Source organism: Tetrao urogallus (assembly GCF_951394365.1).
Source record: "Tetrao urogallus genome assembly, chromosome: 1".
In the NCBI taxonomy this organism is placed as follows: Eukaryota; Metazoa; Chordata; class Aves; order Galliformes; family Phasianidae; genus Tetrao; species Tetrao urogallus.
Genome location: NC_136813.1, coordinates 88,604,076 through 88,748,254, shown reverse-complemented (window position 1 = coordinate 88,748,254; position 144,179 = coordinate 88,604,076). Strand labels below are relative to the sequence as shown.

Here is a 144,179-nt window from a genome sequence, read left to right as displayed (position 1 = left end):
TTAGACTGTCTGAATTAAATATATATATATTAAAAATGCGTAATGACCTTTTCAAGCACTGCGTGTTTCTTTACATAGAATCAAAGAACCATTAAGGTTGGAAAAGACTGCTAAGATCCCCCAGTCCAGCCACCAGCCCACCCCCCCCACGCCCACTGCCCACGTCCCTCAGTGCCACATCCACACGGCTCCTGAACACCTCCAGGGACGGTGACTGCACCACCTCCCTGGGCAGCCTGTGCCACTGCCTCACTGCTCTTGCTGAGAAGAAATGGTTCCTAATATTATCCTGAATCTCATCGGCACAACTCGAGACCCATATTGCTTGTCCTGTCACTGTTACCTGGGAGAAGAGGCTGAACCCCACCTCACCACAACTTCCTTTCAAATGGCTGCACAGAGCAATGAGGTCTCCTCTGAGCCTCCTTTTCTTCAGACGGAGCAATCCCTACAAGTCTAAAGCAAAGCCATAAATGAACATGGGGTGATGGGGGTGAGGGGAGAGGAGAAGCCCATATCTGCAGCATCATCTGGGCCAAGGCATATCCATAACAGTATACAGGAAATGGGACTTATAAACACAGAACTAAAACTGTTTTCACATAGCAAATGTATTACAATTAGAGAAGACAGCATAAATTGCCTCTGTGGCTTCTCTGAAAGTAATAAAATCAACAGAATCGTGGCACCTGATCACACAGAGAGCACCACCAAGAAGCCCAGTACCACAGGGTGCAGCAACACCGCATGTTCGACAGCTGTACTGCATCGTCCTGTCTGGCTACGACTACGGAATCCCATTTCCCTCCAGCTCCCGATTCCGTCCAGAGAGAGACAGCATAGACGGTCACACGATACCCACCTGGCAAAGAGGAGGAAGAAACCCCCACAGCCGCTGCCGAGTCCGACCCGACCCGACCCGCCCTAGCCGCCGCGGGAGGCGGGGCCGCCCGCCGCCATTTTAAGTGCGCCCGCCTTCCCCCCGTTGTGTGTGGTTGCCGTTGGTCAGTCGGCTCGTAGCGGCGCTGAACTGAGGCGTGGGGGAAGGTGCGTAGTACTGGAGGTGGGTTGGGGAGGGCTGTAGCCCCTCGGGCACGCCCCAGCGGGGTTCTCTGGGTTTTGCAGCGGTGTGGTCTGTTCCTTTGGCCCGCGGGGTGGGTAGCTGCCCTGGGGTGGTTGTGGGGTGGCTAGCAGGCGGTTGTCCGGCGGGTCTTGGGGGCTGGCTTAAGTTTTTTCCCTAAGAGATGCTGGCTCAGGGTTGGCTACGAGTCTGTTTGGAAGGGAAATGACTATTAAGCCTAAAGTGAGCGGGCTCAGTTCCTCACCCTTTACTGAGGCCTTGTTTATCGACTTGGATAGCCTCAGTGCTTGCACTGAACCAGCTGCCTGTCCTCACGAGAAAGAGATAGTCTTCCTGTGAGGGGGATGTGCCCAAGTCCCTCCTGTCAGCAGCTTACATAACGCTACAGAGCAGTTACTCAGTGACAAGGCTGGTTGGGTGTTCTGTAAAACATTGCCACCTAATGCTGTTCTTTGCCAAAACCTCGTGCTACTTCAGTAAATTAGTGGACACTTACAACATGGACTTGCATAACTCAAAGAGGAATTCTGAATAGAATTTCTAAGGGGAAAAAAAGGAGAAAAAAAAAAAAAAAACAACAACAAAAAAAAAAAAAACACCCACCTGGTTCATCTGTAGATATACATTTCCACCCTTCTAGATGTAAAACTTCGCCTGACTGCTCATGGCAGGGTGTGAAATTAGATGGTCTTTAAGGCCCGTTCCAACCCAAGCCACTCAATGATTCCCTGAAACTTTCCTCCTTGCCATTTGCAGTGACTGTTGCTTTGGCATCCATCCAGAGAAGACAATGTCCAGCGTGCCTGTGGCTGTGGTGACCGGCTCCAACAAAGGGATTGGATTCTCAATTGTGCGAGATCTGTGCAAGCAGTTCAAGGGGGATGTGTACCTTACTGCCCGAGACCCTGGCCGTGGTCAGGAAGCAGTGGCAAAGCTCCGGGAAGAAGGGCTGCATCCACTCTTCCACCAGCTGGATATTGATGATCTGCAAAGCATTAGAGCCTTGCGGGACTTCCTAAAGGAGAAGTACGGAGGTCTGAATGTGTTAGTTAACAATGCAGGGATTGCTTTTAAAGGTAGGAATTGGGCTGTTTGGGGTAGTTGTTAGTCATGCGTGGTATAAAGTTATGTGGCAAAGTACAGTGTATGCAGCAAGGATTTCATAAAACCATTTTATGTGGAACTTCTGGGCTGTTTTTTGGCTGAGTAAGCTGCCTATTACCCCAGGCATGATAAGAAGGTAGTGTGAAATGACTCTTCATCTAGCACTTATTGTGTTAACTGTGTGTAAGGGTGCTTCCCTGGAGTATTTTATTTGCATCACATACAAAACATGAAAGTACTCAGGTATATGGTTGGGTTTGTTGCTGCAATGTTTTTGAGTTCCATCAGGCTCATGGGAGCCCATTATCTGCATGAATGTCAGCCATGTTCTTCTGGAATGTTGTTTTCTCTCTTCTGCAAGCTTCATACTTTACTCTGTGCATTACCTGCTCAAAGGTTCAGGGTGGTTAAAGAAAACCTTTGGGTGTTTTTGTTTTTCATTATTTAACTTTCTCAGGCCAGTTGGTCACCAACAGAATGGTTAACCTAAACCTAGCTGTGTTGAGCAGGAGTTAAATCCTTTCATCTCCTGGGGGGTGGAAAAGTAGTGGAAGTGAGGAAGGCACAGCAGTTGTAGGGTAGCAGAGCGCATTCTATTTGTAGTTATGAAAAATCATTGAAAATCAAGTTTGCTGCAGATGGAACAGGTCTTGAGCATGACTGCTAGTTCATTTCTCTGCCAGTACAGACTTGCTCATTCTGTGTCTTCTGGACTTTTAAAAAAAACCTCTTTGCCTGATCTCTAGCTAAGACATGTTACGCTGTTCAAGCACAGCATAAGTGTTCATTCACCTGCTCACAGTGTGAGTTAAGGCAGCCTGTCAGGTAGTGTGGATAAAACCTCACTTGCTGCTCATGTAGTCCAGTCAGCTGCCGTATTTTGTTTGGTACTCTGCATGATAATAGAATGGTTTGGATTGAAGTGAACGTCAAAGCTCAACCAGACTCAACCCCCTGCCAAAGGCAGGACTGCCTCCCAGCAGCTCCGGCTGACCAGGGCCCCGTTCAACCTGGCCTTGAACATGCCCAGGAATGGGGTATCCATGGCTTTTTCAGGCAGCCTGTGCCAGTGCTTCACTGCTCTCTCAGTGAAAACTTCCCCTGACGTCTAATCCAAATCTCCCCTTGTTTGTATTAATCATCAGCCCAATAGAGGGCAGCTGTTACTATAAATGAGTGCATCCCAAACTGTGGACAAATAGGTGCTAAAGTCTTAGAGCAGTGGTCTCAATCCAAGTATATCATGCAAAAACTTTGCAGGTACTCAGAACAACATTTCTTTAAGTCATAATGAGATCCTTAGCTCAGCCTGCTGGTGTTAGTGGGTTTGAGCTAGACTGGGCTGTAACTTAAGTGCAGTGTATGTTGTTGCTGATTTCACAGCAACTTGGCCTTCACCAGCTTGACAGCACAGTAGCAAGATTTGCTATAGCTCGTGTGGGGTATCTTAAAATTATTGTTGTGTACTCACTTAATAGATAAATCATAGACTCATTTAGGTTGGAAAAAAATCCTTATAGTCATGAAGTCCAACCATCAACCATGACCATGGCCACCACTAAACCATATCCCTAAGTGCCATGTCCACAAGTAGGTAAAAAAGGCATGAGCAATGAAGTTTCTGTTGCTTTCCTTGTAACATCATGGATTTTTCTGTTTAGAAGTTGTTTCCAGTTGCTCTGCCTTGACTTCATGCTTACAACTTACAGTGAGCCAACAGTAGGTCATATGGTTAAGAATTGTGGTAGAGGAACTGTTTATAACTGCTGTTAAGTTCTAGTATAGAGGGTTTAACACCTGTGTAATTGCTGTGATGCCTATCTCGTATTTTGGCATTTGTACTGAAGCTTGGCTTGTTAGGTTTTTGCTTACATCCCAGAATTTATGCTTTCTTTATTGTAGTACTGTTATTGCAGTTAAGGATTAATCACTTAATTGCTTTTGTTCTATGCTACACATAGTCTGAAGTCCATAGGCCACTGAAAAATGTCCCTTTATGAAATGAATATGTACTCATGACCAGCATTCTGGGTGAGCTTCTGTGAAAGCAGTGACCTGCTGCTGCTTCCCTTTGAAATTTACAAAGGTCTGGGCTCTGGAGGCAAGAGAAGACCTACTTCATCTGTATAGGTGGCCTTTATTATTGCTGAGATTGAGCCTGTAGCAGATCAGGAGGAGTACTGACACTTCAGCGTATTTCCCTGCAAAGTAGAGGTTGCATAGCATATAGCTTACTGATAAGCCAGGTTGTCAGCTGATGGTATGTCCTACCCTGCCTTTGGTGGAGGCTGTCTGTTCTGTCTGAAATTGCAGCCTTAAGTGCAGTTCTGTGGTCTGCTTAAGACTACTTATGTCAGTTTCCAGCTCTTTGCTAACTGTTATTTCCTATTCTTTTACTTCTGTCAGCAAAGATCTATCAGCTCGGGGAATTATTTATGACACTTGTATTTATCAGAAGAAGGTTGTTTGGTGTGGTTTTTTTTTTGTTTTTTTTTTGTTTTTGTTTTTTGTCTGCACCAAATGTTATCCTTCTGTTCTTATAGAATCTTGTATAATGTGTCTTGCTGTTCTGACCAAGTCCTGGGTGAGAACCCAAAAGACATGATGACAGATGAGTTAGGCTGTGGAAGCTGTTGTCTGCCCTAGTTTTTGAATCTGAATGCTGTTAAAGGGTAGTAGTTAAACTGCTGCATCTTCAATATCACTACCCTAGATTCAGGATATCCTTCCCTTTTGATTGTCCCTTTCCCCTGTGTCCTCCCCACATACAACAATGGACTAGTTGGGCAGCCATAAGAAAAACTTCTGGGGTTTTCTGTTCATGCAGTAACTTCCTTTCAACAGTATTATAATTCTGATTTATTCTTTCTTTTTTTTTTTCCTCCCCTCCTTTGCTACCACCATTTTAAAAAAAGTTAATGACAGAACTCCATTTGCAGTCCAAGCAGAGGTTACACTTAAGACAAACTTTTTTGGAACCAGGAATATTTGCACAGAATTGTTGCCTCTTATGAAGCCCTATGGTAAGTATAACATAACAAGTAGAGAAATAGTTCTGTATGAATCTTGGTGCTTATGACAGGATTTTGCTATTTAATGTCTTGAAACACACTGCCCAACGAGGAACTATATTTGTTGTCTGAATTGTTATGAACTAGCAAGAAAAAAGAAGGAAATGAGTGAATTACCGATTCATCTGGCTCATTCCTGTGTACCGAAATGCTAGGAGAGAAAAAGCTTGCTGCAGTTTTGCATGCTGGGATTTGTATTCTGGAAATAAGCTGATAGTGCCAATGTGTTAGTGACTAGATTGCTTTTGTTGAATTCTGCATTATTCTGGCATTTGGGCTGCATTCTAAAAGCTGTAGCAAAACCAGGAATATTTTTCACTTCAACATCTGGCTGCCATTATTGATAAAATTACCTTCTATTCTGAGTATGCCTACAGATTGTAATGGGCTATTTCCTGGAAGCATTCCTGAAATCCGGTGTTGAGTTTTTGCAGATTCACACTTTATCTTTTTGTGATGAAACTCACTACAAACACTGAACATAAAGTGAACCCTGATCAGTTGTGTTCACATAAAATATTTTACAGGTGTTTGTTTCAGTGAACACACAGCTGTAAACAGACTTGAATTTGGGGTTTATTTAGTATGTACAAATATAACCAGTCTTTATTCTCTTTTTAACAGGTAGAGTGGTGAATGTCTCTAGCGTGCAAAGTATCTCAGCTCTGGCAGGCTGTAGCCAAGAATTGCAGAAGAAGTTCCGCAGCAACACAATCACTGAGGATGAGTTAGTGGAGCTCATGACGAAGTTTGTGGAAGATACTAAGAAAAGCGTGCATGAGAAAGAAGGTTGGCCAAATACTGCTTATGGGGTATCCAAAATTGGTGTCACAGTCTTGTCCAGGATTCAAGCCCAGATGTTAAATGAGAAAAGAAAAGATGACCACATCCTTCTTAATGCCTGCTGTCCTGGATGGGTGAGAACAGACATGGCAGGTCCAAAGGCCCCTAAATCACCAGAGGAAGGAGCTGAGACACCTGTTTACTTAGCCCTTCTGCCTTCTGATGCTGATGGTCCTCACGGGCAGTTTGTTAGTGACAAAACTGTTCAAGCCTGGTAAACTTAACATCTGTGGACCCTTGCAAGTGGTAAACGTGGCTGTGAGTTAACATGTGCCTTGGTAGGGAGACATACATCTAGATCAGTCTTGCCCTGGCCACTTTAGCACTGGGTCTTTTGTCTTTGTAGCAAGGGTTGCAGTTACTGAGTTTCCTAACATTCTGTACTATGGTACTTTCAGCGGTGTCTGTTGGCTTGCTTGCAGCATTGATTGGGTAGCCTGACTTCTGATTTCTGGGGTGTTCCAACCTAGTTAACATGAGTTGATTTGGTATTGCCCCAGTACAGATGTGCCTGACCTTGTTTTACAATAGTTCAGTTTTAGTGAAATCATTGCCAACCCTTCTTTTTTTCCCACATAAGAGAGCCTATATATCTCTGTGAAATGGGGCTTATATGAGGAGACAGATGCCTTGTGCTTTCTCTGTGCAGTGGATCTTTTTGGGGGACCATAGTTGCTTCTTAAGATTGTATGGGATTTCTTCAACAGAGAGAGGGTTTTTTTTCAGTGCTGCAGTCTAACTAGTTTGGGTTGGGAGGAGCTTATCAAACTGAATCACTGTTGTATAGAGATTGCTTATTGTTATAGAACAGAACTCGGTGGAAACAAAAACAGCGATGATGTACCACTAATAGGGAAAAATTACCTAGTTGGTTTTATTAATATGTATAAAATGTGATTACTTACAGACTTATACAAGTGGCTTATTCTGGTATGAATACTAAAAATCTCTGTTTGAGTCTATTTTTTGTATCCAAGTCTAATGCAAGTATGTGATGTTTGGAATATGCAGAGACAAAATAAACTATAGAACTGGTGTAGCAAACATCCGAACTTCTGCAGGACTTCAGTTCCATTTATTGCACAACCTGAAGTTTTCATACTAAGAACCCACACTAAATGCTGTAATGAGATGGAAAGTACCACAATAATAGTGAGGTAGCAAAGTCTCTGGGTACAGCAAATGAGAACGAGCCCACTTGCAGCAGCTGCTAACACAGAAATGAAAGAAAAGAGCTGTTTATCTTTGAGAAGGCCTCAGGTAAGCAGGGATCTCCAGAGATCCTCGTCTCCACTACCAACACTTAAATGAGGTCTGGGAAAGGATGGATCCGGCTTCACCCCTTCTGGTTACTGAGGTACACTGTATGCAACTGAAATCCCCTGGGTGGACACTGCCTTCCCACCGGGTGCTCTGTCACTGGTTTTGGCTGTGACTTCATGTTTCTGCTACAAATGCCCTCTGTGTAGTGGAAAAAAAATGAACTAAGAATATAGTTGTCACAGTTTTCTTCTTTTTTTTTTCTTAAAAAAAAAAAAGTCCTTCAAGTAAAATGGCAAGTAGAAGAAGCAGTAATATGGAGAATGTTGTTGTTTTAATAGTTAGTCATTGTGTTTCAAATGCTTAACTTCGAAAGGCAGAGCCACGAGGCAGCCTATGGGTAGGTTGAGGTAACTGGTTGCTGCTGGTAGGATTGAGGTGGGTTTTAGTCACACTCAGGCACTAACCTCTTAACCTTCTCCATGATGTCTTGGTTTCAGATAACATGACAGCCATGGCTAGTCTCAAAGACCCTGCCTGTTCCATGTTTCCTGCAGGGCAGGACTGCTATGCAGGAAGAGGATACCTCCCTCTTCAATGCTGAGAGACTGAAAGAGCTGTGGAAAATTGCAGGTCTCATTTAGTCACGAAAAAAATGTAACAGTCATGTTAATTCTTAATTAGGAGTCAGCAAGACAATGGCAAAATGGGCAGAATGGCGAGGCCAGACTGTTTTCAGTGGTGAGTGGAGACAGGACAAGGGGAAACGGCCGGAAACTGCAGCATAGGAAGTTCTGCACAAACGTGCGCAAGAACTTCTTTACAGTGAGGTGACGGAGCACTGGAACAGGCTGCCCAGGGAGGTGGTGGAGTCTCCTTCTCTGGAGATGTTCAAGACCTGCCTGGATGCCTACCTGTGCGACCTGCTGTAGAGAACCTGCTTTGGCAGGGGGGTTGGACTCGATGATCTCTGGAGGTCCCTTTCAACCCTTACAATTCTGTGATTCTGTGAAAATGGCTTAGCCAACTGAGTTTTACACTGGCTTTCTGTGGTAGTTTGTGTTCAGGGAAGTCTTAAGTAACGAGACACTGAGCACAGTATGTGTTGTTTTGGTAATCACTTAACAGCACAGAACAAAGCTGAGAGTATTAATCTTTTAGAGATATTGGTTTGGTTTTTTTATTAATATGGAAGTGTTGCTACGAGTTAAGCCCCAGATATCATAAAAGAGGATGAGTGTTGCCTCCTGAAGTTACCATGCTGATATATTCTCTATGAAGAAAAACATCTGAGGCCTGGTGCTTAATGGCAACAGATCATTTAAAAAATCCCTGTTTAAAGGAGGGGGGAAAAAAAAAAAAGCTTATGCATTCTGTGTAGCAACTATAGGCTGCCTACAGCATCATAGCTCCAGTGGCCGTTCTGCTAGTACCATGACTCACATTCTAGTGTGCAACAGAAAGGACCGTGGTTTTCCTATGTTCTTTGGCTGTCTTACTGGTATTTGGGGTGGGGGGGAAACTTGGCTATTCTGATTTAGTAATATATCGTGCAGAACTGTTGAGAGATGTAATTGAGCAGTGGAGAGTCATACGTACTTTGATTCTTGACACTTGAGTCATTATGTTTCAAAAGTTGCACGCCCTTCTAGGTTGTGTGTATGAACTTTACAAATGAACATTTACCCAAACTTCTACTTATTTTCATAAGGTTTCTACAAAGAGCAGACTAAGAATCCCTGGTGTGTTTAATGCAGCTAAATTATATCCATCATAAGAGCAAATCAGTTTCTCAGTCTCTTCTACACTCCTTAAAGCTCCTCCTTAAGTCTAACTCAGCATCTGGGTTATTGTTGGTGGTTTTTGTTGTGTTGTTTTTTTTGGTTTTTTTTTCTACATTTAAGTCAAACAAATGATGTTTGACAGTCTTACAGATGTTTCAATTTCTTACACTAAGCCCTTTTGCAGCGCTTATTCTTTTTAAGAAGTGGAAGACTATTTAGTAGTCCATCAGAAATGCTGTTTTTGTAGTGATTGATTATAATACAGTTTCCTCTGATACAGATCGAAAGAACAGAGGACACATCTTTTACAGCCTTTCAGTTCAGCGGTGCCATACTTGAGGAAGGAGAAGCCAAAAAATAACCGCTCACAGGACCAGCCTGAGGCAGGGAGGAGCTTTTGCAAGAGATGCACACCCATCTCCTTGTGACAGCGGGATGAGGACTGCATATTGGGAACAGAGCTGGGACTGTGCGTGGCAGGCTTCCAGAGGAGGTCTGTTTGCCAAGAGCAGAATGAGAGGACAAGCTGTACAGTATGCCTAGCAGGCTGAGTCTTTGGACAGGGCTTCCATTGTTCAACCATAATTTATTTTTAAGGCTGCTTCCCTGCTTCTCTCCCATGTCTGTTATGTCTGAAGTGTTTTGTTGTATTCAGATTCTGGCATGCCTGCAGAGTGGTCATTGTATGAAGTTTAAGGGTTGGGAAAAGAATGAAATAATGATCTGTTCTACTGTATGAAACCTTTACATGTGAATTACTGCTTTTCTTTTTACAGCATGTCAGTAACATTTTCACTTTGCAATTTATTAGCTAAAGAAAATGGCTGGCAATGCAGTGACTGTGGTGACATGGAACAGCAAAGGAACTGGACTGACAATTGTGAGAGCTCAGTGGAGGCACTTCATTGGTGATGCCACGGCTTGTGCAGGAGCCGTTCAGGCAGCAGTGGCAAAACTTTGGGAGTGGAAGCTGTACAGGCTTCTGTATCAGCTGGATATAGACAGTGCTAGTAATAATGTGGTGTTTTCCTACTTGAAAAAAAAGAACTTTTTGAACTGGTTTATGGCTATAGTGAACTTTAATTTAACCCAACTCTTGTGGTAGCATGATCCAACATACAGGCAATCTTCAAATGGCTTTAAGTTGAGAGAGAGAAGACTTAGGATGGATGTCAGGGGGAAATTCTTTTCTATGAGAATGGTGAGGTGCTGGCACAGGCTGCCCGGAGAGGTTGTGGATGCCCCGTACTTGGAGGTGTTCAAGGCCAGGTTGGATGGGGCCCTGGGTAGCCTGGTCTAGTATTAAATTGGGAGGTTGGTGGCCCTGCATGTGGCAGGGGGGTTGGAGATTCATGATCCTTGAGGTCCCTTCCAACCCTGGCCATTCTGTGGCTTTGAGTGCTGTGGATTTCCTTTCAGGCTAAAAATGCATCAAGAAAATTATATAAACCACTTAGCATTACTTAAAATGTTTAAATGAAGAACATAACTGAAATGCCAGTCTCAAATTCATATAAAAATATTTGTAGTTTATTTTCTCCCCTCAAATAATGGGAATTAAAAAAAAAAAAAAAAAGGAACAATGATGTTTTACAACAGAAAAATTTCAGTTTTGTTTTTGCTCTACAAAGACTACTTCATTTTGGAGCTGACAATAAAGGAAACCATCAGCTGGAAAGTGTTCTGGTCTTGGAGGCCAGTTGTCATTGCCTGCAGATTACTTCACAAGGTGAGCCATTCATAGCACATAGATCTTAATGAGTAATACTTAACATCTCATTTTCCAGCTAGGATTGTCGTCTTGTCTTTGGGCCCTACTCACCACGTTGTCACGGTTATTCTACATTCTTAAAATCTTACATTTGTGTCTTCAGATATGTACCTGCACTGTGAGACACCCCATAGCAGCGTCTGTTTCGTTTGATTGGAGTTGTGTAGTATTTAGAGGGTATACAACAGAAGTGCCTCTGGTTTTATTTCTGTATGTGTTGGTTTAGATTCTTCTATGGAGGTAATGTGGAGAAAACAAGCAACTTGTTAAACTTTCATCAGTATTATTTACTGATGAAAATAAATAAGAAAGTGGACTGACTTGAAGGCTGGCTGGTTTCAGCGCATGCTCCAATCCATGTTTGCCGTCAGACTGAATGCTTCCTTGGCCTCTCTGTTCAGTAGACTCTGCCTCAGCTGACTTGACACCCTGAAAGCACTCAAGGCCAGGTTGGATGGGGCCCTGGGCAGCCTGAACTGGTGGGGGGCAGCCCTGCCCATGGCAGCAGGTTGGAGATTGGTCTTTGAGGTGCCTTCTAACCAAAGCCAATCTATTATTGTTACAGATCTGTCATAAGTTTAAAAGATATCTGAAATGAGGTGGGGTATCTCGTGCCCCAACCCAGGTGCAGCACCTTGCACTTGGTTCTTGCTGAACCTCATTATGTCCCTGTGGGCCCACTCCTCGAACCTGCCCAGGTCCCTCTAGATGGCATCCCTTCCTTCTGCAGTACCAATTTGATGTCACCAGCATCAGGCTGAGAGGAACTCCACAGCACTCAAAGTCATAGAACAGCCTGGGATGGAAGGACGTCAAGGATCACAAATCTCCAATCCCCCTGTCAAGGCAGGGCCACCAACCTGCTCATTTAGTACTAGTCCAGCCCACTCAGTTTGGTGTCGTCAGCAAACTTGCAGAGGCTGCACTTAGTCCCATAATCTATGCTGTTGGTAAGGATCTTAAAGACGTATATATAGATATAATAATGTTAAAAATAATTGCAAAATGCTTCATGCCTTTGTCACATGCACGTTACGTGTTGATCAGCTGTTACTGATGTGCTTCATGTGCACATGCTGACCCTCACATTGTCAGCAGATGCTGGCTTCTCAAATGGATGGAATGTGCAGCAGCCACATGGGCTGCATAGGAACCTGTGAGTAACTGCTAAGACTACAGAGAGAGAGAGAATGAGCGGTGAAAATCTGCCAGCAGCGCTTTTGGTTCCTGGTCCAGCTTTGGAAAGACGGTCCAGAACTGAGATAAGAGTCTATTACCGCAGAACCATCAGTAAGTACCTTACCGGTTTGTCTTCTCACCACAGAACTCACCCACTCACCCCAGGAGGTGGCACCCCGTCGCTGCGGGACGGGACGAACTGTCATAAGGGCGGCGGCCGCCCTGTTACCGCCAGGGGGCGCGCGAAGCCCGGCCGCGGCGCTGAGCCGTGCCATCTCCCCGCGGAATTGCGGGGGGGCATCGTGAGTGAGCCGATGTGCCGCCCGCCGGGCCGGGCAGCCTGCTGTGTGGGTGAAGACGCGAGGAGATGTTTCTGGGCGGGTCAGCCAGAGGCTGGATCAGAGCTGGGTTGCACCTGAATGCTCTCTTCCCCCCCCCCCCTCCCCTCATCTCTACTCTCCCCGTGCTGCGTTCAATGGTATCGCCCAGCTGCCGACCGCAGCGCAGCCCGCCTAGTAGCGGGAGGGGCTGCTGCTCGGTGGCAGGTTGGGTCGGTTTTTTCGCTCCTTCCCGTTGCCATAGTGACTGCGGGCCGGGCCGCGACACCGGGACACGTCGCCGCCGTCAGCACAGCCACAGCACGGCGGGTCTGCGGGGCGCTGTCAGGTACCGGTGGTGCGCGGGGGCGGGAGGGAGCGGCGCGGGGCTCCCGCCGCGGTCACCTGCGTTTGTCGGCGGGCGGCGCGGTGCCTCCCGCCGCTGTGGAGCTTCCTGACAGCACGTAAAGGTTGATGTTTGGTGCCGTGTGTAAATTTTGGTGTTGTTGCGGGCTTGCTTTCGTCTAATCAACACGGATGCTCAGCCCTGCTCACGGCAGGGGGTTTGGAACGGCTTCTAATGCGGTCCAGCAGTCCGGTGATTCGGGCACATGAAGGAAATGAGGGAAACGGGGCTTTTTGCATCTTTATTGTGGTGGGTTAAAAAATACCACAAGAACAGGCAAGCGAAAACACACATGGTCTTGCCGTTAACTTAGAATCAGTCACAGAATCATGGGGCCGTTTGAGTTGGAAGGGGCCCTTAAAGGTCATCTGGTCCAACTCCTCTGCAATGTACAGAGGCACCTACGGGTAGATCATCATTTATCTATGTATGTTTTTATCGTAGAGATGTACCTAGGCTGAACAACATCAGGTATTTTGTTAGCAGTGGCAGAGCCCTGCTGGATCCTTCTATTAAGGAGCACAAAAGTGGCTTAAACGTGCCTTTGAAATCACTTCTCACTTTTGGGTCCATCTGCATTTTTCTGTTTGAGTTTCGTACCCCTTCTCAATGTAGTTATTATTTCCTGTTCAAGGATAGTACACAGTTCAGGTTCTCTTCTGGTGTTTTTTTTTTTTGTTTGTTTGTTTGTTTTTGTTTTGTTTTTTTTAAGAATGCAGAAGACTGCTTTGACTTATTTTTGTGACTTAAAATCAGGAAACTGAACACAGACGTCTTTCAGAAACATGATAGAATGTTACTACAGGACTATACTCACTTTCCTGTGTCAGTGAGACAGCACAGATTGACCTAAGCCTGGCATTCTGAAACCTAAGCATGTATCTAGGTGCTTATTTTGATATTAGCCAGCAGAACTATTATCATAGCTGGTACAGGAGTGCAGATAAAATTTCTTGTATGCACGGTGCACCCAAGCCCATTTCCTATTGTTATAAACCAGCTTTGGTTTGGTTGTGTTTTATCTGAACATGAGGAAAGCACGTCTGGAAAACTTGTTTTTCTACTCTGCAAAAAATATATGAACACATTGTGGTGAAGTAAAGGAAGACTTGGATGCATGGCTTGTCACCTTTGCGCAACACCTTGAGCCTTTTACGTCACCGTTTCCTGCTGGCAATTAGACATGTTGAGTTCTGAGGGATTCTTCTTCTAAGGGCTGGGAATCCCATTAAAGGGCCTCCTCTGAAGAGTTACATTTTGATATGAAATGTTTCACATTCCACTGCTACATGTAAGCATGCAGAACACTGCACGATGACGAAAACTACTCGTGTCTCCCTGCTTGTCAGCATTCTGCCTATTTGCAATGAGACTTTATAGTTTCCTTTCTTACTGTGTGACAGATCCTTGTGCATGGAATTAAAGCAAACACAACAACAATAAAAAAAAATATATTTCATAAACAGGGAACTCTGACTGCAAAGCCACTAAAACAGTTGATGGAGAGTTGGAGTCACGCTTGCAAAGTTATTTTTAACTTCATTTTGCAACGGGATCATCTGACTGGTTTACTGGGATGTCAGTGTTTCTATGTATCTATTGTTATAACATTTTCGGTTTACCAGAGCTTAAATGTCAATTATCTCTTTGAAACTCTGTATATATTTTAGTTTACCAGGAAATTTCACCTTGCTATGAGAACTGAAGATGGATCCAGAGGAGCAGGAGTTACTTGGTGATTACAGATACAGGAATTATTCTTCAGCAATTGAGAAAGCTTTGAGAAACTTCGAATCATCAAGTGAATGGGCAGATCTTATATCTTCCCTTGGCAAACTCAATAAGGTACAGTGTCACAGGACTGTTTTTTCATTTGTTTGTTATCTTTGTATTCACTGTAACTCACTGTGTTTAAAAAAAAAAAAAATTAAAAATCAGTTGGAAAATACTAGTTTATAAAAGAAGGTAATGGAAACAGCTAAATTAGTATCTTTTGTGTAAATATGAGAAATCCTGATAAAACCAGCAAAGATTTTCTTCAAATTGCGTTTGTTCCCTTTATACATATGTACAGGTATGTCTAATTTAGATTTTGGTTTTAAACAGTCTCACAGTCCTGGTTAAATTGAACCTAGGATAGTTGAATAAGGCTTTATGTAGGCCAAGAAGTTGCAGAATCTACTATAGCTACCAAGTAAAAAAATTATATTTAAAGAACACATTTACTTGACCACGTCCTCGTATTTGGGGAAATAACTGATTTGTTGCTGCTGGTGGTTTGTTCTGTGTGACCATGGAAAATATGAAAAAATAAAACGTCTCATATGGGAAAACACCTAGAAAATGTTTTCTCCTCTTGCCCAAGAAAGAAGGAGAATGTTATTTGTGTCCCATTCAGTTTATTTTAACGTAATGCTCTTCCTGAGTGTACATGGGGTGTGAGTAGTTGCATCATCAAGTAAATAGGAATGGGAGGAGACAGCTCTTGCAGAATTCATAAGGAAATATGTTGTTAGCAGACGTGTGTCATGTGACTTTGCTGTTATTGCTAAACCATAATGTCACAGAGGTTTCAAAGGGAAGGAGAATCTAAATGGAAGGTTTTCTAAAGGGCAGACACCTTTTTTCCTTGTCAACAGAAGGAAGCTGCATATTGCTTTGTTAATAGGAGTTGCACGTTTCTGCCTACAGTATTTCTCCCTGTATTCTTGCTGAGGACGGTCATAAGGAGAATGAAAGGCCTTCAGAATGCTTCTCCTGAAAGGAAAAAATCAGAATTTAAATGAGATTACATGCCTATGGCAGAAAGTAGGCTTTGATCTTTTATCTGGATCTAGGTGAATACACTGCAACTGACTAACACCTAGCTGAAACTCCTGTGCAGGGTACAGGATTGCCAAAATACATAACAGCATAGTGGGAAACAAACAGAAAGGCTTTCAGCTGTTACATCAGTCCATCTGCTGTGGTATTTTGTGGACTTAATTAGGTATTAGGAGCATAGGAATTGGTAGAAGAGTATTCATCCCTAGTGTTCATCTGCTTCTGCCTGTTATCTGAAAAGAGGGTTGATAACAGAAAAGTCAGGGGAGTGTGCCACAAAAAGGAAGATTGTGAGATAAGATATCAGTAGCTATTTGCTTAACTCCTGTGATATCTCATTTTTTCTATAAAGCAAAAATATTGTTGGGGAGCTCTTTTCATGGTGTGATTCTAACATAAAGAGCCTAATTTATTCTACTGACAGTTTCTGATAATCCAAGAATGAAATGAGTGGGTAGAAGGAAAGAGGTGAACATTATCTTAATGACAGAAACATCTGTAAAAATACGAATTATTTTACACAGCACGTGATTATATTCAGGAGTCTGAGTGTTGGTAACAGTGATGCCTATTACTAAGCAAACATGAAAATGCTGAGAAAGGGAGAGAGAGCAAAGAGAAGGAGTTTTGGAAGGACTTTTGTTTTTGGTGTTGTTTGGGAGATCTTAAGCACATGCTTCAAAAGGATCTTTGAATTGTGAGTGCTCTTGCTTACATACTTGTAATATTTTCTGAGGCTTTTTCTCCTGTAGGTAGAGTACTGGGTCTTGTGGTACTTGTGCTACTGAGTCTCACAGGTTAATACCCACGCCCTTATTTCCATAAAAGTTCAGTGGAATTACCTTTTTAATACAAAGGCTGAAGGAATAGGCATGGGGCTGCTCCTATTTAAAGATGAGAGAAAAAGGGTGGAGGAAGCTGATACAAATGCGTTCAGCCATGGCTAAAACACATTGCCTTGGAGCTCTTGCTGTTCTTATTGCTGGTGGAAAAAGAGGCAGTCTTACTACTTCTTGCTAATATTAAATGCCTACCAAGGTTACACTGAATGTTATTTTTCACAATCTCTTTGTTGCTTCTGTGGTTCTCTGTTTCATGGTAACTTGTAGAACCACAGGAGCAGCAGAGGAACTGCCTGACATCAGTCTGAATGATCAGCTAAAACGGTCGGATTGTACATCTCAAAAGACAGTTTTGTCACTTAAGGGAGACAAAGCTTATCTAACTTTTGATGTCTTCAGTGCGGACATTTTTACTTTGAATCACTTTTAAGCAGGGAGACAAATAAGGTTAAAGGTTTTAATTAGTTAGATGTGACTCACCTCTTGCTATTTAAAGTAGATCAGAAGAATCCTGTCCTAAAATTGCTTGTGTTTCCTACTGGCTTTTTAGGAAGCCTGAAGTGAGTTACTACTATTTTGCTCATGTTTTTTTAGATGACCTGGACTTGTAAGATTAGGTAAGATAAATCCTCTGTGGTATTCTGACCAGAACTGCAGGTATTACCAGGTGTATGAGTGAAAACAAAAGCTAGCATTGGCGAGGTTGCTAACTTACGCTACATCAGATATTTGTTTTTTCATTTTACAGTGTGTTGCACATCACGATGATGGATCCTACCTCTAGTTATATAAACCAATCATTTAGTAGCTGCAGCGTGGGCTGCTCTGTGCTTCAAGAAGTAGGATTACCATCTTCTCGTTGCTCTTAATGGATACAGCCTTGAAGTGTGTTTTAATTATTTTTGGAAATTTGCATACGTTCGCTGTCCGTAGAACGCTGTTTTGTGCCTAAGGTTTTCAGATCTTCAGTACAGATTGCTGCATCCAGGATTGTCTGAGTGCCAAAAAGTGATGGTGCTACTGCAGATTTTGCCAGCTTGTTCCAATGCTGTAGTAAGATACAACTTTAGACAACTCTGCAAAGTCACTCTGATAGAAGAAATTTTTAGGTTCTCCTCCTCCACCCCTATTTTATTTTTAAACCTAGAAATAGGTGATAGTTCAGCATACGTAAGCTTGCCTTGTTTCACATTTAAAATTCTTGAAGCAGTCTGTTCAGAATTCAAACAAATCAGAAGGAAAGGGGAAAGAAAGAACAAAAATCATTGCTGCTGCACAGCTGACCTTTATTTCAGCAGTAACATTTAATGCAACACTATGTTCTTGAGGGGAGAGAAAGATTCTTCCAAAACACAGATTTTTGTCAGCAGAGCCCTCATTCATGCCGGTTAGTTTGTATGAGAAGTGTGACTGCCATGTCTTTATGACAGCTGTTTGCTGGCTTACAAACACCGTTTGCCTTCTGTTGAAGGGAAGCCCTGCCTTCTAATGGCTTTATGGAACTTCACCGCACCCAGTGCTCAAATGCAGTGTGCAGAACTGGGGATGTGTCTCCTTCTTTTGATATAACTTCAGTTCCCAGTTTCCTAACTACCAGCTTTGAACTTCATGCTGCTGTTTTTATGGAAGCTGGAGCTCTGTTATGAATTTCTCTCAAACTTATCTGGCAAATGAATCAGTGGAAAATGGACTTATAGGCTGGCCTTCTCCCTCACTCCTCCCAACTGCTGTTGACTTAAATAAGAGTTAGAGGATTTCCTGGTTGAATATACATGCTGCTTTTTTTTTTTTCTGGAATTTTGTTTATGGGAATATAAATATTTACTTGATTTGCTTGCTTTTCTTAATGTCTAGGCAAATTGATACTGTGGTGCTATAAAGCAGCGTAGGCCTTAACCAGTAACTGTGGAAATAGAAATATTCCTGTGTGCATGCCTGTGTTTGTTTTGTGTTTTCAGCCACAGCACTAAAAAAGCCATGTGTATACACTATAAAGAGTAGATAGTCTTCTGCGCTTTATAGCTCATGTTCAAAGAAGGCAAAAGCATCCTTATGCATTAGAAGATGTTCTATGTGTATAACGTAACTCTTCTTCTATCATAATTGCTTGCATGCAGGAAATCTGGAGAAAAGGAGAAAATGTAGATCAGGGTAGGCTTCAGCCCTTAAGTAACTGAATATCATCAAATTATGCTCACAAGAATTAAAAAAGGAAAAGAAGCAGAGGGAATAATGTCAGTTCCCAATCCTGTGAGGACAGTTGTCCACCTGCTATTTTCTATGTAGTTAATATGAAGATTTTAGCAGATAGTATATTAAGATGGTATCTGTTTGATCCTAAACTCAGAAAATACTTACCACTGGTGTATTTTTTTTTTTTTGTAGTCCATCTTCTTTTATATTTACAGAAGGTGTGGGCAAATATAATCCATCCAATATAAGCAGAATGTTTCAAAGTCCACCTTTCAAAGTTGGTACAGGACAACAACATGTTAAAGATTTTTTTTTTTCCTATCTCAAATATAAAAGCTAATTTTGCAAGTAGAGTTTTTGCCCGTTAGAGTTTCATGTGTGAGATTATGCTGTACTCTTCAATTCTGGCTTTTAATACCAGTTAAAATGCAAATCGCATCATGGTGGGGGTGAGAGGGGAGGGAGGGAAGAAAGGAAATATAAAATGGCATTTGTAGTGTAAGCATTTCAGAGTAATGTGACATTTCTTTCTACTTACTGCTGTTAGGAGCTCACAGCCGCCTTCTTCTTGAGTGAAGTTTTGTTTGTTTGTTTGTTTTTTACTAGAAACTCTTCACTAAGAGCTAGTCTCAGCTTAGGCAGGGCAGCAAAAAGGAGAAATAATGCAGTGTAGAAGATTTTTAACTTCTCATGCCCACCTACTGTGAAGTCTTAAATGATACACTGCACACACCTTTGAAGTAGGATGAGTTTTGTGTTTTCTTCTGAACGCTGATGTGAATAGTCGGGATTCTCCATTGAAGTGAATGCTGTGATCACTGATGTACTGTGTTTTTCTTGGAACTGGACAAGCATGAGTTAGTTCCTTTGTCTAGTGGTTTTTTTTTTTTTTTTTTTTTTTTTTTTTTCTCAGGCATACTAGAATAACATAGAGTTTTAAAGGGTTACATGGGACAAGATCAAGACTTAGCCTTTGGGAGAGTCATGAATCTGCCTCATCCTGAAAACATCCTAAAAGGCAACCTGCTGTAAAACACTTGTTTGTGTTAATAGTTGGTGATTAAAGGCAGAAGTAGCATTTACTTGCAACTTCTTTCTTTTAATTGTTGCTTTCTCAATTTTAGAAACATACTTATTTGTATTTATATACTCATTTGCTTTAATGAAAAGAGTAATGTTTTCAAGAAAGGCAATGCAGTTTGGTCTTCCTGAGCCTTAGCCTATGTGCAATACTTAGTTGTTTCCTATCCTGAAGATCTTTGACTTATTCATCTATACAATGGCTGTAGTTACTAAAGCATACTGAGCATAGCCACGCAGGTTTACAAGTAACTTCAGAGATTTTTTATATGCATACTTTAGAAGGAGGATTATTTGATTATTTCAGCTATAAGAGCAATGTTAATTTATGAGGAAAGACAGTTATTTAATTCTTACACTATCCCCTGTCCTTAAAAGCTGAGACACTCCACTTCTTGCCTTCCCGCTTCCCTTGGACATAGGATGAGACTGTGCTCTCTTTATCCATTTGATTTTGATTTCCAGTCTCTATGGAAAGCAAGACCAGACTTTCCTAGGCCGTTCATAACTGATTTCATACTAAAATTCAATTGCAGAAGTCTGTTGAAGTGAAACAATCTGCATTTATGAGAGAAAAGCCTTGAATGTTATTTAGTTCTGTTTGCTAGTAGGAAACCTTTGAAATACAGTCATTATAAACCATATTTTACATTACAGATATTCATTCTGACCTGTTTTCTTCCACAGGCTCTTCAGAGTAACCTGAAGTATTCTCTATTGCCAAGACGTCTGATCATCAGTAAAAGATTATCTCAGTGTTTGCATCCAGCACTTCCTAGTGGAGTACATTTAAAGGCACTAGAAACCTATGAAATAATCTTTAAAATAATTGGGACAAAATGGCTTGCCAAGGACTTGTTCTTGTACAGGTAAACTTCTCTTTAAAAGCTTATGCATTTCACAGTCTACTTTAATTAATAATTTTTTTAATTTTTTTTTTTTTTTTTCCAGCTCTGGTTTGTTTCCTCTGCTGGCAAATGCAGCAATGTCAGTGAGGCCTGTTCTCCTTGGTTTGTATGAGAAATACTTTCTTCCTCTCCAAAAGTCCCTCCTACCTGGTCTTCAAGCCTTTGTAATTGGACTGCTGCCTGGATTGGAAGAAGGGTCAGAAATCTATGACAGGTGAGAATTAATGTAAAAGTAATATACAGTATTTTGCTTTCTTATGGAATTCTGAAAAAATTTCTGATGGCTGGTTATGGAAAGAGAAAGTTTGTTAAAGGGCTTCTAAGGGCAGAATGATGACTCCCTGAAAGCTGCAATAAATAGCTTTGAAGTAGAAAAAACCTTTCCCCGTCTATTTTCATCTCAGGAGGAGGAAAGGAGAGGAGAAAAAGGAGGGATGAAAATCGATGTATTGAAGGAACAGAATGAAAAAGCACTTTTAAATGCTCTTCCAAATTCCTGAGTAATTGACCTGTCTTCCCAAACTGCTGCTCTGTAAGGAAATTCTATTTAAATATGTATTGTGACGGAACAGAGCAGCTGCATTCTCTCTCCTTTCCAATCTCTCTGTGTCAGATACTTAGCCTCAGTTTCTGAAAGCAGAAGCAAGAGGCAACCCTTGCAGCATCTATTGTGGAAGAGCTGTTTTACTCATTCCCAGACAGTAATGGCAATGAAAGTCAGGAGCAGGGAGTGTGTGAGAAGAGCACCCACTTGTGTAATGGTTTTACTTCAATTACCAGAAGTGTTTTGTAAGAACTCAGCTACCATAGATTTCAAACAAATGTTGCTTAAACCTTTATAGTCTATTTCCATGTGTATTTACAGTCTAGATATGTTGGCTGTTCTCACTGTTTTTTGTTTGTTTTTTTTTGAATGCTAAGCTATATATAATATGGTTGATAAAATAGTTGTAGATCTAATGTCTCAACAACAAGTGTTAGATTGAAAATTCTTATCAGTCACTGAAGCATGTAAGAATAGGTCACATGTATTTGCAGCTTGGTAGTATTCAGTTGACAATTGCAGAGCATCTTATCTGTAGACACGTGTGTACCTCATACAGTCTGCTATAGAAGGATGGATTTTATTATGTTTTCAGACAGATTTACAAGACACAGCGATGTGTAGCTTTCCTCTTTCCAACAGCACTAATTGCTGGGAATTTGGGAAGTAAGGGAATCTTTTGAAACTAAATATTCTATCCATCTCAAGACTTAATGAGATTCAGCTTATTTTGAAACTGCCTATAACTAGTGTCTATCTAGTGAGTTACTGGCAAATGCAGATTAGTTCCAAGATCCAGCTTCTGTTTGTATGCCTTTTTTTCCCTGTTCTTGATGGCATTGTTTTCACCTTGCACAGACAGAAGTTGGCTGTATATTTCACTGTGTGGAAGATTTCTCTGCTAAAATTTGATTTAATGTCATCTTACAAACCACACAAATCGCATAAAAATATCTTTCTTTAGTTTCCTCGTGGTAATGATTCAGGTACAAGAAAGATAGGCTAGATTTCTTGTTGGGAGCTGTGCTGGATTAATTTTTAACTCAGCCTTGTGAGAGACATAGATACTGTATCCTTGTAATGCTTAAACACACACACACAGACATTAAAGAAAATGTCTTGAAGGGTATTTTATGAGGAAATGGATAAAGAACATTGGGTTTGGAGTCTTTTTTTTCTTTTTTTTTTTTTTTTTCTCTCTTCCGTACTGGACTTCTCTGTTTTCACTCACTTCTGCATTCCTAACGTGAGGTTTCTGCACCACAATACTGACAGAGTTGCCAAAGCAGAAAATGTGCCTGAAGTCATAGGATCTGCAATGTAATTGCCATTTAACAAATTGCAGTGTTCCAGTTCTATGTGCAGTAACTGTGTTATTTTCTCTCACGTTTTTGCTTGTTCGAGACTTAAAAATTGAGCCCGTCGATTTTTAAGTACGAATATATGGGATATCTTCCAATACCCAGACAGACAAAATCAATTTTCACAGCCTGCCATCAGCTTAAAGTATTTCCAGCTCAGCATCAGGCACATCTCTTAGTCAATATTTTGCAATTAGAGCTACTGCAGGTTTGGTCGGAGCTTAGTGTCAGCAGATAATTACAGGAGAAGCTTCCATAGCATGCAGAGAAACTGTTTCAATGCATGTGCACAGTGACAAAGGACTGAAGGTTGTTTGTTAATTTTGTTGATTTATCGTTGTTTGTTCTGGTTTTGTTGCTTGATTGCTTTTCTTTTGTTTGTTCTTTGTGCAATCACATGCTGGCCACCTTTCTGTGGAAAGGGACAATGCTGATAATACAAAAATAGAGGAGAAAAAAAAATCTGTGGCCTACAGTACTCTGTGTAATTGCCTTTTTCTGATGTAAAACTATAGGAACAGAAATCTTTTCTCACGTCAAATATTCTTTCTTACAGAACAGATGCTTTGCTTGTGAAGCTCTCCTTGTTAATGGGCCAAGAAGTTTTCTATGGAGCACTCTGGGGCAGTGTTCTGGTCAGCCCATCCATTAGGCTGCCTGCTTCTCTTTTTGTTGTCAGTCATATCAACAGAGAGCAGTCTGGAAAACAGCAGAAGTACATGCTTGGCACTGATTATAACCTTACAGTAAGTTCATTATGTTTCTTGTGGAACAGTCTTACCTACCATAACGGCAGCATGCTATCAAGTTGTATCTTCTCTGTATTGGATTAGAACATCATGCTCTTAAGAGTGAGAAAAGGAGAGGCTGAAAGGTCTGTACTTCAGAATTGCATTATTAGGCAATTACTTCATGGGAACATCTTACCTGAAATGTAACCAGAGAATCTCCCATGCATACTTTGTTCAGTTTGCAAAATGCAAATCTTCTGAATTTTCTGCACTTTTTCATAGTATTGTATACAGCTTTATAAGACTGGCTCAAGAAATAAACACGGCACCTTGTCTCTGCTTGTTCTGAATTACGCCTTATATACTATGAATACCTTACATACAATTTTTAATGTAGATTTCTCAAATTTTTACAGTCCTAGAAGACAATTCTGAAATTTAATGCCTTTTTGTTCTTTCAGTAAAACAGAAGACGTCAGTAGGTAATTGGTAGTTGGCAGTAGTAATTGGTGTTGAGGTGATGGAATTACTGTAAAGTCAGCTTAAGTACTTAACATCAGCATTTTGTTAGATTTCACTTTCTGTCTGATAGTTAGTGGTACCATGTTGTGACATCCTGTATTGTTACAAAACCAGGTATTTTGTAAATTTTAACAATATTTTAACAGTATTCTGCAAGACTTTTGGCTTGGCTCTTTTTGGAGAGGAAGTAAATGGGTGAATAATTATCCTCTCACATAAAATAATATTGTTCACCTTTAGTCAAGTTTGTTTTTTATCTTTTTCCTCATGATTGTATTTTAGCTATGATCATGAAGTAAAACACCACTGTGCTTTCTTGTTGTTTCACAGATCAAGTCTTTGTGTGTATCAGTCCTGGATTCAAATGTCCTTGTGCAAAGAAACACTCTCGAAGTGATTCTTTTCTTCTTTCCATTTGATACAGCTTTGGTAAGAGGACTACGTTAGTATTGTCATATGTGCACTTTGTGCAGGGAGGTAATTACTGGAAAACTAGTCCAGGTGCCACCTCTGTTATCACTAAATGTCTGAACTTTGTACCTTGAAAACCAATAAAAACAGATTTTGCAGTTTCTCCTCTATCTATTCGTTCATACTCCATACAGCTAACTCAGTTCTACATCATCAAAATGCTTCAAATGAAGCTGTGCTTTGATTCAAGTGTTGTGATATCTCGAATATGCTTGCAATGTTCAGGCTTGGGAAGCTGCACAGAGAAAAATATAGAGCATTTGGAATTGTTTGTGCTAAACTAAGATAACTTCTGTTAATAACTAGAGAAACAAATAATACTTGAAACACTAGCTGTCCCCCATCATTTCCCAACTTGCCTTGTTGTGTAGTAGTTTGAAGGTACCAAATAACTTCAAGTCTTAAGATGTAACACAATGAAGTCTTCAGTATTATTAGCTTAACTGTGGCTCTGTACTATAAATAGGAAAATAATCACACAGATGGGTCAGGCTCCCTTATCTGAAATTTTTAGTAAACAAAATGTTTTGTCATTGATGGTTTATTATCCCTCTTTTTTTCCCTCTCCCAAAACACAAATATTACTAGTTTTAAAACAAATACAAAACCCTCATTACCAGTTTGACTTGTTTCAGTGTTCGTAAACAACTAAGCTGTCTTTTTTTGTCCTAGGACAACAATGAAAATGCTATTCTACTGCTCAGGACTGATCTAGTCTATGTTCTGTCAGCAGCTACACAAACACTGTTGAGGAGAGACATGTCACTCAATAGAAGATTATATGCATGGTTGCTAGGTATGGTACAATATACAGCCAGCGATATTCAATATTCCAAGGACCTAAAAGGAAACTGTTTCAGTGCTTAAAAATATAACATGCTTTTTCAGTAGTTAATGAATGATGTTTAAAGAAAATGTTGTTCTGCTTGCATTTATAAAGTACCTGTTTGTCAAATGAATGCTTGATTTTTATTAAACAGGTTTTCTCTTCAGAGGTTGAATTCATTTCACTGTCCTGAATCACTGGGCTTCTGATGAGTTCTTTGTGGTTCCCTTCACAATTCACCTCGGAATCATCTGAAAGGAACAGAGTGCCATTTTAACCTTGCTCTTTTGGAAGTAATAGCCTATTAAAGATTTCTTCATAGGGTTAATTGTCAAAGAAGGAGCTATAAATGAGCTGTGGCTTCTCCCAGTCTGCCTCTTTTTAAGTGCCAGAAGAGACTGAAAGTGATAGGACAAGAGTTACAATTGTAAAAGAGTTACTCTGTAATTGCATGAAATGTGCCTCTGATTACCCCATATCTAGACCTGACCTTGGTTTTGATTTGTTTGAAGTTCACTATAATACACCTGGATGTCTCTAACTGTGTTGCAGAAGTTGTCCTTGGGCACCTTATGAGTTAGTTTCAAGTAAAGTGTTAAAATTATGAAGATAAAAAATGCAACGTAGTTTCAATACTTTATAAACAAGATGTGTGTAGTTCTCTGTAGTGTAGGTAGTGGGTAATGTAGTGTTTCTTTGTACGTATCATGCCTCTGTTTGTCTTGTAGGTTCTGATATTAAAGGGGGTACTTTTGCTCCGGAGTCAACAACTTCTGAAGACCATGCTATTTATTTTTTTGGAAAATACTCTAGAGATCTTTTAGTTGAGGTTGGTATTCATTCTATACAGATATTTTTATGATCCTTTTAAATTTTAGCACAAACTGTGTCTGTGGTTCACTGCATCGCTTCATATGTCCTTCAGAGCTTTCTATCCCTAACTATAGCATCCCCTCGGTGTTGTTATATTCTTCAATCTGAATGCCTTCTGTATTTGTCCCGACATTATATGTGCTTACAAATACAAATGGAATCTAATTGAAATTATTAAAAATGCCTCCCTAAATAAGATCAGCTCTTGAGTGTGCATGATAAGATGATATTGATTTGTCTATGCGGGAAATTGGAGTTCAGTTGTAGATGATAGACAAAATAAAACTTAGGAATCGTAGAATCGTAGAATCATGGAATGGTTTGGGTTGGAATAGACTTTTAAGGTCATCTAGTTCCAACCCCTACTTTAGGTAGGGACACCTCCCTCTAGATCAGGTTGCTCAAAGCCCCATCCAGCCTGGCCTTGGAAGACCAACTGTTGATAGAATGGAAATCTCTCTTCTAGGTATAACATTTTGATTCTTTCTTTTTACTAGAGCTTGGCTGAAATCTTACATCAGAAATTCTCTGAGTCTGATACAGAGGAACAGCATCAAGCTTATCTGAAACCTTTCCGCATCCTTATCAGTCTCCTTGATAAACCTGAAATAGGTAATGTTACTTGTCACTTCTGTTGTGGCTGTTAAAACTGTTAGACTTCTTGTTTATCAGCTTTGAAAATAGGATTCAGAATAGCACCCTGCGGAGTTCTTCTGAATTCTGATTGTATGTGTTTTGTGCTTTGCTGTGCAGGGGGACTGGTTTACTTGCCTTAGAACTGGTTAAGAGCTGTGCTTTAAAGCAAACACCCTCCAGGTTATTTCTGGCTTTTCTGCAGAGTACTGTACTGGATGCAGTGCACTAGAGCCTGTAATTATCAGAAGGAGAGCCCTCCACTGTGCTCAGAACTGCACTCAGAGTCCAGTTCTAGGACTGAAGCTACTATCCTAGCTTCAGTATTCTGCTATATTCACTCCTTGGAGCTTAATCTCTAAGGTTTAATGTCAGACATCTCTACTTTCTGTCTTGTAAGGAGGCTTCTATCTGAAAAACTGCCAGTACTACTTCTTCCTGGATTTGTTTTTATTGTTTGGCTGCTCGCAGGTCTTTTTGTAGGCCTGCATCAGTCAGACTGCACTGTTTTTCCTATTTACCTGCAGCTGCTCCAGCTGCAAATAACCTCCTCTGGGTTTGGGAGATAGAGGTGCCTCTGTCAGTGGCACTGTGTGCTTGCACTGGCCTGCCACTGCTGTGGGAGCTATAGTCTGAGGCTCTGTGACTGGGCTGTGAAGAGTTTCCTCCACTTCCTTGGTCACATGTCTGTGCTGTTGTCTGCGTGAATTTCCCAGCTCTGCAAGGGTGAGACCCTGCCAGCTTGCCCTTCAAAGGTCAAGTTTTTTCTGTGTCATAAATAAATAAAATCTAAGGGGCTTAACAGAATTTAGTTTTTCAGAGTATTCTTATAAGAACCACATACAGATAAGTCTTTGAAACTCTATTATATGAATCTGATGGGTATGTGAGGTTAACAGGTAGTTTTTAGAAGCCAGTGCAGTCTCAATGACTGACTGTATTCCTCAGCATTCTAGGTGTTATTCTGGAGAAAGATGTTAGTGTTGACTAAGCCTGTAGTCTTTATCACAAATAAAACTTATATACTGAGACTAAACTTTATTTGTAGGCGTCTGTGTATTATCATCCTTTTTCATGGGTCTAGAAAGTCCTCTTAAGTACATCTACTACTAAAGTAGTACCAAAACGTTACCAGGACAAAGGAGAATTCTGTATTACTTCCCTATTAAATGAATGCCACCTTAATAGAGGCCGTTGTTAGACTGTTTATCAAATGGTGCTTACGTCTCCTTCAGCTGTTAATTTTAATGTTTTGTAAGAATATCTGAAAAACAGTTGTAATTAATGAATATTCTATAAAACATTTTCATTTCCTGAAAACTATGTTGAACGAAGAACAGGTGACTGAGGTGGTTGGATTAGTCACATATTTTATAATCTAATTTAGAAAGTGGATGACTGATAGTGGATGGCCTACTGTATGTTTTATTTTGTTGACAGTCATTGTTAATCTGAACCACAGGAAAGGATTATTTAGCTGAGCTGCATGATATGCTTTACTCTTTCTGTTTCAGTCAGCACACAAATTATAACTTCTTTAGCTTTAAACCTGTATAACTTTCACTTCCTTTTCAAATGAACTTTTAAAAAAAAAAAAAAAAAAGGCAAAACAAAACAGCAGAATCTTTGACCTTTTCTGCTACTTAGTGATGTAACTTTGTTTTTTCCTGTAGAAACACTCATTGGAATGCTTTATTTACCCTTTTTTAATAGTTCTATATTTGGAATACTGGACATATAAATTGTTCACCTTTATGTGCAATTTTACATAGAATGAAGGTGTGCTGACCCATGACACTTGGGTGCACATGACAGCATACACCTGACTTCTGGGTTCTTCTTAAAACTGTGTATAAAAAAGCATGTTATGGTTCTATTTGATCAATTGAGCTTTCTCTATTACAGTTATTTTCCCAGACTTTGTTCCTCAAAATTTAATCATGGCTACTGTGCTGAATGAGTATTGGGAAATTTGCTTGTTTTCCTCACAGTTATAGATATGGTGATTATTTCTGGCATGTGAACTGCAGGTCTGTAGTATGCTTATACCCACTTAAAATGACTGCAGTAAATGTGCCTTAATAAGTGTCTTAGATGTAATGTAGAATCAGTGCTGTGACTTTTCAAGTACCACTTTAAAAGTTCCTAAAAATGAAACACAGGGAGTATTCGACTAAAATAAAAAATAATAATAATAATTAAAAAAATCCCTGTAAGTAGTTAATTTCATTTTGACTGAGATGTTTCCCAAAATCTGATGTTTTAAAAAGCCACGTAATCATTTTCTTCATGCTTCAAAACTCTTGTTGTTGTTTTATTTAAATCTAGTTATCCCTAATTCAAATTTATACAAGCTTGTAACTGAACTACCTAGCAATGACTGTGATACAATTGCAGAGTTTTTTTTATTCTTAAACTATAGGGCCACAGGTTGTTGGGGACCTCTTCCTTGAAGTTATTAGAGCCTTTTATTCCTACTGCAAGGATGCACTTGGTTCTGATCTCAAACTTAGCTACAATCAAAGTGGCAACATACTTGCAAGGTACAACTTTTCAATTATAAACTGAAACTGTTTCATATATATATACATATATATATATATACATATATATATATGTATGTATATGTATAGTTAGATAGATAGATATATTAAGCTAAGTTAATAAAAACTAACCTAATAAAGCAAATTTTTGTTTCAAAAGCTAAGTAGCCTTCTATATAAAATACCAGATTTCTTGTGACTTCCCTAACATTTTCCACGCACCTGCTTGATTTCTTTGATTAGAAGAGAAGAAATTGAAGAACACTGCTTATTGTTGGCCGTGATCAAGTTCAGTAAGGTTTGATTTCTTTCATCTTGGAAGATGCTCAAAATTTAGCCATTCTAGAATCTCTTAGTTCCTGGATTAAAGCAATCAATATCTCGGAGGAAAAATAAGTTTTTAGAGTACATCAGCTAATGCTGTGACATACATGCTCTTAAAATCTTTGCTGATATCTCTTTTTCTCTTTTTTTTTTTTTTCTTTTTCTTCTTTTTCCTTCCATGCAGTGCAATCAAAGAGAACAAAAATGCTTCAGAAATTGTCAAAACAGTCAATGTGTTGATTACCTCCTTAAGCACAGACTTTCTTTGGGATTACATGACTAAATGTTTTGAAGATTGTTTCAGGTATTTATGTTATCTAAAAATAGAGCACCCTCCCTCCCCAAAAATGATGCATAACAGCTATCTATGTAAGAATATAAAGTTTATCAAAACATTTACATTCTGGTAGGGCCTCAGTACAAGTTAGATTCAGATAGCTATATGTGTTGCTTCCTGAAATAATTAAATAATGCAAACTAATAATTGCATACAAAAAAATAAAAATAAAAAAATTTTAAAAAAGAAATTATGTTTTAATAGCAGCTAGGACTGGGAAAGACTTAAAAGGAGAGGTGGGTAGGGAAAATGCTTTTGTCTTTTTTTGGAGAACAAGTGTATCCTTTTTTTTTCTTTTTAAATGTAAGACAGAAGGTTACACTTAGTCAGAGAGTCTACAGAGATTTGATATGAAAATTAGAAACACTGAGCATCTCTCATACATGCAGCAGTTTAGGTGGTTTTTGACAGGATGCTTTCTGCTCTGCTGTATTAGAAATCTCTTTTTACTTTACTTTAGAAGGCCTAACTGTTCTGCTGAAAGTATTCCATTGTAACAAGAATTTTGACAGGAAAATTGTTTAAAATGGTGCTTATTTTCATGCTAGAAAGAAGTCCACACAGACGAGAGATCTTCTTGAAAATGTTAGCATGCCTCCTACAATTTCAGAGCTCTGCACTTTATTGGTGTTTCTTCTTGATGTGATTCCTTTGGTAAGGCAACCTGCAGTTAACTGTTTTGATGTCTTTAGATGCCTAAGAACAAATAATTAGTAGATGATGTGTAATAGAAGCAAGCAAGTATGCGTATGTGCATCTATGACATGTTTGGCAAATTATAGTTTCACCTGCTGACTTCTATATGGTTATCCTTGCTATTGCCTAGCAAAATAACTAGCAAAATAGCAAAATTATGGTAATCCAGTGAAAGGAATGAGACTTCTTTGTCTCATAGTAGCTGGCAGACTGTCATAACTCTTTTAGGGTATGATGTTTTTTATTATATAGAATGAAGGAAGAAGAATAGCTCTGAAGCAAGTTTGTACAGATTACATATTCATGAACTGATGTTATCAACAATTAAGCAGTGTTACTACACAGTTAAATAATAATGTCTGATAGCTACTTTAAACAATGCTTATTTATTTTAGGAACTCTACTCTGAAGTGCAGACTCAGTATCTTCCCCAGATGCTCAGTTATATGGTGCAGTCTCTCCTGGAAAATGTAGAGGTATTAAGTTTGCCAGAACTCACTCATGCCTTAAAGACATGTTTTAAGGTGCTTAGCAAAGTGCAAATGCCTCCTTCCTATTTGGATGTTGAGACGGGAAGTAGAAATGAGGTAAGTATTTCACAAGTTATCGATATGTAAAATTGATTGTGACGAGTCTTGTTTTTAAATACTAGTTCTTTAATTTTAAATGTAGATGATGAACAGAAGCAATACAGATTTTCAGAACTTATTTTGTCCCCTTCCAGATTATTCAGTGTCCTGTAATTATTGTTTCATTTCTGACTTGTTTCAATTATTTGTGAGGGTGAAGTAGTTTCTTCTGAAACAGAGGCTATGATCCTATGTATTAAGAAAAAATGTGCTTTTAATAGTATTGAAAAGGCAGACAGCATCATGCAGTTCTTAAAGATGAGTTGACAAATCAAGCTCAGTATTACAGCTGGTTAGGTCTATAAGGCTTTTTGTTAATATTTTAGCTTAATACGATGTGGAATTACTTGGGTGCAGGAGACTGTTATGGCAAATAAGGAACAGTTGGTGTGAAGCGGTCACACAAGCACAGCCTGAATGTTTTTCAGTAGAACAAATAAATGCATTTGACTGAAAATAATCAAGCATAAATAATACTGTTCCAGTTGTAAAGTGGATTTAAGGAAATATTTCCATTTGCTAAGCATCTCTAGACAGGGATCTGTTGATGTTTGAGTGAAAGTGTGAGGACTACGCAAATATTTGTTATGTTTTAAATGCAGTTGAATCAAATTAAATATCACTGACTAAATACTGTCACATTAATTATGTTAATGTTTCTGTTCTAGAGCCCGGTGAAAAAGGAAAATGTGGATGTAACCTTGGAGACTAAGTCAGAGCTGCAGGAGGAGGACGAGACTCCATTCCCTCCCCTGAAGTCTGAAGACAGCGGCATTGGTCTAAGTGCTTCCTCCCCAGAGCTCTCTCAGCACTTAGGAGTGCCAAATGTGACACTGGAGAGAGATGATGTCTGGAAAAAAGGAGGGAGCATTCAGAAGACTTTGCATTGCATCCAAGAGCTGGTTGCCAAGTTTTCCAGTAAATACATTTTTGGGATGCAATTTCAAGAAGCAAATAATGAAAGCATCTCAGCAATTAATCTGAGTGGAAAAGAGAAGAAAGAGAATGGCTACAGATTATCTGAGAGTGCCAGCAAGAAAAAGATTGCAAAGCAAATCACTGTACCTCAGTTTAAACAAATGCTTTCAGAATTGTTCTCAGTTCGAGGGTCACCATTCAAGAACAAGAGTTCTAACCTTTCTTCTGATTGCAGCTCTGATAATAAGAAAGAAAAGGAGGAAGACTGGGACTTGGAACAAGTGATGCTTGTCTTGGGACCCCTTAGAGCTGACTGCAAGGAAGCTTTTGCTGCAGCTTGTCACCTTCTGTTGGATTGTACCACATTCCCCGTCTATCTTTCGGAGGAGGAAATGGAGCAGTTGTATATCTCTTTGTTTCAGTTTCCTGGTAAGAAAAGATTCCTTTCATGGACAACTTGTGCATTTGGGAATACAAATTACAATGTGAGCTCAGTTACTTGCAAGAGATGCAATCAGTAGGTAATGCCTTTTGACTGATCTGAAGGCAAGTTGCCTATGAATTCAAGATTTACCACATCAGGGTATATTTTGTGTCTTGGGGATAGAGGACAATTCTTCTCAAGCATTTTTAATGATTTTTTTGAAGACTTTCACTGCAAAACTTGTAGATGACAGGATGAGAAGATCTTCTGGCCTGGGGTGTTTTTGGCAGATTTCAGAAGTTTCAACAGATCCATAATAAAAGAAGCATTAGGGGTTGATGGATTAAATGGAAAATCAGGGCCCATGATAGAAGCAAAATATCCATTTTCCTAACCTTAAAGTTCAAAGGAATTTGATTAAAGCTAACATATATAAAAAAAAAAAAATCATGTATGATTGAAGGGCCTGTCCGTGCTAGGAATTTTCATTAGTTTTAGGAGCAGTTATACTGGCTTGAAGGCTTGTTGACAAGACTGTTTTGTGGTGAACAATGAGGTGGGAAACTGAAATTTGTCTTTCACCTCAATACAAATTTCTGGTGTCTTCCTTAAAGCAACAGTGATACGCTTATCATTTACACGGGTGAGCTCTCCTTGATGTAGATGCTTGCATATTTGCAGTGCCTTCCACTTGATTAAGCAATTTAGCTGTACTGAGTGTACTTAGAAGGCTTCCTTACATACCTGTGTTTCTTTGGAATGTTGTCCTAGGATTATGTAAGATTATTTTTGATATAATTTTCAACTGCACAGCTTGGAGAAACAGTAAGGTTTAAAGGCAAGAGGGTAGAGACCCTCTAATAATGAAGGTGTAGGCTGAATGCAGTACAGAAGTTGTCTGATGAGGAGAAGGAAGAGTATTCGTTTTATTCTGGTGGTTAAGTACTTGAAACATTTGTCTTTGAAGCTAGAGACGTGAATTCATACTTCAGACTGTATCCAGTCAAGTCCTAATAAAATGTTTGCTGCAAGAATAATCAGATGAGCTAAAAGTGGCTTGACATGCTGTTAGTTGTATCAGTTCCTTGTGTGCTTTATGGCTACTGAAATGATACGCCTCAGTGCAGTTCCAGGGAGCCACTTTTGATCAGCAGTCCTCTGTTGTTATCTCTGACAGTGACAGCTGGAAAATGGCAGCTGTAAAAACTAATTGTGCCTAAACAATCCGGAAAGCAGGAGTGCACTTGCTGTTGGGTCACTGAGGTCCTCCCTGCTAGGAAAAGTAGGGAAAATGTACACTTTGTTTTGAAGAGAGCTCATCTGAAGCAAGTGGCGTTATGATAGCATCACAGCTGAATTCTGGGTAGTCATTTTTGTCTCTTGATCCTGTGAGCTAGATTGAAGAATAGTTGAAGATAAGAGTATAACCTTTGAGTACCCTAATCTTTTTCACTTGTCTTCTGAGGAGGTTGTGATGCCAGCTTCCCTCTGTGGCTGAAGTCCTTAATGACAATATGCTGCTGTGTAAATGACTGCTATGTTCAGAATGTGTCCATCTTCACGCTGCTGGAGGTGATCAACCATTCCCAGTCACTAGCGCTTGTGATAGAAGACCGAATGAAGCGATACAAAGTCTCTGGCCACAACCCCTTCCTCGGGAAGCTGCAGATGGTCACGCTTCCTCCCATTGCTCCTGGAGTTCTAAAGATCATCTCGGAGAAAACTGATTTCTACCAGGTGTCAACCCTCTCTTTCTTTATTACTGCCCAGCTGTAAATCCAAGGTGGGGTGGGAAAGGAAGTAGTATCCATACGAATTTTTGGAGCAATATGTTTACTTCTGTTTCGGGTGGTTGGTTTTTTTTTGTTTTTTTTTTTTTTTTTGTCCTTCACAAGCATTTGAAAGAAATTGCATTCTTACTTGTGTACTTCACAATAAGATGCTCAGAAGTGAGAGGCTATTTTTAAATTGCTGGTTGTGTCCAAATTCTTGAGATGGAGGTAGATTTGAAGGGCTAAGTTTCATTAGCCTAAGCGCTATACTTCAGAGAACTTAGATACCACTCAAATTTTTCAGTAAGACTCAGTACTAGTGGATAAATAATGATGCAAACATTCCGTCCTCCTTGTTTTGATTACATCTATTTCAAAGATGCTTTCCTCATCTCAACCATTTGTTGGTATGAGAGTTCATTCCAACCTGTTACTGTTTATTACTCCGCTTCCAGCTTCTGTGCCTGATATGTGTGATCTGTTTTGACCCAGAAAACAGAAGCAGAAGTGCTTTCCTGAACTCTGATGCACATCTATTTGAATTACCTACCCTCTGATATCAGAGTTGGAAAGTATATTCCTTTAGGTTTAAGTGTGTGACCTGAATTCTTGCCCTTTACTAACCTAGGAAGATTTGGAAATATCTTTCAGCAACAGAGTGCTTTTATGCAATAGAAAGCTTTGAAGTCAGTGAAGAAATGACACTGTTATTGCCTATTCATTTTATTTTATTTATTGTTTTTACTGTACCCCAGAGAGTAGCCTGCGTGCTCTGGAATCAGCTGAACAAAGAGACACGAGAACATCATATTGCCTGTGTGGAACTATTCTATAGGCTGCATTGCCTGGCACCATCAGCAAATATCTGTGAAGACATTATATGCCATGCACTTTTGGATCATGATAAAGTAGGTCTTGTATTCACTGAAGCCCGTTTGTTACTGTAGAGTTCTTCCGGTGTTTCCCAAACTGCATCCGGTTCCCTTCCATCCCAGGGTCTTTGCTTCTGTGGTCCCTCTGTCTCTCCACAGACTCTCTGTCCACTCCACTGCGATTCCTTGGGACTACTGCTAGATTTAATCCCTGAATACAAGCTGTATCAGTCAGTGCTGGAACATCTTTAGTTTTGGTCCAAATAATTTAGCATCTCAAAACTTGCAATGTTTGTCATTATTTCTAAAATGACCTAAACCCACAATTGACTCTTAGTGCAACGCAGCATTTTATTACTTTTTAAGAGTGTGCCAGCAAAATGTTGACCCCGTGTCTGCCTTAGTATTTAGTTCTCATATTAAGTAAGCTGTATTTAAATGAAGCCAGTTCTTAATTACTTTACTTGCCTGGTTTAATGACAAAACAGTTCCGTAGTGACTTAGTGTTTATTTATGAGTCTTGCACAACAAAGCTTACAACAGCCTTCTTCATTCTCCAGCAATGTTTTTGTATCTTTCTGCTTGCAATTTTGAAACTTAAAAGTTTGGAAATATGTTAATGCTTTTCAAACAAAATCACCAATAATAAACAGTACCTGATACAGCAGTGTCTTTCCCATTTGTCATCCAACTTTCAGACCTCCCTAACATCAAACCAAGAGTAAATGTTTATAATACACCTAAGTCCTGAACTATGTTTTTGGTGTATTGGTGCATCTTTGTGGCTGTCAAGGTTTGGTTGTGCATTCATGGATATTTGGCATTTTGGTTTAGTCTACTGCATAAAAGTACTCTCAAAATACCTGAGAAGGATTAGTAGTCATCTGTGTAATTATAGCAGAACTATTGTTCTGATAGAGGTTTAAAAATCACTAAAACTTTACTCAGAGATAAATACTGCAAAAAATAATGTCTGTGTCTTGTTTCCTTGCAAAGGGAACAAGGCTGGAAGCACTGTTCAGATTCTCTGTCATGTGGCATCTGACCCGAGAGATCCAAGGCAGCAGAGTATCTTCTCACAATCGGTCCTTTGATAGGTATTTTCCATTTCCACTTGCTTATATTTATGTTTATATTATGCTTTGTTCTGCTCCTTTTGTCTGGGATGGGAGAGAGTTCTATAGAGCTTCACGAGCAAATGAAAAGCCTTCAGACTCCTTGCACTCCTGCTTGCACTCATTGCATGGTGCACTGAAGAGCAACTTTATGTTCTGGTGTAAAGGAAGCTTTTGTAAAAATAGTAGGAGCTTCTTCTATGAAAGATAACTTGCTGACAAATTTCTGCATAGCAGACACTTTTTCTCTTAGAGTGGGTTATATTTTTTTGTTTTCTCAAAGAAAATGGAACTAGTGCGCGCGCGCACACAAAAAAACTTTTGTTTAGAATGACTTAAATATTTATGAGACAACTTTTGTAGAACATGGAGAGAGAAATATTAAGAGTTTTTCCTAAATATACGTATGAAAACTTTTTATAGTATGTTGTTCTTCTACAGTGTGAATGCATGTTTGGCCTTGCCTCTACAAATGCATGTGCAGTTGACCTCAGCTCAAGAAAATGTGCATGATCAACCTGTTGTTAGCAGAGATGAGCTATTGGCTGATGCTTACATGAACTTGTGCTAAGTCTTCCACACAACAACTTTGTTGTTTGCATTAACTTTTTCAGGTATTTCAGTTGTACTTATTAGTTCTGATCTCTCCATTCAGGTCTCTGTTTGTGGTGCTGGACAGTCTCAATTGTTCAGATGGTGCAATTGGTGCTGCAGCACAGGGCTGGCTGATCCGTGCTCTTTCACTTAATGATGTTGCACGGATTCTTGAACCAGTCCTGCTGCTGTTGCTTCATCCAAAGACACAACGCACGTCCATCCACTACATCAAACAGAAAAATTCAACAGGTAAAACTGTTCTTGGACTGAAACTGTAAGTGCTGACGTAGCATAACATACTTCTGAACACCTGCTGAAGGTGATGTCTGGACTGTGATGGCATCATGTTGCACTGGGTTATCTTGTCTCAGTTCCATAGATTCTTCCTCATCCATGTACCTCTGGTGATGCCTAAAGCAGAATTCAGGAGTAAGTCATGCTAATTCGAGGACTAATGGCAATTTCTGTTACAGTAGTTGCACCTGCACTGTTGGTTTGGATTGCTTCTTGCTTTGCTCTGGGATCTTGTCCCACGCTTCTCATCACCATTCCTAAATGATCCACACTGCACGTGTGTTCACTGTTTACAGGATCCCTTCATGAGCAAAACTAGGTTTGCAACCAAATGAAATCCAGGAGCAGTTTGGTGATTATGTCAGTCCAGGAGCTGTTCCAGTAAGTGGGATGGACAGGCAAATCTTACTCTCTCTGCCAAGTCTTCCACCAGCAGACCATGCACTCTCAGTATCAGATTTCTTTCTTCAATCAGTATGTTTTTTGTTGTTTTTTTTTTTTTTTTTTTGTCGTTCACTTGTTTGTTTGTTTGTTTTTTTTAGTTTAATTTGGCAATCATTTTAAGATCTATAATGAGAAACATTATGAATCACACATGATCACATGGCAGATATGGAACAAACAGCTCATGTGACAGAGACCTTTAGGGAGTAGCTGTGGAAGACTTAGATATATCTAAGTATGAACTGAGGATTTGCTCCAAGTGCAGAATCCTGTGAAGGCTGGCAGCCTATTTAGGTTTGGGATTGGTGGAAACAGTGTGGCTATGAGATGCCCTGCATCATTTGGCCCAAGTAACAAGGTTTTTCCCTGGAGTAGATCAGGAATACTGTGTAGAAGTATCCAGTTTTTTTTTAAATAAACTTCTGTGTCACCTATCTCCCTCATTCTGTTAGTCTAGCTATCTGTTTGTATAATTATTTTTGTCCTGATTGGCAAATAATTAGATGACAGACACTGGTAGAATCCAAAGCGACCTGTTTAGAAGACACTGTAGAAACACCGAGCTAATATAGTCTTTCCTTGTTTCACAGCATGTAATCAAAGAAAACTTCAGCTCTTTGTTCTCATTTCCTTCCCGATCTCAACAAATATTTTATGCTCAGAAAGCATAAAAAATATTTCCACATCTCAAGCATCATAGCATAAGAAAAACAACACATGCTTTGTGATGTGATCCTCTTGTCTTTTGCTTAGTGTAGTTTAGTACTGCTCTACCACTTAAAAAAAAAAAAATTGCTTCAGAAAACAAAATCTTTTTTTTTATTTTAGCTGTGTTCATTACAGTTAATAGCAGAGGAGAGTAGCTTTTCAAAATCTTTTCTTTTTTCTTACAATAATTTACTCAGTATAGAGAATGTTGTGTGTAATGACCCATTATACATTCTTTTTAATTTTTAAAATTTTTTTTTTCAGAAGATATACATGATTGGCTCTGCAAGAAAAAGGTCTCCTGGAAAGAATCTAGTGTCTCTGAGAGCAATTCTGAGGAAAACCTCCCATTGAGTCAATTTACTGCTGTGGATAGAGAAGCAATTTGGGCAGAAGTGGAAAAAGATCCAGAGAAGCTGGAGTTAAAAACAGAACAGTCTGAAAACGATGCCTCTTGTAACCCTGTAACTTCACATGAGGCAGGTGGTGACCAGGATAATAGTGAACACACAGAATCAGTGGACACCAGCACAGGCCATGACAGTGAAAATACATCCTCTTTTTCTCCTTCTCTGGAGATGCAAGAAATGAGCAGTGAGGATAATGACAGTGCTGCAGCTGATGGCAAAGAGAACACAAACCGAGCATTCCTTCCTGAAAGCTCCAAATCCAGTGTAGCACTAAACCTTGTGCGTGCTGACTCTGAAAGGACTCAAGCGTCAGAATCTCTGTCAAGTGATGAAGAGGTGGACCTGGAGCTCCAGGAAATTACAAACTCTAGGTTGCTCAAGCAGCAGAAGGAAAAACAGGAGATGGCTGAGGCTCTGTTCAAACATATGCTATTATATTTGCAACCCTATGATTCCAAGAGGGTACTGTATGCTTTTTCTGTTCTGGAGGCAGTGCTTAAAACAAACCCTAAAGAATTTGTTGAAGCTGTAGCTAGTACTAGCATGGATACCAGCTCCACTGCACATTTGAATCTTATTTACAATCTCCTAGCTCGTCACCAGGAAGCTCTTGTAGGGCAGAGTTTTTATGGCAAGCTTCAGACTCAGTCCCCAACCATGTGTCCCCATTCTCTCCTAATAGAATTGCTCACTTATCTCTGCCTCAGTTTTCTGCGCTCATATTATCCATGCTACTTGAAGGTTACACACAGAGATGTGCTTGGCAACAGAGATGTCCAGGTAAAAAGTGTGGAAGTCTTGATTAGAATGATGACCCAACTGGCTACCATGGCAAAAGCAGCAGAGAATAAGAATGTAGAATTCATACGGAATTTGCTAGGAAGATGCAAAATTCAGGAGTTTGTTCTTCTTTCCTTGTCTGCATCTATGTACACAAGTCAGAAACGGTATGAACTGCTTATGGTAGGTGGCGTTGATAACATTCCAGAAGAAGATCTTTTTGAAGAGAGCCTAATCAATTTTGGACATGATCAAATATGGAGCGAGCACCCGCTCCAGATTGAGTTGCTGAAGCTCTTGCAAGTATTGATTGTCTTGGAGCATCATCTTGGGCAGACTCCAGAGGAGCAGGAGAATCAGCCAGACCTCTCCAGGGAATGGCAGCAGGCTCTTAATTTCCAGCAGGCTATTGGTGCAATGCAGTATGTCTATCCACACCCAATAACTTCACAGGGTTTATTTGTCTCTGCTGTTGTTAGAGGTTTACAACCAGAGTATGGTTATGGGATGCATCCTACTTGGGTGAGCTTAGTCACGTGTTCCCTGCCTTATTTTGGGAAGTCATTAGGTTGGACTGTGGCACCATTTGTTGTACAGATTTGTAAAAACCTGGATGAGCTTGTCAAACAGTACGAAAATGAAGCTGTGAAGATATCTGTGAAAACATCTGCAAGGTAAGAGTCTGCAGTGTAGTCTTTGTTATGCTGAAACTTTTTTCAAGTGTCCTTCACTACAGATTAGTGCATGGTTACTTACTTAGCATTGTAACTCACAGAGTTTGATCTTTTGATCCTGAAACCCTGCTGCATATACAGACATCTGACCCTCAAGCCTAGATGAGGTGGATGCAGTTCTATTGACGTAGGGCTTACAGCAGTTGGATGAAGAGAGGAAAGGGGACCAGCAGCAAGAATGACCAGCATGTGTGATGCTGCTTACTATCCAAGTACAAAGCAAGGTCTCTGTTCTGATAAGATTCAGGATTTTAGAGAATTAATTGGAGACACAGATCATGCAGAAGTAAGATACTGTGATACTGTTCAAAGCAGACAGTAAGTAAAAAGAGCAGGGAAAAAGAACTGAACACTAAAGATTCACGTTGAGGTGGGGAATAATATCTAAAAGGTCTAGATGGGTAAATGGGTTGTCCAAGCATAGTTTGTGAGTTCTGTGTTCTGATAATTACTGTCTGTCTGGTCATTCCAATATTCTTTTGCAGTGTTCATTTACTGAACAGTAATAGATCTCTGTTGGAATTTTTCATCATGGAGTACCACTTGGACTGTTGAGCTTTTTTTTTGCTTTTTCTTTTTTTTTTTTTCCCTCCAAAAGCTTAACCTCTAAAAGAGAGAATGTTACACCTGATTATCCACTAACCCTTTTGGAAGGTCTGACAACTATTGGTCACTTTTGCCTCCTGGATCACCCTAATCAAACTAAAAAGGTAACTGCTTAATGCCTGCCATTTCCTACCACTTGCTTGACACCTTTGTGTTTGTCTGTCAGAGTATGCATCCCTTTTTCATTCTGAAGTGAATTTAAGTAGCAAAGGCAAGCTTGTAAAAGACAGGGAAGCCTGATAATACATCAACAGAAGTGAACTATGTAAATGTGTAAAGAAAAAGGGACTTGATTTTCTTTTATTTGAAAAAAGGAAAGTTGATTATGATCAACTGTGTGTAATCTTAGTCAGGCATATACTAGTCCTATGTAGTTTGTCTGTAGTTGCTCTGTCATCAACCAAGTCTTCTGTTTTCCTTATGGTTGATAAAATGCTTTCCAATATGTTCCCTAAATTTTTGTTCCTGTGATGTAAGGCAGAAAAGGATATAATTCTAACAATTTCTTAGATGAATGTGCACAAAAACATTCAGCAGCCAATTAAATACTCTTAACAACAGCAGTATAATTCAGAACTAGGAGCGTTTGATTATTTGTGACGTTGTCATTATAAAAAACTCCTAATTACAGCATGAAAGCAGTCACTGTAGTGCACAGGATAATGTATTTTAATCTTCATGTTTTTGCTTTCCTAGTCATCCTGTCTAGCTGAACCTGCAAACTTGAGAAATGCTAGGAATGCCATTTTGGAAGAGTTGCCTCGTATTATTAATACCATGTCCCTTCTTTGGAATGTTATAAAGAGGGAAGACTCTCAAAAACGACCAACCGACTTCTTTGGAACTACTAAAGGCTCTTCCTCAGTCTACTTTAAAGCAACCAAAGTAGGAGTTCTTTTTAAACTACTGTATATCTCATCATTCTTATCATCTCATCTCTCACCAGTGCTTTTTAGATAGAGTTCATAGAAATAGGTTTGCCGTTTCCAGAATGACACTGGACATAAAGAGTTTCTGAAGAAATCTTAAAAGCTATGAACTTTCACAGTACTTTCCTACAAAAATGTCTTTCTCTGTTCCTCCTGCTCATCTGGACTCATTCTTGACCAGCTTAATGTTTATTTTTTTTCTGTGAGCTTCTATTACTAACTGCCACAGAGCCTGAATTGTCTGCAGTTTCCACAGGCAGTAGAGCATGCATCTGAGGAAATAAAAATACTAGGCTTTTTCCTTTTTCTATAGTTATTGATAAACTGTAGTAGTAAAAAAAAAATCAGGAGGAAAAAAAGAATACAGCACTATAAGAAGTTAGTTTTCCTATATCAACATCTGTTTTCTAAAATATCTGCCTCCCTTCTCTAAGAAGGACACAACTAACTTATTAAAACCAGCCTGACTGCCAAATACATACGGAGAGTATTTTCTTATCATGTTGTATTTTTTAACATCTTTGGAAAAGGACAAATATTTTACAGACTGAGAATTAGCCTTTACCTTGCAAAGTTTAGCACACTGGGTTTTTTTCCTCCCTCTACAGACATTAAGAACTAAAATACTGGACTTCCTGAATCCATTGACAGCACAACTTGGAATCCAGTTGATGACAGCAGTTGCAGCAGTATGGAATAGCAAGAAACCTCACAGGAGTCAAAGTAAAATAAAGGTAAAACTGAATAAAGGAACTCTTAGGCTTCTAGTGTAAAGGCAAATGCTACATTTATATGATTAGTTCTGGTCTTGTTTATAGATTGGTTTGGTTTGGTTTTTGTTGTTGTTGTTGTTTTTTGTTTTGTTGTTTTTTCTGTTGTTGTTTACATATGACAAAGATAAATGTAAAATGTTTTTGTTTATATGCAATTCCACAAAGCATCAGGGCTACAATTAAACCTAATTAAGTAATCAGATTAGAAGGACCATGTGGCAAGTTAAATCTGACGGTGGTCTAGATTGTAATCTTAGTGATTACATATTGCCAGTTTTACTTTATCTGTTCTATCTTCAGAGAAAGTTTAGAGATACAGAGTTCTCTGGAACTACGCATGTACTGTGAGCAGAAGACTGACCTTTTCTCATTTCATTTGGACACACTGTTGTAGAGTCATCTAGGTTGAAAAAGACCTTTGAGATCATCAGGTCTAACCATCAACCTAACTTAGTGCTGTCACTGGTCCTGCTGACCACACTTATTTCTGATGCAAGCTAGGACACCATTGGCCTTCTTGGTCAACCTGAGCACACTGCTGGCTCCTGTTCAGCTGAGCATCGGCCAGCACCTCCAGGTCCTTTTCTGCCAGGCAGCTTTCCAGCCCCTCTTCCCCAGGGCTATACCACTGTATCTGATTCGTAGGACAACTGCAGAACCCTGCACATAATCGTTTTCAGGAAGGTTTTGAAAGAAATCTGCATGTGGCAAATGGTTGCGTGGTTGATGTAATTTATCTGATTTAAGCTTTGTATTTACACATAAGTAGTCCCACTGAAAGCTGCTCATCAGCCTGAAGATTTGCTTGGTATCATGATCTGACAGATGTGTTTTTTGTTTGGTCAGATACTTCCGGTGGCTAGTGCATCCCAGCTCATTCTTGTGGACTTAATATGTGCACTTAACACACTGAAAACTGATACTATATTACATCTAGTCAAAGAAGTGGTCAAGAAGCCATCTCAAATCAAGGGTGAAGAGGTAACCAGGAAGATAATTTCATTATCTTAATGTGTTGAGGTAGATGTAGAACAGCATGCATCTTTAGATATTATTAGAAGAAAAGTTACTTTTTTTTTTTAAAGTGCAAAGTTTCCTGAACAAGTTATGCTTTCCAGAATTTGCTTTTCTTTAAACAATCAGTTTAAGTAGATTCTTTAGAAAATTTTGCCAGAAAAGTTACCGTGGGTGTGGTAGCTATGGGTCCTCTGGTACTGAAGATGATTCCAAGTATTATAAAGATACATATAAAGCTATAGATATCCTGCTTAGTGAGATATTTCTACTTCTTTACCCTTATCTGAGCAGTTAGAAGTACTTTTATTCTGCCCCTGCTGTTTTCCTCTTACCAATATTGGCTTCCTTGAAAGCTATCATGTATAGCATTGTAGGAGATCCTACAGCTCTGAAAAACTGTAGGGGATAATCAGAAGTAATGTCACTGATTCTGAACTAGAGTCCTCTGAAGCTCTGAAATCTCTTGCGCTCCTGTATAGGCAGTTCTACCATAGTTGCTCAGTTGTATGAGTACAAGCTGCTTCTTAGAAGTGATGTGTTTTCCATTGAATACAGGTACCCAGCAGCTAGAGCTTTCTATTCTTCCGAGGGTAAATAATGAAATTTTTTGCTTTTATTTTTCAGAAATCCTCTCTTGTAGATATCCCAATGTTGCAGTTCAGTTATGCTTTCATTCAAAGGTAATTCAGTCATTGTGAAAGATGATTTTCTGTTTGAATATTACTCAGAGTACCAGGATATTGTTAACATTATTGTTTTTGCTCAACATTGATCTCCTTGTTGCAAAGTTACAGAACACCTTTAGGTAGGGAATTGTTATTGGCACTTCACTGGTAATAGGCACAAAATAACTGGGCTTAGATTGTTTTCCAATGAAATGTTGCTAATGTCACTTGAGAATCTCATTGCATATGAACAGAGCAATACAGATCAGATATTTCATTAGCAAGACATTTACATAAGGTGTTACAATCTGTCTCCTTATCTGGTATGTGTTTCCAGATGACTGGATAGCAAACTTCTACATTTTCCTTCATTTTGAAAAAGGCACAATACAATTGCTGTGAAAGCAGTCTGTACTGGACACGTAGTGGGTCAGACAGGTGATTGGAAATGTTTCTTGAATCAAAGTGTTTCCTCACATATTGGCTTTTCTCATATGGATGCTTTGGGATGTATCAGACTGCACATGATACTGTATGCAATAAGCTATGGAGATCGAGTGAGCTGGCAGGCAGTGGATTGGTCAGCTAAGCTTTACTCTTTTCCTTTCCCCTGATGAACCATTCCTTTTACTGAGCTGGCATACTGCACATGCTGCTAGCCCTTACTGATGTAGGCACACAGGCTGTGCCACCAGATACTTATTCCATATTGTTGGGTCAGATAGTCCTTCAGATCCTGCTTTTTCCTAATATTGATAGAAGCTTCTAGAACACAAAGTTACACTTTTTTGTTTGTTTGTTGCTTTAGCTCTTAACTTCAGGCTTGTGTGTGTTTGTTATTGTTTGTTTTGGTTGTTTTTTGTTGTTTTTTTTTTTTTTTTTGACAGATTGCCTGTTGCAGCTTTACAGGAGAACTTCCAGTCCTTGTTAGGACTTCTGAAGGAATCTGTGCAGTTGAACTTGGCTCCTCCTGGACACTTTCTGCTTCTCAGGTACTGCATAAGAGAGAAGGTTTATGGATGCAGTGAGTAGAGCTATCCAATTGCTAACTTGGAGCAAATTGATTTTTCCCACAGTACCCTGAATGACTTTGTGACCAGGACACCTACTCTAGAAAACAAAAAAGACCAAAGAGATTTGCAGGTACAGTCTATATATGCATAACTTTTTCTTCTAGTTTGTTTATTTGGCATGTACATCTGAGTAAAAGTGGAGATGACCTAATCTGTACTTTGGATCTAAATTCACCTGTCCTTTTGGAATGGATGAATGCACATTTACACATTGTGACTTAGATTTACTTAAATACAGGAGACTGAAATATGAGACACGTTGCACAGAATGTCCCTAACCAAATTTTGTCAAAAAAAGTACGAAATCACAATAGCAACTATGGACTATTCAAAGCTAGTTTCCTTGGGTAATTGTATCATTTTTCTCAGAGTTGAAATCATAACAAAAATTTGACTGTCATGAGTTCATATCATGTGTGTAAAATATCAAAATCTCAAAGCTGTCTAGAAAATTAGTGGCATAATTGTCCTTGAAGGACATTACTAAATTTTGCAATGTCGATAACTGTCATTTCACCTTTTATGTAAAGAAGGGATGGAGCAGAGCAGTATTCTCTTCCTCTACTGATCATGATTTCACTAGAACAACGTAAGCACTACCCACATAAGTGTAGTTTTGGCTCTAAGCCAACCTAACAGTTCCTGTGAGGTGAGACTCTATTATGGTTATGGGAATTCTGTGTCCCAGCACTTCTGTGTATATCTGCTTCAGAGACTGACTAGCAAAATGACATCTTGCAGTCTCTTCACAAATGATCTCTGTTTTAATTTGGATACTTAAGATTTACTTTCCTTACAGTGTGACCAACTTTTCATTTTGCTTGGAATTAAATGTGCTAAAATATGTATATAGTTTGATACCTACTTTACCCCTAGTAGAAAGACTGATATGGACAGATGAATTTCCATAGAGTAGAACTCAGGCTCAGTAAATGCTTTCCAAATTTGAAATGAAGACACTACCAGGTCTCAACACAGGCACTGCTATGTCATTCCTGAGGGACTGAACAATTCAGATAACTGTCAGAAGACACTGACATGGGATATATAAAGCATGTCAGGACTGATGCTGAGCAGATAGATACTGTATTAGTAATTTCTGTGGAAATTAATTACTAAAATCTCCATGGTAATCTAACTTATAGGTTTCCTTCTTGCTTCCCATCTTCTTGTCTTATTTGAAGTGAGCAGTAGTGTATATTGAGAGCACAGATAAATAAATATATCATAGAAGTATATATGTTTCTAAAAGTGCCTCCTATTGACTTTAATTCCATATGAAAAGGACTTCATTGGATTTCACAAGTGATAGTAAGTTTTATCTAATGCCAGATTGACATCTTATTTTATAGGAAGTGACCCAAAAGATCTTGGAGGCTGTAGGGAATGTTGCTGGTTCTTCTTTGGAACAGACTAGCTGGCTGAGTCGGAACTTAGAAGTGAAAGCTCAGCCTCAGATTTTGCCAGATGAGTTCAACACTGAAGATGTGAATGGTAATGTGGTTTTGTCTGACTTTCCACTGCTTTCTCTCTTCTGCTTAAGTCAATAAAGAGTACAATGTGTTAGTGTGTAGTTTGCTTGAGAAGGAAGTAATACAGATGAAAAGTAAAAATACGCATTGTCTTCCAATAGCAATGCCAGCCTAAGTGGGTTTAGTAAATACTATACATGGTGTGTAATACAGAGGAAAACTTATTTTAGGTGCATTCAATACATGGGACAGAATAACACAAAGCATGAATTATGCTACTGTGGTGAGATGCCCAGAAGCATTTCTATGTAATACCAACATGCAAATAACAGTTCTGTTTGGGAAGAAAATGGATCAACAGCAAAATTTAAATATGTCTTGTCTGAAGTGAAAACTATATGATTTTGCCTCCTGTAGATACTTCAGTGGCACCATCATCAATGGTTTCTGCTTCTGCCCCTTCAATATACAGTGTCCAAGCTCTTTCACTTCTTGCAGAAGTAAGTAGGATCCTGCATTGCAATTGCTGTTCTCATCTATAGTTATTTATTTTTATTATTGAGCAGAGGAATACATCAGGTTTTTCTGGTAGAGTGTGTGGGGGTTTAGATCTTGATGAGGCATCCCACACACATCCACATCCTATCTTGAAACACAGTGTGCTTTTCCCCTTTGTCAGAGACAACTGCTATAGGTTTAATGAGACATTAATTTTATTTTTAAGGTTCTTGCTTCTCTTTTGGACATGGTTTACCGAAGTGATGAGAAAGAAAAAGCTGTGCCATTGATTTCCCGTTTGCTATATTATGTATTTCCTTATCTACGCAACCACAGGTGACTTTTCTCTCTGTATATCTGATTTTTCTGAAGTTTAATTTTGACCACATTACAGAATTTTGCTTTTTTTTCCTTCTCAGGGGTACTTAATAGTTGATAAAGTATCATAAAGTTGATCTTTTACTCAAGAGAATTCTCAATCTCACTAACAAGTGAATGTTTCTGTTACAAGACCTGTAGAATTCCTGTACTCGGAGACTGCTGTTCTGACCATTGCTCTAATGAATTAAAATTCAGGGTAATACTTGATGGCTGTGTTTACATTAGAAATTTGGTTTCAGCAGTAGTTTAGTTTTGAGGTGAATCCCATGATTTGTCTCCATTTATGAAAAGCAGAGTTCTCAAACCAGTTTTGGTGCTTGAATTAAATTCCTTTTGGAGGAAACTAGCAGAAAGTCCTCTGCAGTGTGACCCAATAGGGCTTACTAATTCCTGACTGTACTGCCATGAGGAGATCTAGCATATATGTACCACGCTTACCAGCGGAAGGCTGTTAAACTTGGGACATCCTGAAGCAGTTCTTGCCAGTCAGATAATCCTACTCTTTTATTTGCCATCTACCATGATCCCTCAGATCTTCACTGCAACTACTTCTTTTGCTGCTGTTGTTTCCTCATCCTTTTGTTCTTCTTACACGTAACCATTTCTTACTTTGTCTGCCCAGTTGCTTTTCTTTGTTGGTGAAAACTATTGCTTTTATTGTCATTTATTATCATTGCTTTTTAATTTCTACCAATCTGCCACTGGTGAGTCTTCTCTGTGAAGTGTCTAAACATCTGTTGGTAGTCTGAATGAGGACCAGGACAGCAACTGGAGATAAGGAACAGCCTAGCAGACGTGCACTCACTGTAGAGAGCTAGAGGAAATCTTCAAGTCACAGCTCACTGTCAAGCTCGTGGTCCATTTCAAGTCTGAGGGTCACCATGCAAGTAGCATCCAGAGGCACTAATGTCACACGTGCTGACATGTCATTGCTGCAACAGAGCTCTGAACCCTTGTCACATCCTAACCTTATCCAGCAAAATTCTGTGTCAGGAGGCATTCTGAGCACTGGCTGTGGGCAGAGAACAGCCATAGTGCTGTGTGCATCCCCTGAAAGATGCAGGCCTAGGTCATTTTTCATACTGGATGGTCTGGGGTATGGCCTAGAGCACACTTAGAGCACACGCTGGCAGAAGTCCTCTGTGCTCAAAAGCCTTATCCTTGCCTCCTTGAGAAAAGCTGGAGGTTCAGGGGTGGGAGGCCACAGATAATAGATTACTGTGTTTCTTTCACAGACTCTCAGGCTGGTAGGTTTCCTCTTTTCTTGTCTGCAGTATCTTCTGAGGAGGGAGATGCAACAGATCTAGTTCCCGTGCTGCTGTGGTGCAGTATGTACTCCAGAGAATTATTTCGGAGCGCTCAGAGGCTAGGACTGCACTGCAAAGGGAGGAAAATACCAGAGGCAATAGTGGAAAGGGATCTGCATGATGCTTGCATGATACCAGACTGGCAAAGGCTTGCAAGCAGGAGGCTCTTAAGAGCTGGGAAAATGACAGCCTTGCAGGAATGCCAGTGAACTACGTTCCCTGGCTGCGGCTGCTGCACATCTGACTAGAAGTAGCGGCTTTGCTTGCTGCCAAGTGCTGATCCCCAGCACTCTTTCATGGCTGATGCTTGGTCAAACAACAGAGCCCGTTTATGTGTGCAAGGTTATAGAAGGGTGAGATAGGGCAAGAGACAAGGAGATTTTAAGGCCCTTTCCTGTTCTCTCTGTTCTCGTAGGATGTTGTGCTATTTAGGCAGCGTTAGCCAATATTAGCCAATATTTGTAAATGTATAGACACTGTAGACTTTGTTTGCCCACAGGGAAAGATGCCTGGTACTGTTTGTCCTCCTACCTATTCCCATTCTAGAGAAGTTACATTCCAGTGTAACTTTTTTGTCCCCATAGGAGCAAAAGGAGGGAAATGAAAGCACTGTCTTCGTGGGGAGATTTACTTCCCATGTTCTAGGGTCTCCTAAGTCAGTCCTATTTCATCAGTCTTCATGCTTCCCTTTCCCCTAAACTCTCAGTGCTATTCACAAATCTCTTAAAAATCAAATGAACTTCCTTCTTCTAGCAGCTCTCTGCCAACTGGCAAGAAGCAACATTCTCTTGCTTACTTTTTCTCCAGCAAACACTGGACAGCTGTTACTGCTGTAGCTATTGTCAGGCTTCAGGCTTCCCCTCCTCCTATCAGCTACTCTTTGGCTTCTACATTTTCCAAAGTAGGCCAGTGTATACTGAAGGACAGTGTATACTGTGGGAGAGATCACAGCCACAGTTCAGGGAGGGGAGAGGAGATTGTCTCAAGTGTTGTTTAGGTTGCAGTCAAAACCACTAGGCAGTATGCAGTACAGAGCCAAAAAAAGAGTATGAAGGATCAGGAAGATACAATCAGAATAACCAGGCATGCCTAAAAGGGGTGATGAGTTGAGTGTTACCAGGAAGTGAAGCCAGCAAGCCTGAGAATGCATCAGGGTATGAAGATTTTTCCATGCTCCAGGGAAATGAATCAGAGTGAAGCATAGAAATTTTGGGAAGCTCTTCTCTATTAATTTATTTGTCATTTTCTAATGTATTTACTAAAATGTACTTAACCTATCAACAAGTCATTCAGATTCTTGATGAATGAAATGCATGCCATCCTTGTTGAACCCAGGCATATACTACTGCACAAGTGGATCATGTGCTTTTGCTATTTGCAATACCTGAAGAAAATCCTGTATATAGCCACTGCGAAAACTGTTCCTGGAAATTACAGCATCATGCTGTCATGCTGAGCTTGCTATAACCCAAGCACTCACTCCATCTCTGCTCCACTGCTGTTAGGATGTCCTTGTGAACTAATGCAGGGGGTAATGACAACTTCTGCAAGGGCAAGGGAGGTGATTGTCTCTCTCTACTCTCTTTCCTCATGGGGCCCCAGCTGGAATGCTGCGTACAAGTCTGGGGTCCCTAACACCAGAAAGATGTGGAGGTTTTGGAGAGGGTCCAGAGGAGGGCCATGAAGATAATCCAAGGGCTGGAGCACCTCTCCTATGAAGATAAACTGAAGGAACTGGGCTTGTTCAGCCTGGAAAAGAGAAGGCTGTGGGGAGACTTCATTGTGGCCTTCCAGTATATAAAGGGATTTTATAAACATGAGGGAAATAAATTTTTTTATGATGGTAGATAGTGATAGGATAGTGATGGTTTTAAATTAAAGGAAGGGAAATTCAATTTAAACGTTGGGGAAGTTTTTACTGAGAGAGTGGTGAGATGCTGGAACAGTTCCCCACAGAGGTTGAGGATGCCCTATCCATGGAGGTGTCAGAACAGCTGCCATACCCAGGATTTCCAGGAAGCTGTTTGACAGGCATCGGTTCATCAGGGGTCTCTTCTCCTTGCTCCAATCACGTTAGGCTTGAGCTTAGCACTCCTTCCCTACTGTACCTTGCAGAACCTGTTGACTAGTTTGTGAACTTTCTTTTGGGGAAGATTTGAACCACGCATGTAGTTGAGGTGGGCAGTGCCATGATATGTCTAATCAGAAAATACCACCCCATACAAGGTACTCTGAAAATGTGAGGAATTTCTGCAGAAAATGCTTTGATCAACTGATCTGTGACTGCTCTGAATTAATGAGCTAATGTAAACACAGCCTATTCTGTTCCTGAGATAATTTGGTTAGAAGTTCTGCAGAAAACAGTTAATTTTCCAGATACACAAATGTAACTTTTTAAAAGATTGATATTTATCATTACTTTTCCTCTTCCCCCAGTACCTACAACATTCCTAGTTTCCGTGCTGGTTCTCAGTTGCTCAGCTCATTGAGTGGGTACGCCTATACCAAGCGAGCATGGAAAAAAGAAGTTCTTGAGTTGTATATGGATCCGGCTTTTTTCCAGATGGACACTTCATGCACTCAGTAAGATGTGAGATGGTAGCACTCCAAGAGTTTATTTGATGATTTGCAAAGAAAGACTTGGAGACTAATATTGAATGTTCTCTATAGCACTTGCTCGCAGAATGTAGTAACATTAAAAAACAGATCTCAACAAACTCAACTCAATTATAGACATTTAAGTTATCTTTATGGCGCAGAAGAATAAACTTCTCTCTTGCTAACAACTGCCATTAGTGTTTGGAAATGGCATATAATGGAGTTGAAGGACATAGAATTCAGTATGTGTAAACTGGATAAGGTTCTGCATAGTGAATTTGTGTTGGAAACTGTTGTTTAGTATGAATTGTTTGTCCAATATCTTTTTATGTGAGTTTACACCAAGGCTTTCTCTGGTTATCTGTCATGTCCTTTATATTGTTGATCTTTTACTTACCCAGTTCCTTCTGTGTCTTATCCAGTTGGAGATCCATTATCGATCACCTTCTAACACATGAGAAAACTATGTTTAAAGACTTGATGAGTAAGTATTAGCTACTGATAACTTATTTCTGCATTAATTTTAAATTAATTATATTTAAATTTGGTTTTGAGCTGTTTGGTGTCTAATGTGTCAATAAAATGCAGGCAACGCTGCATCTGCGGAATTGATTGTGTGACCAACTTCATTCTCCACTAAAAACTGTTCTCAGTTCAGACTGTATTTTGGTAATGTTAACATTTTAAAAATATTTACTCCAGAAATGTTAGCGTTGGACTGCTGCAAGCACATTTGGCCATTATTTTAAGTTGCTGAAAAGTCACTGTAGCACTGTTGCCTGTGAGAAAGCAAGGAGACTCCAGTTAACTTTGCATGCATCTGTATGCTTGCACAGAGCTGTGGGAATATGGTGCACCAATACAGCAAGTCTTTGAGCAACATACTTTGATCTCTAATTCAGGCTTGAGGACAATATGGAACAAAAGTAATTGGAGAAGAGATGGGATAGGACCCTAACATTTGCCTGGAGCTTTGAAAGATAAAGCAGCTTTTGTCTCTTGTTGAAATCTTTTAAAAGAATAGTTGAAGGCTTACAATGCAAATGTTAATGCATTTTTTTTAACATTGTATGTTTTTAAATTTACCATTTTAGTTTTGTCTCGGTAAGAATTAAATGTCTTGAAATCCCCCGGCACCGTTTTTAAGAGTCTGAAACAAGGAGACTTGTGCATGTTAGAGGCAGGGCTTTAAAATTCTGGACAGCTGCAGAATATGTTTTATATAATTCTCCTGCTAGTTTGAGTAGATCAGGATCAACACCAACATGTTACTCCAATCTGTAGGTATAAAGGTAGTAGTTATTTCTAAAAGATCTCAGGATACAGAAATTATTTTTATCTCAAGTCACTAGTCAGAAAATAAGTAATTCTTATGTGTTACAGATATGCAGAGCAGCGCCTTAAAGCTCTACCCAAGTTTTGAACAAAAAGCAATGTTGTTAAAGCGGCAAGCTTTCGCTGTGTTCAGTGGAGAAATTGATCAGTATCATCTCTATCTTCCCTTAATACAAGGTCAGATTTGTGGTCTTTTCCATTCAGCTCTGATACATATGTAAACATTAAAATTAAAAAAAAAAAGGAAGTACAACATTCCTTTCTTATATAATTTATTTCAGAACGACTGACTGAGAACCTCCGTGTTGGACAGACTTCTTTAGTTGCCGCACAGATGTTCCTCCTCTTCAGAGTTCTATTGTTAAGGATTTCTCCTCAGCATCTAACCTCCTTGTGGCCAATTATGGTAACTGAATTGGTAAGGAATGAGTGATAACTTAAAATTAGTTTCTCGCATTCTTTGCATTTCACCTCCTCACAGATCAACCCCTGGATGGAAGGAAATGTTTTCATAGGTCTGCGTTAGTTTGATAATTTGGAAAAAAGAAGCAACACTGTTATTAGGAGATACTTTTCTGATCAATGTTGCTGTTGTGAAAGAAATTGCATTATCAACAATTTCTTAACTTGTTTAAGAGTTTGGTGGCTCTGTACGTGGCAAGGGGGTTGGAGATTAATGATCTTTGAGGCCCCTTTCAACCTGGGCCACTATGTGATTCTGTGAGTAAACTAAGAGTCTGTGGTTCCTTATAGTATTTACACTAGTATGTGAAGTGTATCTTTTTATAATTGAGTTGTTCAAATGATTCAGCATTTCCATAAATTTATTTATTTCAAGATTCAGACGTTTCTACAACTGGAAGAAGAATTAACTGAGGAAGATGAACCATCAAAGTAAGAATTAACATTTAACTGATGAAAGCTTGTAAAACCTGCGAAAGCTGTTAGCAACTGTGCTTGTTCTGTATCTGCCTCTTTTTTTTTTTTTCACTTGTGTATTTCTGACACAGGTAAATCAGTATTTTTTTTTAAGCAGCAGAAATTATAGTTAGAAAAAACTGGTACGTAACAGTTGCATACAAGGATGCGAAAATCAGTGTTTGAATATTGAATATTTTAACATTGACTTTTTTCTGAATACTTTAGATATCTTTCCACATACAGCCTTTTATATAAATCTCAGTGTTAATACGGAATAAAAATAAGACTTTTGTGCACAGGTGCAAGTGCACATTTGTGTAAATGTGTACATCTCCCTTTTGCTGAATGGAAAACACTTGGTGGATTTATGTTTAATCGTGTGCTTCTCAATTTTTACTACCACAGAAGCAACAGCAAGTTAAGCAAACAGAAAGTCTCAGGTGATGGCAGTGGATCCGACATCCAGCAGAATGAGCTGTCTTTGTACTTATCTGCTTGCAAGTTTTTAGACACAGCGCTTTCATTTCCACCTGATAGGATGCAGCTGTTCCAAATGTAAGTCCTCTAGTTGCTGAACTGTACTTGTCCTTTAATATAATTCCAAATATTAACTTCATTGTTCTTTTCACAAGTGCAGACTTAGATTCTAGAACAAAAGTAATTTGGGAAATTTAGAAAGGCAATTCAGTCTTGTCAATGTAGGAAGATTTCACTTTATTTGAAGGCTATCTCACATGGAAAAATAGGGAGAAGAAAAAGAAGGACGGTTCTTTGTTTTCCCTTTGCCACACTTGGGAGTCTTTTGGAGGCAGTTGCATTTAAGTACTTACATAGTACTGAAGTAGTAACTTCCTAGTTCACTAAGTTTAGCTCTGGTAATAGCACAACTTTGTAATTATGACAGCTCTTTCTGTGAACAAATCAGTGCTTTGCTAACTATGTTTGATCCAAACAGGGAATTTTTTTCCTGTCGTCTTAGCAGTGTAATCCTTTTGTTTTAGGTATAAATGGGCATTTGTCCCAGAGGTGGACACAGAGTCTTCTACTGTGACTTCTCATCTGGTAGAAAATCATCAGGAATGTAGACCACACATAATACGAATAATGGATCTGCTAAAGATGAAATACAGGGTAAAGAAAGTGCTTTACTTATTTTTCTTTTGTAAGCCTTTAACTTTTCTAAATTAGTGGTAAGATTGTAAGTTGGGCAAGAGGTTTTTAGATGTTAAGATTCCATATGGTTTTAAAAACTATCTACCTGCTTTCACAAACGTATCTTGAAGATTCCAGTTTTCTTTTGCATGTGGAGTGTCAGGAAGTTTACCATAAGAGCATTTTAAATTGCCATTAAGGTTTAGTATTAGTACTTACAGAAGAATACATTAGTATTTATCAGGTACCTTTGCATTCTGCAGCTTTCTGATACCTGCTCCTGAAGGCTTGTCCTAATTTCCAGTGTTCTGAAATTGTGGGACTTTCATTTAACAGAAGCTCAAATCTGAATATAGAAATAACTCATTATACCATCCATACAATTCATATTGAGATAGAATTGTAGGCTGTGGACCTCTCAGTATAAAACCAAGTGTATAATACAGGCTTCAAAGGAGCCATATTTAGTAGGATATTGTGTCTTAATGCAGTAAGTAAATCTTGGTTTGCATGTTTACAGGAAAGAAATAACACCGATGAGGGAATTTCCAAAAGGCACAAATTTCCTCTTTTGAACTTCCGCACTATATCTAGCATTACCCAGCTCATGCCCTTCTTCAAGACACTGTGTTGTGCTTTTACAACAAAAGGGAGTGAGGCCCACAATTCACATTCTTCTGCATCTCTTTCTGCGGACTACGTTGGCAGCAATGGCATAAGGATCTTGCAACAGCTTGAAGAGAGTGTTGAATGTGACTTCCTTGAAAACATGGAAAGTTAGGCTGCATATCAGACACTTATGTGGTTAAGCAGCCAAAAAAGAAAGAGAAAACATTACTGCAATTCTTCTTTTTTTTTTTTTCACATTTTAAAACTACGTTTTAGGTTTTCTTCCAGCTCTTATGGGATGTACTTCAATAATTCAAGCTTCCCAGTGGTGATAAAAAGCAGCATTCTTTGTGTTCTGGGGAGGCAGGAAGGAGGATGTACAGCTTGGTGGTAATTTACCACTGTTACTGTATTCTTTTACTTTTCCTTGTGAAGGATTAAAGAGATTTGTAAATAATGGTAGAAGATTTTTAACTTGGTGAAAGTAGCAACTGTACCATTTATCCAGTAATTTCTCAAGTAAGTATTTTACACTACTTTTGGAACTGTGATCTGAAAGTAAATTTGCATGTCAGTGTACAATCAGTTTGCAGAAAAGCCATGTCTTGAAGTTAAAACCCCCCTTCTATTTCTTCTTCCTTTAACTGATCCTAAAGCTTAGCATCTTGTAAACAGGTAATTTAAGTTTCAAACAGATCTCTTTTATAAGCCTTACTACACAAAGAACTGCAGACTTACCATGTTTGTAATTTCAGCTTTGTATTATAAGAGTGCTCTTCAGGATTAGTGATTCCTAAATAAAAGACATGTACATGTGCAAATGACCAACCTATGCAGTAACATTTTATAACTTACACTACCTTGAGGGCTTTTCATTTTAATTAGCTGACTAATCAAAGAATATTCTAATTCAGTTCTTAAATGAAAGAACTTTGTTCTTTCAGTGGCTAAGATCATCTCGCAACTTACGAAATGCAGTTAAATGAAGATAATCCTGTAGAAATATAAATTACTGTAAGCCCCCAGCCTAATTTGAAGGAAAATTCATTTTTTAAGAAACACTTTTTATTCAAATAAATGTATTTGGCTGTTCCTACGTATTATAGGAGGAAGGGATGTCATTCACAGTGCCATGACTACGATAATGTTCAAGGTGCAGCTTCTTCTGGATCTGCACTGCTTCTACCATTCAGGACCTGGAAGAGACAGTGATTAGTTGTGCTACCATCCAGTGAAGCTGCTTGTCTGAAGGACACTTCTGACAGTTAGTGGATAAGTACCACCATAGCCACACGTATACCAAAAAGCTTAGATGAACGTTTTTTCCATGAGGAGGTGGACTCCATTGAGGTTTTGATATTGGGTTTTCTGACTGGATTTGCAATGCTGATTTCTTTGGAAGGGAAAGTTTATCACAGTTTTCATGATGAAAAGCTTTGTCTGCCTCTTTATTTAAACAACGTTGCCTCCACAGACATGGAGATACAAGACAAAGCTGCAGACTGGTACTTGTGTTATTTGAAACATCTCAACCGAGGTAAACGTGCTTGGTGTTGGACTTCCCTCACTATTGGTGTTTTTTTCCTAATTAAAAAAAAATAATAATAAAAGACATGCCAAATGAATGGTTTAATGTTAGCTTGTGAGATCAGGGATTTCTATTTACTCATTTTTTTTCAAAACTCACACAAGAAATATGGAAGGTTATTTGGCAGTGTTTTTTTACCTACAGATGTATGAATCCATCTTTGGATTATAAACTAAAATAATGAAATGCTAAGCAACATGCTTTACAACTGTAATACTGTAATGCTGTATGAAGGTAATGTGATAGACTTGTGCTAAATTCAAAGTTTCTGTGAATTTTGACTGTTAAGGAAAGTGATAGAATGAGATGTGATACTGTGTAGTACTAGGGATGTGAATTATTTGTATTAATATAATTTATTAACAATCTAATGCTGTTGGAATAAGCACAAATGAAAAAAAAATTCCTTTTTAAGCATCACTTGAAAATTGGAACAGGATATTTTTAAATAATTTTGTCAATTGCTTACATAAGCTCAAGGATTTTCTTTTTAATAATATTGCTAGTACTCAGGATGACCTGGTAGTTTGACTTTTAGCTTTCTGGTGAGTGGCTGCATTCCATGCTTAGAGACTACTTTTAAAATCATGAGATGCTATTGAATTGCTGTTAACAACCTAGGACAACTTTCTGCTACTAAACCTTTTGCTTTACATTCTCCTCTAAGGTCTAAACCTATGTCTTCACTTAGTTTACTCGCTAACAAAAGGTGATAAAGCACTAACTTAGATGGTTCCCTTTCCCATTCCCTTTGGAAGGGGATGTCCCATTCTATCTGTCAGGGCTTCAGATGTGCACGAGATCAAACATCACCATCCCACCACCCAGGATGTGGTGGTAAGCATTAAAAATTGAATCTGTGACTGAGCTGCTTAGAACTCTGAAATGATCTTACCTTCTGCAAAAATAGCACTTGCTTCTCTCTTGCCTTCTGTTTGTGCTTTTGCCTTTGCTGTGATTCTGCAGATTGCTGCTTTAAGTGGCCTGCACATCTTTTATCATTATAAAAAGGGTTCTGAATAAAAAAGAATGGGCTCAATTGAATTAGTCTTCATTAGTCTTGGATGGCAGAAACTTGCCACTGAATATGCTTAAAGGTATCGTTAACAGCGTAACTTCATTCCTTTTGTACATGGGACTCACTTTAATTCTTACAGTACTGCATTTAAATCCATGTGAAGGAAGATGGTTGTACTACCAAAGCAGTATAACCTCACTGTAGATACATCTGATAAACTTTTGCTTCAAACTCAGTAGCAAGAGCTGGAGAGAAAATGCCTTTGCTGTGTGATGTAGTTTTTGCTTGTTTTCAAGCTTAGTTTTCTCTTTTTCATACTTCAGCTTTGAGACAGCATAGCAACAGTGCATGATACATAGGGGGAAAAGTATTTAATTATTCACAGAGGTTTCCTTTTCCTGAAGGGAAGAAAAATACAGTTGGTGCAATCAAGATAACTGCCAAAGAACAGCAGAACTTTAAATACGGAGCATTAAATAATGGCTAATTGTATTCAATGCTACATTTGAATGTAATTCTAATAATAATATTAAATGTTATTTTTGAAATACCTCTTCAGCTGCAATTCTCATTTTTAGACTACTGCTGATGGATTGTCTTTTTCTCTGATTCTGTAAAAGCTCTCAAATTCGATCTCAATGCATGAAGGCTTCTGTGCAGAGCTCCAGACCTTATCTGGTTCCCTGCAGCTGTGGCTGTGTGCCTGCCCATACATCCCCATCAGACAAGGCTGCACCATCTCCCCTGTCTTATCTCCCACTCTTCCTGTTGCATGAAGTCTCTTCACCAGAGACTTCTGAAGTTCATACTGATGCTTTTGTATGTTCTGGGCAAAAGCCCTGAAAGTCCTGCCTTTTTCATTTGGGGGGAAGAGAACTCTTCATTCAATTTCGCTTGAAGTTCTAATGCCAGAAAAGTATGGTTTCAGTGACCCTGATGAATAAGCTATTTTCATATTTCACCCTTTCCCCTGAGTCTTTGTGCATCTTTTTAAGGTTATGCAGTGTATCTCACACCTCACAAGCAGGTAATATTTAGTTATATTTTGAAAATGCTTGCAATATGTTGCATGTATTCTGGGAAATATTGTAGCATAGTACAAATAGTATTAATTTAGTAGCATTAAAGTACTCAATGCCTGTTGAGTACCTGCTTAGTCAAATAAAGATCATCAGGTTTGGCAGTAACAGAACATCTCCGTGATTTGCAATTACTGTCCCAAAGCAGCTCCCCAACTTACTTATTCAATGCTGGTTGTCTCCTGGCACTCAGCAGCAGAGCTTCAGGAGGAGCCCTTGGCAGAGGTGAGTGCCCAGCAGATTAGGCCTTCTGATTTCATCTCTGCCAACAGAGCAAAGGGATGGTATGAGCAGGCAGATGGAAAGAAAGAGTTGATCAAAACTTGATGGTACTTTCAGGCAGGGGCTGATGTATGTTTTCCATAACTTCTTGAGCAGAGGCTTGTAAGGTTTTGATCAGCATGAATTACTATACCTCAGGCTTTTAGTTCGAACTTTTTATTTTACAATACCTGTATCTTTGGTTGTTGGGTTGCTTTTTTCTCTTTGACCTCCACCAAAATAAGAGCTGCTTTCTCGTAGGAGAAAATTGAGATGACAGGATTGAAAAATTGGAAGAATAAAGAAAGGAGATAGAGAGGAACATGTAGTGTAGTTATGATAGACAACGGGGAGCTTCCCAGCTATAAATACATATATAAAAATAATCAAACCCCACAACTGTCTCAGGTCTTTCACAAAGAAAATAGTCTGGACTCAAGGTAAGTAACTGTCCACTGCTCAAAATACCTGCAGATAGTTGAAACGCAATAACTTTAATGAAACAGCTGACAGATTTTGTTCTGTGAGTAAACAGGATGTGAAATATGAATTTTGTGAAATATGCACCTTGCTGTAGATGTTACTTAGCCAACTTGGGAGAACACAGTACTAAGTCTTCAGTGAGGGAGACTCTAGTTACTCCTGCAGTCTCTTTTCTTAGTGGTGTGATTTATATGGGGAAAACTGCCAACTCATTAATAATGGCACTGGAATTTGACCTCAGTGCTGTCTTTGAAAAACACATAAGAAATCCACTGGAAAAAGGGAAAGGGAATTGTGCAATCTTTATTGTGCAAGTGTATCTGACATAGCAGCTGCAGTTAGCAAAAAGAGTCAAAGCCCTTTGATTAAACTTTAAGCTCTTACCTTGCGTTCTGGGGTTCGCACCTGAGCAAACAGTTGCAAATCTGAGTTGATTTGTTTTGGTTTTTTTATTCCTACAAATGATGTTACCAAATACTCAGAATTACAATTTCACTTGGATCACAACAGAAGCAATCCACTACTACAGCTGAAAGACAAAACAGAGAAGCAACGTCAGCCCCTGCTGTTAGGAACTCTGCCCACATAGAGTAGTTACACATTTATGTAGCTTCTGGTTATGCATCTCTGAACTGTCAGATAAGTAGGAGTACAGTAAATAGCAAAAGAGAACAATAACATTTGGATTACTTCATGTAAGGAGGAATCTGCACAGACAGGTAAGAAAGCTTGAGATGACAGTACATCTTCTTACAAACAATTCATTCCTGTATTACTCAAAGGCTCCCCAGGTCATGCTGTTGTGCATTTCTTAGTTGGGAAGATTGATGAAGGTAATGCTTCGTGAGCCCTTCTGCAGTGTGCACATTTCCTTTCTCATTCAGGGACAAACTGACACTGAAAATGAAAGGGCCAGAAACAGATCTCTTTGCTTCCATTTCATAAAATCACAGAATGGAAGGAAGCTCAAAGCCCATCCATCCCAACCCCTGCCGTGGGCAGGGCTGCCCCCCACCAGCTCAGCTGCCCAGGGCCCCATCCAACCTGGCCTTGTGCACCTCCAGGGCTGGGGCACCACAGCTTCTCTGGTCAGCTGTGCCAGCGCCTCACCGTCCTTTTGAGTAATTTTTTTTTTTCCCCCTGCTATCTAAATCTCCAGTCTTTTAGTTTTAAACCATTCTCCCTTGACCTCTCAACTACCAGACCATGAAGAAGTTAATTTCCCTCCTGCTTATAAGCTTCTTTTAAGTACTTTTTTAAAAAAAAAAAAAAAAAAAAAAGCCTGTAATGAGGTCTCCCTGGAGCCTTCTCCAGGTTGACCAAGCCTAGCTCCCTCATCTTGTCTTCACAGGAGAGGTGCTCCAGCCCTCTGAGCATCCTCCTGCCCTCCTCTGGAACTGCTCCACCAGTTCCACTTTTTTTTATGCTGGGCCCCAGACCTGAACGCAGTACTCCAAATGGGGCCTCATGAGGGCAGAGCAGAGGGGAACGATCCCCACCCTCTTCCCATTGCCCACTCTTCTTGTGATGTAGCCCAGGATACTGTTGGCTCTCGGGGCTGTGTGCACACTGCTGCCTCATGTCTAGCTTTTCATCCGTCAGGACACCCGAGTCTTTCTCCGCAGGGCTGCTCTCAGTGCATTCTCCTCCCAGTCTGTGTTCATAGCTGGGATTGCCCCAAATGCAACGCCTTGCACTTGGCCTGGTTGAACCTCATTATGTTCCCGAGGGATTACTTTTCAAGCCTGCCCTCTGGACGGTGTCCGTTCTCCTGTACAAGCTGCACCACTCAGTTTGGCGTCGTCTGCAAACTCGCTGAGGGTGCACTCGATCCCACTATCCAGCTCACCGATAAAGATGCTGAAGAGCACTCTCCCGGGACGGACCCCTAAGGGACACGACCTGTGACCGACCCCACCTGCACGCAGACCTATTCACCGCAACCCCGCGGCTGCGACCATCCGCCAAACTAATTCTCCACCCACCGATCCGCGGGGCCGCCCGGGACAAGAGCCCGCTCGAGCCCCACCCCCAGGCGTGGCCGTAGAGCCCGCGCATTTTTACCTAAAAAAGAGAGGGAAGGCAAAACACAACAAACCCGCCCCCTCCGCGGCACGCCAGCCTCGCCCCACCCGCTCTCCGAGCCGTTGGACGGCCGCAGGCAACTGCCCCGCCTCCCCGCTGGCTGCCGACCTGCGGCAGCGCGTCGCCCTCTCCCCCGCTCGCCGCCGCGCACTCATCTGTGCGCGCGGAGAGGGCGTGGCCTTACCTCTAAGCCCCGCCCCCTCCCGGAAGAGGTTGAGGCTGGCGGCGGAAGCGCGCCGGGAGGGGGGCGAGGCGGATGTGCGCGCTCTGGGCGCTCCCCGACGCCCCCATTCCCCGCTCCTTCCCGCCCCGGCTATCGCTGCGGCACAAAAGATGGCGGCGAAAACTCAGGGCGGCATTCGCCTCAGCGCGGTGAGCGCCTCAGCGCGGGGCCCGGTAGCGGTGGAGGGGTCTCTGAGAGGCCGGGTGGCCCTTACCGAGGGAGGAGGAGGCGGAGGAGGAGGAGGAGGAGACGGAGGAGGAGGGGCGAACCGGGGTGGCTGCGCGGGGCCGCGGAGGCTGAGGGAAGCTCCCGCTGAACGCCTCTGGGAGGAGGAAGCGGGCGATTGGACGGCGGCCGCCGTTCCTTAGCCGAAGCGGGAGGCTGCAGGGGGGCTCGCTGTGCCCGGGGGCTGGGCCCTTGCGGGAAGGCAGCTCCAGTCGGGCTTGCAGCTGCTCCCGGCGGGAGGTGGCCGGGCTGTCTTTACAGCCGAGGCCGGTGGGGTGGGCGCCGCCAGACCCGCTGCTGTGCTGTGCTGTGCTGCTCGGCCTCCCGTTGTTCACTGCCGTCCTTCTCCTGCAGCCGATCTCTTCTTTATTTACTCTCAGTGCGAGCGGGGTTGCCGCTGTTCTTTCAGTTTCTCAATACGCCGTGGCTGAAACTGGCTATTTTCGAGGGACTTTCTCGTTTGTGTGGTTGTACGCCTCTAAGTAACGCTAGCATCGCAAACACGTAGCTTGGGGCCTTGCTTTGAAATCTGGAATTAAGTGGTGGGGGGAAGCTGGATCCTTACAGGAAAATAACTGTTCAGGTGTCGGAATGTAAAGCATACGTCACGTGTTGGACTGGGTCATCTTTATGGGTCCTTTCCAACTCGGGATATTCTGTGGTTTATGGTGCTTCAGTGTGCCCTCAGCACTGCTTAAATTACCTTAATTTAATTGGCGTGATTGCAGAGATTACGTGTAAGTGTCACCTGTTTGAAGTTTGGAATTGCACTTTCATTCAGCATCTAAGTTCCTGATTTTATTAGAGAAGGGCTCATCTGGCTTTTTAGATAACATAATGCTTTAAAAAAAAAAAAAATTGAAATCTCCCTTTGCATTTGAATGCGTGAGTAGTTTAATTTAGGGGAAAAGCATGACTGTTAACATCTGTTGTGGGTAGCACGACTTGGGATATGATTTAAAATCTATCTTGGGTAGAAATTGCATTGGCAAACTTACAGATCAGAAGTCTCAACTAGAATTGGTGTAGCTAACAGCAATTGGTAATTTTCTGATATATATTCAGGATGCTCTTTTTTTTTTTTGTTGGTAGTCATAACTTAAGATTTTCATTCAGTGTATTTCTAACTGCAGCTTTATTTATTTATTTAGGTAGGTTTTCAGTACAGAGATGGAATAGCTGATAACAGTTGTTGTAGCAGATAACACCTTTCTATACCTTCGGACAATGTTTCCCAGTGAAGAGCAATGCAGAACCGGCTCTTGGTCTCTTCTGTCAGCCACTGCTCTGTGGAAATAAGTTGGGCTTCAACAGAACGTGTGCATTAGTTTCAGAGGCGTGCAGGAGCCACACAGGTGGTGTAAGCAGGCCTGGCAATTCATTCTTATTCTGGTGTTTATCTCTTGCTGTTGCTCTGGTAAAATGTTTGCTCATGTGCACCATGAGCCATATTGTGAGAGTGATCCAGGTTAAAAATACGATTTAAAAAAAGGGTTGTAATTTGCATCAGATCCGTGCTGCAGTTTGTTGTTGTGGTCGTGTAAGTGTATCAGCATAACTGAAAGGGAGAAGGAAAGGAGAATGTAGCGGAAAGGGGACGAGCAGCCAGATGGAAGAAAAGCAGGAGGAGGAGAATGATAGTGGTGTTGCTCATCCAAAAGCTGCAAAATAGCTCTGATAGACAAGGCTGCTTGCTCAGTAGTTATGATTTGTGCATGAAATGATCCGTGAGGGATGGAATAGTTCAGTTTTTCTTGGAAAACTGGAATTCCCAAAGCTGCTGTTTTATTGTTAAATATTTACTGCTCGTAATTATAGGAGATGCTCTGCCTGGTACAGTGAGGTTTTTCTGTCATATGAGCTGTAGATACAGTTTGAAATTTACTTGGATTTTCAGAGGGAATTTGCTGCACTTCTCAGGATGCCAAATGGAATAGCTAACCAAAACCCACTCAGTGACAGAATATTTTTGGTCAGTGTGCAAAGCAGCTGGATCATCTCAACCACAGCCATACTGACAAAGCCAAAAGTGAGCATTCACGTGGGGATTAACACTCATACTGTATCCTTAGTACTGCATAACTCATAAAGCTAAATAGGCTTAAATATTTCCTACCGAGTACCACCTCAGTTGTGTTAGCAGCTGGATATGCTTTGAAGCAAGCTAGAGAGTGCCCTTCAACCACTCTTCTCCATCTTCTTAGTCTGATTTCCTTGTGTATCCTTGTTTCACAGCCTCCCATTAGTAAATGATGCTATCTGCTGCAACTCTTTGAAAGCAAGACACAAGGGGAAATGGTTTTAAGTTGAAGGAGGGAAGATTTAGGTTGGATGTCAGGGGGAAGTTCTTTACAGAGAGAGTGGTGAGGTGCTGGCACAGGCTGCCCAGAGAGGCTGTGGATGCCCCGTCCCTGGAGGTGCTCAAGGCCAGGTTGGATGGAGACCTGGGCAGCCTGGTCTAGTGTTAAATGGGGAGGTTGGTGGCCCTGCCTGTGGCAGAGAGGTTGGAGATTCATGATCATTGAAGTCTCTTCCAACCCTGGCCATCCTGTCATTCTGTAGCTTTTCCTGTGAACTGCCCTCCAGGCTGCTCACCTTTAGTTGAGGGAGCTTTAGAGCCAAGAACCAATTTCTTAAAGATCTCATGTTCCAACTTGTATCTTCTAGTTTTGTATAACTGTTCACATTCCTGCAGTTGGATACCACCTCTCAGCCTTTTTCACAACCTTACCATCTGAAACAGCAATCCAGGAGAGACTGGCAGAATTTTTGTTTGTTTATGAAAGATGTTTCTTTTCAGAGTTAGTCACTGGTATGCGGCTGTGACACGAGGAATGGAGAGGCATCTCGTTATCAAGGCACTGCATGAGGAGATTTTCTTGCTGTACTGATCCACACTTTGCCTCACAGAAAAGAGGACACAGCTCTGATTATGTCAGTCTCACAGATGCTGAAGTTCTTTCTTTCCTCAGCGCTGTCTGAGCAGGGCAGGTTCACAACTATAAATTCGTGCCTTTCAAAACTACCTGTGGTCCTTTTTTCAGGTCTTAAGATCTGCTGAGCTGTCATATAGACTGAAGAAATTGAAAGCTCCATTTAACAGGAGCTGTGGTGTACATGCTGTTTCCATTTAACAGGAGCTGTGGTGTACATGCTGTTTCCGGTAATTGGGCACGATGCCTTAAATCCTAAATTATTTGTAAGCATCCATTAGGAATTTTTTAAAAAGCACAGTGACTTGGGCTGATTGAATTCACCACAGTTTATAAAACAGTAATTTTAAAACACGTGGCAGTAAAGAGTATAGTGTCTGTCTATACTTGCAGTCTAAATTGGTGGAGAAATACCAGGGCTAACTTGCAATCCAAAAGTGTGTCTGGTCTCTCAATGACCTTTGAATCAAGGTGAGATTTCTTGGCAGTCGATGCTGATCTGAACAAGGGCTGCTGCAGCTTTGCTCCCACTGTGGCACCTGGTTCTGGAACTTGTTTGTAGCATTATTCTTTTCTCTGATAAATGATCTTGGGGACCCAAAGTGGTTGCTTCCTCTAATTTAGTCCTTACTAATTATGTGAAAGTGATTGTCACTGTAGCAGTTGTATAAAATTGGTTGTGTGGATACATGCATGCTATTCTAAAATATTTTCCTTATTTTATATATGGTATGGATTTTGTTTTCTCATGCACCTGTACTTCACGAGAGCTATTTCCAGCGTTGGATATTCCTAGATGCTTTTTATGCCATCAGTGTAACTGCACCAATGAGGCATAAGCATATATTGCACTGCTCAAGAGCTTATAAAAGTATAATTACAGATATTCTCTGCAAATACAGCTATACCATGGTCAACAATTAAACTTCCCCAAACGTTGCATTGACAAATCCATAAGTTATGTGATTCCTAGTTCTGTTTTTCCTGTTCTTTTGATCTAAGTGAATGTATACAAACCTAGGCTTTCATAAATGACTTGAGAATACTTTTATCACTGACATCTATAAAATGTGTCACATAAATACATATTTTACTGTGCACGTTGCCATCTAGTCCTAGTAGTGCCTACATTCTTGTGGTTACATCTGATAGTAAATGAGGCTGAAACATACGAGCCTGAATTGCCAGCATTTACAGCTACCATTTGAAAGAATCTGACAGGTCCCAGTAACAGGCAGTTTTGATCAATATGGGCAAAGGGAGCAGTGACATTAGACACTAAGTCACTGGGTGTATTAGGTGGGTTTTTTTTCCAGATTAATACTCATGGTTTAAAATGTACATTTTTAATATTTGAGAGCTTATGTTAAGTTTGTTACTTTTGGATGGAAGCATGGATGGGTTTTTGTAACTTCACCCTGGATCACAAATTGATGCTGTTGTTTCTGTTTTATTTCAGCTTTGCCCAAAGTTCCTGCATACCAACTCTACCAGTCACACCTGGCCCTTCAGTGCAGTTGCTGAGCTTATAGGTATGTGGATCACTAATACTTATGAAACTTTATCTCCAGCTGTGATTTTTTTGTTCCATCAAGTAAGATCTTATTCTGTTCCTGCTTGATGTGGTTAACCAGGTTTGAATTTTGTTAGGACGAATACATACAGGCACACATTAATGTGAGAGAGCACACTCATGTAGGAAATTGTTATGCATTCTTATTAATCTCTATTTCTAACTGAGTGACAGAGGGTCCAACCGTGAAAGCATACTGACCAGCTTGCACACTGTCAGCCTTTGTTATTCCCCTTATTCCTCCACCCTTGTTATCCTACGCTTTTTTCCACCCTTTGGACCTTTCCGTTTTCTTCACTTCAGTGCTTCTTCCAAAACATCTTGCAGTAATTTCTTGACATTGACACAATGCCCCTCAAACATCCTTATTTTGTTTTGGGTTATGGTCAAGTAGTTCCTTTTAACAGTCCATTCATCAGCGTCCCAGGAGTTCTGTTATTGCTTTTATCATCTGCTGTTTGTTAGGGATTGAGTATAGGTTTGACTTATTAGAGCCTGTTTGTCATTTTTGTCTTTTATTTTGAGTAACTGGTAAGTAAATACTCTTGTTTCCTTAGTTGGGGAATGGTTAGTGTACTTTCTCTGTTTCCTTACAGTAAAGGTGGGGTATGAAAAGATCTGTTAACCTAGCAGTTGTCTGCTGCCAAAGGGAGCTGCTCTTGTGGCCACACATTCCTTTGCTTCCTCTGCCCTGGTTTCATCGTTTGTTAATTCAGAAGAGAAGTAACCTAAGAAAATAAGAACTTTTCTGTTAGATAAGGCCAGAATTGCCAGAAAGACGGAAATCATTACCGTATGACTATGGGGAGGACTAGATGTTTTGGTGATGAGTCATGGCTGAAAAGCTAAGTCACTTCAGCTGTCTTATCTTGTCATGCCATACCTGGCTGGAATTAATAAACATATGCAGTGTAAGGCATGGAAGCGTGCCTTCTTCCTTCCTTTGGCCTCTGTTTCGTCATGTGCTTTGCTTTAAGAAAGGTCTGCAGAACCACAGAATCGTTCAGGTTGGAAAAGACCTCTGAGATCATCAAGTCCAACCCATCCCCATTGTGCCCATTCACCATGTCCTCAAAAGCTCAGCTCCATGCTCCTCACCGGGCCCAGCAAACCCTTTTGTTCAAAGGGTGTTTTTGGCAGTGCTTTTCTTTCCTTTTCTTCCATTAGTTGGCGTGTTCATTAGAAAAATATCAGAAACTTCTCAGGCAGCTTGTGCTTCTAATTCATTTTCCAAATGTATAGTGAGCCAAGAGTAAATTAAGGTGAATTTAATTGACCTTTACAATGGCATTAGGCAGATTGGCTTAAAGTCTATTAGAGTATAATGTAACCTGGTGAGATTTTAGGGAAGGTTATTGGAAAAACCTGTTGACTCGGGTTGCTTTTCCTCTTCCTTCCCCCCTTAGCTTTTTTTTGTGCAGAGAAAAGAAGCATGGTTTATGACTGGGAAGGCACCATAGAATCACAGAATCATTCACAGAATCGCAGAATGGCCAGGGTTGGAAGGGACCTCAAGGATCATGAATCTTCAACTCCCCTGCCATATGCAGGGCCAAATCATTCAGGTTGGAAATGACCTCTCAGATCCCTAAGTCCAACCCTAATAAGCCACACCCACTGTGCCCACTGCCCACGTCCCTCAGGGCCACATCCCTGCAGCTCTGATGACCTCACTACTCCCTGGGCAGCTGTGCCCTTCCTTTGGAGAAGAAATTGTTCCTATTAATATCTAACCTGATGAACAGATGGGGAAGAATTGGAAGAGCTAAGGGAGGAAAAGAGCAGGATGGGCACATCCTATCTCCAACCACCTCCTGGCTGGAAGCTCTCCACATGGGGGTACGATGCATCTCTGTGTGCCATAAGGAAAGCTGGGGAGCCTTGGGCAGCCAGGCAGAGGGTGAGAAACACCAACCCCCCTGTTGTTCTCAGCACGTTGCTCAAGCAGAATGAGTCCCTCAGTCGTTGTCTCCGGGGAGGGGACATGCACACACCATGTGCCAACACATCTGCAGCTCTCTGATGTGTTAGCATGCATCCAAAGGCACAGCAGCGACATGACTAGTGAGTCATTTTGGTTTTGTGAACTGTCTTTCACATGCTGTGTGCACGGCTACATTGTATGCCAAATGTCAAGCAGTATTTATTGGGCTGTGTTATGGAGGCCTGAGTTTTCTTCTGTCCACTCGTTAAGATGTTAATGGTCTATATGCTAAAGTTTGCTTTTTAAACTCTGGTCCCTAGCGTCAGTGTTTGGTAATTATGTTGCTGATTTCTGCTAGACCTCAGTCAGTTTAAATGTAAGTGAGCTATTGATGCTGTTTCCAGGGGAGAAGTTAAATGGGACATCTAGAGAGAGTTGGTGAGCTAGCAAATCAGGAAGCTTGCACAAAGTATGGACTGACTTAAAATATTTTCGGTCTAATTGTACTTGAAATGTTTTATTGATGCTGAATTATTTTTATGAACTTTTTTCACTGTGGGTGCAATGTGCAGTGTATGCTCACAGACAGCAAGCTGTGAGCTATGATTGCTTTCTATGGCTGCTGTGTTGGCCTGAGCTGTGTATTTCTGCCTCTCAGTTAAACCTGTGAAACAAATAGTGAGGCAGGGACACAAGTTCTTTCACAGCTCTTTCAAATCCTGCAAATAGGGAGTTTAAGGTAAAGCTATATAAATATATATAATATATATATATAATACATATATATATTTTTATATAATATTTATTATATTTATTATATATATTATATATTATATTTTTATTATTTTTATTATATATAAATTATATTAATTTTAATAAATAATTAATAAATAAGTAATATTTATTTTAATATTTATTTAATTAATTAATTATTAATTAATTAATATTTATTTATTTAAAATAAATAATTTAATTAATTATTAATTAATAATAATTTAAAAATTAATAATTATTTATAAATAAATAAATAATTTAATTAATTAATAAATATTTATTTTAATTTTATTAAAATTTTAATAAATAAAAATAAATAATTAATAAATAATATTATTTATTAAAATATATTATATATAATATTATTATATATATTATATATATTTATTATATATTATATTTATTATATATATATAATTTATATAATATATATAAATAAAAATAAATTTTATACTTCAGTGGGAGTTGTGCCTCCTTAGATCTGAACAACTTGCAGTAGCAAGATGTATGTTTGTGGCTGTCAGTATTGAAGTGGAACAGCAATAATTTTTTTCACTTAGACCTCCAGTACTTGGGCTTCAGGCTTTTGCTTTTTTATTTAATGTCTGATTTCTCATTTAGAATGTCCACAGTATGTAAGATATTTTTGTAGCTATGTATATGTGCCATCATCTGGAGTGTGGACAGTAACCTCACCACCAGCCAGTCAGACGAGGTGTTTCGGTGGCTGGAAGTGAATTTTGCAACAGCTGCCTGGGATGCAGAAAGCAAAAGTAGAAACTTGTCTGGTTTTTGTTTCCTGTTCTCTGTTTCAGCTACTCATCTCAACCAAAGTTTTTGGCTGTATGTTGCTGTCATTCGTAGCAGCTGGAAAATTTTTCTTGTTTTCAGGCAAGGTTTGCCGGCTTTTGATGGAACTTCTTCATGGTGATGTTTTGATCTACTGAGATAGTAAGCTGAAGAATACAAGATGTAAAGGGTCCATAACACCACTTAGTTTTGCTCACTCAAAAGGAATTCAAATAGCATCTAAGCGATGTTTAACTTTTGCTAACTCAGAAGGAATTGCTTAGTTTAACTTTTGCTAACCCAAACACATTCCCAAAAGGAAGCCTTCTCAAGTCAGCAGAAAGGGGCCAACGGGAGAACAATGGAAAGGGGAACAAACAGGATAACAAATTGCAGAGGCACGCAAGGTGGGAGAAGAGCTCAAAACTGGGGCAAAGGTCGGAAGGACGTGGCGAGGAAGACTACTGACTTCATCCAGGGATGACCACCAGGTGGGGAGGAAGACGTCAAGCCTTCATCCAGCGACCACCAGAGGAAGCTACTGCACACGCATTAGGGGAGGGACAGTATGTAAATGAATTCCCAGAAAAGTAATGAATATGTCAGTAGGTCTTGGGAAATACTGCTGAATATGTATGGACTTGGCTTATAAATGTATCGAGATCCCACTCTCTGGTGTGCAAGCTAGGAGGAGTGATCCACCTTGTACCCGGCGTGTGGCGCAGCACCGAAATAAAAATGTATCTGCTCTTGTAACCTTCTGTGGTTTAGAGAGTTTGATTCTGCAAATCACTACTGTTTATAAGTATAGTTATAAAGAGGATACTATTGTAGGAGGCTTCATTTTCAGCACAACGTTTCCTTTATTAAAAACTTCTAATAAAACAAAGGTTTTTATTTCAGTGAAACTTTCCATGACTTTCCTGAGGAGTCTGAGTGAGCACATAATTCCTGCAACTTCCTGAAGGGAGGTCGTGATGAGGAAGGGTTTGGCCTCTTCTCCCAGGCAGCAAACAGGACCCTAGGCAATGGCCACAAGTTGTGCCAGAGGAGGTTTAGGTTAGACATAAGGAAGAACTTTTTCTCTCAGAGTGGTCAGGCGCTGGAATGGCTGCCCAGGGAGGTGGTGGAGTTGCCATCCCTAGCAGTGTTCAAGAGGCGTCTGGATGAGGAGCTGCGAGGTATGGTTTAGTGCTAGTGGTAGCAGTGGTAATGGGAGGGTGGTTGGATTAGATGGTTTTGTAGCTCCTTTCCAACCTTGTTATTCTATGATTCTGTGATCACATACCTGACTGCAGAGATGAAAAGCCGCTGCAATTGTAGAGCTCCTTTAGTTCACTGTACCTCTGCAGGGTCGTTGGATTACCACAAGTGCAAAATTGAGAGCCCACAATGCCATATTGCACCAACATTTTTTGATGAAGCACAGCACCGTAATAAAGTTAGAGACAGCAATTCCATATAGTTAAAGCATTGCAAGACTAATGTTTGGCAGATAGATTGTGTGTGTGTGTGTATGACTACCAGATAAGGCTGTGTTATGTGTCACATAAGCGTTTAAATAACTTTGAGAGTTGCTTTTTGGCATGTTCACTGGAATTAAGCACTTTCAGTGCAAGCGTGTTTTAAGTGTTTACTTTTCTATGATTCCTTTTTTTCTTAGTATCCTGTTCTTGTTTACTTTTCTCCCACTTCAGATAACGCTTATGATCCAGATGTGAGTGCTAAACAGATATGGATAGACAAAACAGTGATAAACAACAATATATGCTTGACGTTCACTGATAATGGAAATGGTATGAACTCAGAGAAGCTGCACAAAATGCTAAGGTGGATAACCTCTTTTGTGTATTTTTTTTCTTGTCACAATTCCAATTTCTGTTTTTGTTACTGTTAAGCTTAACTCTTTTCTCTCACATGTAATCTACTATGCTCATTTTTCTGTTTAGCGCTTTTGAGGGTGATTACCCAAGTGAGGCTCTAGAACAGAGATGCTAGTACAGCTTTCATATAGCTTTGGCTGTTTGTTTTATCTCCTAGTTTCCTTTTATCCTTTCCATCAGCATTCCCATTTACTTTTCTGTGCAGGGCATGTGCAGTGTAAACTCTGTAGTGCCTTTCAGTGGAAGGAGAATGTTTTCCACATTTGAGCATGCTTTAGACTAAGTTAGCAAATGAGAGACAAGGGAAGTTCAGTTCAGTCCAATTCTTTGAAGTGTTGAAAATGTACTATGGAAATGTTAAGGGGAATTAAATTGATGCTGTTATAATTTTTACCTTCTAATATCCTATAGTATTTGAAGTGTTCTTTCTGCAGTTAGCAAACAGATTGCTGTTCAAGTTCTCTTCTATTATGAAAGATATTCGTCTGATTCCAGATAAGTCTCTGGATATAAATTTGAGGAACCTTGAATTCAAATGACTGTTTTTCTGCAATATACCATAATTAATAGCTTATTTGTCAAATTCCATGCTCCATATACAGTTACACATTTGTCTTCAAGTGTAATGTGTAGTTCACCTGTAGAATATGTGTGGATTGTGTATATTTAAGCAAACGGGGGGAGTGACTAACGAGGAAAATAACCTAAGGGACTTTTTCCAGTATTCATTGCAAAGCCAGTGGATAAATATTAGAAACATATGGGAATGTACCTTTGTATGATTACAGGCAGATGGTGTCTTTTAGATAATTAAAAGATGAATCTTTCTCCAAATTCTTGTGTCGTGATTTTAGGAATATTATACAGGTGTTCTCACAGTTTGTGTTGCTGTGCACTGTTTAATTGCATGGTAGTCCCTGATCTCTAGAACAAGAGATGGACTCAATGTGGTTAAGTCAAATGTGATGCACCTTGCATGCATCTTCTGGGTTTTCAGTTGTCTGGGGGGCTTTTTACACTCTTCTAATATCTGTTTTTTTCATATCAGCTTCGGCTTCAGTGAGAAATCTGTGATGAATGGCCGTGTTCCAGTGGGACTGTATGGAAACGGGTTTAAATCAGGATCCATGCGCCTGGGGAAAGATGCAATAGTCTTCACCAAGAATGGAGAAACCATGAGTGTTGGTCTCTTATCTCAGACTTACCTTGAAGTCACAAAAGCAGAACATGTCATGGTTCCTATAGTGACATTCAACAACCAACATATCCTTTTGACAATTTCCTAACAAAAAGTTGTGTGTGTGTGTCAAATGTGGTTGGTAACATCATTAAAGGAAATCTCCTTGTCATGTTTTAGAGATGCATTCTAAGATGGGCAGAAGATTATTTAAGCTATAATGTGTTTAAGAACTTTTACATTTTTTTTGGAGCTCTGTATTTGAGATGTGGAATGAGAGCCTCTGAGTGGTGCAGGATCCTATTGCAGAAGTTTACTAATCTTCTGAATTATTATTATTATTTTTTAAGTAACATTTAAGGTTACTTTCCTTAACGTTTTGCTTACGACAGATAAGTGATCCAGCAGAATCCAAAAACAGTTTGAAGGCCATCTTAACACATTCTTTATTTTCTACTGAGGAGAAATTAGTGGCTGAACTAGATGCTATAATGGGGAAAAAAGGAACAAGAATCATAATTTGGAATCTCAGAAGGTAAGATGAGGCCCAGTTGCTCATATCTTTCATTTGCATTATCTCTTCAGCGTCTGCAAGTACACAAGGATTTTTTTGCAGGGTAACTCTAGAAGACTGGATGGAAAGTTAGCTGCAGTTGGTGAAATTAGACTCAAATTATTTGGCCAAAGGAGAGCATAAAGGATTCTGTATTTCATTTTGATAAAATCTTTTACTATTCTAGAAGAAAAATTGAAATAGAGTATTTATAAATCTGGTATCTCAAACCAATTGGGAAAGACTTGAACCTTTCTAAACTTCTTAACTGTTTATCATAGTAAAAACAGAAGTCCAAGTAAATAGATGCAGTTCATTACATTTATCTACATATATATATATGTGGGATTATTCACAGAAGAATGGATTTTCAGACTTTGGTAGCTTGGAGTTGCTGTTTTCTTTCTTTAAACATCTGCTGTAGCAGTGGCAGCTGGATGTTATCATTTCTCATCTCCTTTCCCTTTCCTCCTCTTATGTGGTTGCTGCTCCCTTACTTAGAGGGAGCCCATATGATGATCCATTGGAATAATTTAGCTTGCTTTTAACAGTGATGGAGCTAGTAGTTTGGGAGTATGTTACCTCGTTTTATGCTCCTGAGTGCTTTGTTTACTGCAGTTTTGAAAACCTGAAATAGCAAGGTATCCGTAAGAAGCAATTTCAAGTGGTTTTATGGGCCAGTAAATTTGGCAGGAAAATAGTTTATTCTTGCCTGTCAGAAAAAAAAAAAAAAAGGATGGAGAGAAAACTCATTCTGGGATACAATGGATTAAATGTTACAGAACAAAACAAAACCTCAGTCAATCAAAGCTGATGAAAGGCTTTCTTCTTTTCCTATTTCATTAATTTCTTCTATATTTTAGGAACTTGCATCACTTTTAGCTTAGTAGATTTTTATGCAAGAAAGCTGGAGGTAACAAAATCTATGTCTAAATGTTGTGCAAAACTACTGCTAGTGCAATTAAATAAAAGAAACCCTCTGGTGAGCAGTAAGAAATTGTGATGAAAAATTACTGAGTTAGGGAGTTGTTGTTTGTCATTCTCACAGCAGTAGGAATCTTAGGCAATTTGCATTGTTGAGGAATGTTGCATTTAGAAGGAATGCATGCATCTTGGCCCATCTGTGTTCTCAGTAACACTGAATGCTTTTATTAGTGAAGTGCAATTAGAATAAAGTTAGAGTTTATGCAAGTTTCCTTTGCTAACATTTCTCTTATATTCCTTGGGTTTCTAAAAGAAGCTATTGAATGTTTTTGAGCAAGGAATGTTTTTTCTAGCAAGTCTGCAAGGAAAGCCATTATGATGCAGAGGAATTGTGTTTCTTTTGTGTCTTTGCTCTTGTATCTCTGTGATATCCTCTGGGTCCGTCGTGCATTTTTAAAACCTGAAACACTCTGGGGGAAAAAACAAGTGTTGGGAGGGCAGACATGTCTCTCTGCACATGGTACAAGATGGGTCATCTCCACAAATCATGCAACCCCAGGTTTCACATCTTCTTCTATTTATAGTTGAAAATTTTTAATATACACCTATCTAATAAGCCACACCAACCTAGTACGTATTCACAAGATGATAGTAGTACAAGGCTACGCAAACGTAATTGAGTCTTCTGCACTTCTGTGGGAGCCTTCAGTGGTTGTCTGGGGAGGTGTCTCCCTGCTCACTTTGTCCATGTTTGGGCCCAGGTTTTCCAAGGACACCTAGTTTTCATCTAGCTCTACTGACTGACTGCTCTTTTGGATTTGCGCTCCTATTTCAAGGACGTTGCTCTTATTATAGAAGTTGTGTGGTCTGAAAGCATATTTATCATCGATAAGCAGTCCATTTGGAAGGTAGAAGCGGAACTATAAACACATGAGCAAACACATTAATTAGGCAGAAGTGATAGGTATTTAGTTATGAGATATCAGGTTCACCTCAATCTTTTTTTTCCCTCTCATAATTAGGTTTCTTTTCTTATTTCTTAGAGATAAAAATGATAAAACAGAATTTGACTTTGACAAAGATAAATATGACATCAGGATTCCAGAAGACTTAGATGAAACAGGGAAAAGAGGATATAAAAAACAAGAGAGACTGGACCAGATAGTTCCAGAAAGTGACTACTCGCTAAGAGTATGTATACTTTTTTCTTTTTTTTTTTCATATATTTACTTGTTCTGTGGAAGCAAGGTGATGTATACTTTTGTTTTAATGCAATATGCCATACTGTAGAGGTGTTGATTGAAAAAAAGACAAAGTCAGAATTTAAACGTTAGGGCAATGAGCCAACAGTATTTGGAAAACATAGAATGTGTTTGTGGACTTCTGTAAACATCTGCTTTTTTGTTTTTGTGTTGTTTTTCTTTCAGAAGAAAATTTCTGTTTTTTTACATAGTCCTGCAGATATGGTGTAGCTAGTTTTCAGCTGGCAGTGTCCTCTTTAGGTTCCAAAAGAGATCAAGGAACTATAAAGCAGCTGTTTCAAGACCTACATATAGTAAAGCCCTAGCCCTGAGTGCAGGCCTATTGCAGCCGTTACACTACTGAGCCATAGTCTCTGAATATGTTTCTTATAAGAAAGTGCACCTGGAATTACTGGGTGTTCTGAGTGCTTCTGAATAGTGTTGTAAGTATTGTTCCAGCTCAAATACAACGTTCAATTAGTCTAAGGCTCACTGAAGTCATAAATCTGTAAGTCATTTGGAATAAAGTTAACAGCTGCTTTTTTTTTTTTTTTTTTTTTAAGGCTGTGATATAATTTTTGAGTTCTAAATAGGGAATAAGAATATAGGCTTGTATATCTGAACACGATTAAAAGCTCTTATAATAGTAAAACTGTATCTTCAGACACCTGCCTTGTTTACAAAAGTTATCTTTCAGTTGCTTTTAATGTGATTTGTGTTATTATGTGCATCTGAGTTTCCTGTATTTTGTGGAGTCAGGTTGGAGGAGCTAAAAAATTTCTTCGTAACATCTCAATTAAAATCTGGATTTGTCTTTCCAAGCGTGATAAATGTTTTACAGTACCCATTTCTTGAGGTTATTTAGGTGTGTGGGGTTTTTTTTTAGGTGGTGGCAGCGAGGATCTCATTGCTGTTGTTTTGAATAATGGGAATTATTGTATATTTTGTAGGCTTACTGCAGTATTTTGTATCTGAAGCCAAGAATGCAGATCATTCTGCGAGGACAAAAAGTGAAAACACAGCTGGTTTCCAAGAGCCTTGCTTTCATTGAACGTGATATATATAGGCCAAAATTTTTGAATGTATCCTTTGTTAATGTGATAATTGCATGCTAAATTTAATGATGAGTTTTTGTACGTAAGCTGTGTAGATTCTGCTGGGAATGTTGCAGCTGTCTTTATGGCTGTTCTTTAATTATTTTGTAAATCTTTTCTGTGAAGATGTACCAAAGGAACTATCTCAATACTTAAATGATGGAGAGGGAAAAAAAAAAAAAAAAAAGAAAATACCGGGACCCAGTTTAGAATGAGCCCTCAAAGTATATATATATTTTATCACATGACATTAACCAGACTTTTCCTTAATATCCAATAAAAGGCTAAAACAGTAAGAATTACGTTTGGATTTAACTGTAGAAACAAAGATCACTATGGAATAATGATGTATCATAAAAACAGACTCATCAAAGCTTATGAAAGAGTTGGCTGTCAGTTAAAGGTAGGAATTTAAGCTGAAAAACAATGTTGTTAGAAATCACTGTCACTCAAATGCTTTTTAAAAAAGAATACGGGTGAAAACTAGTGTGCTTTTGTAAATACGCCTTTTTCATTTGGCATAGCAGTTTATAATTGCACTGAGTTGCACACAGTTCTTTAATTTTTGAAACTAAGCTTAATGTGTGAGACACAGAATTTGGTGTGCCTTTCAGAACAGAAAGACAGATGGATTGTAGGGCTGGTGGATTTGTGTCCAGAGTTCTATTGGAGACTATTCATAAAGCAGGAGGTTATTTTGAACTGGTGGATATATAAATTATAATTACTTCTGTCAAGATGTTAGAGTTTTAGTGTAGGATTTGTTTTGTTTTCCCTGATGGATCATAATTTTTTACAGGCAAACAACATGGGTGTTGGTGTAGTTGGAATTATCGAGTGCAACTTCCTAAAACCGACTCACAACAAACAAGATTTTGACTACACAAATGAATACAGGTAAATGTGTATTCTTATAGACTTCTTGTCTCATAGTGGTGTTCTCTGGGAGATACTTACCATAAAAGATTTTGTCCCTTTTAAGTAGTAAGGATACTTGTGTTCCATCATTAAACTGCATGACTGTTTTAAACAGTAGGGGTAGGATGTGAGCATATATGCTGATCATAGCGTGTTCATTGCCATCAGTGAAATCAAGGGTACAGTGCTCACCATTATTAAGCAAATGCCCTAAAAGCAGTTGGTTGCAACTCTGCCCTTCACTTATTGTGGGATGAGCCCAGAATAACTAGCTTAGATTTGGATATTTTGTAGCAGATGGCTAAAGCTGTGAGATATGAATCCCACATGATTGATGATTCATAGAGATTCATCACAATTTCCTAGGGGTTGTTTGTTTTTGTCTTTGTTTTTTGATGTTTTTCATTTATTGTTTGTAGTTTCTTTCTTAAAAGTAGACTTTAATGTCCTTAAGTCTACCTGACAGAGCATTTAGAAAATACAGGACACCCTGAAGGCAGCTGTGAATTAGAATGAAGCTGCAATGAAGCTACATCCCATCAATCAATACCCAGTGTGTTACTTGTTATAGCTGCACTGTAAACCTCATTGTGAATCTAATCTGATTTGGAAAAAAAAAAATTGTTCTCAAGCCAGATGAATTGTCTGGTCTGTTTACAGTGTTCTTCTGTGAATTGATTGCACTGCCATTATGGAAGGAAAGGTTAGGGAGGGTGAGTTACCTCAGCAGAAAAGATGTCCAGGGAAAATCTCCAAGATGCAAACATTGGGAATTACTCCACTGTGTTTTCTTTTCTTTCAAGATGATGAGGCTATTTTCTGTCTTCGGTGCTGCTTGGTGCTAAGGAATGTTAGGAGCAGCTGCCTCCCCCAGCATTTGTGTCCCGGATGCCCCCTGGCCCAGAGTTTCTGGGGCCCAGAGTCTCTGTCTTCCCTGCCGCTTTCCCATCTGCAGGCTTAACTAGCAGTGAAGTTGAGCACGTGTCTCAGAGATGCAGACACACAGAACACTGATGTGGCTGGCATGTTCCCTTCAGCAGCACCTGTGTATGGGATGTGCATAAAGTATAGATGTAGACAGTCACGTACCCTTCTTTTTCCTCAACGGATAGAGATTGAAGGTCACTAGTGAAAGTACGCACTTTGTATCTGTAAGCATATTGAGTACCATCACAGCCCCTCTGATCACTTGACACCCCTGGCCCAATTTTAGGGTCTTCTAATCCAGTCCAAAGGTCCACTGTGTGCTGGCTGGTCCACCTTATTGCTCAGTACAAATCAAGGCAACGTGCACACTTAAAGAAGCATAGAATCATTAAGGTTGGCAAAGACCTCAAAGATCCCCCAGTCCAATCACCAGCTCACCCCCACCATGCCCACGTCCCTCAGTGCCACATCCACACGGCTCCTGAACACCTCCAGGGACGGTGACTGCACCACCTCCCTGGGCAGCCTGTGCCACTGCCTCATCACTCTTACTGAGAAGAAATTTATCTTAATACCCAACCTGAACCTCCCTCTAGCACAACTCTTTAATTCCCTCTCATCCTATTGCTAGCTGCCTAGAAATGTCTGACCCCCACCTCGCCACAGCCTCCTTTCAGGTGAGAGCAGTGAGGTCTCCTCTGAGCCTCTTCTTCTCCAGACTGAACAATCCCAGCTCCCTCAGCTGCTCCTTATAAGACTTGTGCTTCAGACCCCTCACAGCTTGTTGCCCTTCTCTGGGTGCTCTCCTGGGCCTCACCTGGAGCAAGGGGCCCAAAATTTAACACAGCACTTGAGGTGTGGCCTCACCAGTACTGAGTACAGAGGAATGCCTCCTTAGTCTTGCTGTGAGGACTATTTCTTCTGAGTTTGCTATTTCTGATATAAAATACTGTCCCCACAAGGCACACTTGCAGGTGCTTCTGGACAAATGAGCACAGACAGACCTAGTCTGTCTCTAGTAGCTGGCACCTGTTTCCACTCATACGCACACGTCTTACCAGTAGCTGGCACTTAGTCTTTGCAATGCTTATACATGTGATAGAGTGAGATTATGGAGAGAGTTAAAATTCAATAAGCAGATAGGGTAGGCTGCAGGGATCAAGCACAGTGATTGGTTGGTCAAGTATACTGCCCTGCCATGTTTTATATGCAACTTGCACTTTTTTATACTCTTTTCTATCTAACACTCCCCTGGCACTGTTTCTGTCTGATCCTTCTTGCCCTGCATGTTAGCATGGTTCCACTGACCTCTCTCCAACATCTTGGGCCTTCAGAATTGCATCTTCATCGGTTTCTTGATAACACCCAGTTTTGTTTCTGATCATTGTCTTTGTTAATACTAGTTAATCAGGTTTTATGACTCTGTGTTTGTCTCCTTCCTTTTCCTTATCCTCCCAACTGAAAAAATAAACATTCTCACACTCTGCGTATGCTTACCATTTAGCGTGACTGATCAGGACTGTTCTTGGCACTGTCTCCCTTATCATGTGTCAGTCAGGTTTGTCTCTGTACTTGTCTATGACCAGTCTCCTTTGATTGGATGTGCTTAAAAGAGCACATCTCCTCCTCTATATCCTCAGACTTAGTTTCACTGTGGATTTAGAAATTTTGAGATGTAGACTCACAAACATAAGTGGTAGTAGACTTTGGCAGGAGATGTCATCACCTTTTTCAGGCTGTGCATTTTGCCCTTCAGTCAGTTATTGGTGTTCCCCTGAGAAGGACAGCTGAAAAATTCACAAAGCCTTTCCTTAATTGCCTGATTGTATGCAGCTCTGCATATACAAGTAACCCAGAAACAGTATCAGAGTACTGTAATAAACTAAACTGTTTATTGTAGTAGTTGAGGAGTTGTGGCAGGAAAACTCCGGTCATTCCTGCCATTGAAACCACAGCTTTCAGTGGAGGAGGAGCATGATTGGTAGCTGGCAATGTAACTGCTGCAACCACTACAGTTCATTCTGCCTGTATTTTTAAATAGCTTGCTGTATTCTTCTTTGCAGTGGTGATGCCAGCTTCAAGCAGTTCCTGTGGCTGCAACTATTGAACTAGCAAAGCTGTTAATGAGAACGCAAGTTAAAATAGACCAGGGAATCATTCTCATGTTTGTTGTTTCAGTACAAATGTTCCTTGAACCATTTCTTCTGTGGTAGCACTAAAAGTTCCTTTGGCAATGGATGTGCCATAGCATAGGCACTGCTATTAATCAGGTTTTACACTGATTCTACACTGGGTTTCTGCAAGTTGGCACAGTGAGCACTGATTGTGGGTTTTTTTTGTTGTTGTTTGGCACTTGTAGCATATATTGTGAAGGTTTTTTGATTGTTTCTTTGCTTTACAAAAGATTGCTTCTACAGATTTTTAAAATGTAGATTTCCATCCCGAAACGGAAACATAGCACTGGTGCTGTGATGTTGTGATCAGCATGAGCTGACTTGCCACTCTCCCTTCACCAGAAGAGACGTGATTCAATCCATGTGTTGCTGTTCATTTCTGCCCCTTTGCTAATTCCTTCTTCCGGCACCAAAATTCGTGACTTGAATTCAGAGGTGTTCCAGACGGAAACTTTCTGGGATGGACTAGGTTCCTTATTCTTCTTCCACATCACTCTTTCCTGTGTGCCAGCTCTAATACAGTTGCAAAATGGTTGGGTTCCTGATCAGAAAACTAATCCAGCTAAAAATTAATATGGGAAAAAAAACCACCCTGCTTCTTTCAGCACCATGTAGACTGTGTACTACACTGAAGTGAACATGTATTTGCAATGTCAGTTAAGTATTGCTTTATTCCAGCCTAGAATGATTGTGAGCCTGCAGTTAACAGATATACGTAGCCCAGTGCTGGACTGACAGAGGAGAGGCAGTTTTGTACTTTTTTATGATTGAAATTAAGTTAATGGACTGGTTTCAGGTTTTGCGTTGTACTTCACTGTGCTTCTGAATCAAGCTTTTTATTTCAGTTTAAAAACTGTCTGCATCCCAAGCCAAATTTCTTGTAATTTCATATCCTACAATCATTTGTTCCCACAATTGCAAACTTCTGGGGTTTACAAAAAGTGAGAAGCTTACTATTGTGAAAATGTAAGTATTAGGGTGGTTCATACACTTACTATTTCACTGTTTTTTATAAACACTCTTTCTGTGCTAAGATTTTGCTGTTTCAGGTATTGTCTGAAATTTTGTTTTCAGGCTTACAATAGCAGCGCTAGGAGAAAAGCTTAATGACTACTGGAATGAAATGAAAGCAAAGAAAAATGAGGAGTATCCATTAGCTTTACCAGTTGAGGAGATACAGTGAGTATCACTTTCAAATAGAAGAACATTGCATACTGTTATTACAGCTTTATTCTTGATCACGCAAATGAATTGTTCATGTGAAAGTTCTGATATGTTTTTTCCATTACAGAAAGCAGCCTGATCAGACATGGGTGCAGTGTGATGCATGTCTGAAATGGCGGAAGCTACCAGATGGAATAGAGCATTTGCCAGAGAAGTGGTACTGCTCACTGAACCCTGACCCACAGTTCCGGTAAAATTATATTGAGCCCAATATCTAAGCACTGCTTTTACTTTTGAGTTTATTGCTTAATGTAAGCACATATGTTAAGCTCTTTATTTTTCCTTAACTCAGGGATTGTCATGTGCCAGAAGAACCAGAAGATGATGACTTAATACATCCCACATATGAGAAAACTTATAAGAAAAAGTGAGTACTGGAGACTTTCAAGCTCCTAGAAAAGGAGCATAAAAGCTGAACACACTTTTCTCTCACCTGTGGTATAACTGCAGCCCTTCTAAGAATTCATCCTTTCAGAAAATAGTACCCTAAGGTCAAAACCTAATCACAGCAGTGAATAGATAAATAGTGTTTTTCTTTTCTCTGTTATTAGCATGTTGACATGATATTGAAGGTAAAGAGGCCTCTATCATTTAGTAACAAGGAGAATAAAGCAAAAAGTTGGTGTTCAGGTACAGTATATTAGAGAAACAAGTCATTATGGTTGTTAAGAGCCCTTGCCTGGGTGACTACTATTTTCAAGCAGCTGAAAACCTCAGTAATATTTGTTTAAAGAATTTGAGGGTTCTTAGCTAAGATGCGTGGGGGAAAAAAATGACTTGAGCAATCTTAATGAATTGTTGGTTTACATTCTGAAAAGGGCCTTCACTGTTTTTCAAACTTTTTTTTTTCTTTTAATCTGAGAGGGATGTTTGAAGTTTAAATTCAGCTTAGATTTAGCTCAACTAGTAGCTTCTAAGGTCATGCAGAAAATTTTCATTCAGTGAAGTAGAATGTTGAAATTCACTGTGTATAGCTCAAAATAAGGTGTTTAGTTTCAGATTTAAGTGAGGTTGCTTTGGTTTCACCATTAATTAACATTTTGAATCTAAGCTCTTCTTCTTTTTTTTTTTTTCTTCCCCCTTGCTCCTGTGCAGAGACAGGGAAAAATTGAAGAAGCGCCTAGAGTATCAGGTAACTCTCCTTGAACTTGATAGCAAACCAACCTTGGTAGCCATTATTCTTTCTGGCACCACTTCTATGCAGTTTGATCCAGTGTGCTAGGCTTTGAGTTAGTTTGCTTTAAATAGTGGCCAGCTGATTAGGTCAGCAACCTTTTTGATAGCTGTATAGCCTGTGCTTACTCTTGGTAAACCAGAAATCCCCTGTCTCTTCTGTCCAATGATAGAAGTCAGTGGTGCATTTTATATGTTGTACTGAAGAAAGAGTTTGAAGAGGATGAAGCTGCTTCACAAAACAGTACTAGAAAATAACGTCAGTTGCTGCTACTTGTTTTTATAGCGCAGTATCAAATTGTTGGAAGTGGATTTTCTTGTAGAGGGATATGTGATAAGGATATAAAAGTAAAGATGCCCTTAAAAAAGGGAGTGGGGGAGGGGTAGAATTTGTAATAGCTGTGTTTTTGAGAGTTTGTTTTGCTAGGAGACACTCAAATTCAAATGGAGATGCAAATAAAAAATGGCTTAGTGACAGGAGTATACAGATTGGAACTCAGAATCAGGTCTCTGAAGTGAGACGTAGCTTTCAAAGAAACTGTGAACTTCAGACCAATCAATTTTTGAATAAAAGATTTTCCACGTGCTGTTCTAACCTATCTACTTGATTGTATTCATTTTCCTGCAATTAGGTTAATCCAAGTAAAAAAGTTATTTCTAAAAGTCCAAAATGAACAAAATACTTAAATATTTTACGAACAGAACTTATTACTGGCAGCTGTAAGAGAGATTACTGTCGCATATTTTGTGTGTGATGGTCAGACCTCAGACGTGGGTACAGAACTGGCTGGAAAAAAGTACTCCCCAGGATTCTACACGGTACCTGTAATAGGTATTTCTTGGGAAACGCTTTAAGATCAGACAATAAATCTCTGCATGGGAAGGAGTTTGCAGCTGTAGTCTTCTGAGAAATCCACCAGTAGTCTGTAATCCAGACTTAAAAAGCAAATTGAACAAAAGAAAACAAAACAAAAAAAAAACAAAACAAAACAAAAAAACCAAGAAACCTTGCTACTCTCAACTGTGCTATGATTATTATTTTTTTTAATACACGACTTGAAACCAGCATGGGAAAGACATGAAGGAAACAGTTAACATCAGTAGAGTTTAGCTGTGTTTTCTGTTCTGTCTTGTTTGTTTTCTGTGAATGCGATCATTAAGCTGATAACTTTTTGTTTGTTTGTTTTTAACAAGGGTTATAGTCCGCTTTCCTTACTGCAAAATATTGAGTTGGGGCTCAAGGAGATTGCTCTGTGGAGAATCCTTGCAGAATACAGAAGAAATGTCTATCATAATTTCAAGTGTTTTCAGATAGTTAGTGGGACTACTTGAAACTTATTCTGAAGACTCTACTAACGTCTATTGCTTTTCATTCTTAACGTTATCTTATAGATCAGTAACGAAATGCTTTTAAAAACACCCGTTTCCTCAAGTAAAGACTTTAGAACGTTCACACCTGTGAGTGGAAGGGAAGCTGTTCCAAGAGCACTTTTACCAGAAACATCAAATGCTTCTGTCAAAAGACCTCTGCTTGTTTCAAATAGATCAGTATCTTCACCTCATTCTGATTCTGATAACAGGTTAGTGAGCCTGTACAAAATAGATTTATTTATAAAATTAATAATTTTTAAATGAAAGAATGTTGTCAGGTATAATCCCATCTTTGGGTCACAGCTGCCAAAGTTCATGTGTCACTTTCTGGTAATAGAGGAAGAACCATGTTAATTAATGATGCCTAGAAACCTCATGAAGAACAAAAGAGAGAGCAACAATAAGAAAATACTGTATGTCAAGGAAAATTGCTTAGTGACTTGCCTTAATGTAGGAAAATACTGTATTGTGTTAACCTCATTCTACAGGATGTTTTCCTTAACCTCTCTTACAGGTCTTCCCCACTTCAAAAATGTTGTGTCTGTCTCAAAATAGTATATGAAAGTAATAATCTAGTGTGTGGATTTCAGCCATTGTTTTTACAGAAAAGGTATTTACTGTGACTAATAATCTTAAGATGCTCTTCAGGGAGACATCCCTTTCTAGTTATTGAGTAGCAATTTTGAATTGCATGTTTAGACACATTTAAACATTGTTTGAAACAAATGACTTTGCTTTGAGCAATACAGTAATCAGATTAATGCGTTCTTCTTCAGTCTGAAACGGAAGATACTCATCAGTGTGACACCTTTAACTATAAAGACACCTCGTTTAAATAACAGGCCATTCAAAAGCCGTGATGATGATGATGATGTCATTATTTTAGAGGAGAGCAGCACTCCAAAGCCTTCAGCAGATTCTGATGTCCCAGTGGTAAAAACTGAATGTATAAATGTTGACAAGGAGGAGCAGAAAAAAAACAGTGACGTAAGAGAACCCTGCAGTGCAAGTACTTCAGAATCAAGAAGTGAACAGCTGACCTCTGCAACGCAGACGGAGGTCCCAAATTTGGTTGTTAAAAAGGAAGAGGTGGAAGATGACATCGATATTCCAGTTCCCAACGTGGAAACGGAAACTAACCGGCACAATGTAAATAATCTTCCTGAGACATCTGCAGATCTTGGAAACGAACTGAGAAATCAGCTGCAATTAGCAAACAAAGAGAAGGAGATGTACCAAAGCAAATGTGAAGCATTAACTAAGCAAGTAGAAACACTGGAACAGAGGATACTAGAAATGAACAATAAATATGTGAAAAAAGAAATGTGCCATCAGTCAACTGAGACAATTTCTTCATTTGCAGAAGAAAACGTTCATGAAAGAAGTTTGGCGGAAAAAACCCTTCTCTATGAACAGGCCTTAGAAGAAATAGCAAAACTAAAAGAGCAATGCAGTACTCTGCAGAACTTAAAAACTGAATGCAGCAGGTGTGCTGACGGTGAAAGTAAGAGTGAGGTAGATGAAATTGCTGTGCAGCTGGATGATGTTTTCAGGCAACTGGACAAATGCACCATTGAGAGAGACGAATACAAAAGTCAGGTATGTTAGTTAAAACAGAGGCATATTTCAAACAAAGAATTTAACTTTCCACTTTCTTAGATGAATTCCAGTTCACAATGTATTGTATGGTTAAATTCAGTCCATTCATTAATCAAACCACTTAGGAGGGTGGGGAATACATATAATCTAGCCTAGAATCTTTTGTTTTCTTGGATTCCATTGACAGCAGTAAGCAAACTTCAGAGAGTCTGACTGCAGGCTGAGAGTGCAGTGTGTTCAACTGACTACTTTGAAACAGTCTGTAGGTTTCAGTATCATAAAATGTCACCAGATATTAAAATGTCACCAAAAAGCTGATTAAAAGCAGTCCACGAATGTTTATTTTAAACAAACACAACACATTGATGTATAAAATTATTTATTTATTTGCAGGTGGAACTACTGGAAGCGGAGAAAAATAAAATTGCCTGTCAGTGCGAAGAACTTAAATCAGAAATTGCAGAGTTGAAAGCTTCAATCCCACAAGCAGTAGCGCGTGCAAATGATTCTACAGCCAGTAATGTAGAAGACACTGTTAATTTTTCTGATGGAGAAAGGTATCAATTTTCTTCTTCCTAGACTCCTTCAAGTAAGATTTTGGTTGGCTGATTGTACCTAAAAAAACCTTGACAAAGATCATGTCTGACAATCATATAATAAAAAGTGGTTCTTGGAATTATTTTTGCTGCCTCTTGTGACTTCAAAGTTGATAACACTTATACTTCACCTTTTCATCCACTGATTTTATTTTAGTTTTGACTTATTGCTGCTTAAACAAGTACTTGACCACTGCTCAATAGAATGTCATACTGACACTTTAAATGCTGAAAATGTTAGAAGAGTTTCTAGGTTCTAGCTTGTAAAACAGGCGGAAGAAGAAAGGAGAGGCAGGAAAGAGGGAGGGGTGATCATTAGCTTATGCTGTGCAGATGATCTTTGCTTTTACATGCTATTTTTATTTCTTGACTCAGTAGTACCATACCGCAAAGAGTTTGTTTTCAGTTTTGGAACTGATTTGACCTTTCATGTAAGAACTTGCTGCAGACCGATCCTCTGGAACTGTGCCAGCGTCCAGGGTGTATCTTTGAACTAAACAGAAGTTTACGCCTCTAAGGAGGGATCTTGCTGCTCTCTGTTAATAAAAAATAGTAAACACATAAAAGAAGTACGCGTACAAGATGGAAGCAAGCAAGCACGGCTCACACAAGTCCATAGAATCAGATGAAATGTGTCAGAGAGAGCTGGCCAGATGGTGGAGAGTTGCTTTGTGATGATATCCAAAAGTCTGCGTCAGGTCCCTGATAACTGGTTTAAATAAAAAATAATAATTAAAAAAAAAAAAGTTGTCATGCCCATATTTAGGGCAGGCAAAAATGAGGATCTGAATTACAGACTGGCCAGTACAAGCTCGGTTCCTGGGAAGACCCTGAAGCAAATCTGCCTGGAAGCTGCGTGCAAGCTCATGATAGTCAAGGTGATTAGAAACGATCAGCGTAGATTTATTGAGGGCAAAGATTGCCTTTCCAACTTGGTAACCTTTCCATTGAGATGACCAGCTCTGTGGATAATGGGAGATTGGGCCTTCATTTTAGGAAAGCTTTCAAAATAGACTGCCATAATATCATAATCAAATTTTGTGAGATATGATTTAGATCAGTGGAGTAGCTGGTGGGTTGTAAAACTGCTTAGCAGACTGCCAATCTGCTAAGCCTGGGCATCAATATGAAGGCTAATAATTGTTAATGCCTTCATTAATGGCCTATGTGACAGAGTGCAGTTAAATTGGTGAACTCACAGTGGAGCTGAGGTGGAGGGAATCACTGATACCCTGGATGGTAGCAGTAATATAGTGGGACCTTGAGAAGTAGGAAAAAATGACCAAGAGAAATGTTGTGGAAGCTCAGTAGAGGCAGCAGTGATGTTCTACACTTTTGCTAGGAATCATCTCTGCAGCTGGACAAGCCGAAGTCCTGCGCTGTGGTGGGGGTGGATTAGAAGATGAATGCAAATCAACAGTGCCTCTTGTGGCAGGAGTGCCCAGTGTTCTGCCAGCAGTTGTATGGCAGAGGTTCTTTCCCTGTGCTGGGCAAATGCAGAGTACTGTGTCTGCTTTGGGGTTCCCCACTATATGAAAGACATTAGCATATATGAGCAAATCCACTGAAGGCTGCTCGGATGGTTAGGGGGCTGGGGCATCTTGTAAGATGCTGAGGGAAGGAGCCGCAACAAGAGAAGGCTGCCTTGAGATCTGATATCCTAATGCTTTCTGCAGCTGAATGAAGGTGTAAAAAAGGTGAAGCCTGACTCCTCACTAGCACAATGGTGGCATGAGAGGCAATAGAAACAAGCTGCAAGAAGGGAAATTCTGATGAGACAGAGGAAGAAAATAGTGTTCATAGTGAGGGCCCAGGAAAAAGGGTCCGGGGAAGGTGGTGGGATCTCCATCTGTGGAGATTTTGAAAACACAAGAAGGTTGTAAGCAACCTTATCTGAAATAACCATTTTTTGAATGTTAGGGGTTGGGGGGAAGGGAATGGATGACCTCTGGAGACCCCTTTCAAGCTAAATTTGTTTGGGTTTTGTTTGTTTTTGTTCTGGGATTCAGACTCCCCTGCATCTGCTAGCATTTTACTTTCTGTTTACTGCATCTGACTACTTGTACATAGAAGAATTAGAAATTGCATGCATTACTTGTGGTGTACTTACAGGTCCTTTGGGATGTAATGACTCTATGAAGAATGGCTACTGGAGATAATAAAGAAAATAATGGTAAAGGAAATGCTCAAGAGAAGGGATGAATGATTTAGAAGCAGTTTGACCAGGAAGAGGATAGGGCAGTGGAATCGTGAAAGAAAGCAAAAAGAGGAGAAATAGTATTTTCCCATTATTAAAATTGCTACTTTGTCTTTATGTTTTCAAACCTTTGGACAAACTACTTTTTCATACCTTCTCTTTTTTTCTTTCCTCTTTGTTTTCTCTTCCTTTGCTCCCATATATGGTGGTAGTTGGCAATTCTAGATGTATTAAATATTTTTAAATACTGGTTTGAGAAATAAAAAAATATTGTAGGATAAAGAGTTATGCCAATGTTTATTTGCTAACTTCAGTAGGAGTATTCAAAAATACCTTTAATCCATTCTGGGAAAGGCAGAAATCTTAGTATTTGTTTGAAATGAAGGAAATACACACCTTCAAAGTTAAAACTCAAGACAGTAAGCTTTGAAAAAATGATAGATCTTGAAATTATCTTGTTGCAGTTTCAATTGCATAAGCTCTCTGTTGGTTTATGGAAGTCGCATACCAACCCTTTCTATTATTGAATGTTACTTGAAACTTTGTTAATTAACATTCTGTGTATTTGGATGTGAAACTTCATCCACATCTAAACATCTCCAATTATTTCTTCACAGCCTGAAACTGCGCTCCCTTCGAGTGAATGTTGGACAGCTTTTGGCTACAATCATGCCCGATCTAGACTTGCAACAAGTAAATTACGACATTGACGTAGTGGACGAAATTTTAGGACAAGTTGTAGAACAAATGCATGAAATCAGCAGCACTTAAGATACTAAAATTTTCACAGAGCCCTACTTGATCTTCCAGTATAACCTTTATATAAGTTCTGAAGTGTAAATACTTCTTCTTCGCTTTATATATTTCACAGTTTGATCAATAAATGTATATACTCTGTACGTTCAGGTGTTACCACAGATGCAGTGGGTAGTATCTTAACGTCCTCTTAAATGAACACTGTCAATATCGACCAACCTCGATGTACTTAAAGATTTTGCTTTTAAAATGTATTTGTAATTAAATTTGCAAATATTTTTATGATTAAGAATGTTAATACTTTTCTACAAAAGTTTTGGTTGATTTTTGGTCTTATATATGCATTGATACTTGCAATTTTTTTCCTCATCCAAAATCCTAGCAGTGGAATATATTAAAAATGCAAAAAAGGAACCTTGTTGATTTTCTTCCCAGAACAAACCTCAGTAACTTTATTGTAAACTACAGTATTTTCATTGCTATCAACAATGTTGTGTGTTGTATTAATGGTTTAGAAATTTAACTAATAGATGAAAATTTTGGCCATATTGGCAGTATTTATTGTCTTACTACCAAAAGAAGAAAAATTCCTTAGGGGTTTTATCCTGAATATGGATGATCTTTGACAGCCTTTTGGATTTTCTGGTGTTGCTAGAAGACATCTTCTGTACATAATCTTGCAGCATAAACAAATCCTTGGGATATTTTCAGCCTTACCAGTCTTGGAGACCACATGCCTGTTTGTGTCCTGCCCGTATTACTTGATTGTTACTTCCTCATTCCAAGAAGCAGACTGTATTGGAGTGCAGTCAGATTGATGATTGGTTCTACCCCATGGTTCCCAGTTGAACACGAACACAGCAGTACTCGTTTATAAGTCCAGTATGTTCCAGTACGTGAGTTCAAGTGGTCAGTTTTCACACGCAGCTCTTGCCTGTTTTCCAAGTCAAAAGCAGTTGGTGATCTGTTGGAGAGAACATAAAACTAGGGTAGGATTCTTGGAGGACCTCTGCTGTAATACCACCTCTTGAGACTTTAAAGCCTTACTTTAGAGCAGCCCAATGCAGAAAATAATTGACCTGGAGGTCTGTAATGTATACAAATATTTGCATATTTTATCTCAGAAGAAAAAGTGTTGTAGCATTAAGCGAGCATTAAGCCTCTCAGTATGAGGCTTACCTTTCAATCACAGTGGGCCATGCTGCACATAAATGTCAGGCTACTCAATCCTTGTTTAACTAGTCAAAGTAGAAATATTTTGAGAAAGAGAGGCATGTTTTCTTATCTGTGGTGTCAAATGACAGAGTAAGCTAAAGCTGAAGATGTTCAAATGCGATTTGTTTATGCTATCTTAATGTTTAGGCATCTTTTATTACAGGTAAGATAGGTGACTCCTCTTTTTTCCCTCTTATATAGTCACAGTAATTATTAAGCCACTAGTTTTATTATTACAGTGGTGACAGTATTCTTCTCTTCAGCCAACTGCATGCTTTTTCCATTGAGGTCATCAGGAATAAGGGGTGGGCAAAGAGCCCATCTACCTGTTATCTCTGGTGGCATTCATCATCCAAACAGCGATCAAAAAAACCAGTTTTTGCTTTAAAAAAAATAAAATCACGAAACTGCATTCAGTGTTTGTTCCTAGGAATTGTCGATTTTGTAAAGCCAAGAATTTTGGCTTTTGCACTGTTAGCTGTCCATATTTAATTGGATTATGTTCCGTTTAGTTGTAGCTCAGTTTCTTCCAGTGGGCAGTACTTTGATTTCAGGATGCTTTCTGTTCCAGTATGCCAATAAGGATAATGCAATACTGCTTTGCTTCATGATGGCTAAATTGAATGTTTGATTTTTGGAGAGGTGGCTGTAATGTAACTTTTAAAAAGTTTTTCTTTTTTTTTTCTTTTTTTTTTTTTTTTGCTGTGTAGTTTTCCGTTCCTTCATCATTATTTATTATGTTTCATCAGATTCTGTAGTTGAGTTTATTGTAGATGACATAAAATATAGCGTAAGTCTATATTAAAAATGGAAAAATTACAGTGTACGTTTACACTTTGAAGAACAGTGGACTAATGGAAATGCTTTTTATTTGTCAAAATGTATTTTTTGTAAAAAATGAAAATGAAAAAATAAATCTGAATTTGCTGGATCAAAACTTGTCATCAGGTGCTGTGTTTCCCTTATAAGCAAGTAAGACTGTTACCGGCTTTCCTTACGTATGATGCATGTGGGCTTGTTTAGCTTGTAAAAGAGAAGGCTCTGGGGAGACGACCTTGTGGCCTTCCAGTACTTGAAGGGAGCAGATAAGGACGGGGAACAACCGCTTATGAGGGTGGATAGTGATAGGACAAGGGGGAGTGGCTTTAAACTGAGACAGGGGAGGTTTAGGTTAGGAGGAAGTTTTTCACACAGAGGGTGGTGACGCACTGGAACAGGTTGCCCAAGGAGGCTGTGGATGCCCCATCCCTGGAGGCATTCAAGGCCAGGCTGGATGTGGCTCTGGGCAGCCTGGACTGGTGGCTGGTGACCCTGCACACAGCAGGGGGTTGAAACTAGATGATCATTGTGGTCCTTTTCAACCCAGGCCATTCTGTGATTCTATGATTCAAGCCGAGGGGAAAGCCGCCTCTTCGTGGGTTTGAGAAGCTGTGGAAACCTCCCGCGCTTCCCTGCAGCCGGCCACGCCGCTGCTCAGCCGCGCCGTACTGCCGTGCCCCACGCCGCTCGCTTTCCATTCCCCGCCCCGTGCCCTCAGCAGTGCCACCAGGGGGCGCTGTCGCCCCGCTCGAGCCCGCCCAGAGCCCACACGCATGCGCGGGGCGGGAAACGCGCTCCCGCGCTGGAGCTGGGCCGCGCCGGGTCGCAGGTAGAGGCTGGGGGCGCGGGCGGCTGTTACAGTGGTTGGGACTGAGGGGAGAGGCGCGCGGGGCGGCTGGGCCAGGGGTCCAGATGCTTTCTGTGGGCGTGCGGTGAGGAGCGGCGAGGTCGGGCGGCTTATGTTCTTCCACGCGGTTAAACTGCCAGTTCACACCGCCGGCGGGCGGGAGCGGCCTCTGTTGGCGGTGCGGGGTCAGCTCGGCCTCCTCCAGGAGGGAAGAGCTGCAGTTCCTGCCCGAAGTGTGCTGCGTACTGCAGCGGTCGGACAGCAACCTCTGCCGCTGTAATCGCGGCGACCTACAGTGATCTTCCTGAAACTACCGTCCTGTCAGTTCCTGTAGTGCTTGTGAGGTCCGCGTTAACTTGGATCGTGGTTATAGGGAGCAGGAATTTAGCCAGGGTTTTGCTCTGTTTTCCTTAGCAGACATGAAGGTCATCACTTGCGAGATAGCATGGCACAACAAGGAGCCTGTGTACAGCTTGGACTTCCAGCACGGAACTGATGGGAAGATCAACCGACTGGCCTCCGCAGGTGTGGACACGGCTGTCCGGGTATGTCTCACACCTCTTCTGTTCTGCTTCCTGGCATAAATAGCATAAAGCATGACACGTACTCTTATCTGAGGTGTTATCTGAGATATTTTAGGAACTGATGTGGACATCGAGGCCATGGGCAGTGTCCAGAAAAGGACATTGGAGTTATGGAGGGTTTGGGGCATGAGTCTGACGGGGAGCAACTGAGGGAGCTGGGGTTGTTCAGTCTGGAGAAGAGGAGGCTCAGGAGAGACCTCATCGCTCTCTACAACCACCTGAGAGGAGGTTGTGGTGAGATGGGGTTGGCCTCTTCTCCCAGGTAGAAGTGATAGGATGAGAGCTAATGGCCTGAAGTTGCACCAGGGGAGGTTCAGATTGGATGTCAGGAGTAATTTCTTCTCAGCAAGAGCAGTGAGGCAGTGGCACAGGCTGCACAGATAAGTGGTGAAGTCACCATCCCTGGAGATGTTCAACAGCCATGTGGATGTGGCACTGAGGGACGTGGTTGTTATGCTGACAGTTGGACTAGGTGATCTTAGAGGTCTTTTTCAACCTTAATGGTTATATAGTAGATGTTGAGGGCAAAAGCGTGAGGTTGTTCACTTGTAGACAGAATGGCTGTATCTATGCTTACTGCTCTTTGCTAATGCCGAGTGTCAAACTGAATCTTTTAGAAGATGATCTGTGTTTATTGAGAAGTTGGGCTAGGTGATCTTCAAAGTTCCCTTCCAAGCCCTGTGATTCTGAAATTGAGTAGTAACCCCAAATTTATGGCATCATCTTATGGGTTAATGACAAACAACTGGTTTTCGTTCCTTTGTGTTCATCACAGTTGATCTTCATCTGCCTGTTTTGTAAGCTGTCAGCACTGTGGGATGTTTCCACACGCCTTTTCAGTCTTCTCCATGTACAGCTCTCAGAAATGGTTTTCCGTTGGTGTTAGCAAGCTGTGTTAATCAGCTGTTCTTTTTTGAGAGTCATTTCTGAAAATAATGATTGGTTGTGTAGCCTGAGCCACAAAATAAGTGGCTATCAGATTCACCACTGCAAAATCAAGCAGTTGTTTTCTTTCTTATAAATTCTTATTGGCCATGAGGACTGTCCCAGTCATTCAGTATCACTTGTTTTTTCTAATAGCCTTAGTGTGCGTTGGAAAACGGTGGGAAATCAAGAGCACTGAATGAGCCATATTATTTTTTCATTGCATGTTAGTCAACTCCTTAAATAAAGTTAATGGCCTGGCAAGGCAGAGTTTTCATTGCAGACAAATATAGTTAACTCAAATGTGTTGTTGCTTTTCTAACAGCTTCTCAGTACGGAAGGTAGATACAGCGCTCAAGAGTTTTTCTGAGTACTGCTTGAGCACTTCTGAAATGCTTGCCTCCCTTTTTATTGGATCCAAAACTGCAATATAGTTAGGTTTCCCATCAGTGCTGGGCTGTTCAGTTCATGTTCATAGAGGAACTCATCCTCTATGTCTCTTCATCCTGATGATGTGCAGTAAAACAGAAGGCTTGTTTAATCAAAATTCTTCTCTCAAACTCATTCTGGCATGATGACAGATTCCAAGCCAAGAGTCTTCATGTGCTCCTTGGGAATGGACTGGAGGGCAATGAATTCATGCAGGTTTTCTGCGATGTGTGTGTATCTTTCTGTCTATTTATCTATCTTTGCTGTTAATTTTACATTTTAATTATCTTTTGGGTCTATTTATATTCTGTCATTCTTCTGTCATCTGATATGTGTGAATAAATCAGGAGTGTTGCAAGAGAGTCTTGTTATATGTGTGATAAGCAGGAAAACAGAAATAATAAAGTTGTTTTTTTTTTTTATTACTCCCACGTTTCCTTTTGAATAGGTAAATGTTCTGTTTTAGCAGAGGATCTGCAGTGCAAAGATCAAATCTGTCTTTACAGTGGGGTGCATTTTGATTGGATCAAATGCATGTTCCTTAGGATCCTCAACGCGATATTTTGTGAAATATTATACTTTCATATGTGTTTTGTAACGAATTATCATGAATTGTAACTGTGATATGTGTCTGGCTGGACTGCCTCTTTCTTTTGGAAGTACTAAGTGGGATTCATGTCATGAAAAATTAGGAGTTAATTCCAGTAGACCAAACAAAACTTTTCCTCAGAGGCAAATTGAGGTTTAGGTTAGACATAAAGTAGAATTTTTTCTCTCAGAGTGGTCAGGCACTGGAATGGCTGCCCAGGGAGGTGGTAGAGTCGCCATCCCTGGCAGTGTTCAAGAGGCATCTGGATGAGGAGCTACGAGATGTGGTTTAGTGCTAGTGGTAGCAGTGGTAATGGGAGGATGGTTGGACCAGATGGTCTTGTAGGTCCTTTCCAACCTTGTGATTCTATGATTCTGTGATTCTATGCTTCAGTGCAGTTGCAGCTGTAGCTCAAAGAGGGAAAATTTGTGGTACTGCTGCAGCTTTACCTGTGGAAGTTTCAGATGGTAAGTTCAGAATGATGGTCCAAGGAGTAAACTGTGAATTCTTGTGAGACATGTAGATTATACCTTGTTTCCAAAAACTACCCGCAGTGCTTTTGTAACTAGATCTGGAAAGTGGAGAAAGGACCGGATGGAAAAGCTATTGTGGAATTCTTGTCCAATCTCGCCCGCCATACCAAAGCAGTAAATGTCGTGCGCTTCTCTCCCAATGGTGAAGTCCTTGCATCTGGTGGAGATGGTGAGTAACAGTGCTCAGCGGTGCTGATGAGAAGAAGCTCTGTTTGTGCATTTGGTGAGTGAAGGGGAAAAAGTGAACGTATGGACTTGTTCATACCTTCTCATGATTTCAGTTTCGGATTCCTATGTGCCCTCTGGCTGTAAGCAGTAAATGCCTGTCATGCAGTTAGTTTTTACATAACTTACTGCTGGCTGTGAGTCTGAGAAGGAGGGGAGATTGAATGGATTGCCTAGTGTCGCAGGGAAGCTGTGGCTGAATCTCTATGTTTCTTCCTGTCTCTCCAGGGTGATGTAGTTTCTTCAGTCCCAGTAAGGACAGCAATAGGTGGGCGTATGTCCTGTGAGACAGAGCTCAGTGTTACCTTCTGCACTAGAAGATTTTCAAGAAGCATGACATACAGAACCATAGCCAGCTCTAATCCAAAGCAAACTGAAAGTTAAATTGATAATTGCAGGACAAGGGGAAATGGTTCTAAGTTGAAGGAGGGAAGATTTAGGTTGGATGTCAGGGGGAAGTTTTTCACAGAGAGAGTGGTGAGGTGCTGGAACAGGCTGCCCAGAGAGGCTGTGGATGCCCCGTCCCTGGAGGTGTTCAAGGCCAGGTTGGATGGGGCCCTGGGCAGCCTGGGCTAGTATTAAATGTGGAGGTTGGTGGCCCTGCCTGTGGCAGGGGGGTTGGAGATTCATGATCCTTGAGGTTCCTTCCAACCCAGGCCATTCTGTGATTATGCACTGTACTCTCATTTTACTCTTGGGAATCTACTTTTTTTAATTAAAGCATTATGCAAAAAAATAAAAGGGTAAGGCAGTGTAGGAACATCTCTTCCCCAGTGCAAGTTAAGGTCTGTTCTTCATGTATCATATGTGAGATGATTGTAACATTGAACCAAATATAATGTGTTAGCAAACAAGTGGAAAAGAAGCTTCATATTATTTCTTGTCCAGATGCTGTTATTTTATTATGGAAGCTGAATGATAGCAAAGAATTGGAACCACTGGCTTTTCAGGATGAAGATGAAGCTCAGCTTAACAAGGAGAACTGGACAGTTGTTAAAACTTTAAGGTATTTTAATATTTTTGAGATATTTTTCTATTCAGTGTTTTTGATTCCACAGTGAATTTTATCATTTAGTACAGTCTTTTGTTCAGTGATTTTAGGACTTCCAACACTCTCTAAAATTTGCTTACTGTGAGTTCATCTTTTTATTGTCTTTAATTTCTTTGTTTTGATACAGGGCCAACCTGCATCTTCTGTTACAGCATTTATGTGACATAAAGAATTTGCATGACATAGCTGATGTGCTCTGAAATTGGTTCCTAAGATTTGCAATCACTTGAACTTTAATGCCTGTATATAAGTAAATGTAAAGTTTTATTTGTTAGCTTCGTAGTGCAGATTTTGATCATTATTAAAATAAAAAACATCAGTAGCTGAAATAGTTTGGGCAGATTTGCCAGATAGAAGCTGTGAGGCTGGAGGAGTCTTTTCCAACTAGTTCTTTTAAATAGTTGAAAATCTTCTACAATGGACAGCTTTTGTTTCAAACCATGTTGTAATTAATAAGATAGACACACTTTGCCTGCAGAGACCACATAAGTATTGCTGACAGTGGCTAAGGCATCAAACCACTGCTGGTTTGCAGTTGCAGTACTGTCTGTGGTGTTCTGTTCTCACTCCCAGCGGAAGATTGCAAGAAATGGGTGGTTCTGCAATCTGCAGTAGTTTTTTATGAGATGTATGTTTGTTTTGCTTTCTTTGTAGCATCTGTTAAAAGTTTTACTTTCTGTCTATACTGCCAAAATCATTCAGAATTTACACTTGTTTACAAAACATAAGTAACTATTGCTATCCATAACCAATACATTCCTTGCAACTATTGAGATTTCCGTGAGAACAGTTTCAGATGTGCTCGTGAGGTTGCATAAAACACCAGCATGATCCTTAGTAACATTAACTTCTTAAAGCAAACAGAGCCAGTCCCCCTCCCCTAAATTTAGTGTTGCAAATATTCATTACCAAAGCTCCCACCCTATATAATAAACATTCAAACTACAAACAATATGCATAGCTTTTGATGAAGCCTTTCCGGGTGGTTCTCAATATTTTTAAACGTTTGTTCAGCTACATCGAATCAAACCTAGTTTTCTGTATTTCTACTGCATATGCATCTTTGTTTACTGTTTTTCTGAAACCCCTAAGTATGCAGGAAAGTCTTCATGAAAAGTGACATTTATTGCACGTGAAAAAAGAAATGTTAAAGAAACCTACATTGAGTAGAAGGAGGATGTGCTTTATAAAACATTTCAATGCCTCTGAGTATGGAAATTCTATAGAAGCTGAAAATCGTGCTGTTCCTTCTCTTCAACAGTTCTTTATTTCTCTCTTTGGTTATTTTTTTTTAACCCTGAAACATGTACAGCTGTTACATTTACGTGTACCTGTTTGCCTTAATAATCAGTTCCTTTGCTGGCTTCTAGAGGCCACTTAGAAGATGTGTATGATATTTGTTGGACTTCAGATGGGAATTACATGGCGTCTGCCTCTGTAGATAACACGGCTATCATGTGGGATGTCATTAAAGGTAAGTACTGTGTTTTAGCCATTGTGGCTCCACCCTTGATGGAAGTATCCCCAAGTATTTACCAAAGTAATTAAGCACATCTTTATTCAGTGAGAGAACAGTCAACTTAGTTGGTAGATTTCTGGAATTGTGAGGCATATACTCCAGCGTATAAAGATACCTTCAGGTCAGCAAAGTTTGTACACAAGTAATCACTTCAGATTACTTGGAAAGCAAATGTTATCCTTTCTTCCCACCTCCCTCAAGCTCGTACTCACCCCACGCTTCCCAGCAAGCAAACAAAACTTGACTGGTATCAAGTAACTACCTCAGCTAAACACAGAAGAATGCAGAAGGCTTCTTTTTTTCCAGGTGTGACACTTTTTTATGCTTTGTTCAGCAAAACACTTTTGTTCATGCTCATCCCACTGCTGTGGGATTGCTCATATTCTCCAAGAAAAGCCCTGTAGAGGTTGGACCAGTGCAGAATATTTTGGACACTGCAGTTCGCAGCTGTGTGTATATAGGTGCCAATAACCAGCTAGGTTAGGTTCCTTGACAGGAGTTTAATATTTTCTGATTAGCAATGTGATCATTGCTTTCACTTCTGATTTCATGTGGAAATAGTTGACTTTCCTTAAGTATAACTTGCATGGATGTTCAATTAGATGTGTGTGTGCTCAGAGTGTAAGTTCGTGCATGGGTATCGTTACCAGATGCCACCTTAATTTTTGATAAAAATGCTGAATGTCCTTCCATTCTTACTGCTTGCTTTTAGCATGAAATTACTGCTGTGGAGGAAATTTGTGTCTTCTAGGCAGTGTCAGAACTAGTAAGTCAGAAGTAAGAAGCCAGTACTGGAAAATGTAGGACTTGTGGTTGAGATTGTAGGTACGCAAAAGTAAAGAGTTTCAGGGAGAGCTTGACCCCGGCTAAAAGATTGCATAGTTTAGGAAAAAACAAAAAACAAAAAAAAACCTGACTGAATGAAAATTAATTAAAAAATCCACAGGGCTGTTTAGTACAAAGACAACGTCACTGGCTTATTGTGTACGTACAAACTTGGAAACTCACAGAACATCCTGGAGAAGTACAGTTAGGTGCTCACTTTCTTCTTATGCTCTTAGGCATCTGTTGTTGGGCACCGAAAACAGGGACTTCCAGACCAGAAGGACTTCTGGAATTTGCAGCCTGGCCTCAACCCTGTGTTATCTTTTCAAAGAGCTGTGTCTTTGAAACAAAACAAGACCGTGCTATTAGAAGTCCGTATCCGACAGTTAAAATGAAATATTTTATGAGAATTACAAGTAACTTTACCTCATCCTAGCACTTTGGATTTGTGCCACTCCACTGTAGAAGGGTCGGAGAGTTCGTGCTTTCATGATAGATTGAGTTGTGAAAGAATGAGTTAGCACTGCTGTGGAAGCGTTTCTGAAAGCTGTGTGAGTAAATGATCAGTCAGTGAGTGTGCAGTGCCTTTTTTCAGTGCCTGCTTGGTGGAGGAAGTGAGTTTCTACAGGCCTGGAACCTAGCTATCTCTAGCCCCACCTGAATGTTACATTTTAATGCTGGAATTTCTGACTTCTCATACACCCAAAATCAGTTAACTATTGAAAAGTATTTTAGAATTCCGTTAGAAGTTTTTTGTCTACATCAGAAAAATTTTGATATGCTTTTTAGTTTTGAAATGTGCTCATTTGATGCCTGAACCAAGCTGCTTATCTGAGTTAGTTCACAGGGAACAGCATTGCCAATTGGCTGCAACTAGCTGTTTTATTTCTAGAATGTACCTGTTTCCAACATTCTTGTCAGGTACCACCAGGATAGATATGCATGTTCAAAGGATTATTTGTTTACATTTTAAAACATTCTACTTTGCTTTATTTCTGAAATGAAGAAATGTTTTTAAAGCACATTTGACTTCAGAATTTGGGAACTGTTTGTAATTTCAGGACAGAAGGTTTCAATATTAAATGAACACAAGAGTTATGTCCAAGGAATAACCTGGGATCCTCTAGGCCAGTACATTGCAACTCTGAGTTGTGATAGGTGAGCTGTTGCTCTAAGTGTTTTGCCTTGATGTTTTTTTCTTAAACATACTTTTAACTCATGCTCAGATGTGTTATAAATGTGACTTTTACGTGGGCTCAGATTGTTCTGTAAGAAAGCTGAGATGAAGCAACGTGCTAAGTTAGTTGGCTTTATGGTTGTGGTAAGTGATTCCTGAGGTATGAGTGTCTTTTCTAAGTGGCAAATAAGCTTATGTAACCTTTCAAAGAAAATTGTCTTTAGGCAATAAGTTTTCATGCCATTAGTCATTAGAGATACCAGATGCATCTTAAAGAGACTGCTGCATTCTCTGATTGTCAGTGATCTAGTAAGTCCATCCTTATCAATACAGTTTACAGAAAGATATGAACAGGTTAAGTAATCAGTTAAAATGTGTTTCCACTGATACCTTTCTTTTGCCCTCTTGCTCCCTCCCCATCCCCAGGAGTTTTGTAAGTGAAGTCATTGGGAAAGCAAATGCACACTTCATAAAAGTTGGGGCTTGTCAGAACTTTGCAGTTCAGCTTAAACTGTTGAGGGCATGTGTGCTGCTCTGAAGGGATTGCAGCTGGCTAATAAATGCGTGTCATCTGGCACCCGTTGCAGAGAAAATTGCTGTGATAGTGCAGAAGTAGTTCTGATTTAAGATTTGCAATAGGCTCTGAGAAATGATGAGTTAATGACTACTGGTTCATTATGAGCCTCTGTCTTCAGATAACCACTTATGAGAAATTTGTCTGCTTTTACTAAAACGAACAGCAGCAAAATGTGAGTAATAGAGTGATGCACAAGTTTTTCTTGGAATCAAGTCACAAGCTAGAGCATGAACTAATCTGAATAGAGGAAGTCTCCTACCTCCTCAAGTTTCAGACACTTCTGCAAGGTTGGCAAATATCTAGCTCAGCAAGAGTCCAACAGGAGCCAGAGCTGGTGCTTGGACTGGATGTTCAGCAGCCTGGAGTAGGGAGTTTTCCTCCACTTTTGCCAGGCCAGGTTAGCTGTGTGGCACCCAAAGCTTGTAGTTCCACAGCTGCCTCAAACCGACTGCTGGATGCCACAACATCACCTATTTTCTCCTCCTTACTCTGTCAGGACTCTGTGGAGCTGTTTCAGCAAATCAAATTGATCTTTTGTTAGGTTAGTTCTCTACTAGTCTAACAAACCAGTGTAACCAAGCAGAGGTTTCAGTGGATGTAAGAGCTGGCAGAAAAGACAGGACTGTTAGACCAGCCCTTAGATTTGCTTTGGCTACTTGCTGTTTTAGGGAGATGAAATCAGCAGAGCTCCAACATTCTCTGTGGTGTTACACTCCAGTTTTCATTTATTCCTAAGAAAACTCAATGAAGGCCCCAAAATGTAGCTAATGGTGAGATGAGTTCCCACATCACAGGAGCATAGTGGCCACTGCAACACAGGTAGGAATGGCGTGGCTGTTTGCTATCCATTAAATTCCTTTATGAACACGTGTGCTGGTACTTTGGAAACATGATTGAGTCAAATAGTTGTCAGTGACTAATTGGTTGCGTAGCCATAAAAAATATAACTTTTCTAGTGGTCTCTCATGAATGGAGTTAAAAATTTATGTGTTTGTCACTTAGATTTCTTATATTTGGCAGTCCTGACCAAAAAGCGAAGTGTTGTAACACTGTGTGAAACCTGGGGTGAAAGGACACTGTGAAAGCTAATTGTATGCTCTACTACGTAGGGTTCTGCGGGTATACAACACACAAACCAAGCGTGTGGCATTCAATGTTACCAAGATGCCATCTGAGTCAGGAGCTGAAGGAGAGGTATGTTGTTTCTGTTATTAATGGTACTGGAGAACATGCTGGGTGCTATTCTATATCAGTTACTCTGTTCCCTGCAAGCAGAGGAGCAAGTATTTGCCATTCAAATAATCCACACATCACCTATTTCTGTCTCTGTCTCACCTTTGTGTTTTACATATTTTTTCCTGTGCCATTTTAGAAGCAATCAACAGAAAACATTGCCTGCTGCTGTTGATCTTTCAGCAGGTTCAGCTGAGTAAAGTCATAACACTGTGCATTTTGTGCACAGTAATAACACTAACATTTGGTAAACGTTAGAAGTAGCGTGGAAAAAAAATGTATGCATGTGAATTTTAACAGACTGGAAACTTGTCTGTCAGATAGTGGCTGTACGTTTATTGACAGATACAACATGGCATTAATACTTGCAGTGCAGCAGTCTGAAATTTGCAACCAATTCTTAGGAAAAATGGGATTAGAATTTCCTACATTTTTACTGATTTGTTGAAGAGAACCCAAAAAGTTTTTTTTCTTTCCCCAAGTTAGTTCAAAGTGATACTAAAATAACAATTCCAAGCTGGTTTTTCAATTTCTTTTATTTATATTTTTTTAAACATTTGTAACAATTGCTATAGTGACAGAAGGAGAGGTTTGAGAGAGGGCTCTTTGCCGTTATAAAAGTTCTATTTAAACCTCTACTTAAAGAGTTAAAATTAAATGCCTGTGGAACAAGCTTTTACATTGACTGCTACATAATGTTGTTCTGCAGGTTATGAGTCCTTGATTACTGGTCTAATGTGACTACTCTTAGAGTGTTTTGATTAGTTGAAGAGGGATTAGGGCCTATTTTTCTTAGCTGTAAAGAGTTAATAGCAAAGAGAGAAAATGAGTTTGAAGGAGCTGTGTTTTTTAAAAATATTTGTCTTTTATTTTAAAAGTTCCATGAGGATGGGTTGTACAACCAGGTGATTTTTTTCTCACTTGAATTCCTGCTGACATATTCATGGTACATGTAACAGTCAAGATTTCAATGTTACAGGCTAGGAGCTATCGGATGTTTCATGATGACAGCATGAAGTCATTTTTCCGCAGACTCAGTTTTACTCCTGATGGTTCCTTACTGCTCACTCCAGGTATGTGAGAAGAGCATACGCTATGAAGTACATTGTTTATACTTGAAGCGTGCATAAAGATTGCTTTTCAGACTAGTGGGGGGGGTTATTTATCTGAATGATGCCATTCCTCATTTATCATCTTCCCCTTGAAGGAAATAGAGGCTCCACAATACGTTTTCATTAGTGGCTCAGAACTTCAATTTTCTCTGTGATAAAAATGATATTTATGGCATTTTTCTTAACTGAAACATGGAAATGGCAACGTTTTCTGTTAAAATAGAAATGAGGGGTTATTATTTTCTTTTGACTGTCAGGTCTCGCTTTGTTTGTATTCTTTCTTAAAAACATTATGCAGTTATAGTAAAAATAACATTGCAAGGAGAAAATCACTTTGCCCTGCAGTTAAGCACAGTATTTATAGATGTCTGGCAACATAAAAAAGAAGCTTTGAGTGGGAATTATATAAGGGGAACACAAACAGCATTAAATAAATATTTAGGATGCCTTTTTAAGTTGCATTCAAGTTGCACAGCTCTTGTCCAACTAAATGACAAGTTTAATTCTCGAGAAGTAAAATGTTTATAGACATAAAGTGTACAGTCAGTACCTTTTGATTTGATGAGTAATGCTTTTGCCTTTATTTTTGCAGCTGGCTGTGTTGAATCAGGAGAAAATGTAACAAACACCACATATGTTTTCTCCAGAAATAATCTTAAAAGGTAGAGTTCAATAAGATGTCAATATTATTTTATTAAAAAACAAAATAATAATAATGAAATGCTATTTTCTGAAATACTTATTCTTAAAGGCCCATGGGTCATCTGCCCTGTCCAGGAAAGGCAACTCTGGCTGTTCGCTGCTGCCCAGTCTACTTTGAGTTGAGACGAGCACTTAATAAAGGTACTGCAAATCCTTCAGGGAGTATGATTTTTACAGCAAATATGTGAAAAGGCCTATGTGACTGTTTATTTTCAGGCCATACAATTTTATGCCCCAGCCTTTTAACATTCCATTAAGATAGTGTTGTACCACATCTTAGAAGCTGTTTCCTGATTCTAAGACCCTGAATTTACCTCAAGTACCTTGTGAGTAGCTTTTGAAATAGTAGATGAATGCCTTACTTGGCACCGTAGGCTACAAAAATAATTCTTAGTACTTTCCTTTAACTTTTAACCATTCTGCTTGGGGGGGGGGGAGGAAAAATGTAAATAACTTGGCTTCGCACTAAAGGGGCAATGCAATGAAATATTTTCTTTTAGTCTCAACTATGCACATCACAGAAGCACCACAGAGTGAGTGTAGTTTGCAACACCCTTTGATGTTTATTCAGGGAAGCCAAACCAGAAGGAATGCTGATCTCTGATCAGAATGGGAATTCTGAGGAGGGGAAGAGTGGTATGAAGTTGCATGAGAACTTACCTGGAGATTGAATTTTAGCCTTCTTATGAGCCCTATGGGGCAGGAGTGTTTATATTTTAACCAGACTAGTGTTCTGCTGAAAAGGCAGAGTTTTGCTCATTTCAAGCAGGAGTGAAATAAAACCTCTTTCTTTAGAGGATTAGTGTGCAGTATTCCTTAGAGGACTTAGAGATAATGTGTTGTGTTCTGTATTTCCATCATAATATTTAGATCCAGTGCTATTCTGTGGCAAGGAGGTGAGTGTCAGCTGTCACGCTCTGTAGCTCTAAATGCAGTGGTGAGTTTCTGCAGCACGCTCCTAGAGAAGTGAAAATGCGGTAGTCCAGAAATCTGTAAGTGCAAGTACATGTTAATGGCCTGCCTCTTACACTGCATTGCTTCCATAATCACAGAAGTGAACAGGAAACCCGTATTCTAGGAATTTTGGAAAGTAGCTAGCTAGCGGTCCAGTGGAAAGCGGAATAATCTGTCCTTACAATGAAACAATGCTGGAAGCAAAAGGCTAGCTAGAAGCTGGAAACCAAGATATATTTCGTACGGGACATACAGAATGTAATGTGCAGGCATAAATTTGGGGTGACTTTGATCTAATGTATATCCTAGGAGTTGTTTCTTTAAACTTTGGTGCGTAATTATGTTGCAAAACATAAACTGGGAAAAAACAGACTTTACAAAACAAAATATGAGCAACCTGAATGAACTGAACTTCTGTCTTCTCTGTGAGACGGTAGAACCTATGGACAATGGAAATGTTAATGCTTGCCATTAAACTTTACATTTTATAGCCTTGCTATTTTCTCAGTCATTATTTGATGAACAATTAAATCTCTATTTGGATCACGCCTAACTAGTGCAGTTACTACCCTGCACTGAATACAAGAGAGAATTCTCAGTGTTTTCATTTGTTTGCATTATAGATGAAATCAGTCAGAAATCATCGCCCGCTCTATTGAATCTACCCTATCGATTGGTGTTTGCTGTTGCTTCAGAAGATTCTGTGCTTTTTTATGACACTGAGCAGTCTTTCCCTTTTGGTTATGTTTCTAACATACATTATCACACCCTCAGTGACATTTCATGGTAGGTCATTGTTAGATTCTTTGTTGTGCTGGGGAGAACGTCCTGTTTTTGTGTTGAAGCTTTGCACTGCATCTGGTGTCCTGCTTTATTTTTGAGTTTCATTCATGACGCGTCTTTGGTCACTGTCATTGCAATATCTGGACAGCAAGTCATCTTGTTTGCTCTGTAAAGTGGAGAATTACGGTTCTTTGATCAGCTGGGAACCAAGGTGCCAGCAGCCAAAGGACAAGCAGGTGGCATTTGTACAGATATATCCACAATAAAGAGCCCATTGTCCAGGGGGTGTAAGTGGTAACAATGATGTTATTTGAGATTACCAAGGTCATCTTTGAGTTTAGGTGTCTGTATTGTGGCCAAATAATGCTTTATCTGTATAATTCTTCATGGTGGCTCTTCATGCATAGTAGCTAATCTGGCTTGATGTAGGAAGTCAGAACCGGAGCTGGAAACTGAAGTCAAGCCTCTGCAGTCAGAATAATCCCTCTGCTGGATTGGGCTTGTTAGGCTTTTCTGACCCATATTTCTAAACTGAAGAGCATGTGGACACTTCTTTTTTTAGAAGTTATAATTGATGCTCAGAAACTGAAAATCATTGTGTAACACGAGAAGGGGAATGGAAGAAAGTACAAGCACAACATCACTGATTAAAATGGGCACCAAGCCCCTGTCCTTGTGAACACCACAGTGATTCTGAGCATGGCTTCTACTTAGCCTGAGGGTCATAAATAGAGAGTTTAAATTGCTCTTCTGGTCTGGATGTGCAGAGTTCTGCAATATTTCTGAAACTGTGGCTGAAGATATGGACCATATTGTGTCCCAGCTCAGATGGATGTAGTTTCTGGTAGCAGCACACTACCACTAATCATTGGCAGGGCCAGAGAGATTAAATCAGGTGTGAAGGCAAGATGTGAAGATCTTTTGTTCTTTTGAATTGGATGTTTTTTCACTTGACTGCAGTTTTACTTAGATGTATGTGTGTACTGGGGGAGGGGAAGAAGTACAGATGAGTGCAGTGTATGTTATATATGGAGGTGAGTTGGGATTGAAGAAAGAAGTTTTCACCTTTCCCCTTAATGGAAAAAAATTTCAAATAGGTCCAGTGATGGAGCCTTTCTTGCTATTTCTTCTACGGATGGGTACTGTTCGTTTGTTACCTTTGAGAAGGATGAACTGGGAATACCACTGAAGGAAAAGCCTCAAATAAATGTCAGGACTTCTGGTGCAACAGAGAAGAAAGTGAAGAAGAGTCAACCACACAAAGTCATTTCCCCAGGCTCAAGGCTGACAGAGGGAACTCCTCTGAGCACTCCCACTCTCCAACCTAAAACGCCTGTAGCTGCTGGTAAGGACTTGCCTTTCACACCTGTTGGCATAAAAAATGTTCCAGTCTCATCTTCAGAGGAGAGGAAAATCAGCCAGCCAGCCAGCCAGAGTACTAAAGGAAACCAGCCCAGGAGGATTACTCTCAACACTTTACAAGCGTGGAGCAAGACGCCAAGGTGAGATTTATATTGCCATTTGCAGTCATAAATATGAAGGCCAAGACAAGCTGTGTACTACATTTAAAGGTTTGAGGTTTAGATATAAATTCCTGGTCTTGACCTGGAACTTTTTGTTCTAGTTGTACTGCAACTGTAAGGTCAAAATGTCTTTAAAATCCTAAATGTAACTCTCATATTTCTATCTAAAACGTGAGGCAGTAGCAAAGTTAACCTGGCTCTTAAGCCTTGTTGAAATGGCAGACACAGTTGTCTGTTTTTATGTCCCACTTTCTAGAAAGATGGTGCCTTCAGCTGACAGGGAATATTATGAAACCCTTCTGACAAGAAGTATTTCAAGAAGTGAAGAACCAGATGAATGGGTCTTAAAGCACTGCATGAAGATATTCCATAGGGTGAAGATTTAGATGTTTTCAGAAATGGCCTGTGATTCAAGTATTGATTGTCGCACATTCTGCAATATTGTCACAGAGCCTGCAGTGTAAGATCCTAAGCTGATAGACACACAATTAGAAGTCTAGACATTGTCAGCAAAGAAAGGCTAATTTTATGATTTAGGAGCCTGTTGGTATTTCTCGAAGGAATAAATCGATTAGTAGGTAGCTAGAGAAAAGGTGGTCATTGAGAAAGCAGGTTCTGGGTTTCATCATCAGCTGCAAAGAGCAGTCTTAGAGAAGGTGACTGCAGGATGATGGCTTTCTCTACATCAATGATCATGTGTACGAGGACTAACAAATGAAGACTAACTAGAGAGTCGAAAGTGGCTGTTGTCTGGAGGGCAGGGTGACTGATGGAGCTAGTTAATCTTGAGAAATAAGCTATATTTTATCATATCAGCTAATTATACCATAAGTGTCTTCATGTAGTAGCGTGCATGGTGCTGCCTGTAAGATCTGTTTTTTAGTAGATCAGTTAATCCTCTGCCACTTTTCTTATTTTGTAAGTGTCATCCACAAGATGTGATGTAAAGAAATATTTTATTTTGTTGTTGTTGTTCTGGCTTGGTTTATTTATTTTTAAAAGCACACTTCAATGATCAAAAGAATCCTCTAGAGTTCTATCAGTCAGAAGTGTTAATGTTGTGGATGGGGCTAGACCAGGAATAGTAACCTGTTGCAGTGGAATTGGAAGCCTTAGCAGGTGTCAAGAAACAGGTTAAATTCTTTGCCTTTTCAGCCAGTCTTTGCTTTAAAATATTTGACCAAAATAACATACTCTGTAGGATTATTTCAAATACAACATATGAAAAAATATTTTGTTGTGGAAAAAGATAAATAAAAAGATGTGTAGTTGTATTCAAAGAACTTCTGAAAACATCCTACTTGGCATATCAAAGAAGATAATATGTTTAGTAACTTATTTCCAAACAAGACCTAAATTTAAATTACTGTGTGTCAAATAAATCTTCAAATAAAGTAATTGAACTGTTTCTTCTCTTTCAAAGGAGAATAAACTTGGTATCACTGAAGCCAGAAACACCAGCCTCAGTATATACAGACACGGTTCCTGTGCCTCCTTCCTCAGAACAGGAACATGGTAAGTTTTTGTGCTGTATCTTAATATCCAGCAAAATTGTTTGCCAGTCTTTTTTTCCATTATAAACTTCTATTACAAGCCATAAAGATCTCAAATCAAGCACAGATGTAAAAGTAGTTGCAGATTGTAAAGCTTCTTCATTATGTAGGTGTGTTTGAAAGGTGCTTTTGACTACATGAAGTGTGTTGTTCTCACTGCAGTTGTCTCAGTTGCTCATGTGACAGTATGTTACTGCAGTTCAATAATAATGGTACCATTGACTGACATTTGAAACACTGCAGAATAAACTTACTTGTTCTGCAGATCACACAGGTAGGTTTTAAAGACACCTGAAGCTTGTTTCAGGTGCTGGACTCTCAAACCAGTTTCTCGAGTATTTAATTGTTCATGAATCAACAGACCAATGACTTTCATTTGCTTGTTTCAGAGAGGCCATTACCATCTGATGACAGTCTTCAAAATTCCCCAGCATCTAAACGTCCTAGAACTGAGGAAATGCCTCTTTCTGTGTCTGCTGAAGATCAGATCGGCTGCAAACCAAACAAATAACAGCTGGTTTCTTAGAAGACTCTTCAATCTGAACCCAGTGCGGCCGTATCTTTCTGCAAATGATAAATCCTCAATTCCTGATTAAAGTACTGTATGAGTATTTGACGTAGTGCTGTGAGTAGTCTGGCAGCAGTAGACAGTTTTCAGGAACGTAGCTTTATGGAAGAGGAAATAACTCTGAAGTGTCTTCAAAGTGTGGATCTATTTCTTGAAGACTGCGTTCTTCGATGCTGCAGTTCATGGAAATCATGCAAATTTGGCTATCAAAAAGCCATACACTAACCTAAGTGTTTCCATCTGAATTTCCTGAGTTGGTGTTTATAACGTATCGTGGCCTCCAGCAACCTGTCTGGCAAGTAAATAGAATTTCTCAGGAATTGGGTTCATTCTGATTTGATGTTGCTTAAGGAAAATGGAAGAAACAAAATACCTGAAGCTGTTTCACTGGGGCAGTTGGCTTATACATTGTAGCAATGTGCTGAATAATCGGTGCTCTCGTGTACCTGTGGAATGGAAGCAAACCTTCTTATGCTCTGAATGTGGCAGCGTGCAGTGTGGCTGATACTGAAATAGAAATCAGAAGCTAGAACAGCAAAAAACCAGAAAGCAGAAGGAAGACATTTTCTGAAGACCTGTTATAAGCATTAAGCAGTGGAAGAAGCTTCTTCACTGAACAAGGAAGTGTCTATATTTACAAAAATGAAGACATGAGATTTTCCTGAGGCACCAAGATTTGAATTTGTACATTAAAAGTGCACAAAAAGCTTTCCCCAGTTCTTTTTTTATAACTCAAATTGTTTTGGCCAACAAAATAAAACATGAATCCAATGTATGTTACCCTTTTGAAATCTGATTTATTTAATATTTCCTATAATTAAACTATGACCTACAATTGGAAACCACTGCACTGAATTTTATCTGGTGTGTGAAGACTCCAGAAGTAGAGTGCTCAGCCACAGCATTCCAAGCCTATCCGTTTCATTAGTTTTGTTTAATATCAGGTATTTATTTTTGAGAAGATAATACTTAAAATGTAAATAGTTATTCTAGTAAATAGTTATATCTAGTTAACGATACCATGTAGACAAAAAATTCTCTTGTGATTTAGTCCATACTTTTCCGTCATGAAGTTCTGAGATGCATGGGAGGGGAAAGCGAGAATAGGTATTAAATCTCTTCGATTTCCCTGGATTTGATTGTTTTTAAGGTGTCTAATTAGTGTTTGTTTTCTGTCATTCTCAAAGTATATAAATGCATCAGACATGCAGAAATAGAAATGTTTCAAAAGTGTTTCATAAAAATTCCACAAAGAAATGCTTACAGATACCTATCCCCCAAAAAGTTTCAGGCAAATAGAAATATGTTAACTACAATCAAACTTCAACAGGAGTTAATAGGAACTAACTGTATTTTTCTTTAAACCACTGAGATGAGGGTAGAACTTTACTAGACCTAGCCAAACCTGGGATTTCTTACAGACAGGAGTGAAAGGTCTGTTACCAAGTGAAGCTACATCTGAAACAGTTTTTTTTCCCTGAAATCTGTAGAAATAAAATTCGTAGAGATCTGAATTGTTAGCTAAAAAGCAAATATTTGTAACTAACACAGTAATGCATTTGTGGTGGTTCTTTTTTTTTTTTTTTTTTTTTTTGTATATCTGTTGCTAACACAACAGTGCATGGTTTGGGGTTTTTTTTTGCTTGAGCTATAAGAACAGCAGTATTTCATGTTTCTGTGGGACAGCGACCCACTTAATACTTCAGAGATTCATTTTGTGCACTGCAAAGGGTCCTTTGAGTTCAAACTTAGATTTCTAAATGCTGATTGCAAAGCTGTCCTTTTGGTTGCTTTGCTTTTTCTTTTTTTTTTTTTTTTTTTTTTTTTTTTTTCTTACAAAATGCATTTTGTCATGAGCTTCTTTCTGTTGAAAGCTGTAAGATTGAATATGTTATTTTAGTGTTAATGACATAACAGGCCTTTGTACTCTTTGAATGTAATTACTTACCAGAGTATTAGTCTTCGTTTCATGCCACACACATTCTGGTAACATCCACATTTGTTTATATAGTTGCTAGCCTATATTCTCACTGCTTTGCAATGCAATTGGATTGGTAGATTTATTGACACTTTCACTGCTTCCATTTGGAGATTATTTCCACATCATCATCTCTGTCATGTTACCTGGTATTTTTTCTTTCCTAATAAGGACTTCTTTCATTAGTTTTAGTTTTTCTTCTGCTACTATAATTTCGCACTTCCCTTTTCTATTCATTCTCTGTTAGTTATGTTCTACTTTGTTGTTAAGAGGCAACAAATCAGTTTTAAACTTGGGCACTGCAGAACTCTTCACTGGGTGTCCAGAACCTGCACCCAGTCAAAAATATTTTGGAGTTGTATGTATCAGTGTCCTCGCAGCAAATCCCCTGAAAGACCAAATAAACAGGATTTTGATACCGATTTGTGTTCTCTGAGGTGATAGTAGCATGATCTTCTGTACCTGTTGGGCTACGATGCACAGGGATTACTGAGTCTTCCTGTCTCTGGAGACAATCGCTGTAGGGCTGGATGGGGCTCTGAACAATCTGATGGAGATGTAGGTGTCCCTGTTCACTGCAGGGATGTTGGACCAGATAGCCTTGAAGGGTCTCTTCCAATTCAAAATGGTGTTGCTGCTGTGCCTGCTTCATGACCATCCCCATCTCTTGGCGCCGATTCACCTGCCTTTTTACTGTAAGACTGTTTCTGCTTCAGTCGGGTGATGAGCTTCCAGAGGCATTCCAAGGAGCTGCTTGCCACAAGGAAAGAAACCATCATCTTTTTTTTTTTTTACTGCTACTTACAAGATTGTCGTCATCCATCAAGAGAGCAAATTTTATTTGCCTGTTTCTCTGTGGACTCTTAGCAAAAAGTTATGGCTCTTTTTCCGAAGCCCAGTCTCCACACCATGTGGGCAGCAGCAGGAGCACCAACTTCTGCCAGCTCAATCAGGGACTTTTCCATAGCAAATATCTACCTTACAGGAGATACACGTTCTGTTTATGTTGTGACTTCAGGGTCACTTGAGACCATAGGAAATCTTAGCAGACACTTTGATCTATTTCTTTAATGAAGGGACTTGACACCCAGGCTTTTATCAGACAGATCGCTTACCGAGAGCGCCAGAGATTCTGTGGATAAAAAGAACCTTCAAACCTTGGAATCACCTCAGATATTCTTCAGACAAAACCCCTGTAGGAGCAATCATGAACCATATAGTTCTATTGTTGCCTCTCCTGCTTTTCTTGCTGTAAAGACAGACGTCTCTCAGGCACTGGTCTTCCTATTTAGTCACATAAGGCTTTTGGACTCTGGGTGGCTCAGTCGTTTGTGATGCCTTGCAGTCCTTTCGGCTTGTGCTTCCTGGGGATTCCCTCCATAAGAGTTTACTAGAACTGTTAGCATGCCCATTTCAGTAAAATCATTAACTCCTTCCCACTATGGAGGAATTGCCCACTAACCCCTGGGGCTTAAGCTATCCCACACATTTTGAGAATGAGGAAGGCCATAATAAGAGCCTTCAAACTGTGTTGGGTCTTGATGTCAAATGGAATGGTCGTCTTTCTTCAGAGGCTATAAAGGAAGGTTATGAACTCTTGACAGAATATGTCCTGAAACTTCCAAGATGAAGCCACTTCTGATGGAGCAAAAAGCTGTGTTGAGTGGGGTTTTTTTTCTGATGAAATGTAATCTTCCTTTGGATGCTACTCAAGCAACCACATAGAGATTTCTTAAATGTTACGTTACAGGAAAGGCATCAGAATTGTTGCCATTCTCGGTAGAAGCAGTGCCACCGTTGCTTTCCATGTGAAGGATTCAGAGCTTCTCTCTCCAAGTAAATTTAACCACATACATTTTTCAGCCTGTTTGACACCGTGGAGACCACAGTGGAGTGCTGCATCCAGTTCTGGCCTCTCCAGAAATATGGAGCTCTTGGAGGAACCCTCATGAAAGGCCACTAAGATGATGAAGGGGTCTGGAGCATTTCCCTATGAGGAAAAGTTGAGAGAGCTAGGACTGTTCAACCTACAGAAGAGATGGGTTGTGGGGATCTCATCAGTGCCTATAAATACCTGGAAGGAGGTCGTTAAGAAGATGGAGCCAGACTCCTCAGTGCTGCCAGTGAGAGGTTAAGAGACAACCGGCACAAGCTGGAACAAAGTTTTCCTTTCTCAGTTACATGTACCTTACTTAACTGACCTTTTAAAAGGTCATCTTTATGTCTCAATTCTGCATGTTATTTTATTTTAAATGTGTCTATGTAATCATTTACCAGTGTCAGAAGAAAAAAAAAAGTTCTTTGTTCTTTTGATCTATGTGCCCTTTTTTCTTCTGTTGATGAGTAATTGTGTAGTTGTACGAAGTTCAGCCCGTGGCTCTAAAAAGCCCCAGCTGCAGCTCGAAGTGAGATGTAAAAACAAAGTGCAGAGTGCCCACTAGATGCCGCTGTTCTAACAGGATTCCTCCTCTTGCGGTTATGGCGGAGAGTGATCCAGGCAGCAAGAAAACAGTTTTTAGTAACATGTTGTAATTGAATCTATATAACAAATATAAATTATCAACAAATAAATTGATTTTATTATTTTGACAAGCTTCCTTTTAAAAGGACGTGTTTGGTTTTTGTTTATTATGTCCGTATCACCATATCCCTTAGAGTCATAGAATCATAAAATCACTCAGGTTGGAAAAGAGCTTACAGATCATCAGTCCAACCCCGACCTAACCATCCTACCCTAACTCCAACAGCCCTCCGCTAAATCATGCCCCTGAGCACCACATCTCTTCTTTGTTGGGAGATACAAGATAACAGACCTGAAATACCACATGCAGCCCTAAACTTGCCGGGAATCTCTTAAGCATCATTTCTGTCACAAAGCTATTTGAAGAGGGTATAGGAAGGATCTGAAATGCATATGGGCCATCTGGTTGGTGTGTACTCCAGGACCAGTTTTGGATTGTCTTTCCAGGAGTTCCCAGATTGTGATACATATATTGCTGCATGTTTTCATGCCCCACCCCTATGTCAAAAGTTAATTGTGTGCATCCATATTACAGTACCAGCTTGTCTGTTCTAATCTGTCTTAAAAAGTTGCACTGCCTTTTTATTTATCTTCTAGCCTATTAAAAGGAAATGCAGAAGATGAGGGCAGTCACACATAGCTGTGTATCCATGAGAGAGTGGCCACGGAGGGTGTGAGGGCAGTATGCAAGCAATCCCCTCATGTAAACTGTGTTCTCTCTGCAAGAGCAAAAGGACAAGTCCTTAATTAGTGTCATTTTTATTTATTTTTGCCTGGAAATGTACTTTCTGCTGCTTCCAACTTGTGTCAGACTGGTGCTGCCCAGTCAGGGTCTTTTCCTCTGCTGACTTATTAGCCGTTACCATCACAAGGAATACTTGCTCCTCAACAAAAACATACAGATTTACTTCCTTAAAAAGAAATAATTCAGTGAGCCACTGAACTATTGATACCTTGTTTCATACAGGAATATAGCAATTTGCACTAGTGTTTTCAAACAGGCTTTGCAACATTTTAGATTGAGTGGTTTCACTGCTGTTTTACTGCTGGAAGGACTTTTTGGTGTGTAATAATAGTTAATTTTTAGACAGCTGGACATAATGCTTTCTGTGCTATCAGTGCTAGTTTTATTTTTTCCTCTATCTGGCTACCTATATTAAATACATCCCATTACTTAATTGCTTTTTATCAAAACTTGGTTAATATTTCCTTATGGATTCAAAATGGAATCTCTGTATTGTGTAGCTTAAGCTCCTGCCTCACAAGCAGGAAATAACCATGGGGTGCTGAGGCTATCACATGAACTTTCATCCCTCTATATTTACTTGCAAAGAGGACAGCTCTTACAGCAGTATACAGCAAGGCCCAAATCTCTTCAGTGCTCACTGTGCTCTCTTGAGTCCAAATGGGAAATCTCTATCAGACAAATGTGAGACAGTGTCCCTTCCTAGTGATACCTCTGGATTTTCTCTTCGCTGTGTAAGGAGTAGGCAGGGGCCATAGTTATTGAGAAGAATGCAGGTGAAAACAGAGGTGGCTGTAAAAGTCAGTGGTGTGGATTAAGATTTTTGAGCTGAGCGTAGAGACACACTCAGGAGGAAAATGCAACAGATTGACATCAATCAAAATATCTCCTCCATGCTGCCAGCTGTGAAACAGAGCACAGCCTCTCCTAATCCACTCATCAACAGTCTCAGGCAGATCTGAAGGCTTCTCCAGCAGGAGCTGACACTGCAGATCTTCCAGTCAATTGACCTCTGATGAGTCAGTATCCTGGGTTGGGGTAACAGATAGTCGAAGCTACAGCAGTGTGGAAGGCTGGCTGCTCACACATCCAGCGGTGCTTCTGGTCTGGGGAGCGGTCAGCCAAAGGTTCTGATAGTTTTAATGGAAACTATTGTGAATTTGGATGCTGAGGGAAGCCTACCAGGCAAAGAGTGCTCAAGATGCAAGACAGTACTAAATGTACAAGGTATTTCTGTCCCTTTTCCACCACATTCCAGATACGAATAGAGGATCTAGAGATCTATTGGGCCTTCTTTGGCAGCACTGCCAGTAGTTCTGATGCAAAATTGGCACAGATTTAGTGCCAATTATTCTCTCTAACCAGCTTGGAACTCCATAAAGCAGGTCTATTCTTTGTCCCATGAGGTTTTGGGGGTACTGCCATTTTCTTTATGCTGTTTTTTTTTTTTTTTTTTTTTTTTTTTTTTTTTTTTCTTCTTTTTTTTTTTTTTCCCCCAGAGAGTTGGCAGAGCAACCTATGGATGCCAAGGTTCCCCTGAATTTGCAGCTCCAGCCTTCCCTGAGTGTGACCTTTGCATATTCACTACTCTCTCTAGTCCTCTTTCCAAAGGAGGCACGAGAGAAGGAATAAGTACTCTGCTGTGGACAGATGAACTTGCTGAGCCCTCCCTTCCATCAGCATGGCCTGACCTTGCCTTTCTGACTTAGTGTCCAGGGCTGCAGGTGCTCTAGCACCAGCAGAAGAACTGGAATTTGCAAACAGAGAGCAGTTAAGCTTTTCCCCTGCCAGTTCCCTTTCATGTGTGCCAAACATACAACAGTGTTTTTCTTGAGCCTGGCAGCCACTTTCATCCAAGTGATATTGCTGAGAATGCGGCTGCTTATTCCCTCTACTGAAACCCCAAAAAACCATGGCCTGGAGGCCTCCTGGCCTGCAACTTGAGAGGGTTTGCTTCTGGGAGCATGAATAATTAAAAAGGTTCACAAATTTCTTTCTGTCTGGAAACTGTTCTTTAATCTAGGCTTGTCCAGGGACTGTGAAAACCTGATCCTGGTTCTCATGAAAGCAGAAGATCTTTTTGTATCTTTTTAGCATGGACTGATGAATGTCTGAGATCTCCACAGCTTTGGTGCTAAAAGTTTCCTTGTGCCATGCAGTTACAGAGATGTTAGATTCATTCTGTGCTTAAGTGCTCGCACGCACTCTAGCCTAAGTTTATATCCTTTCTTTTCCCTTCATATTTTACATCTCCAAACATTTTTCTTGCTACGACTTATATTAACCAGAAAACCTTCATTTTGTAGGGCCTTATTTCTCTGACGCTTGCATGGTATGATTCTTAGGCACACCAGCAATGATTATAAATAATGTCAGATTTTGTCTAGGTATAAAATTTTCCTGTGCACTTAACCAGCAAAAATAAATAAGTAAGCTACGCAGGCATATTTATTTGAAATAACTTAAAGTAGGCGTTCTTAAATTTTGTTTGCTAAGGGAAACAGGCCAGATTGAAATGGAAATGGATATTTGTATATATTAGCCTGTTTAATTGAACTGGTTTAAAACCATACTTTGGGCTAAATGAATGCCACCTACTACATACTGGGCACTGTGGGACCTTTGTGGATGTTTTTATTTTGCCTGTCCTGGCACCAGCAAGGTTGCACCAGCTGGATGTACTTATGCATAGTGGGGCATGAAATAAGGTATGGATTTAGTCTGCAAGTAGAAGAGAGATAATATGTTGGCTCTGTGCTCCAGCATTTTAAACTTGTATTTTGACTCTACAAAAAAGCTGCATCTCTGGCTGTATGATAATTTATTACAAGAAGGCAATGTCTGCGGCCAGCAACAAGCTAAATCAGTGTGTCTCACATGCATATACGGTGATAACACAACCAGTCTTGCTGCAATATTTTGTCTGGATTCAAGCGTGTGTGCTTGAGAGCAGACAGCACAGTAACAAAAATGAACAACTGGTTATTGGAATGTGTCTCATAGAATGGTCTGTAGTGGGTATAGTATGTGTATGTATACCTAGACTTCAACCAGGAAAACTGGAGTGTCTTGCAAGTGCCTGTATGGATTAGTTCTTTGTAGAAGTGCTGTGAGTAAATACACTTTTCTTTCTATTTTGTTCATCAGATTCCCAGAAATAAGGAAGCAGTTTTCAGAATGGAGTGTAAGTTTGCAACAACTTATAAATCATGTGTATGCACACGTTCTACTTTATACAAAATTTGCAAAAACCCAGGTCACGTTGTGATGTGGACATCTCTTGTCCATTTTTTGGTCAATGTAGAATTGCTTGTTGTGATTATGCAGAGAACAGCATGGGAAAAGAGAGAAAATAACATTATTGAAAAGAACAAATCTTCCTAACAGTAGTCAGAGAAACTAATTACAGCATTTGAGCTTTAACACTTATGTATAATCAAGATGCTATAATCGCAATATAATTGTTTAATCAACAGATATCAAAATGTTGTAATCACAACATAATCAAGAGAATCAAGCAAGGTAGACAATGATCACAAAAGAGAATAAGTGGAAGAGCTTACCCTTCAGCTGAGCTCACCAGAAGACACCAAGAGAGATGATCTCCAGAAGAGATCCTTCCCCACTGGTAGCCAGCTCTTAAATAGGTCTAGGAGAGGTGCAGCCAGGCTCCACCCCTTCCTGCAGCACAGGTGAATTGCCTTCACCTGTGCTCCTCTGGCTGGCTCATGGCTCGCCTCAGGTGATCCATCAGAGGTTCAGGCCGTGACTCAGCAGTTCCCATACACACTTATAAACCATTGCAGATATGAAAGGTATGTAAAACCACTGTGTAAAATGACTATTTGATCTTCCTTACTGCTTTCTGCAGGAAGAGGTGATTCTCAGTTTTCTAATTTCTTGCAGAATAGCTCAAGATTGATTTTGGAGTGAATTCTTAAGTGTTAGCTATAAATCCATGAGGATAGGGATGACAGTGAAAGGAGTAATGTAACTGTCTGTTGTACCCCCTAGGGTAGTTACCTTGTAGGAAAGTAGCTACTGGTAATCTATAATAATAAATGTCAACATTAAACATTGCTTTTTAATTTTAACAGCAGGATTCAGAGGATGCATTCTGCTTTCTGATACTTAATAAATTCAGGATCATGCCTGAGCATTTGCTTATAGTAGCCACATGATGGCAATATTGCTAATCTTTAACTTTATTTGTTCAACCGCCTCACTAGCTCTGGTTTTGATTCAGAATACAGTATGTAGTTCTTCAAAAATACTGAAGTTCTCTGTCTTTTAAAGGAGAACTTTCATGTTTAGACTTTATATATGTGATATCTGTTGTAAATTTGGCCCATGGTTACATCCCTGATTTCAAAGGGAAAAAAGAATACTAATGCCATTGTGAGAACACAATAAGTGTTACATATGGGTGATGCTGAGACTCTGGAAAGGTGCATTAGCCATGAAATGGAAGAATACCAAAAGAAGAAAGGTTTAAGAGGTGTTTTCTGGGTAACCGAAGGCAGAGAATTTTCCAGTCTGGTATTTCTGATAAGCTGTATGGAGCAAATGCCTTTATGAACTGTGTCACAAACATTTTCGCTCTCTGCATTAAAGGATGTACAAAGCTTGGTGCATGCTATGTCTGCTGCCTGGCATGAGGAGGCCTCTCCAATGTTGTGTAGCCTACTGCAGGTTCAGGGTCTAATTGAAAACCAACCACTCACCAAATGACCACCAAATGAATGTATCTTTCAAGTCCCCAGCACAAGTGGAGTAACGTAAGAAGTCTATGACAGGGACTTCAGAGGTGGATTTGGAAAAAGAGCAGGAGAAAATATCTGTGGCCAAGCAAAGAAAGATTGTTCCATGACTGGAAAAATGGCTGCAGGAACGTAGCAGCACAGAGAAGGCTGAAGAAAGTGGTGACTGAAGAAAGGGAGATAGAGAAAGTTGCAGTGAAGGAGAAGTGGGGTGAAAGCAGTGAGGATGTGTGAGGTGGAGGAAAACTTGGTTCTTCACAGAAAACCATGACACTGAAATCAAATCTCTTTATGAGGCATTCTGGGAGTTTCAGCTCGACACAAGCAGGATTTCAACAGGCGGGAGCAGAAAATGCTACTTTCTATTATTTTTTTTTCCCTTTTTTTTTCCCTTTTATGAGCTGCAGTGGAACCTGTAAAAGGGCTGTCCCTAGTGAGAACCAAGTAATTTCTGAAATGGTACGGCTATAAAACAGGAGACCAGGATCTGGCACCAGTGCAGGAGCTCAGCCGAGTTTAAGCAAGATCTTTGGTAATGTCCTTAGATTCCCAGTGTGATAAATACGGGCAGGTTTTGGTGGAGACTGGAGGAAAAATGTGCTCTTTTAGCCAAAGTAACTATCATCTTGACAAACATTTTGCTGGACTGTTATTTGAATGAATATTTAATGTAAAACATGCAACCTGCTCTAATAAGAGCACATTCATAATTTCTAGCATGCTAGTTGTGTCCAAAATTCACTTGGCTTTGCTCTGGGTAAAGGATACCTTAAGAAGGAAATGTTGGACTGCAGCTACTTTTGGCTGAAGCACACGGTACAACATGAACAGCTGTGGAAGCCAGATTTACTGCAATAAGTGAGGCTGCTAAAAACCTGACATTACTTTGATTTTTTTTTTATGAAAAAGTCCAATATAGAGTTTATGACTTTTCATACACTTATTTATTTTAGGAATAAGAGACTTGCCAAACACAGCAGGTAGTTAATACCCAATTCAGACTGCATTGAAATAGGAAGGGAGGTATTGGCTACATCCTTTGGGATCCTGTGATTAACCTACAGGGAGCTGTAGGTGGCTTTTTCCACATGCTTGCAGATGAAACATGGGTTGGAGTTGGCTGCCATTGAATATCTTGAAGTTTAGAGGAGATGTAGCAGATAATTCAGCTCATAATCTGCTGTAGTATTCCTTTCCTTTGGATACAGAGGATACGCCTGCTGTAATGGCATGAAGCTGAGATGCAGATCCAGTTCCTTCTTCTCTCCCAGGCATGGGGTATGTTGCCATACTCAGAAATACATGTCATGATGCTCTTCTACCACTGGTGTGAACTACAGTGTCCCATGTCAGGCAGCACTTGATCGTGCTCAGTTCCTGCGACCATGTTTGGTCCCTGCTGTTGACAGCCAGCTCTTGGGCCTCTGAATGATCTGGGGGATGGTAAAGTTTTGGTAACAAAGCTGCTTCATCCTGCACCACAAAGGGTTGAGGCTGGCTGTCGCTGCTTTGTGCTGAGTAAGCTGGTTACTGTTTAAAACCTTTCTAGTGAACTTGGCAGCAGTCCTCTCAGTCTCCCTGCTGCTTGGCTGTCATAGTCAAAAAGCAGGGGCAGAGATCCTTGCATGCCTCCCTAAGGTTCTCAGAGCTAAATCCATCAGTGCTTGAGAGACTGCCAGTGATGCAAGTCACATAAATATCCCAGTGGATACCACAGGACAGCATAATGCTTTCCATATTCCAAGCGTCTCTTAGGATTTCCTGGGGGTAATGAGTTGCTTGCTGATAGTGCAGTCATTGTGCATAGATGTAGCAACCTTTAGGCACTAATATAATGCCACAGGCATCTAGGGTTGGATGCTGAACCTCTTTCTGGATAGGATACTGGAGCTATTTGCTGCTGTTGTGACAATCCATTCAGTTGAACTTCTTGGGGGTTTATCTGACCTAAGACAACTGTTCAGTTTTTATCACAGGAGCTTGTTATTTTGTTTCTGCTCTATCAGATTTAATTAACAAGATTCTTTATTTTCTTGCCTACCCACAGTAATAGTGGAATAGGACAGCTGTAACCACCAGAGAGATTAGCTAAAAGAGTTTGAGGTGGTTTTGTGTCTGTTGATGTCCAGAAGTGTTTCAACGCCCATGGACAAATCTAGTTAGGACTGGCAATAGTTAGTTAAAGACCACTAAGTTTAGGATAAGTTCTGTATTTTGCGCTTCTTTAAAAATAGAGATATCCATGTTGCAGGAAAGCTAGGATTATTAGATTGGTCCTCTTTGATGTCTTGAACCACCAGGAGAGAGGATATTTGGAAAGAGAAGCTTTTTACCCAGCCTTCCTTTAGAAATTTCACATCTGCTTATTTGAAGAGTTTTGTCCTTAAAGAAAAGCTGCAATATCTCTGTTTTACTCTTCAGCAACTGAAATCTTTAAATTCGTTACTGCCAGTTTGCAGAAGACTGATGAATTTTATAACTTCTGGATCCTGCAGAAGAAATGGTTAAAAATACCAACTGCATCCATCTCCACTACCCACCCATTAGCATGACCCAACCACCTGGCAAGGCCAGCCCTTGGTAGGTGTCTATTGCATATTGATTGTTAAATGTCTATGAAGGTTATTAATAGCTTAACGTCAGTGATGACTTTTCTTCTCCTTTCTCCAAAATAAGCTGCACAGTTTACTAACTTAAAGAAGAAAGAGTCAAAGGAATCAGATGCAAATCTGTGCTAGAAGGAAAACGTAGTGCTGTTTTCCAAAGTGAAAAGCACTAGGAGCAAATTTTGTTAAAATGTAGCGCTCGTTAATCCATAGTTTTGAGTGCTTTCTGCCAACTGCACCCTCAGTGTCTGATTCGAAATGTTCTTTAAAACTTCTTTTTATTGAACTGACACTGTCGAAATAATTTCCTATGTTGACAGGAAAAGTTATAATGTTTGTGAATAGCACATGGATGTAGGATAGATACTTCGCTGGCAAGGAATAAAATACCAGCTCACAAAAGCCAGTAAGTCCATAAGTTTTTTTGCCTTTAAAGTTTGTTATCTAGTTACTGGTGCAATAATAATAATGAACTGTTGCATGGGAATATCAACAATTTATGGAAGGGAAGTATAGAGGATGGAAGAATTGAGATACAGAATGACAATGGAGCTTCATAGAGTATTTTTCACAGAGTTGTCTGTCATTTGGGGGTGTTTTAAAACGCAGTCGTAACTTTGAAAGTCAAACATGATTTCATCTAGATTGGATATTGTCAACTTTCACACTTCAGTATCTGATCAAGAATAAATAAAGTAACAACTACAAGTATAGTGATGTCATCAGTTGTCATCTAAAAGATACAGAAACATTAGCTCAATACATCATCTGAAGAGTATATGAGATAACTGTATGATATCCCAGGGACTCCAAAGGTTAAAATGGTGTTTCTCATTTTGACAGAGTGAGTGGTGGACCTCTGATGCAGCCTAGGCATAAAGGTCTGGGAAATCCTACTGGAGAACTTACATGCTGATATTGAATGTTTATGATATACTTGTTACCAGAAGAGAGGGCTAATTTGAAGAGTCCCATGTTTGTAAAGTGTGAGTTCTTCTAATGACCAATATTACACAATTTTGGCCTTTGAAGCAATGACACATTCAGAAACGCTGTTCAAAGCCCATGCCTATTTTAATTTGTCAGCTTGCTTATGTCTACCATGTAACTTCAGAGATCTGGAGCCAAACTAGAATCCAAAAGCAGTAAATTTACTTGGGACTGTGGGACACGATGAGTTGAAGCCCTGGGAGGAGCCTGTGTGTCCAGAAGTACAGTGTTTGTTGTTCATTTGAGTCACTAGGTGAGCACTTTGATGCTCTGGAGGGCAGAAGTACTTTTTCAACTGCTGTCACTTTTCTGCAGCTGGCATCTTAAAGAGCTGCAAAGTGATGTTTTTTTCTCACTGTAGAGGAAACAAATACTAATTCCATTAAACTGTTGGAAATTCTAACAAGTGTGAAGCTGACTCATTGGGCTGACAGGGCTCAGCAAAAGGAATATATTTTACTAAACTGTCCCAACTTTCAGGGTCTTTCTTCTCAGCTGCCTTCCAAAAGCATACATGATGTAACTGATGCAACTCAATCTGATCTGAACGGTGTAAGAATTGAAATATTGGAATAAGAATATTTGCTGTGCTCTGTTTGAAAATAAAGATAGGAATCTGATGGTGTTAAATATACCTCCTTCATGCAGTCTGAACAAATTTAAGTGACTTTAACAGATGGCTTTGATTAATGGCTGATATAAGCTAGTGCTCTTTCTTGCTGCCTTGGAGATTGCTGCAGCCTTGGCAATATTACCTTTGAGTGATGTACCTACCAAGAGAATCAGAAAGCATTCATGCAGGTAAAAATTTACATGAATCAGTACTATTTCCTTGTATGAATGCTTGTAACACAGAAATCTTTAATTCTTCTCCATCTCAAGCAGACTATTTAGATGAACTCTGCAGGGGTATTCAGTGTTACAAGGTTAGCTTTTTTTGAAGTGCTCTTGGCTGCAGCATATGGTAAAGTTTCATTGATGAACAGATTTAGTGTAAGAACTGGGATTTTTATGTTACCCAAGTTTGAGAAAAGGAAAGGAATCTGAGATTATGTTCCAGCAACTATGTCCTTTTTGTTCTCGAGTTCTTCATAGTTGAGTTCAGCCATGCTGGCTCAGTAAATGGAAGTTTCCATAATTTTCTTGAAAATTTCTTTTAACTTCTGTTCTTGTGTGGCCTCATTTTTCTTTTATTAACTAGATCAAGCCAAATCCTCAGTGAAACTGCGGCAAAGATTTTGACCAGTAAGCTGCTAAATAACTACCAACTTCCTTATGTGAATTTTACTTCACTGATTTTCTTACTGTGCAAAAGTATGCTGTGTTTCTATCCCTGCAGCTGGATGCAAATATATCAGCTAGTCTGTGGTGGTGGCTACCAGAAAACATTTGAGCTGCTCCACTGTCACTGGGATTAAGGAACGTAATGCTTGTATTTTGGAATGGTGCTACTTTCTTTGTATCTTTGTAAAGGATATTTAGAATGATGTGTCTGACCAGTTCTTTCAGCTTTTTCATTTTTTTTTACCCAATCTGAGCAACATATTGGTAGCATTCAGTAGCAACTGAGGTGGACACTCTGAGTTTATGTAGATTTTATCTTTTATTTTTTAAGATATTTTGGGACACAATTTTTAAGTTTAATTACTCATTTTGTATCAATGTGTTGAGTTTTTCTGTATGTCTTCAGTTTTTCTTTAATAGTTTTTCTCTTCTTCCATCTTCAGTTTCCTATAGGTAAATAGATATAGCAGAAGCCATATATCAGTATGTCATATTTGTTGCACTTACAGTAAGGAGGGACTCCTAGAGAACTCAGAACACTGTGATGTATGGGAACAGGACTAGTCAGTGCTCCATAAAGCTGGTCTCCCATGCTCAGCCTGCTCTTGTTTTTGGCAAACCAGTTTCTACCAGCACATCCTAATCCCAGTTGCTCAAATGAGCTTTCCACTCACTAGCTATGCCCTTCTGCCCAGTCACTCCCAACACTATCCACTCCCTAAGAAAAACTAAGGCCTTTTCTACCTAATTTTAAAAGGCTTTTTAAAAATATTCTTTTAAGTTCTGTATTGAAAACTACCATTGTCAGATAAGAAAATAAGGGATCAGATAAGCCTGTTATTTTCCACTGGATGGTGACTTCACCACCTCTGTGAGTAGCCTGTTCCAGTGCCTCACCACTCTTTTGGAGAATAAATTTATCCTAACACCCAGTCTGAACCACCCCTGGTGCAACTTAAGGCCATTAACTCTCCTCCTATTGCTGTTACATGGGAGAAGAGGCTGACCCGCACCCACCACAGCCTCCTTTCAGATGGTTGTAGAGAGTGATGAAGTCTCCCCTGAACTTCCTCTTCTCCAAACTGAACAATCCCAGTTCCCTCAGCCGCTCCCCATCAGAGTTGTGCTCCAGACCTCTCACAGTTCCATTACCCTTCTCTGCGCACACTCCAGGGCCTCAATGTCTTTCTTGTAGTGAGGGGCCCAAAACTGAACACAGCACTTGAGGTTCAGCCTCACCGGTGCTGAGTACAGAGTACGATCACTTCCCTGCTCCTGCTGGCAGCCCTATTTCTGTGCTAAGTCTGACTTAATTCCGGATGTTTCACCGCTGGCTTTTACAGGAGGTAGAGACAGGCTGCAGGTCTGTCACTGAGACAGCCCTTGGAGTGTCCAGAGCATGATGCCAGCACCCTTCACTCAGTCACATACTGGAACTGGTACTACATGGAAGTCCTGTAATGGGACTGTGTCCTGCACCCATCTGAGGCTGGGGAGGTTCGGTCAGATATTCTGTTCTGTCTCTGCATAGCAGTGGATGTCCCTCTGTACCAATTGTGGCCTTTCAAAGGTGCAGTCTGTTTGTCACACACAGTGAATCGTGTGATGCTTCTTTCCTACTCCACACTATGCTGGGTTTTACTATAGAGTTAGAAATCCTAAATCTCACCAGGTACATGTGTATACTTACGCTATAACCAACTGCAGTTAAGTTTAAACTGAGTTTTCTCATCGTAATGTTTCTGTCCTATAGCCCACAGACATCAGTGACCATGTTACTTCAGTTATCAATTTTCTCTTTACTCTGTTGTGTTGAAATAGTTGTGTAATAGTTGTCTAAAAATTCAAATGTGCTCAAAACTGGTAGAGGCAAGGAAAAGCTGAGAGAGGGGGAGCAGGTTCTGGGTTTGCACTGCCTACACCTGAACATCTAAAGAAGACTGTCTGTCACAACCTGGGACAGGAGAATAATTTCTAATACATACCAATATACCAATAAAGTGTTCATTTAATAAACTGGTATAAAGGAGTACATAGTGACCAATTTAAGTACACTTAATGGATGCCCACGAACCTAATTCAGCTTCATCCAACTCAACTGCAAAAACTAAAGCTGGTAAAATACATACATGCAAGTAAATGAATAGATGTATATTTATGCATGTATGTAAAAGACCTTTAAAACCATGAAACAATTTTTGGAGAGTTTTTTGAACTTGTGAGTGCTTTTTTTGTTGTTGTTATTATGTTTTAGCTGAGTGTTCAGTGTGAAAAAAGTGAAAAATGCTCGGTTATTGGCAGCCAAAACAAAAATACAAAGTAGATGAACCCAAATGATTCATGCTAGGCAATTAACGCCCACAACAACTGGGTGCAGAGTGCAAGAATTGACAGTTTGGGTGTTTTCTGTTTGTTTTTGCCCAAAGCTATGCTGGCCATAATGTTGTAGGATTAGGTCCTAAATGCATGCAGGATCTCCAGGTTTCCTGAGCAAGGATATCACAGTTAAAATATACTAGTAAATATATACATAGCACTGTTCCTTTCTTTATAAGAAAGCTGTACAAGATAGCTCTAACACAGTAACTTGCAGGAAGAGAAATACAGAAGAGAGCTAGCTATAGTAAAAAAAAAAATAATTATTACCTTGTGTAGAGTTCAGGTAACTTTTTATTTGAAGACAATAGTAATGAATCACAGAGCACTTCTAGGTGGCCTCTGTAAGTGCTGTTACCATCTGACCATCTTCATGCTCTACTAATGGTATGCCTCTGTAAAAATACTGGAATGTTTTTTGGCCCTGTTAAGCTGAAATCTCAGACTGAAGCCCACAGCTTTCTTTTTCCCTGCCTGTCTTGAGTGGTTTCAGTTTTCTTTGCTCTAATTTCCGTCCTCTGCACAGCCCTCAGCAAGCTTAAAACTAGAAGGGAAGTAAGCTCGTAAGCCAAGGAACCTGGCAAGTCTGGATCAGAGGAAACAGGGAACAAGAGGGAGGCTGTCATGTCTAGGAAATGAAAAGCTTAAGAAATCAATGAAAAACAGAGAGTGGCAAGCAGCCATGTACTGGTGTGAGGTTATTTTCATATTGTCTTTCTAATGCTCCCCTACAATAACTTTGTTGGGTGTGGGCATAGCTCTGCAGAGGTGCAGACATGAGGTGCTGCCACTCGCCTCTTGCAGGAGAGGGATCCGCAGGCTGAGAGTGATGGTTCCTCCAAAGCTCTGAACAATGACATCAAGTCAGCTGCAACCCAGGTCAGGGCTCCCTCCAGGCAAAATGCACTGTTGCTGATGCTGAGCCCTCATCTCCAAGGAAGCAAGGCACCCAAAATGTTATAGGCTATTCTTCCTCCCCTAAGCATCAGGCAGACATTTGTGCAGCAACATCCACCTCTCGCACATGCAAAATTAGACAGGAACAAGAAATACAATGCAGCCTTAGTCTACCTCTCATGGTGAGACCTGGGGCTGATTCCCCAGGTACGCATCAGGTTTAGGAGCTGGAAATCCAGGACTCACAGCACTGCTTCCACATGTTTCTCTGATGTCTTTGTTTCTTCAGCAAACCCAACCTTTCACCAGGAGGTGGGGAGGCGGCCAGGGACAACCAGCCCAGCCATAAAGGGGGCACTGCGCTGCACAGAGCCCCCTTCAGCTCCTTTCCCTCACTTTTCTCATACCTGCGTTTTCCTTCCTTTGGTGTTTGGTTTCAGATCTTGACAGAAACACCCTGAGAGCCTCTGTCTGCAGCCAGATGCTTTGCTGGTCGTAGGTTTCACTTTGTTTCAGTTCACAACTGGGAAATGCAGGCACTGCTTTCACAGACTGAAGATCTCATGTGTTCAGTGGTCAATTCCTTTTTGATGGCTTGCTGCCACCTCTCTTTTGCTCCCTTTCTCATAATCAATGAACATTTCTTAACAGTTATGTTAAATATTATGGAAGCAACCATAAGGATATGATAGCCAGCTAATCCTAGCCGCTTCTGCCACATTATCCTCAGCCCACCAGCAAATAAACAGGCTATTTTTCCAACAATGTAGCCTGCTGAAGTTGTTTGCTTCTCACCATTTCTTTCTGTAGTTTTTATGAGACAGATTCTACTCAATAGCACCCTGATTACAAAATCCACTTTATTTTCAAAATACCACAAATTTTTGAACAATCTTTGCACAAGCAATCGTCTTCTAACTCTGCTTTTCAAGGGTTATTAGTACTTCTTGACTTTTGCTTTTCTATGTTTTCAGTATAACAACTGCTTAGCCCTTAAAACATGAACAAATAAGGCAAATAGGCAGCTCATTGAAAAGTGAAAGCGCGGGATTACTCTGTCAGCTTGCTCTTTTCTCACACTGCAGGCCCAGGAGCGATTAAACGAAGCTGACATGCATTAGCAAGGCAGCCTAATTGAGCATGAATTGCAAGGGAAATAGCAATAACCCAAGCCAGTATGGATTCGAAAGCAACCCCATTAGGGAGTGTTGATCAATATCACCAATTATGACATTTTAAAAATAAAATTGATTGTCCTTGACTCAAGTGAAAGGGAGACTCATTCATACATTCCAGCGGATACAGCTGCTCTGCTCAGTATTAAACACTTTCTGAAATGGCAATTCCAACTCCTACATTGCTGTTCTTACAGGGCAAAAATCTCATGACTTTGACTCTCTTTGCTCTGGAGGCCTTTTAGTTAAAAGCTCTATAATAGACTTGCAAGTATTGACAATAATAATAAGCTTATAGGTTAAATTCTGACCTCAGTAAAGTCAGTAGAGCCAGAGTTTCACTGTTTTATATGTCCACACGCATATATAAAGTACATATACATATTCTCTTAACAGATCAAATCTGCGCATTGATTCACTTTTTTTATTCACTCTACTTTCTAATAGTTTGCTTACCAAAGTTGTTTCAGGTGCAAGCTAATAAAATGAATGGATCTTCCCCATGCTTAAATTAGAAAATAAAATTAACAGCATTTTTCCCTAGGAAGCCTTCATGGGGAAAAAAAAAAGAAAAAAAAAAAAAAAAGGAATTCAGTGCATCTTGCCCATGTTCTATGGAGCATTTTTTGCCCATTCAGATGTTAAAGCTAATGAATAACCATCCTACAAAACTGGCAGGTTTCTCAGCAAAGGGAAACACCTTATTTTGATCTCTTGCTTGGGCAGGATGAGAGAAAGTGTAATAGCATGAGGAATTGGACTCTGTGGTCCCTATGAATCTCTTCCAACTTGAAATAGTCTATGATTTAGTGACTTCAAGAGAGATCTCCCATGGATTTATGAGTTGTCAGGATCTAGCCTCTCTAGATTCAGACATGTCTTCTGGTTTAATGGTAAGAAAAACAGGAAAAGACAGGAAATAACCTTGGAATTGACATGACCACGTACTCATTTATCAGTGAGAAAAGGCAAATCTAGGTAATAGGAATACATAGAAGCATAGAATCATTAATTGGAAAAGACCTCTCAGATCCCCCAGTCCAACCATCAGCCCACCCCCCCCCCACGCCCACTGCCCATGTCCCTCAGTGCCACATCCACACGGCTCCTGAACACCTCCAGGGACGGTGACTGCACCACCTCCCTGGGCAGCCTGTGCCACTGCATCACTGCTCTTGCTGAGGAATGTTTCCTAATATCCAGGTTGAGCATGGGCTAAGCTTTATGAACTATTTCTTAAGAAAACAAATTAAAAAATAAAGTCTCTCTTATACCGCATGGCAAAATAAGGCATACAGGGAAAAATAATGCCTTTTAGAAGATCAGCTAGGGTGAAAAAAGTTTGAGTTTTCTGTAAGCACCTCCTCAGCCTCGTGGCCTTTACCTTTGCCCATCTTTCTAACCTATTTCTCCACAAACCATCTTATTGGATACACAGCAAAGTAAGCAGCCAAATAGCTGTAGATATTCTGTACACAAAATTTCAAAGTTCTAAGATCATCTAGTTCCAATCTCTGTGCTATAGGCAGGAACACCTCCCACTAGAACAGGTTGCTCAAAGCCCTGTCCAGCATGGCTTTGAACCCTTTCAGGCATCCAGAACCTCTTTGGGCAACCTATTCCACTGTCTTACTCAGTAAAGAATTTCTTCCTAATATCTAGTCTAAATCTACCTTCTTCCAGTTTAAAGCCATTTCCCCTTGTCCTCTCACTACATGCCCTTAAAAAAGGTCCCTCTTTAGCTTTCGTGTAGGACACCTTCAAGTACTGAAAGGTTTCTATAAGGTCTCCTTGGAGTTCTCTTCTCCAGGCTAAGAGCCCCAGCTCTCACATCCTGTCCTCAGATGCTCCAGCCCTCTGATCATCTTCATGGCCCTTCTCTGGACCTGGTCCAACAGCTCCATGTCCTTCTTGTGTTGGAGGCACCAGAACTGGACAAATTGAAAGTCCCTAATTAACAGCTAATTGTAGAAATGATCTGATAACTTTTGTCTTAGACTACTGGAACTTCTAACTCATTTCTTCATATTATTAACTCAGATGCATTTCTTGAGGAAATGAGTTACTCTTCCTATGGTTTGCCATATACATTACTCCAGTGCTTGTGCTAGGCACTGTGGAGAACCTAAAACAAACACACTGGTCAACCCAAAGAGCTTCTTTCTGCCCAGTCTGGTTTTGTGTCTGCGAGCAGCACTGCATATCCCACGTGCTGCTTTGTGTAACCCTTCTATATCATGATCTTTTGGCCACCACTGTGCAGATGGGCAGGTTTGAACATAACAGTGTCTTCAGGGCCAAAGACTGATGTGTGTTGATTTTACCAAAAAGTTAATCACTTCCCAAGCACCTACCTTGCATCTAGAGCCTAGGTTTGCCTCTGTGCCCGCTTCCTGTCCAGGCTTCATGCCAATAGATAAGTCTGTCTCTATGGCCTGCTGGTCAGATCTTTCTTCTGCAAATGAAGGGAGGTGGTGGAATACTTTTTGGCAAGGATGCTCATGGTTTTAATCCCACAGGTTCAGTCATAGAAGAATGATGCATTTTTCTCCCTTGAACTATTAACCCATTTCTAGCAGCAACTAAATAATTTTTTTCTCTTCTGTTCCCTTACTTATATTTGGCTGTTTGTGATGACCTGAATCAGAGTTACACACATTCCATGAGATGGTATCAAGGCAACTCAGCCTGTCCTTGGCAGTCTTTTACACTTGGATGCCACTGATGGCTGAGGGGTTACTCAGGAAGGCGAAGGCACCGGGAATTCAGCCCTTGGATGAGGTCTCAGTGACCTGCCTGCTTGCTGCCAGACCTTTCATGCTGCTGGAGTGGATAAGACTGCTCCAAATGACAGCTTAAAAAGAAAAGGAAAAAAAAAAAAAAGGAAAAAGAAACAGAAACATATGTTGATTCTAGCAGGGAATAGGATCCACCGGTTCACAGCACCCTGTGAAACAAACCATTTCACTTTCTTTATTGACATCAGAGCACTTCCAGGTATTTTTGCCAGTTCTTACAACTATCACGTAACCTATTTGGCTGGGAATTTGTGCAGTAAGAATAGCACTACACATGAGCATTCCCACTACGCAAACATCTTGGCAAGTGAAATAATTTATCAGTATATAGCAAACATACTACCTAATGACACACAAGCCCATTTCCTGGACTTGGACTTGCGTTCCAGTATTCATGGCTGTCCAAATATCTTGTTCAAAGTTGATATCATAATCACTTGGCTAGATCTACCGTAGCATAAACACAGAAAAAGCCCTACGTAACTGCCCACCTTTTATTAGGCTACCTTTCCCCCTAAAAAAGCATCCCAGAAAATGTGCAATAGACTATGAGCAATTTTACTTCACCGTAACTAAGAATCCATTGTCTAAGGCAGTTTTTTAATCCATTCCTTGCATCCCCAAATCTGTTATTAAGTTGTTTTCAGTGTTAGTGAGGTTTCTGTACAACCTTTTTTTCACATCATATGTAATACCTGCAGTTCATAAAACACTGGTCTTTTACCACTCCAGTGCCAGAGCCCGGCCCCACATCCTTTTTGTGATTGCTGCTCTCAGCAAATTGCTTTAAAATGTCATTTCATTTTTTAAAAGCAGTGATGACGATGACTGGCTTCAATGCTGAAAAACACTCTGTCAAAATTCAAATCAACATTAAAGAAAAGGCCAGTAATCAACCACGGAAAGGAAGGTTCAGGGTGAGAACGTGGGAAGTGCTGAAAGACTCCCAGTTCTGGAGGCACTGCCCAGTGATAACGTAACTGCACACAGGCTTTTGGCCAAATGAAGTGCACCACCTCACAGTTGTTGGAAGTGCTTTTTTCAGCCCTGTTAAATGTCAGTATGTTGGTCTATATGTTGTTCCAGAGGGATGTACAACTCTGTGGGGCTAGCAGGAATGGAGGGCTTCTATGGTTTTGATGGTTTTGTACTGTGGTCACGTAGTACGTTTTATACTGGTCTTCACTGTAATATGAAGTGCTCATTTATTTTTCTCAATTGTTTGAATACAAAGGTGAACTATTGCATTTTGTCAGGATTTTCTTCATCTTATATTCCTCCTGGAAGGCAGTGCTTACAATCCCTGAGTGCAATCTCTTCTAGCATGGAGGTAGCTTTTTGTGCCAAGGCCCAGCAGGGCAGTATTTCCCCATGCTTACTGCATCTTCAGTCAAGATCTCAGGCAAAAAGCTCTGGGACTGAGCCTAAGAGGTTATGTTAATCACGTGGTATTTGGGAGATAGCATTCTAAAAGCTGTTTTTCTAATCTGCAGAATTCATGGATATTCACAGTATCATATCTCCTAAGGAATCAAATGTATATTCTGTGGCAATTTCTAAAAATTATTTAATTTTTCTCCACCTTTAATTGGAGTTTAAAATCAAATGTGTACTTTTTTTCTATTGCTCATATTTCAAGAACCCTGTAGCTGATAGACTAGATACTAGGAAGAAAATCTTTACTGTGAGAGTGGCGAGACACTAGAATAGGTTGCTCAGTGAGGTTGTGGATGTCCCATCCCTGGAAGCTTTCAAGACCAGGTTGGATGGGGCTTTGAGCAACGTGGTCTAGAGTGAGGTATCCCTGCCTACTGCACGGGGTTGGAACTAAATGGTCTTAGAGCTCCCTTCCAACTCAAACCGTGCTATCACTCTGTGATCAACTGAAAAGGTTTGTTTCCATTGTATTTCAAAAAAGTATTGCAATCTTATTTTTATGAGGTAAAAACATTGCAGAAACTTTTAAAATATTGGCTACAATATGCTATCAAATACATGGGTTTTATTAGTATTAAAATTTCTGAACACTACAAAAAAAAAAGTGAAGAAGTCAAACAACTAACTTGTCACAGTGAGATATTACACATTATGGAAATGAGAAACTCAACAGGAAATCACTTCTGTGCTTTGCCATGACATTCTGTTTTAGGCAAAACTGCATCTTCTTTTGTGGGAACACTGTTCAAGTAAGAAGTTGTGGCCAGTTCATACTTGTTGCGGGGCAGAAACTACAAGCTCAAACACTATTTTTAGAGCAAAACTGCTCTTGAACTGCCCTGCATGCAAAACCCCAGCTTGAAGTAGGCAGGTATTTGCAGTCCGTGGAGTATCACAGTTCTCTTTGCATTTATTTTCCGTGCATTGAAGCGAGCAGTTCTGGATTCAAATTCTTTCTTTCTAAAGAAAGAAAGGAAAGGAAGAAAAAAACAACAGTAAACTTTGTATTGTTACCCTTATAAATTAAAAATCATCTTAGCTTTGTCTTATGCCATGCAGAAACTCTGATGCAGCTGCATCCCACAGGCAGCTCAAGGGAACTCACACATAGTCATTCAATCTGTAGCCGCTATGGGAAGCAGATGTCAGGGAAGAAGCGTGGTTTCCCTTGTAGGCAGTTGGTGGTCTGCAGGAGGGAGCCGTCCTGCTGCTGCAGGGCCGCAGCTGCTGTGGAGCCTGGTCTGTGCTGCACTGGCCTGAGGTGCAGAGCAGGGCACCGCCGAGGATGGTCAGTGATGCAGAGACAAAGCCCAAGTACAGAGCTTGGCCTATCTCGTACTTCATCCCCTGGGGAAGCAGTGGGTTGTAGAAATCTGTAACGACGTCGTTAGTGGTCCAGGAAATGGGTACCAGGCAAACGAGACCAGCCAGGATGAAAACAATCCCTCCGGAGACCGCGATGGAGGCTTTGGCAGAGGTCCCTTTGGCGCAGCGCGTGCACTTCATACCGACGACGGCGATCACGCAAGCCAGAGCAGAAAGGATGCAGGAAATTACCATCATGGCACGGGCTGCCTGGAGGTCAGGCGGCAGTGCGAGCTGCGAGCGGTGCACTTGGCACTGGTAAATGCCCGTGCTGTGCCAGATGCACTCCATCCAGAGCCCTTTCATGTACGCCACAGCTGTTATAATATTGGTGCCCACATGCGCTGTTCGCCACCAGTGAGGCAGAATAGTAGCAATTAGTGTCCCAATTAGGCCGAGCAGACTGAGAGAGAAGCCAAGTAACTGAACGGCCGTGCTTGCCATGCTAATGTTTGTCCTGAGCGGTTCCCTTAATAAAGCACCTCCGCTTGAATTCCTTCGGAAAACATGGGCTTTTCTTGGAAGATATGCAGCTGTTTTACCTTGACACCTTCCACTCTCCTAATAAAAGGTAATTGAGGAAAAAAGAAGTTAATTATTACCCAGATGCATTCCCTCTCCAGCCAGTAAGGTGCCTTCCAGTGCGGTTAGTGCAATAATTAGCATAGTTATCGCTGTTAATCGTATTTTTGTGGAAGTAATGGGAAAGTAAGCTTCCCTCTCCGCTTATATAAACAGGCTTCTATTGCCCACTGGGAAAAAAACTCGAGACAATTTATGAAATGGAAAAAAATATTTTAAATTGAAATATTCTTCTTCCCAGCAGACTCTTCACTAAAACAAACATGATTTCCTCCTAAAGCAGAGAATTAGCTGGTGTTAACACTCAGAATGAGTGAGATTTATAAAGTAGGGAGCTGCAGGTTGCTTTACACGATGAAAACGTTCCCAGAAGGTCACAGCAGGACTACAAAAACAATGAGGGTGTATTTGCTCAAACTGGGGAGCAACGAGAATGATTTAAAACCTGTGGAAGAGGATAACAAGTATTGGATTAAAGCCTCTTTCCTGACTTGCCAGTAATTCTTGAGGTTGCATTTTAATAAAGCAGCTCAAAGGGGAATAATTTTCATTAGCCTCTGTGGAGACTCAGCTTATGATTTTAGGTTGTGGGCTAAATGACAGCATGTGAAACCAGATGTACATTCTGGAGCTTCTGAGGAGCAACACCTTCACAGTTTTGTCATATATAAATTCCATCTGAAAAGCAAGGAATAGGAACTCTTCCTTTGGTATAAATCGCAGTTAAGTGGCCTGTTCCAATGGCTGTCTTGAAAGGTCTGTTATACATCATGTATTTTGTGTGTGGGCAGAAACCTGATATTTTAATATATAAAATAACAGTTGCATCAAAATCCAACTTGGAATTCAGAAACAGAAACAAATTTAGGCTCCAATCCTGCAAAAGACCTGATGTCTGCTTGCGGGGAAAGCCTAAGTTTTTGCAGGGAAAGGGAGGAAAGCATCTGCTGAAACTAATGAAGACTGTTGGAACAAGTAGAGTGAGGGAAGCGAAAGCTGGTTTACATTCACCTTATCTCACTAATGAGGCAGGACTGCAATTTTTGTCTCCAGATGACATCATGACAGGCACTGATCTCTGCGTAATAAAAACATGCAGCATCTCTTCCCAGAACAACCCAGAATCCACCTTAGACTTTGCACCAGATGACTGGAAAAAAACTGAAATGTATGGAGAGTACATGGGTTTGGCAGTCCTACAGACCTGGAGACTTGTGCTCAGACATGCTCTTTCTCTTTGGTATGGAGAGCATCTGCTTGCTGCGGACATATAGTGGGAAGGAAGCAGTGTTGGGTGGGTACCAGCCCCTTGCAAAACTTAAGACCAGCTTTGCTTTAGAGTGGCACATTTTAGGACTCATTTCAGACACTCTGTATCTAATGCTTACACAAAAATAACCTGTTGTGTGTGGTTGTGGAGGTAATTTGCCCAATTGGCAAGCAGTGAGAAAAATGCAGAGGGTTTCTCTCAAAAATCCTTTTTCTGGTGGGTATCACACAGTCTCTCTGAGGTAAGGGTGCACTGCATACTGTTCTCTGTAACAGCTGTCACAAGGTACTGCAATGTAGCATGGCAAACATTATGCCCAAGCACAGCATGGAGGTGCACAGCGAGAGTAAGCAGGTGGTTGTCACCAGTAGCACCAAATGTTTGGTTTCTGTTCCCACCATGTGCTAGGTGAAGAGCTCTAGAAGTCCTCAAGCTATGTTTGTCTTCCAGATTATTTTATTTACTATATTATGCACAAGGAAAATTAAACTTTGAGGGACGTTTTTTTGTTGTTGGTTTTTTTTTTTACATTACTCTTTCCTGCAAGGCATCTCATTGTTAGATCTAAGCAAACCACTTGCTAGAGAACTCACCCTGGCAACACCCCTCCTGGACCAGGCAGAAACAGATCTCACTTTGGGACATGGCACAAAGACACTCCCTTCAATTGCTTAGTCCACATGTTAAGCCCCTATACTGCACACCACTCTGAAGAGTGCCATAGGTTACTCCTCTGTGTTTGCAAACAAGCTTTCAAGGTCAGGCATTAGGCTTTGCAGCTAATCCCAGAGAGAACGGCATATAAAAGGTAAATGTGATTTACACCACCAGTCACGGGAAATGGACTTCCAATTCAATGGAGGTCAGAATACTCTGAGACTCAGCAGCAGCTATTTTTAGATATTGGAAGGGTGTTATTTTTAAACATTAGCCATTAAGAGCCTTCTAATTTAAGAAACAGGTATTAATTAGCCCCGCTTGCTTGGCATCAGGTTTTCCATGTGCCTCAGTGGATGCCAGCTGCCCCTGGTGTTGAATAATGCTTTAAGCACAGCTGAGCGGCCCTCTCACTCCCTATCTGAAAGCAACAAAGCCAGCAGAAACGTAATGCCTTTATCTCAAAGAACATCAGTGCCCCTGTTAAAATGTCTCACCTTACAGCTTTGTTCCTAACAGGTTACGTGAGGAACATGACCACCACAGTGGGATCAGGTGTGTGGCTGGTGGAATTTTTCTCCTGTGCTGGCCTAGTTAAATGCAAGAGCAGCAGCAAGCCATTTTTCTGCATGGATTGGTTTTGTTAATATTTTTTTAGGAAATGAGAGAACCAGAGCTAGCCTTTGTGAGGAAGCGAGACATCTGTCCTGAGTGAAAACATACAGAGGCTGGTCAAATGGCTGTTCTCCTGGGGGAGAAGCCCCTTTCAGCTGCAGTAGTGCCTGTTTCCCTCTGCTCTACAGCAGTACAGCTTCTGTCCCATCATCTCAGGTAAACCACTTTGTCTTCATCCTCTTGGTGCAGTTTAACTCATAACCTGAACCCTTGCAGCAGAGCTGGTCTAGTGAGCACTGCTATTTTGTTAGATCCTAATGCCAAGGCCCCATTACTGGACCAAGATGAGCAGGACAACACATCTAAGCAGTAAGTGGTGCTAGAATAATGTGCAAATTTGTGAAGAAGAGCTGTGAAGCTTTTTTTTTCATCATTCTCTCAGCTTATGCCAACATTTTAAGAACACAAAAGCTCTGAAGAAGGAACACTTCTCCACATAAACTTTTGTTCTGCCTGTCGCTTGTCTTTTACAAGAACAGCCATGGCTGGGATAAGCCCCAGGCTTTACTTTCCATTGGGCTGTACCACAGCTGCGGTAGCTTTAAGAGACTTGTCTCCAAAGTAAGCTCCAAATAAACAGCAGAAACTGATGTCACTAATCTGGGTATTTACTCTGGATTAAATGGCAGATGCATTTTTTACTGCTGCCTCTTTCATTTTTTCTCATTTTACTATTCTGTGCCCATATCAGTCATATCCTTTTGTTTCTGTTCTCTCCTAGTCTTTTCTCCAGACTTATGGATTGCTTCTTCTCATGCAGATTTTGTCTGCAGTTACTCTCATTTGCTGGGCTGAGGAAGTTCTGCTGATGGGTTTTCATTCAGTAATTTTGCTATTTCTCTGTGTGCCCTTACCTACATGTTCTCTCACTTCCTCAAGGGCTCACCTCAGTCCTCAAGTTCTGCACCAGTTCTCTCAAAAACTCTAAAAATCTGTCAGCCTCAAGCTCTGCAGGGGAGCTGCAGGCTGGTGAGGTGCGATGATGTCCTTTTCAGCCTTCCAGCAAGGAATAAGACCTGAGGTGCTCCCCACTGGGGACCTCAGCTCAGCTAGGCCCTGAGGTATGAACTCATGTTACATGCTTATTTAATGCCACACACCCAAATTCAATAATGGCTGGGCATATGTATCAGCACCAGCTGAAACAGAGCTTTAAGGCATGAACTAGCAGTGCTTCAGCCAGGCAGCTGAGCAAGGGTATCCATTCCTTCGCTTTGAGTTTGGCTTTCTCTCCATCCCGTGGCCCTTTAATTACTAACTCCTGAAATGCTTTTAGGAGGAAAATGTGGCTGGCACTTCTCTCTCTCTTTAAGAAGAAATCCCTCCCAGTATGTGGGCGTGGGTGAGTAGATCTCCGGGAAATAAGGTTTGTAGAGCTTGCAGCATAGTTCTTCAATTTCCCCCCCCCCCCCCCACCTTTTTTTTTTTTTCCTGAAGAAGAGATTAGGAAATCAATAAAAGCTTGAAAGGCGCATTGTAACCAACCCTGACCCGACACCCACTTTAACCCCTCCCTGTGAAGCAAGACCTAGCAGCAAATTCTGACGTTGATCACTGCTGCACAGCTGCAGCTCCACCAGATGTGTGGGAGGAGTGGGAGCCCCTCAGCAGACCCCAAAGTCTGCAGGACTTCCCTGTGCAGAGTTGCTGAATTTTAACCAGCCCGGCACAAGCGGCACTTCCATACAATGATTTTTCATGTCTCTGTTTGGGTCATGGGTGCTGACAAGGGTCCACAATTTGATCCCAATAGTTTTACTTCCCTGGAGTTTGGACTTTTGTCACCTTAGCCTTCTGGATAGCCCCGAGCTGAGAAAGGTGCCGCAGGAGGTGGTTTAGATCTTCACTAGGATGAGCTGCCCTCAAGGCTGCCACCTGCAATGTGGGGTCAATGGCAGCAGCTGAGGGGAGTAGGTCTCCTCACTGAGGTACTTCAGATAGCACCTGAGCAGGCCTCAGGAAAGAGGACTGTAGCACACAGCAGTTGGCACTGCACAAATTGACATCAGGGTTTCAGGATGAAGGTATGTCCCCAGAATCATTGAATCACTAATGTTGGAGAAAACCACTAAGATCCCCCAGTCCAACCGTCAGCCCACCCCCACCATGCCCACTGCCCACATCCCTCAGTGTCACATCCACATGGCTCCTGAACACCTCCAGGGATGGTGACTTCCCTAGACAGCTGTGCTACTGCCTCACTGTTCTTTCTGAGAGTTTTTTCCTGATGTCCATCTCAAATCTCCCCTGATGCAACTAGAGGCCATTCCCTCTTGTCCAATCACTGTTACCTAGGAGAAGAAGCTGACCTCCACACAGCCTCCTTTCAGGGTTGTAGAGAGTGCTGAGGTCTCCCCCAAACCTTCTTTTCTCCAGACTGAACAATCAGCAACTCCCTGTAAGAAATGATGTGTATGTGTACACATATATATATTTCCAAACTTGTACATTTAGACATTTCCAAAACTGTTCTCTCGACCAAAGATTTCAGAAGAGTCCAGTGATTTTTGATGTTTCCATCGATGTTTTTGGACGCTTAGTCTGAGAATGCTTCAAGTACTCCAATCTGTGAGGAACCTGAAGTCCTTTGTTACACCTATAACAGCATCTCAAGGTCCACCCATAAAACCCATGGTATGGAAAAAAGAAACAAAGAACAAAACTAAGCTGAATTATGATTGATTATAGTATAATGATTGATTTCTTTGGACAGAGGGATATATGTGTTGCAATTATTTGGTTGGCATGTGATCTAAGGCTCTTATGCCTGGACCACTTGCAGCTCACATGATCTAATTTCTCACTGAATGTAGCCAAAGTCAGTAGTTGTGAAAGATAATAAACATCCACATTATGATAGGGGCTCCTCTTCATAGTTTAACATAGAAGAGGAGATGATGAATGGTACATTTATAAAGTACTACATGCAATACTTGATACTGCCTTTTATTTATAATATTAATGTCTTAAAGAGCACTGTAGCAAATAAACACTACAAACATTCATTTTCTTTCAGAAAGTCAATCCTCTCACTGAAACTGGTTTACTAAATCTAGGAAATGTTTGCTTGCCTATGGGACACTGCTAGGTGAGTAAGTTTAACATGGTGGGAATAATGGACTCTTTTCCTACATGTTGACTGTGGTTTTGGAAGAAACTCTGCTGGAGTTATTAGTACCTCTTTGGGTAATTTGAATCCATCCACAAACACACAAACATTATAAAGTGCTGTATATGTACGTGATGAAACAACCTTTATTCCTTTAGAACCTCACTTGATCTAGTGTAATGGGCAGTATTCAGGGAAGTTGTATTCACAAATAAGGCTGCTGTATGAGGGCATTATCCATGTTATTCCACAATATTCTTAGGGAGTTTTGGGCAAATCACAGATGCCAAACTTCATTTCCAGGGCTCAGAAGACACAACAAAGCTGACAATTAAAATTTCAGTGGGAGATGGGACAAGATACTGTGCTATGAAATGCTTGGTGCTGTGAAAGTCATGTATGCGGTTCCACTTGCCAGACACGAAATACTGGTTGCATTTTAGATAGCTTTGGCTTTCACCTCCATACAAAATGGCAATAATTTCAATGGAGGGTGATTTCATCACCAATTCAAATGATGATGTAGTATAGCGAGACCACCAAAATGCTGCTCTATGCTGAATGGAGCATTCTGTTGGAAAGTTAGTATAAAAGGAAAAGGCAAGATAACAATTTATCTCAGTGATTGGGGGTTGATTTACAGAATTTATATGCAGTATCAGTATGTAAAAACAACTGTGCAAAACAAGGAGTCATGGGAACTCAGACCCCAATCGTTTGCATACCAATGTCTTGCGGACCTTTTCCCTCCAGAACAAATGTAACCACATCAACATCAGAAAGCCTTCTCATAGCCTTGCGTTTGAAACAACCATATCCACTTTTGGAACATGATCTGCTGGAAGCAGGGAAAGTCTGTGCGTAGGCTGGGCTTTTATCAGGCCCTCAGATTAAAAGGCCACCACATCTGCAGAAAAGGTTGCAGCCTGAATGACGCAGAACTTATGGGGGGCTCTGTGCCCTGGAGGATTCCTGTCAGCAAGCGTGAGCTGGTGAATTAATCGCTGCCTGGGCAGATTATGAAAGTCTAGCAGCTAGAACAGAGTATTTATTGCCCTGGAGCACGAAGAGATCTTGGAGCTGTTTTAGCTCAGAGGTCAGGGCATTCAGGCCACGTTCTCTGCTAGCATAAATCCACACAGTGTCACTTGGTGATGGGGATAGGGCAGCACCAACTTGCACCAGCATAGCATTTGGCTCAGTGTATCGGGATGCAGAGGTTTGGGGTTGTGTCCCACAGTCTGTGTGTGTGTAGCTGGCTGGCTACCTTCTGTACCTGAGTTTATTATGGTAATTTATGGCCAGTGACTGCACTGCCTGCAGGCTACTCATGGGTGATTCTGCCAGGTCAGTCTTTGAGTTACTCAAGTCCTGGAGTTTCTGACGTTTCCTGCAGCAGGCTGCTCTGCAGTCTGGTATGCTTCACAGCTCAGAAATACCTCCTGAGTGCCAAGCTAAAATCTCATGCTCCTTCTTCCAGCCATATTTCCTTGAATCAGCCTAAACAAATTACCTCGCTAATGTGTGTGCCCTGCAAATACCTACTGAGAGTTATCATACTTTTTTATTACTTGTATCCCACCTAAGCTCACTCCTTCTTCCCCTTGTCCCCACTCTCATACTATTGATATTACTTAACGCTGAAGTGCTGAAGATGTATTTGAAGAAATCCAGGTACTTGATAACCCAGTGAAAGTGCATAGAGGCTGTTAGAGTGGTAAGCGTTGTAAGAAGTGCACAAGAAGATAAATGCCACTCCAAAAGCCAGGGGAGCAACCAGCATACCAGTATCTCAGCCTCCAAGGCACCATCTTGGGCTTGTGTGTGTAGGCATAAATGCAGAGCAACTCCCTGAGCCTGTCCTGTTAAAGGGCTGAGACCTCAGAAACAAACCTGATGAAAAGATCTTCCTTGCCCTTCAATGTTTGCTTTGGCTTTGGTCTTGCAACACACCAGTGGAGATTTTACACAAAGCTGTTGATCTACAAACTTGTGTGCCATCATAGGAAACATATGGAGGGAAACTGAGGGAACTGGGTTTATTCAGTCTGGAGAAGAGGAGGCCCAGAGGAGACCTTATCGCTCTCTACAACCACCTGAAGGGAGGCGAGGTGGGGGTTGGCCTCTTCTTGCAGGTAAAGTGATGGAACAAGAGGGAATGGCCTCAAGTTGCACCAGGGAAGTTCATGCTGGATGCTAGGAGACATTTCTTGTCAGAAAGTGACGAGGCAGCTGCTCAGGGAGGTGGTGCAGTCACCGTCCCCGGAGGTGTTCGAGAGCCATGTGGATGTAGCACTGAGGGACGTGGGCAGTGGGCATGGTGGGAGTGGGCTGATGGCTGAACTGGGTGATCCTATTGGTCTTTTCCAACCTCAACCATCCCATGTTTCTATATTATTCTATGGGAGACATATTTTATTTTCAGACCAATTCAGTTCCACTCAAATGAGCTGACAGCCAAGTGGTTGAGCACTCGTGATGCTTGTGACTGACTGCACAGTGCCCATGACACCATTGCAGTACGGAAGTTGGCGGGAGCACTGAGCTAAGGTGCCATCCTCTCTGCGAGCTGAGTACGTGTGGGAGTCCTTACTGGCCTGCACTGCTCTGTGTTTCATCTGATAGCTGTGTGATAGCCCCAAAATTCTCCCAACATCTTTGACAACTTTCATTTGTCTTTTGGTACACGAGTAGCAGAAATACAACCACTGGCCACAAACTCATTTGTCTTTCCTGTAGCTCTCAGAGAGTGCTGTAATTATTTAACTTCTTAAAACTTTCACACTCTTACAGCTCTCATAAAGTAGTTATTTAACTCTTGATTTTTTTCTCCCCAGCTGTGATGATTTAATCTAGCCTGGGTTTTGAAATACTCAGCCAGGAAAATCCCACAG

General features: G+C 40.3%; 5 protein-coding genes across 8 annotated transcripts; 4 read left to right on the top strand and 1 right to left on the bottom strand.

Annotated features, from left to right (window-relative positions):
- Nucleotides 1–1,871: 1,871 nt before the first annotated feature.
- CBR1 (carbonyl reductase 1) lies at nucleotides 1,872–6,317 on the top strand (the record flags this gene model as incomplete). 2 transcript variants are annotated; one of them, XM_079546143.1, is made up of 3 exons in its annotated part: nucleotides 1,872–2,157; nucleotides 5,101–5,208; nucleotides 5,881–6,317. In XM_079546143.1, the coding sequence occupies 3 exons, from the start codon at nucleotides 1,872–1,874 to the stop codon at nucleotides 6,315–6,317; spliced, it is 831 nt and encodes a 276-aa protein (XP_079402269.1). The 2 variants fall into 2 exon arrangements, with proteins under 2 accessions (XP_079402269.1, XP_079402268.1); XM_079546142.1 differs by having other exon boundaries at nucleotides 5,101–5,212; nucleotides 5,885–6,317.
- An 8,206-nt stretch (nucleotides 6,318–14,523) lies between these two features.
- DOP1B (DOP1 leucine zipper like protein B) lies at nucleotides 14,524–55,728 on the top strand (the record flags this gene model as incomplete). Of its 2 annotated transcripts, none has more annotated exons than XM_079539870.1 (36): nucleotides 14,524–14,661; nucleotides 20,442–20,623; nucleotides 20,706–20,876; nucleotides 23,124–23,313; nucleotides 24,151–24,249; nucleotides 24,964–25,087; nucleotides 25,846–25,946; nucleotides 26,488–26,602; nucleotides 29,046–29,166; nucleotides 29,675–29,794; nucleotides 30,376–30,481; nucleotides 30,919–31,110; nucleotides 31,821–32,499; nucleotides 33,963–34,231; nucleotides 35,022–35,174; nucleotides 36,135–36,235; nucleotides 36,909–37,099; nucleotides 38,561–40,160; nucleotides 40,819–40,930; nucleotides 41,523–41,711; nucleotides 42,364–42,489; nucleotides 43,375–43,509; nucleotides 44,170–44,225; nucleotides 45,098–45,202; nucleotides 45,287–45,353; nucleotides 46,636–46,777; nucleotides 47,173–47,255; nucleotides 47,480–47,589; nucleotides 51,378–51,524; nucleotides 51,962–52,023; nucleotides 52,923–53,051; nucleotides 53,156–53,292; nucleotides 53,713–53,768; nucleotides 54,201–54,350; nucleotides 54,797–54,926; nucleotides 55,468–55,728. In XM_079539870.1, the coding sequence occupies 36 exons, from the start codon at nucleotides 14,524–14,526 to the stop codon at nucleotides 55,726–55,728; spliced, it is 6,849 nt and encodes a 2,282-aa protein (XP_079395996.1). The 2 variants fall into 2 exon arrangements, with proteins under 2 accessions (XP_079395996.1, XP_079395995.1); XM_079539869.1 differs by having other exon boundaries at nucleotides 33,960–34,231.
- Nucleotides 55,729–62,403: 6,675 nt separating this feature from the next.
- MORC3 (MORC family CW-type zinc finger 3) lies at nucleotides 62,404–90,333 on the top strand (the record flags this gene model as incomplete). 2 transcript variants are annotated; one of them, XM_079549564.1, is made up of 17 exons in its annotated part: nucleotides 62,404–62,442; nucleotides 66,911–66,983; nucleotides 72,209–72,341; nucleotides 73,443–73,659; nucleotides 73,964–74,106; nucleotides 76,092–76,239; nucleotides 77,240–77,371; nucleotides 77,667–77,786; nucleotides 78,183–78,280; nucleotides 82,477–82,581; nucleotides 82,694–82,816; nucleotides 82,919–82,993; nucleotides 83,722–83,758; nucleotides 85,192–85,379; nucleotides 85,947–86,769; nucleotides 87,163–87,326; nucleotides 90,180–90,333. In XM_079549564.1, the coding sequence occupies 17 exons, from the start codon at nucleotides 62,404–62,406 to the stop codon at nucleotides 90,331–90,333; spliced, it is 2,772 nt and encodes a 923-aa protein (XP_079405690.1). The 2 variants fall into 2 exon arrangements, with proteins under 2 accessions (XP_079405690.1, XP_079405689.1); XM_079549563.1 differs by having other exon boundaries at nucleotides 73,443–73,662.
- Nucleotides 90,334–93,618: 3,285 nt separating this feature from the next.
- On the top strand, nucleotides 93,619–110,003 carry CHAF1B (chromatin assembly factor 1 subunit B; the record flags this gene model as incomplete). The annotated part of the gene is made up of 13 exons (XM_079542758.1): nucleotides 93,619–93,744; nucleotides 96,295–96,427; nucleotides 97,372–97,489; nucleotides 98,905–99,008; nucleotides 100,940–101,036; nucleotides 102,742–102,826; nucleotides 103,845–103,938; nucleotides 104,570–104,639; nucleotides 104,729–104,820; nucleotides 106,257–106,419; nucleotides 107,514–107,918; nucleotides 109,363–109,454; nucleotides 109,882–110,003. 13 exons carry the CDS (start codon nucleotides 93,619–93,621, stop codon nucleotides 110,001–110,003), a joined length of 1,701 nt encoding a protein of 566 aa, XP_079398884.1.
- A 24,725-nt stretch (nucleotides 110,004–134,728) lies between these two features.
- Nucleotides 134,729–135,436, bottom strand: CLDN14 (claudin 14; the record flags this gene model as incomplete). The annotated part of the gene is made up of 1 exon (XM_079539011.1): nucleotides 134,729–135,436. The coding sequence occupies one exon, from the start codon at nucleotides 135,434–135,436 to the stop codon at nucleotides 134,729–134,731; it is 708 nt and encodes a 235-aa protein (XP_079395137.1).
- Between the last annotated feature and the right edge of the window lie 8,743 nt (nucleotides 135,437–144,179).